This window comes from Dendrobates tinctorius, unplaced genomic scaffold (assembly GCF_039654945.1).
Source record: "Dendrobates tinctorius isolate UK_male_01 unplaced genomic scaffold, ASM3965494v1 ptg000064l, whole genome shotgun sequence".
Taxonomy (NCBI): domain Eukaryota; kingdom Metazoa; phylum Chordata; class Amphibia; order Anura; family Dendrobatidae; genus Dendrobates; species Dendrobates tinctorius.
Window position 1 is genome coordinate 64,402,382 of NW_027361732.1, and position 144,179 is coordinate 64,546,560.

At 43.5% G+C, this 144,179-nt stretch overlaps 1 long non-coding RNA gene across 1 annotated transcript; it reads right to left on the reverse strand.

Moving 5' to 3' along the window:
- Positions 1–20,035: 20,035 nt before the first annotated feature.
- Positions 20,036–118,088, reverse strand: LOC141094630 (uncharacterized). The gene is made up of 3 exons (XR_012233136.1): positions 117,713–118,088; positions 20,303–20,341; positions 20,036–20,069 (listed from the first exon to the last, which is right to left on the reverse strand). It is a non-coding gene; the product is annotated as an uncharacterized lncRNA (long non-coding RNA).
- Between the last annotated feature and the right edge of the window lie 26,091 nt (positions 118,089–144,179).

The window sequence follows — 144,179 nt, forward strand, 5'->3', positions numbered from 1 at the left end:
ATCGCCCACATTCTCAACATTGCTGATTATTGGGTGTACACTCTCCTAGATCCTCGCTACAGGGACACCTTACAAAGCCTCATAACACCATTGAACCGGGAGCGTAAAATGTGGGAGTACCAAGACAAACTGGTGCATGCCATCATGTTCTCCATTCCACCCGAAAGCAGTGCTGCTAGTGCTTTACATAGCAGCTCTGTGCGTTGAGGCAGAGGAGGAAGCTCTGCACAAAGAGGGAGCAGAGGCAACGCCTCAGCACAAGGCAAGACCAGTATGGCCCAAATGTGGCAAAGTTTTGTGTGCCCGCCACAAATGTCTACAACATCACAGACGGCTCCAGTCAGCAGGAGGCAACGTTTCCGTCAGATGGTGACAGACTACATGTCTTGCCCTCTCAGTGTACTCCAAGACAGCTCTTCCCCCTTCAAGTTTTGGGTCTCTAAGCTGTATACATGGCCAGAGCATAGCCAGTATGCATTGGAGGTGCTGGCTTGCCCTGTTGCTAGTGTATTATCGGAACGCGTCTTTAGTGCCGCAGGTGGTGTACTAACAGACCGTCGCACGCGACTATCCTCCGATAACGTTGACTGGCTTCCTTTTCTGAAAAAGAACAAGGCCTGGATCTCGCTGGAATTTGCCAGTCCTCTTCTAGAATAAATAATTGGTTGGCAACAGTATCCAGGTCTCCTGTTGTGTTCATGTTTCTACCACCTGAACTGTAATCCCTGGGCTCCAACACTGCCAGTTGCTGCTCAGAAGTGCCATCTGCACAGAGAAAAATACATGCTCCAGTGTTAGTGGGGTTTAGTAACGTCAGCTGCTCCCCTGCTGTGTGTCTGGTAATATCACCTGCTCCCTCCACATTCAAACTACATCAGATTTTACACTTGCTCCAAGTAGGCCTCAGCCTACTCCATGATTGACCCTGGGCTCCAACACTGCCAGTTGCTGCTCAGAAGTGCCGTCTGCACAGAGAAAAACACATGCTCCAGTATTAGTGGGGTTCAGTAACGCCAGCTGCTCCCCCAGATTTTAAACTTGCTCCAATTAGGCTTCTGTCTCCACTCTGTTTGTAGTATTTTCCCTGGGTTCCAGCACCGCCAGCTGTTTCCCGGAATTGTCTTTGGCACAGGTACTCCCTCCTACCCAGCCTGGTTCCAGCAGGCCTGCTGTTTCCGGGTATTGTCAATGTCACTTTGCCACCAATACGTTGTCCTGTCGTGTTGCGGTCGAGTTAGCCGAGTCTATGGTGCCTGCAGTTTATGGGCTTCCTATGTGGGTTGCAGGATCTGGCAACAAAGGCTGGTTCCGTAGTGCCAATAGGACAAGCACCCCTTGTAGGACTGTGGGTTTCGGTAACTGCAGCCAGCTTGCGGCCTTGCAGCTTTGTTTTTCAGGAGTACCTTCTGCTACCCATCCGGGTTCCAGTACCCTCAGCTGGTTCTCGGCAGTGCCATTGGCTCTTGTTCCTTCTGCTACCCATCCGGGTTCTAGTACCGTCAGCTGGTTCTCGGCAGTTCCTCAGCCTTCTTGAACCTTCTGTTACATTTCCAAGTTCAAGCTTTTGGAAATGGTTTTTGGTTATCACTCTGGATCTCCCTGACGATGACCCTGAAGACGACGACCCTGAAGACCACCCCGAAGAAGAAAACGACCACGAAAATGATGACCCTGAAGACAACGACCCGGAAGACCACCCCGAAGAAGACAAAAAAGATGACCCTGAAGAAGATGACCAAGAGGACAAAGAACATGAAGACAACCACCAAGATTCAGAACAACAAGAGACAGAAGACCAAGAAGCAGAAGACCAAGAGGCAGAAGAGCAAAAAGCAGAAGAACAATAAGCATGAGACTAAAAATCAGAGCAAAAGATATTATCTAAATTCTAAGCAGAAGAAGACTAAGCAGTGTATGGGGGTGAGTCCGTTCCTCCTCATGGTGCCCCTGGAAAATGCCTGCTGCTGCAGGCCAAACTGAACATGGAGAAATCCTGTTGAAAATCTTTTGTGACAGGCAGAACGGAGGTGTAATCTTCAAACCTTTATAGAGAACTACAGGAATGCCTGTCACAAATAAGAATATGATGAAGAAGAAGAATAGGAAGAAGATGAAGTACTGTAGAATATGAAGAAAAACAGTTGAATAAGAAGAATATGAATAATGTACAAAAAAAGAATAATAGGAAGAAGGTGAAGAAGAAGAAGATGAATAAGGTGAAGAAGAAGCAACATGCTGCATTTCCGCGCGCACGGCGCACCGTCAAAAGTGCGCAGCACGCTACTTTCACACTGGCAGCGCATGATCTGCGCACCCTATGCTAAAGATAGGGTGCGCCGATCGCATGCGTGCAAATGCGAAAGTAGGCGGTGATCCCGGATGGCGCGGGCAGGGAGCCGGCTCGGGGCGGGGCTTAAGCGGCGCCGTGCGCGCGTCGTTTAAACGCTAATGTGAAACTAGCCTAACATAGTCAATATCTTTGTAACTCCGAACGTCTTTAAAAAAAAAATATTCCTGCTATTCCATTTGATTGGGCTAAACCTCTATGCCTTTAATGTCTCCTCCACCTCCCCCCAATACATTCTACATTATTATTAGTTGTTTTTCTTCATGTAGAATTAACCTACAAGGAAAGAAAGGGTTTATTTTAATTCCAATATTTCTGTCCCATTGACTTGCATTGGTTTCTGGTATCGGAATCGGCGATATCCGATACTTTTTGGGTATCAGTCCGATCCAATCCGATCCAATATTTCACAATATCAAATGGTATCGCTCAACACTAGTCCCTATATAAATAGACGGAGATTGACAATTTTCCATACAGACACCGTATAGCGGTGTACGCTCCTCACACACTACCGTGTACCACCTGGTATCATGGACAAATGGAAGCTATCTGTGTGTGACTCTGGAAAAAAATGCCGAGGAGTTTTTCCGTTTTTCCATACCTACACCTTAGAGTGAGTGCTGTCCGCTTTTCAAACAGTTTTGTATATCTGCAGTTTGATTACGGTCAAAACTAGACAGAGACAGCGTGTCACTCCCTATACAAATAGACGGAGATTGACAATTTTCAGTACACACACCGAATAGAACTGTCTAATTCTCAGTATTGTATATCTGCCGTTCGCATTACATTCACATCTATACAGAGTCAGCGTGTGTGTGTCACACTCCGTAAATACATATACGGAGATTGTTAGCTACACAAAAAGCGTATACAGCTGTACACTTCTGTTACGGTTCTGCTGCTTGTTGGATTACGGTCCAATACATACTGTGAGAGCGTCTGTGACTAACAAAATATATACGTAGATTTAATTTTTTTTTAATACACCTTACACAGCTGGACACTCCTCACACAGTACCATCTCTCTGCTGTCATTTTTGGTACATTTTCCCAAACATGAGGAAGTATGGTAGAAGAGTCCTCGGACGTGGGCAGGGGGCGCAGCTGGTACTGATGGTATTGGTGCATCGGCTGGTTCTGGCAAAAGCACAATAGCAGCTAAGGCAGGAGGTGTTGAGCCTGCGTCATCCTCTGGCCCAAGAAGGCCTGTAAGGTTGCTTTTCCTTGGAGTAGGAAAACCGCTTTTAAAGCCGGAGCATCAGGAACAGGTTTTGGTGTACATTGCCGAAACAGCCACCAGCTCTATTGCCTCCTCTTCTGAACGTTTGAAACCTGCAAGGATGGAGTCGTCAGTGCAGGGTTCTGGTCAGGAAAACACCTTTCCTTGTGTCCTTCACCCCCACCAAAAGTTAAGGATGCAGCAGCCCACACTTCAGATTACTCTATGGAGCTCTTTTCACATACCATGCCTGTGTTATCCAGTCAAATCCAGTATTCCCCAGTCCAAGATGAATCTGACATGGAGTGCACTGATGCACTGCCACTGCTAGATGATTCTGCTGGTACATCGACCCAGAGCATTACATTGCCCTCGCAGTTTATTGAGCCAGAAACTGACCCTGAGGAAACTCAGGTGCCCCTTCCTGCATACTATTCCACCCTACATGGTGATACAGAGGAAGGTAAAGAGGAAGGTGCAGATGACTTTGAAGAGGAGGTGATGGATGACCCAGTTCTTGACCCGGATTGGCATCCATTGGGGGAGGAGTGTGGCGCTGGCAATAGATCAGATAAGGAGAAGGATCCGCAGCAGGCATTGACATTGCAGCAGCGGTTATCTGGCAGGCCCGTAGCTGTCCAAAAACTTGGACCAAAAATGAAAAGAGTTGCAGGACAGCTTGGCCAGATGGTCAGCTTAGCACAGCGTGCAAGGCAAGAAAATGTATACCATAGTAGGAAGAGTGCAGTGTGGCACTTCTTTGTCCAAAATCCTACTGATGAGGCAAAGGTTACCTGTAAGAAGTGCGGAAGGACCTTTAGCCGAGGTAAAAAAAACTCAGAAATTTGAATACCAGTTGCATGCTTAGACATTTAATCAACATGCACTTGCAAGCGTGGACGGACTACAAAACCTCAGGTAGCACGTGAGCACCTGCTCCAACTCAAGGTAGCCAGCAACGCTCTATCACATCCCCCACTGTAAGACCACCACCACCGTTAAGCACACCATCAGCACTAAATGTGGAGGTGTCGTCGCAAGGCCAAAGCACTCAGGGAATCACAATGGTTTTGCAACACAACACTGAATGTAGGCCATCACCACCAATACCATCAACAACCCACTCTCACTCCGTCCGGTCCACCGCTACTTTCCCCATATGCAGCTCTCCAGTCCAGCTCACCCTACCAGACACTCTGAGTAGGACAAGAAAGTACTCATCCTCTCATCCGCGTACACTGTGTTTGAATGCCTACATTGCCAAACTAATCTCATTAGAGATGATGCCCTACCATTTGGTTGAAAGCGAAGCTTTCTGCGACCTCATGGCCTATGCTGTCCCACGCTATGACCTACCCAGTCGGCACTTCTTTTCTCGAAAAGCCATCCCTGCCCTCCACCGGCATGTGAAAGACTGCATTGTCCATGCACTAATAAAGTCAGTGAGTAGAAAGGTGCACCTCACAACAGATGCATGGACCAGTAGGCATGGCCAGGGCCATTACGTGTCCATCACTGTGCACTGGGTTAATGTGGTAGATGCAGGCTCCACAGGGGACAGTGGCGGTGGAACAGTGCTGCCTAGCCCACTGTACAGGAAACAGTTGGCTGTAGGCTTTCGATCCTCCTCCTCTTCTATCAGCGAATGCTCGTCCACAGAGCGCAGTCGCACGATCACTCCATCCACAGCTGGCAGTTTTGCACACGAGGTGTCCCACTATGGAACAGCTAGTGGTAAGTGACAGCAGGCTGTGTTAAAGATGATGTCTTTGGGTGACAACAGACACACTGCGGAGGTACTGGCTGACTACTTGCAGCGACAAACAGAGTCATGGCTGGGCAGTATACATCTTGAGGCAGGCAAGGTAGTCAGTGATAACGGCCATAATTTTGTGGCAGCCATAGCCCTTGCAAAACTCACACACATACCTTGCCAGGCTCACACTTTGAACCTGGTGGTGCAGTGCTTCCTTAATAATTATCCGGATTTAACATCCCTGCTCCATAAGGTGCGAAGACTGTGCTCGCACATCCATCGCTCGGCCGTACACTTCAGTCATTTGCAGAAGCTGCAGCGATTGCTCCAGTCCCCAAGCACCGCCTAATCATAGACGTTGCAACAAGGTGGAACTCCACCCTGCACATGGTTGAGAGGCTGTGCAAACAGAGGAAGGCTGTAATGCATTTGTGGGAGGATACACGGGCAGGCAGTTTGAGGGAAGACATGGAATTGTCGGTTGTGCAGTGGTGAAAGCTGTAAGATCTCTGTAAAGTCCTTCAGTGTTTTGAGGAATGCACACGGCTGGTAAGCGCAGATGAGGCCATCATAAGCATGAGCATCCCACTTATGCATTTGCTCATGCAAAGTTTGACGCACATTAAGGATCAGGCGTCTGCAGCGGAGGAGGAGGAATGTTATGAATGGGTCACAGAGGAGGAAAAACTAAACAAGCTAAGTCACAGAAAACCAGAGAGGTTGGCAACTATGCAGATTGCAGATCCCTGATCCTAACCACACAACTAGCAGCAGCCGTGGAGCGTTCCTACGATGAACCTAGACGCTTCGTCATAGCCGGAGAACTAAATAAGCCTAAAGCAAGAAAAGGGGAAAACTAACTGCCCCAGAGCAGACCCCAAAGGAAAGACAGCCCCCACACATGTATTGACGGTGAAACAAGATGAAAACACAAACACAGGCAGGAAAATAGGCTGAGAAAACGATGGGGCCCAAACTAACTAGAAAGGACAGGAAAGATACTGTCTGCAATCTGCCACAAACCCTACAAAAATAATGTCCAACACTTCTGATAACAAAATTAACCCTGAAGTCACTAGACTCCTCCCACTATATCAGCACTCTGAAATATTCTGAGACAGAGCAAAAAGAGGCCAATCTAATAGGGGACAAAAAAGCAAATCGGCAAATACAGATAAATAAGAGTGGAAATTCAGAACAGCCCCAGCCAGGGCTGGCTGACCACACAAAAAACTGAATAGACCAACAAAATCAAGTGTGAACATTAGCAGAAAAACTTAGCTTGAGCTGACTGGAACAGAGCTGAGAACCAAGACCTGACAAGCCAGAAGGAATCACCAGCACCAGACTAGGGCGTCGGCTGTCTTAAATCCAGTCTGAGATTCCTGAGGTCCAATCATCATCCTCCTTATCAGGTGGCAGATCTCCACTGATTAAATCAGCCTCACTACCTCCTGTTAGCACCAGAGGGAGCCTGGAAGGAGAACACACAACTGGTAGACCAGAAAATGAACTCACAACAGAGGAAAGCCTTGATGACAGTCAGCCATTGTCTGGTCAGGGAACTGTCCTGGATGAGGTGGAGGAAGAAGAGGTAGAGGAGGAGGAGGAGGAGGAGGGGGATGATTATTTTCGGCAGGAGGATGCTTCTCAGGGGGCAAGAGAAAATGTTGGCATTCCAAGGTCAGGTACAGTGTTTATGCATGACTGTAGGGATGTGAATTTGCCAGAAAGTGCTCCTCCACCCACCACTGGCAGTGCATCATTGACACCTGGAACATTGGCCCACATGTGCGATTATGCCTTGCGGATCCTAAAAATGGACCCCCGCATTGCCAAAATGATGAGAGTGATGACTACTGGCTGGCCAGCATCCTCGATCCATGCTACAAAGGCAAATTACACAACATCATGCCACAGGAGAACCTAGTGATAATATTGGCTAACAAACAAGCAACTCTGGTAATCTGGTTGCTTGAGGCTTTCCCAGCACACAGCAGCGGTGCTGTTTCTCCCACGAGCTGTAGTGGGCACAATGGAAGAGGTGTTCGTGGTGCACACAGCCGAAGTGGCGTTGGAGACAGGGATTTAATGACCATGTTGTGGAATGATTTCTCAAGTACCACTCACACGATTGCTAATACTGCATCGATTAAAAGTGACAGGAGACAGCAGTTGTCAACTATGGTTACAGACTACTTCTCCTCCCATATTGATGTTCTCCCTCACATGTCATTCCCCTTTCACTATTGGGCCTCTAAACTGGACGCCTGGCCTGAATTGGCACAATATGCCTTACAGGAGCTCGCTTGCCCTGCTGCTAGTATGTTATCTGAAAGAGTCTTCAGTACTGCTGGATCAATCCTGACAGAAAAAAGGAAACATCTGTCTACCCAAAATTTTGATGATCTAACCTTCATTAAAATGAACCATGCATGGGTTGCAAAGGATTTTGTCCTACCTTCCCCTGATGACACATAGGTTCCCTGAAAACTGCCTCTCTTTTGTCCTCCTTTTCCTTGGACTTGCCCAATTCTGCCCTTTGCAGCAGCTGAATGTCCAGTCAACACATCAACATATGCCATTTTTTAAACCTCCCTAAGTGGGCTGCCCACCCCCCCAATGGCTTTGGTCAACACCTGGCGCATACCGGCAAGTGCCGTTGCTCTGAACAGGTGGATGGGCCCACAGATGGCCAACGGCGCTGGCACAGGGCCCCTCATAGTACAATACAGTGTCTCTGACGGTGGGGGGGCCCACTCGCCGTCAGACACACCAGCGTACTATGAGGGCCCCTGTGCCAGTACCGTCGCCCATGAGTGTGCCCCCTGCTTGTTCATGGCCACAGCACTTGCAAGCTGCAATACTTACCTCTCCCTGCTCCACTGCTGTGTAGTCTGGGCAGTTAAAGTTAAATCCTTCACAGGGACTGCCACAAGAAATTTGGTGTATTGATGGATGATGGTTAAGATGTAGCTATGCCCTGTCCTGCTGGCCTCTACCTACAGATGATCAATGGCTACCATTTGTAATGGACATCAACTTACAAGCGGATGCAGTGGTGCTTTATGATCACCTTTCACAGTTGTGATAGTCACAGACGTGTGACATTCCTGCCAGCATTTTTCAATGTCTCCTCTCATGCCAATCCAATAGAATCGCCTTCGGCCTGTGGCTACAGTCTTTGGCACTCCAAAATGACCAGACACATCATGATAGTCAGTGAGGACCATGCTTACATCTCTCCCTGTGATCACAGTTTGATGGAGACGAGTAACGGTGATGTGATCCACACTACTACGATAAAGCAATCCTTTCTTCACAAAGAACAGTTTTCGCTGTCTCCACAGACACAGTAATTGCACCGCCTCTGCAACATCTACCGGGAGGTTTTCCCGCGATGAGTAATTCCAAAATTTCTGCTAACACTCAACTTTCCGTCTGTACTTGTATCCATGTAGTTTCCAGTAGCAGAGAGTCTGGACTGGCTTACTGAGATTGAAATATATATGAAGATTTAAAAGTACCACAACACTGAATACTGTTGTACTCTTCGACTACCTTTCCTTTTTCTACTTGTTAAATTCTGGTGTAATACATACTGAGCCTGTGAGTGTCTGTGTCTGACTCAGGAAGCATAGACGGAAATTTACAATTGCCCCTAGACTGGATACACCTGGAATGTGCTGATACAGTACCTTTGTTCCAAATTTTGTATTACGGTATCATCCATAGTGAGTGAGCGTGTGTGTGCATGTGTGGTTTACGTCTTCTATATATATGGTGAACTGGAGATACCAATTTTTACCCTATACTCCATACAGCTTGTATCTTGTTATACAGTACCTTTGTTCGACATTTAGTATTACGGTCAAATCCATACTAAGTAAGCATCTGAGACTGACTACGGGACAATGTATACAGAGATTTCAATTGTACACTATAATATACATACTTGCTGTCTTGTTATCCAGGAACTTTTTTACAACATTTTTCTTATGGTCAAACCCAGACTGAGTGAGCCTCTGAGGGTGACTCCGGAAATATATACCGAGATTTCAAATTTGGCCAACACTGTATACAGCTGTACGCTTGTGTTACATTACCCATTTACAGCTTTTCATATTCTTATGTAATCCATACTGGACCTGAGAGCGTTTGTGTCTGTCTCCTGAAATGTATACGGAGATTCAGAATGTTTACACTATACTATATATACCTTGCATCTGGTGATACTGTACCCTTTTTCACCTTTTTATTTTATTGGGTAATCCATACTGAGCCTGTGAGCGTCTGTGTATGACTCATGAAATATATACGGAGATTTACTGTATAGAGCTTTACGTTTCTGATACAGTACCATATATCTGCTGGTTTTTTGGGTCAATTTTCTAAAACATGAGGAAGTATGGTGGAAGAGGACGCGGACATGGGCATGGGGGGCCACCTGGTACTGATGGTGGTGGTGGTGCATCTGTTGGTAGTGCCAAAAACACAATAGCATCTAAGGAGGGAGGTGTTGAGCCTGCGTCAAGGTGTAGCTCTGGAAGGCCTGTAAGGTTCCATTTTCTAGGAGTAGGTAGACTGATTTTAAAGCCGGAGCATCAGGAACTGTTTTTGGCTTACATTGCTGAAACAGCCTCCAGCTCTATCGCCTCCTCTTCTGAAGTTTAAAAAATGCAAGCACTGAGTCGTAAGTGCAGGCTTCTGGTCAGGAGCAACCACTTTCCTTCTGTCCTTCACCCACACCAAAAGTGAAGGATGTGGCAGCACACACTTCAGATTACTCCATGGAGCTCTTTTCACATACCATGCCTGGGTTAATAAAAAATGGGGCGCATCATATACTGGAGCATTCAAAATGGGGGACATCTGACACTGGAGCATCATCCATGAGGCCCATCATATACTGGAGCATTCCAAATGGGGCAGATCAGACACTGGAGCAGCATCTATGGGGCCCACCATATACTGGAGCATTCCAAATGGGGATATCTGACACTGGAGCATCATCCATGAGGCCCATCATATACTGGAGCATTCCAAATGGGGCAAATCAGACACTGGAGCAGCATCTATGGGGCACATGATACACTGGAGCATTAGAAATGGGGCATATTATATATGGAGCATTATTAGGGCCCATAAGAAACTGGAGCATCATCCATGTGGCCCATCATATACTGGAGCATTCCAAATGGAGCAGATCAGACACTGGAGCAGCATCTATGGGGCTTATGATACACTGGAGCATTAGAAATGGGGCCCATTATATATGGAGCATTATTAGGGCCCATCATACACTGGAGCATCATCCATGAGGCCCATCATATACTGGAGCATTCTAAATGGTGCTGATCAGACACTGGAGCAGCACCTATGGGGCGCATCATATACTGGAGCATTCCAAATGGGGGACATCTGATACTGGAGCTTCATCCATGAGGCCCATCATATACTGGAGCATTCCAAATGGGGCAGATCAGACACTGGAGCAGCATCTATGGGGCCCATCATATACTGGAGCATTCCAAATGGGGGACATCTGACACTGGAGCATCATCCCTGAGGCCCATCATATACTGGAGCATTCCAAATGGGGCATATCAGACACTGGAGCAGCATCTATGGGGCACATGATACACTGGAGCATTAGAAATGGGGCCCATTATATATGGAGCATTATTTGGGCCCAAAACACACTGGAGCATTGTCCATGGGGACCATCATATACTGTAGCATTATGTGGAGCTCATCATATACTGTATGGAAGATTATATGTGGCCAATTATTCTGTATGGAGAAATATATGGGGCTCATTATTCTGTATGGCGCACAATGTGGTGGCCATAATACTGTATGGAGTAATATACTGTCCTTTTTTTGAGCTATAGTACAATTTAAAATAGCTCAGTCATGTCATGTAAGCAGTGAAGTATTTGTCATTGAACTATGCCTATATTTCTGTGCCGTATCGGAGCATCATGAGTTGTGGTATGTGTTAAAGGGGCGCACTGACACTCTTTGGCCCAGGGCACGCAAAAACCTGGAGCCAGCCCTACCCCCCCAACAACTTTAGCCAAATAACCCCAAGTTTTCAGTGCATAATTATTATTATGAAGTAAATTAAGGTTGACAAGCTCCAGTAATAAGAATTGATGTTTGGCATTGAAATGGGCACTGTAGGTGTGTTTACTGTCCTCCACTCCCTGCCGGCTTTGCTTCCCCTTTGACTTGCATTGGGTTTCGTGTTTCAGTCGGCCTCCGACTTTTCCCTATAGTCAGGCCGATTTCGTTCGACCCGACTTTTGAGAAAGTCGGGTTTCATGAAACCCGACTTGACCCGAAAAAAGGAAAAGTCGCTCATCTCTAGTCATATACCATGGTTTATTATTATATGCTAACCTGCCTTTTCATATTGGTTCCTGACCCTAGTATACAGCCCTTGGACATCACTACTCAGTATTTATATGGGTGATTGGGACATGGCCACTTTAGGTACACGTACCGGGATGGTTTTTCATCTTGGTGGGAGGAGCTGGTGATATTTGGGCTAATAGCGTCTGCATTGTTTGATTGGCACTTTGTTACTATAAAGTTTTTACCTGTAGTATTGTTATCTAAATAAAATTTGATACTTTTATAAGCAATTCATCGCATGCTCATGTTTGTTCTCCTGGTCTTTCTACTATATGTACAATATATAAGTGATACTGCGACTCTGCTATATACACATATTATATCGGTGACACTGTGACAGGTGTGTATAGTCGCAGTATCACCTACATAACATATATAAAGCAGTATCACATATGTATATATTGTATTTATAGCAGTCGCATTCCCTATAACATGCATATAGATACAGCAGTCTATATACATGATATAGGTGATATTGTTACTGCTATAACTACAATATATAAGAGATACTGCTGTGTATATGTTACATAGGTGATACTGCAACTATACACACCAGTCACAGTATTACCTATATAATGTATAAGCAACTGTCTATATGCCAGGTTGGGCCGATATGAGTTACGGCCATCACCTTTCAGGGCTAATTTACAGCATTCTATAATGCTGTATAAAAGCCTCCAACCTGACCTGAAATAGAAGAAAAATAACTTTTATTATACTCACCTGTGGGGTAGTCTGGCTCGAGGGGTGTCATTCTGCTTGGTTTGGCGCCTTCCATCTTCTTGTGATGGCTCCCTCCTTGTTCTGTTTGGATGACGTGCCCCTGCATCATCCACACAGTCTCCCCAGCATTGCACTCCATTGCAGGCATACTTATCTTCTCTTTTGAGGACAGAGCAAAGTACTGCAGTGCGCAGGTGCTGGGCTATTCTGACCTTTCCCGGAGAGACAGGTAGTGCAGGATCATGGGCAGAATGGAGACATGAGGCAGGGTGGAGACTAATGGGGCAGGAACATGGGGCAGGATGGAGACAGATGGTGCAGGATGGAAGAAGATGGGGCAATATTATTGGGTTAAGATGGAGACAGATGAGACAGAGTGGAGACAGATGGGCAGGATGGAGACACATGGTGCAGGATAATGGTGCAGGATGGAGACATAGAGCAGGATGGAGACAGATGGTGCAGGATCATGAGGCAGGATGGAGACAGATGGTGCAGGATCATGAGGCAGGATGGAGACACATGGTGCAGGATCATGAGGCAGGAAGGAGACACATAGGGCAGGATCATGGGTCAGGATGGAAACAGATAGGGAGGGATGGAGACAGATGGGACAGGATGAAGACAGATGGGACAGGAACATGGGTCAGGATGGAGACTCATGGTGCAGTATCATGGTGCAGGATGGAGATATGATGCAGGATGCAAATACGTGGTGCAGGATTATGGGCAGGATGGTGACAGATGGGGAGGTATGGAGACAGATGGGACAGGTTGGAGATAGATAGTCCAACACCAGATGAATCAGGGAGCTGCAAAACCACCATGTGTAAGTCCGCCACCTCCAGACTGAGCTGCCGCAGTTGTCCTGTAAGAGCAGCGACTGGATCCATAATGGATTCAGAAAAAATGGTTACGATCAGAGCAAATGTCATGACACAGCTGTAGGGTGACTTGGGACCAGAGGCTCCATCTCTGTCCCTAACAGTAGGGGGCGCTCTTGCTTCCTCTGCTCCCCGGGATACTTCAGATGGCATTAGCTCTCTTTCCCCACTCAGGAGACATTATTGTGCATCGCAGTACACCAACCTGACAAACAAGGCAACACAAGCAAAAGTTAACATAAAACTCCAGGTATACAAAATATTTACTCACATGTAACAGAGGACTGCAACCGGGTGTGAAGGTAGGGGAATAAATGAAAACAGAGAAGGATAAGTAATTACCATGCATGCAAACCAAGTAACAGTCACTAATAACTCCTTCAACTCTCCTCATATGTACTACTGTCCCACCATTAGCCATGCAGCAAATGCATGCTCTGACAAAGATTTGTAACAGAGCCCATATTATAAAGGGAAGGGAGTGGCTAACCGAGTTCAGCTGTGACCACAAGGTTTTCCAACATGGCCGATTAACCCCTGTTCTGCCAGAAGAAAGAAACATTTAAAATGAAGGAGGAGTGCTTCTTCTCAGTGCTGGAGTAGGAGCAATCAGACGCTACGGTCTTCTGGCTCCACACTGTCGTGGTAACCCCGTGACACCTTATTTTGGCATTTTTTGCTTCCTTCATAAATTTCATTGAAATTTCCTATTTTTTAATTTAAAAAAATTTGGTTTCCTTAAATTATATTTTTTTACATCCTTTTAAAATTATGGATTATATACAAGTCATTTCACAGGAAAAAATGTTTCTTAACTTTTTTTCCTGTAAAATGAAATTTCTTGAGAGTTTGGAATGTTTTTGTATCACTTCTTAAAGTGGAATAAAAGGGTGACGCCTTTGTTCTCAGCAGGGATTCAATTACTTCCAGAGTCTTTCCCATGTTGTTCTTCCACTCAGCACTTATACAACCCAATACAACATTTTCTTCTGGAAAAAACTCAGCTTTTCCATTGACTCCCATTATACTTGTTACTTGAAATGAACATGTTAGAATTAGGTAATTGCTCGATTCGAGCAATGAGTGCCCGAACATTTTAGTGCTCACTCATCCCTATTGATCACATAAACTATATATTGCAGTGCAACATTGTTGTAGTATTAATTGAAAAAAAATCTCTTTTATGAGATCCATCCACAGGCCTGGCTTCACCACAGGATCAAGATTGCAGTGACAGGAGATTTCAACAAGTCCCTGGCTGCCATGAAAAGCCATCTGTTCCCCACGATCGTATTTCGGGTAGCATTGGAAGCTGGTGATGGTGAGCACTGGTCATAGCACTAATTCAATGTCACTGTCAGAAATTAAAAGTGGCATTTTTATGGTTAAACTACAGTGATCACAGCATGCTCTGTCCACTGTAGTTACAGAGAGATGCTATATATATATTCATCTTTTCCTCCCTTCTTCCATTAGTCATTTTTTGTTTCATTTTTCCATTGAAAAAACCTTAAGAGCACTTATTTATTGTGGTATAAGTTGTTTATTTGATTGAGAGCACTTTGGCACAAGAAAACAGGAATAGAATTCCAAGTGTAGTGAAATTACCAAAAAAAAACCATTTCCAATATTTTTTTTTTGTTTTTGAGGAGTATATTGTAGTGTAAAAGTGACATGGTAACATGATTTTTGAGGTCAGTATCATTGTGGAAATACCAAACTTGTATATATTTTTTTTTACTTAAGCAATAAAAGAAACTCGAAAGTTCATTAAAAAAATGCTTGTGTTAAAATTATACAAGAATCTTAAGGTTTTCATTTTTATATCAATGTAGTTTTTTAAATGCTTATTTTCTATGTGGCAAGCTCATGTTTTTTATGGATAATTTGGGAGTAGACAATACAATTTGATGACTTCTTATTTGACTTTTTATAGTATTTAAAAAAACACAATTCTGGCAGTTTCATCTTTTTTCTCTTTTTCTGCGCAATTGGATTAATCTTATATTTTAATAGATTGATCTTTGATGCAGCCATAGCAAATATGTTTTTTTTTTTTGTTTTTCTTTATTCTTTGATGGAGGGTTAAACAGATATTGATTCAATTTTTTTCCATAGTTTTATTTTTTTTTACTCTGCTATTCAGTTTATATAGGCTTCTTCAACCAATGATCATCTGTCCCCTAATGTTCAGTGATGCAATACCTTGTTATAGGGAATAGATTTTCTCCTACAGAGGGTATGCACAGGCATGGCTTCATAGAAAGACAAAAACGATGGTGATGGGTCCTTCAGCAGGCCCATGGCTGCCATGAAACCTATATAATTCTAGCAATTACATCGTAGGGAGGCAGTGGAAGACAAGTACCGCATTCACATTGGGACTGACATAATTTAAATGCCATTGTCCAAGATTAACAATGGCATTTAAGTAGTTAAACTACAGTGATTGGAGGGCACTTTGGCATCTCTTTACAGGCTGATGCAATGTATTATAGCAAGCAGCTGGCTTCTTTGGTGTGGGCTTAGCAACTGAGCCTGCTCAATGCATAAGGATCAGGTCTGGCATAAAATGTACTGTGCATGTATGTTGGGTAGGGATTAGTGATGAGCGAGTACACTTGTTGCTTGGTTTTCCCCGAGTATGCTCGAATGATCTCCGAGTATTTTAGCGTGCTGGAAGATTTAGTTTCTGTTTCTGTCGCATCAGCTGCATGTTTTATGGCTGCTGGACAGCCTTAATACACTTGGGAATTCCTTAACAAACAGGCATTCCTCACATGTATTCAGGCTGTCCAGCTGCCACAAATCATGCAGCTGCATTGATAGAAACTAAATCTCAGAGTGCGCTAAAATACGCGGAGGCCACCCGAGCATGCTCAGGGAAACCCAATCAGCGAGGATACTCGTTCATCACTAGTAGGGATTATTAAATTCTCACCTCATTAATAATATTTTAATAAAGTGTCATTTTATATATTTTCATATCTTTTTTATCATTTAAAGTTTTAAAGATTTGTTGTACACACGTGGTCAAAATTGTTGGTACCCCTTGTTTAATAACAGAAAAACCCACTATGGTCACAGATATAGCTTGAATCTGACAAAAGTAATAAATCAAAAATCTATGAAAATGAACAAATTGAAGTCAGTCATTGCCTTTCAACCATGCTTCTACAGATTTTTTAAAAAAAATAAAAAACTCATTAAATTAGCCAGAATAGAAATGATGGTACCCCTGAAAATAATGTGACAAAAGGGATATTTTAAATCAAGGTGTGTCCACTAATTAGCATCACAGGTGTCTACAATCATGGAATCAGTGAGTGGGCCTGTATAGATGGCTACAGATACTCACTGTGCTGTTTGGTGACATGGAGTGTTTCACACTCAACATGGACTAGAGGAAGAGAAGGAAAGAGTTGTCTCAGGAGATTAGAAAGAAAATTAAAGACAAACATGTTAAAGGTAAAAGTTATGAGACCATCTCTAAACAACTTGATGTTCCTGTGACTACAGTGGCACATATTATTCAGAAATTTATGCTCCATGGGACTGTAGCCAACCTCCCTGGATATGGCAGCAGGTGGAAAATTGAAGATAAATCAAAGAGACGGATAATATGAATGGTAACAAAAGAGCTCAGAAAAACTTCTAAACAGATTAAAGGTGAACTTCTAGCTCAAGGAACATCAGTGTCAGATCGCATCATCCATCATTGTATGAGCCAAAGTGGACTTCATGGAAGACAACCAAGGACGACACCATTGTTGAAAAAAATCATAAAAAAAGAGTCTGGAATCTAGAATCTGTGCAGGGTAAATTGAAATCTCAAGACTATCAAGGGATTCAAGAGAGAAATGTGATGCCCAGTGTCAGAAAGCTTGGTCTCAGTCGCAGGTCATGTGTCTTGCAACAGGATAATGACCCAAAACACACAGGAAAAAACACCCAAGAATGGCTAAGAGGAAAACATTGAACTATTCTGAAGTGGCCTTCTATGAGCCCTGACCTAAATCCTATTGAGCATCTTTGGAAAGAGCTGAAACATGATGTCTGAAAAACGCAACCTTCATACATGAGACTACTGGAGCAGTTTACTCTTGAGGAGTGGGCCAAAATACCTGTTGAGAGGTGCAGAAATCTTATTGACAGTTACAAGAATCGCTTGCTTGCAGTGACTTCCTCAAAAAATTGTGCAGCAAAATATTAAGTTAAGGGTACCATAATTTCTGGCCAGGCCTACTTCATGAGTTTTATTTTTTAAAACAATCTGTGGAAGCATGGTTGAAAAGCAATGTCTGGCTTTCATTTGTTCATTTGCATAGATTTTTGATTTATTATTACTTTTGTCAGAATCAATTTATTTCTGTGACCATTGTGTGTTTTTCTGTCATTAAACGAGGGGTACAAACAATTTTGACCTCATGTGTATATGATGATTTTTGTGTCTCTTTTGCTGGTATGTTATCTCAAACATGGAAAAAAGTAAGTATACAAGCGGCATTGCTGAAGAAATAAGGTCTTCCCAGTTGTGTAGTAGAATGGGTAGAGATTGTTATTTAGTAAGATTTGCAATAAACTGCTCAATAATGTAGCACAGTATGAAAAGCCGAAATGAATCTCCATCCCCTGCAGTGTTCTTTTTTATACAGAACTATGAAATATGCTGTTTAGAGGATATTCCACAGTTTCTTGAAACATTTAAATGCATTTAGTTGAAATTCTCTGTGATGTTATATGATTAATGAAATGAAAAGGTACAAATGATTAAAATAATACGATTATATAAGCTGATTAATTTGTACATACTGTACGGACTGTATGCACAGATGACCAAGCAATCACTGCAGGGTCCAATGGTAGCAGTAATAGAGGAAGAAAAAAAAGTAAAAGCTATTCCACTTTTTCTGAGACAACAAGTATCTTAAGGCTAAAGAATGTGCATCTGGTAATAACCTTTGTCTGGTTGAAAATACTATATTGTGAAAGTTTCTAGTGATTTAGAAACTTGTACTCTAGGTCATCATGTATCAATGTAAGTGCACCAATTTTGTAGAATAACTGTTTAAAAAAATATAGAGAGAACATTTGACTCAAATGAAGACCCCCATTCCTTTTCCAGACAAAAACAACTTTTTGTTAGCATTTTAAATGGCAGCAAGGCAGGGTCTTTTGCTCATTTGGTAAGTCAGTCATTTTATCTGATCTCCAATATCTTTAGAAAAGTTAAATTAAGAATATTTTCAACAAGAATCATTTTATTTCTTGTGCAATGCATATTGTAACTTATAATTTAAAATAGAGATAGTTAATATTGCAATAGCATCTAAGACAGAAATATGAAAAGACGACTGTGAGAAAATTTATTGTATTTAGTCACAAGATACATAACATTAAATAATGCTGTCACTCGAGCATCTGGGTGCTTGATGTCCTCGTTATTCTGCGAGCATTGGGCGATGCTCGATGTAGGACTCAAATACCCACCCTGCATGTTTAGCACCTGTTGCACAGCCAATAAATATGTGGGGATACCTTGTGCATTGCTGTAATGCCGTAGTCATCTTACTTGTGGCATAGCTGCCCATGTGACATCATTAGGGGTTATAAAAGAACAGATGCCACTCACTGACACCATTGCACAGTTCTGTGACACTTTGCATTGGAGGTAGAGAGTGCTTGTCTAGGCCTGTGTGTGCACAGATGTCACGAGTGTGTCACGCCAACCTGGGAGATCTGGGGGTAGAAGATCACAATGTACTGTGAAGCACAGAAACTCCATTTATCCTGTGTATTTGGATCCCATATTAAAAGAATTTGGTTTAATTTGGTGCTGAACAAGTTAACAACCCTTTCTATGCTGGTCAGAAACATGCTACTCTATTACAACTGCTTCTGATCTGGTCCTTAACTCTTCCTATAAAACCTTGCCAGACTCTCTCTGTCCTGCTGATGAAAGCTCTGTTTTCTAGCTCTTAGGAGACACTGCACTGAATAGGAGCTTGTTGTTGCTATTGAAGATTGGTCTTCCTGTGCAGTGTGCTTAAGCTAAGTGTTTTGGAGAGAAGTTGTTTTAGAGGTGTTCTGCTTCCCATTTAGTTAATTCCTCCCTGTCCTTATCACCCTCTCAATTGTTGGCTAGTGCATTTGTATGATAGAGGGTTTCTGTTTTGTCCTGTGTGCCTTGTTTATATTAGATTTCTGTCCCAGGCTCCATGGTGGTGAGGGATGGTGACCGACCAGGGATTAACAGAAGCATAGTCAGGTCGGAGACTCAGACCTCTTTACTTTCAAGAGTACCCCTTGGACAGGGATAGTTAGGGTCCCACTTCCAAGGACAGTTTGAGGCCCCTCTTCCTTACTGAAGTGAGAGAGTTGCACGAGCATGGACAGTGGCAGAATATAATCTGTAGACAGTGATTAAGGTTGTACAGTCCGCTGCCAAAAATTTAGCTGCAGAATTTTTAGGGGGCTGAAAAAAGTAATTTATTTTGATCCATAAAGTATTAATTGATTTGTCTTACTTTTTTGCATTGTTTAACACTCCAAAAAATTGTTGAAAAAATTTACCTTGGTTAAATTTTTAACTCATACAATAGTCTGTGTTCTGAGATTTTTTTTATAAATAATACTACAAAAAGTGTTAAATAATTTGACAGTTAAATTTCTCACCCATAAATTATTCCATAGTGTGCGGTTCATTTCTGTTATCTGTAAAATTGAAAAAAATTTTAAAATAATTTGCAGGATCAAATTTCTCAGCCATTCAGTATTCCGTGGTCTCAAGTACATTTATGTGATAACTAACACTCAAAAAAAGCTTTAAAAATTTTTGCTGAATTAAATTTCCCACCCATACACTCACCCGTGATCTGGGGTCTATTTCTGTGATATCTAACACTACCAAAAAGTGTTTATATAATTTGCAGGATTACGTTTCTCACCCAATCACTATTCCGTGGTCTGGGTTACATGACTATGATCTATAAAACAGAAAAAAACATTAAAAATTATTGTAGGCTTAAAGTTCTCAGTCATACAGTATTATGTGGTCTGGGATACATTTCTTTAATATACCTATAACACTCAAAAAAGAATTTCAAAATGTTGCTGGGTTAAATTTCTCAGTCATACAGTGTTATGTGCTTTTTAGGACATTTCCATGGCACATAACATTCCAAAAAGGCATTGAAAAATTTTTCTGGAGTGAATTTGATCGTCATCCATACTCTTTTGCATTGTTTCTGTTAAGTTACGGTGGCATTAAACTCCTAAAAAACTGCTTTGACTGCTTCAGGTAATCAGTTGTTTTATTTTGTTAAAAATAAACTTGACTTCAAGAGACCTTTCAATTACAAAATGCAAAAGGAGTGCGGCAAGGGACAGGGAAGTGGAAATGCTGATGATGGTGCATAAAGATGCCAAGAAAATGGAACAAGAGCGACCTGTACCTGTTGCTGGAGTACAAGAAACACACTCATCCATGATACATAGGTTCTTGTCCAACTTTCCAGGGAGGTCCGATACATCACTTCTGAAGCCAGAGCAGTGCGAACAGGTGGTTGGTTGGATAGCAGATAATGGTTCCAGCAGGCTTGACAGCACCACACACTCTTCCACACTGTCCAGTCACACCAGCCTAAAGTCTGGATCACTTAATCCTCACCCTGATTTTCCTTTCTCCCACCACATTGAGTCAAAGGAGTCTAGTGATCCCACACTCGGACTCTCCGAGTAGCTCTTTTCATCAACATTTCTTGAATGTGGTCTCTCAACCTGCATGTTCTAAAAGAGATGGGAGGACATGTTGCTTAGTGATGCACAAAACTTAGAGCAGCCACAGCCACAAAAAGATGATAGTGGGAAACAGCAGATTTTGCCTAAGGAGGGAGATGATGAGACACAGTTGCCGCTAAGTCTTGTTCTTTCTAAGTCATGAAGTCAGGAGGATTATGGTGTGCGGGTGGAAGACGAAGTGGTGAATGATGAAGTCACAAGCCCAACTTGGGATTCTGGGCTGCAGAGTGATGCCTGCAGTGCAGAGGGGGGAGAGTTCATCAGCACTAAAAAAACAGGAAGAGGCACTGGGGTGACCAAAGGAAAAAGGCAGGAAACTGTTCTGCAGAACAGCAACATTCTTGAATTCTCTGTCAAGCAGTTTAGGTGTTCCCCAATCCAGGCCCTTTTTGAAGAGCATTTAGAGACAATCAAAATGTCCATTGCTACCTGGGCCATGCCAAGATCAGCAGGGGCCTGAGCACTAAGAACCGACAGTGACAGCCACCAGCATAATCATGAAACAAGTCATCTAAGCACTTGACTCAGAGGGCAAAACACCTAGTTCCACGATTGATGCCAGCAGGTGACATCACTGACTCTTCACCTATCCTAGGTGCTTCCCAATGCCTTGCCCATCACACTGGAGCATATGCCTCTTTCTTTGCACCTGTCTTTGCACATTCTGAGGCACCATAATAAGGTACTTCAGATTCTTTTCCCCAGCACAGCGATCAGCTGTGGATTTTCACTTAGTGCACAGCCTTTATGAATCTAAAAGTACCAATACATGACAATTTGACAGAATGACAGAATGTGTATGAGGGGCTCCTTTATGTCTAATACCAGGTGTATCTGAGTCTTTCCAAGTCCCTAATTTTTCACATTTCTTACTTCCTTCCTATATTACACTGAAATTTCCTATTTTTTAATAAAAAATTCAGTTTTGGTTTACTTAAATTATCATTTTTTTCAAATCATATTTAAATGTTTCCTTATATACAAGTTGTTATACAGGAAAAAATGTTTATTAAAATGGTTTTTCCTGTAAAATGCAATTGCTCATCGATTATAATGTGTTATTGTCACTCCTTAAAGTGAATTATAAGTGTGACACCATTGTTCTAAGCAGTGATGCTGTTCTCCTTCCTTTCATCACTTTTCTTAGACATTTCAACATTTTCACTGCCCCCCAGACATTTTTGCAGGGTCTGATGGAAATATGCTCGGATTTCCCATTATACTCATTACTTGAAACAAGCATTTGAGCATTAGGAATTGCTCGGTTCGAGCAACGAGAATCAGAGCATTTTAGTGCTCACTCATCTCCCTATGACCTGATGGAAAAGAAGTCTAAGGAATGACCTATATTTTTGGTTGTTTAGGTAAAGCAAAGTTTGTGCATGAAAAATAATAGGTAATACTTGCTATTAAAAAAAAGCAGCTTGTGAGTTAAGAAATACTTTTTTCTTATTAAAAGAAACACTCTATTAACACTTAGTGCAAAAAAAAAAACGGTTGTATTCTAACATTTTTATTCTCCCTACATGGGGTGAATATATATATATATATATATATATATATATATATATATATATATAATTTAATGAAAGTAGAGATTTAGAGGAAAAAATCTGTATGTTAATGTGAATCTAATAAACATACATTTAGCAGTACTGTACAGTTGAATCTATTCAATACAATGACAGCATAATTAATAAGTTTCATTAATGCCTAGACACACTTATAAAACTAAACTGTCAAACTTTAAATAAGACAAGTAAAAAAATACCATGTACTATAAAACTAAAATCAACATCTATTTTTTTATTTTTCATAAACAAAAACAGCAAAAATCTAAAAAAAATTCCAAATTGGTAGCAAACTTAATTTAGTAAAATCAGTAAAGTAAAAATATTTCTACATTAGTAATACTTAGTATGACATCTTTAATTATGATAATTGCAATCACATAATATTGATCAAGCTTTGCAGAGTAAAGGGAATCGGTTACCTGATTTTTCCCACCTAATCTAAAAGAAGCATGATGCAGATGTAGAGACCATGATTCCAGTCTCATTTACTTGGCTGCCTGTAGTAGTTTGATAAAAAAAAGTATCAGCAGGGAAAATTATCACGGAAAAACTAGTATGTTGTGAATTCACTTTCTGGCCTACCTCTGGTTACTAGTGAAGGTAGTGGAGCTGGTTATATTGACAGAGGGGTCACGAGTTCTCTTTCTGGGCTCCCTCTGGTGGTTACAGGAGGTAATGGAGCTGATCTAATTAACAGAGGCCTGCCACCTGATAATGAGGAGGACGATTGGACATCTGGAGTTTCTGACTGAATTTAAGACAGCCGACTCACTCTATCCCTGCTAGTGATTTTTTCCTGCCTCCTGAGGTCTTAGTTTCCAGCTCAGTCCCAGCATGCTCAAGCTAAGTGTTCTTTTGCTATTGTTCACATTTGATTTGGTTTTGTCTATTCAATTTTGTGTGGTCAGCCAGTCCAGGCTGGGGTTGAGCTGAATTTCCATCCTTATGTTACTGCTTGTGCCAGTTTGTTTTTGTCCATTATTAGATTGGCCTCTTTTTGCTCTGCTCTCAGAATATGCCAGAGAGCTGATATAGTGGGCGAAGTCGAGTGACTTCAGTACTTTTCTATCAGACATGTTGGACATTTTTTGCAGGGTTTTTTGAGTGATTGAAGACAGTGTCTTTCCTTTCCTGTCCTGTCTAGTTAGTGTGGGCCCCATCATTTGCTCAGCCTATTTTCCTACCTGCGTTTGTGTTTTCATCTTGTCTCACCGACAATATATGATTGGGGGCTGTCTATTCCTTTGGGGTCTGCTTTAGGGCAGTTTAGATTTCCCTTTTCTTGCTTTAGGCTTAATTAGTTCTCCGGCTATGTCGAGGCATCTAGAATCATTGTAGGTGTGCTCCACGGCTACTGCTAGTTGTGTTCATAGGATCAGGGGTCTGCAATCCGCTTAGTCACCAACCTCTCTGGTTTTCTGTGGCTTAGCTTGGTGTTGCTTTCCTCCTTGGTGACCCAATCATAACAGAATTACCAGCCTAAACCGCAGATTCTAAGGTACTCAAAAGCAGGAGAGAACTGTAAAAAAAAAAAAAAAAAAAGTGTCAGAATTTTTTTTTATATATATATTTTCCTCTTTTTCTCTGGGGCCCTAGGAGGATTTTTTCTTTAATGGAGATTAAGCAATTGTCTGATCGTGTGGGAAATTTCCATCTATCTCGCTCAATCACTTGCTGTTGAACCAAAAATCCCTACTCCTGATGTGTTTTCTGGGGATCGGTCTAAATTTTTGAATTTTAAGAATAATTGTAAACTATGTCTCGCCTTGAAGCCTAACTCATCGGGGAGCTCTGTTCAGCAGGTTAAAATTGTCATCTCCTTGCTGCACGGCGATCCCCAGGATTGGGCTTTTTCTCTGACACCTGGAAATCCTATTCTGACTAATGTGGATGCATTTTTTCAAGCCTTGGGGTTGTTGTATGATGAACCTAATGCTATTGATCAAGCTGAGAAAACCCTATTGGCATTGAACCAGGGTCAGGATTCTGCAGAGTTATACTGTAAAAAATTCCGAAAGTGGGCGTTCCTTACTACATGGAATGATGGTGCCTTACCAGCTCTCTTTCGGAAAGGTTTATCAGAAACTGTAAAAGATGTTATGGTGGAGTTTCCTGTTCCCTCTGGTCTTGATGATTCTATGTCATTATCTATTCAAGTTGATGGGTGTTTACGTCAACGTAAAACTACACGAGAGGCGTTGCCGCCTTTTGAACAAACGTCTGAAACCATGCAATGTGATAGGGTTTTGTCTAGGGCGCAATGTCAGGAGTTTAGAAGGCGTAATAAGCTGTGTTTTTTTTGTGGGGACACCTCTCATACTATTTCTGTCTTCCCTAAACGAGATAAATGTTTTGCACACACATTTGCTGTGGGCAGTGTACAACCTAAGTTCCTTTTGGCAATTACTCTGATTTGCTCCTTATCTACATTTTCCACTAAGGCTTTTGTAGATTCAGGAGCAGCTTTGAATCTGATAGATTTGGACTTTGCTAAACGTTGTGGTTTTCCTATGATACCTGTTATGAGCTCATTTTCTGCTCCACCCAATTGAGAGTTCTCCTTTCGTTCTCCCTCTGGTGGTGACAGGAGGTAGTGAGGTTGATTTAAGTGGTAGTGATCTGCCACCTGATGAGGAGGATAACGATTGGATCTCTGGAGTATCAGACTGTATATAAGACAGCCGACGCCCTATCCTGGTGCTGGTGATTCAGTCTGCTTCTCAGGTCTTGGACTTCAGCTCGCTTCCAGTCTTCTCAAGTTAAGTTTGTTTTTTGCTAATGTTCACACATGCGCTTGTTGGTCAATTCAGTTTCTTGTGTGGTCAGCCTGCCCCTGCTGGGGCTATGCTGAACTTCCACTCCTATTTATCTGTATTTGCCAATTTGCCTTTTTGTCCCTTATTAGATTGGCCTCTTTTTGCTCTGTTTCAGAATATTTCAGAGTGCTGATATAGTGGGAGAAGTCTAGTGACTTCAGGGTTAATTTTGCTATCAGACGTGTTGGACATTATTTTGGTAGGGTTTTTTGGCAGATTGCAGACAGTGGCTTTCCTTTCCTGTCCTTTCTAGTTAGTCGGGCCACATCGTTTGCTCAGCCTATTTTCCTGCCTTTGTGTTTTCATCTTGTTTCACCGTCTATGCATGTGGGGGGCTGTCTTTCCTTTGGGGTCTGCTCTGGGGCAGTTAGATTTCCTCTTTTCCTGCTTTAGGCTTATGTAGCTCTCTGGTTGTGATGAGGCATCTAGGACCATCGTAGGAACGCTCCACGATTGCTGCTAGCTGTGTGGTTAAGATCAGGGATCTGCAAACTGCATAGTTACCAACCTCTCTGGTTTTCTTAGACTTAGGTTGTTTTTTTTTCCTCCTCGGTGACCCATTCATAACAGATACCCCTGAAGACTCCTATCCCTTTGAGAGATATTGATGCTACTCCTTTGGCGGAGAATAAACCCCAGTTTTGGACCCAGGTGATAATGCAGGTCGCCCCGGACCACCAAGAAAATTGTACATTTTTGGTGCTGCACAATTTGCATGATACTATTGCTCTGGGTTTTCCCTGGTTGCAAACTCATAATCCTGTTTTGGATTGGAAATCTGTGTTTGTGGTGAGTTGGGGTTGTCAGTGTGTTCTTAGTTACACTCCTGTTTTCTTCACCTCTCCCCAGTCTCATGATATTCCTGATTATTTAGCTGATTTTTCTGATGTATTTAGTGAGAGTAAGTCTGCGTCTTTGCCTCCTCATAGGAGTTATGACTGTGCAATTGAGTTAATGCCCGGGTGTAAATTTCCCAAGGGTCGGCTTTTCAACTTATCGGTACCCGAACATGATGCTATGCGATCTTATATCTAGGAGTCGTTGGAGAAGGGTCCTATTAGACCATCCTATTCACCCTTAGGTGTTGTTTTTTTTGTGACAAAGAAAGGTAGTTCATTAAGGCCTTGTATTGACTATCGTTCCCTTAACAAAATCACTGTTAAGTATCAGTCCCCTTTACCCCTGATTTTGGAATTATTTTCCAGAATTAAAAGTGCCTGCTGGTTTACCAAGCTTGTCCTCGGGGGGGCGTATAATCTTATTCGCATCAAGCACGGAGATGAATTGAAGACGGCGTTTAATACTCCGGAGGGACATTTTGAGTACCTGGTGATGCCTTTTGGGCTCACTAATGCCCCTTATGTCTTCCAATCCTTTATGAATGATAATTTCTGGGACTTTGTGGATAAGTTTTTGATAATTTATCTGGATGATATTTTAATCTTTTCCAGTGATTGGGATTCTCATGTGGAACATGTCCAGACTGTGTTCCGGATTTTGAGGGAAAATTCCCTGCATGTTAAGGGATCGAAATGCCTCTTTGGTGTACAGAGGATTTCATTTTTGGGATTTATTTTGTCTCCGTTGGCTATTGAAATGGACCTGGCCAAGGTACAGGCCATTTATGATGGGGTTCAGCCCACTTCTTTGAAGGCTCTCCAGAAGTTTTTGAGTTTTGCTAATTTCTATCATAAATTTATAGGTAATTTTTCTGGTATTGTCAAACCACTGACTGATCTGACCAAAAAGGGTGCTGATGTGGTGAATTGGTCTCCAGAGGCAGTCTCGGCATTTCAGGAGCTTAAGCGGAGATTCACTTCTGCTCTGGTTCTACGGCAACCTGATGTCTCACTTCCATTTCAGGTGGAGGTAGATGCTTGTGAGATTGGTGCAGGAGCTGTTTTCTCCCAAAAAGATCCGGTGACTTCTAAAATGAATCCATGTGCCTTCTTTTCCCGAAAATTCTCCCCATCTGAACGGAACTATGATGTGGGGAATCGGGAATTGTTGGCCATGAAATGGGCATTTGAAGAGTGGAGACATTGGTTAGAGGGAGCTAGACATCAAGTCGTGGTCCTTACCGACCACAAGAATTTGATTTATCTTGAATCAGCCAAACGCTTGAATCCTAGACAGGCTAGGTGGGCCTTGTTTTTCACGCATTTTAATTTTGTGGTCTCTTTCCTTCCTGGGACTAAGAATGTTAAGGGGGATGCCCTTTCTAGGACTTTCTTTGCGGATTCGTTTATTGTGACCGAGCCTACTGCCATTCTAGGTGAGGGGGTAGTTCTTTCAGCCATCTCGCCTGATTTGAGACGTGCCCTGGAGGAATTTCAAGAGGACAAACCTGAGCATTGCCCTATGGGAAAATTGTATGTTCCTCACCAGTGGAGGAAGAGAGTGATGTCTGAAAGTCATTGCTCCACGTTGGCTGGTCATCCAGGTATTTTTGGCACCAGAGATTTGGTGAGTCGGTCTTTTTGGTGGCCTGCCTTATCTCGTGATGTCAGGAATTTTGTGCAGTCCTATGGGACTTGTTCTTGGTCTAAACCCTGTTCTCTTTCTAGTGGGTTGCTGATGCCCCTGCCGGTGCCCAAGAGGCCATGGACCCATATCTCAATGGATTTTATTTCTGATCTTTCTGTCTCTCAGAGAATGACTGTTATCTGGGTGATTTCTGATAGATTTTCTAAGATGATCCATCTTGTACCACTCTCAAAGTTGCCATCTTCTTCAGAGTTGGTGCCCTTGTTTTTACAACAGGTGGTTCGGTTGCATGGGATTCCTGAGAACATTGTGTCAGACAGAGGAGTCCAGTTTGTTTCCAGATTTTGGAGAACTTTTTGTTCCAATCTGGGAATTCAGTTATCTATCCCCTCTGCGTTTCATCCTCAGACCAATGGGCAGACTCAGAGAACAAACCAGACTTTGGAGTCCCATTTGAGATGTTTTATATCTGCTGATCAGGATGACTGGGTCTCATTTTTGCCCTTGGCCGAATTCGCGCTAAACAGTAGAGCTAGTTCTGCCACTTTGATGTCGCCCTTTTTCTGTAACTTTGGGTTTCATCCTCGATTTTCTTCAGGGCAAGTGGAATCTTCGACCTGCCCAAGTGTGGACACTGTGGTAGAGAGAATGCAGCAGATTTGGGACCAAGTGGTGGATAAGTTGTCCCTCTCTCAGGAAAAAGCCCAACAGATTTCCACCCGGCATAGGACTATTGGTCCCCGGTTTAAAGTGGTTGATATGGTTTGGTTGTCGTCAAACAATATTCCTATGAAGGTTGTGTCTCCAAAGTTCAAGCCAAGATTTATTGGACCTTACAAGATTTTGGAGATTCTTAATCCTGTTTCTGTTCAATTGGCTCTTCCAGTTATGTTTAAGATCCATAACGTGTTTCATAAATCTCTATTGATGAGGTATGTGGAGCCAGTAGTTGCTATGGCGGCACCTCCTGACCCTGTATTGGTTAAAGGCAATGTGGAATATGAGGTAGAGAAAATATTGGATTCTCGTTTGGCTAGACGGAGACTCCAGTACTTGGTCAAATAGAAGTGTTATGGCCAGGAGGATAATTCTTGGGTCTCTGCTTCTGACATTCATGCCGATAGATTGGTTCATGCTTTTCACAGGGCCCATCCTGATCGGCCTGGTGGCATCGATGAGGATTCGGTGATCCCTCCTCAAGGGGGTGGTACTGTTGTGAATTCACTTTCTGGCCTACCTCTGGTTACTAGTGAAGGTAGTGGAGCTGGTTATATTGACAGAGGGGTCGCGAGTTCTCTTTCCAGGATCCCTCTGGTGGTTACAGGAGGTAATGGAGCTGATCTAATTAACAGAGGCCTGCCACCAGATAATGAGGAGGATGATTGGACATCTGGAGTTTCTGACTGGATTTAAGACAGCCGACTCCCTCTATCCCTGCTGGTGATTTTTTTCCTGCCTCCTGAGGTCTTAGGTTCCAGCTCAGTCCCTGCATGCTTAAGCTAAGTGTTCTTTTGCTATTGTTCACATTTGATTTGGTTTTGTCTATTTAATTTTGTGTAGTCAGCCAGTCCCGGCTGGGGATGTGCTGAATTTCCATCCTTATGTTACTGCTTGTGCTAGTTTGCTTTTGTCCATTATTAGATTGGCCTCTTTTTCCTCTGCTCTCAGAATATGCCAGTGCTGATATAGTGGGCCAAGTCAAGTGACTTCAGTATTTTTCTATCAGACATGTTGGACATTTTTTGCAGGGTTTTTTGCGTGATTGCAGACAGTGTCTTTCCTTTCCTGTCCTGTCTAGTTAGTGTGGGCCCCATCATTTGCTCAGCCTATTTTCCTACTTGCGTTTGTGTTTTCATCTTGTCTCACCGACAATATATGTTTGGAGATTCTCTATTCCTTTGGGGTCTGCTCTGGGGCAGTTTAGATTTTCCCTTTCTTGCTTTAGGCTTATTTAGTTCTCCGGCTGTGTCGAGACGTCTAGAATCATCATAGGTACACTCCACGGCTACTGCTAGTTGTGTGGATAGGATCAAGGGTCTGCAATCCGCTTAGTTATCAACCTCTCTGGTTTTCTGTGGCTTAGCTTGGTCTTGCTTTCCTCCTCTGTGACCCAATCATAACACTAGTAATTAGTGATGAACGAGTATGCTCGTTACTCGAGATTTCCGAGCATGCTCGGGTATTCTCCGAGTATCTTGGTTGTGCCCATAGATTATGTTTGCGTCTCCGCAGATGCATGATTTGTGGCTATTAGACAACCTGAACACACGCAGGGATTGCCTGTTTGTTAGGGAATCCCCACATGTATTCAGGATGTCTAGCAGCCGCAAATCATGCAGCTACGGAGACACAAACATAATCTGCGGGCACGCCCAAGATACTGGGAGAACACCCAAGCATGCCCGGAAAACTCGAGTAATGAGAACACTGGCTCATAACTACTAGTAATATTGCAACACAGCAGTGAGCATAGGTGGTTTTAAGATTTTTCTTAAGCCCTTCCCAACATGCATAATCCAGCAAAATAGTAGACAGCTGGCTGCCATATTACTGGATGTGCAAAATGCAAATCATCCAAAATTTGAACTTACCAGTATCCCAGAATATTGGGATCTTCTAAAAACTTTTATTCATTTAGAATTAATTCACTCATCTCAAGTGTTATCTACTGCATTTGTATAAATAGCACAGGAATATTTTCCCCTCATACTGTAAATTGGAAGAATAGCCTTTTAAGAATGTTTCTGTAGGCTTTTTAATTGATTTGTTGCAAGCATGAAAAAAATCTGAATTTTAAAATGCAATTTCTACCTGTTGTGTTGCTAAGCATCATAGCAACATGTCAAATCAACCTATTGGATTGATGAACTGTTGGAATATTGCAACTAATGACTTAGATCTGATAACAATGCATGAAAAGCATTAGAGATTAAATTGATTGTTACAGCTCTCCTGTAACCGCACATAGGCAATTTCATGATATCTTATCACCTGCCAAGAAACTGGGAAGATGATAGAGGAGAATCCAAAGTTACAAACAGTGATAGTCTGATTAAAGAAAAAAAACAAGGCAATTGCTATAACTGTGGTTCTTCACTTACCGTATATCTGTTGAAGATTGTACAGTTTTCATGTTTTGAAAAATGACTGTTAAATCATGTACATGTATGAACAAAAATATGCTGCCTAAGAAATGTCACAGAGCTATTCTGGGAGAATTCCTGTTAAAATATGCTATATCTATAGGAGGTGGAAACATATAGTCATACGGAGTGCCTGTGGTCTACAAAGTCCATGACTTTCACAACAAAGAGCATTCATTATAACTAAAGACAAGCAAATCTTCTGAATTCCGAATTCACCAACTTTATTGAATTTTTCCCAAAATCTTGATTTGCAGCAAATCAATTATCTGTAAATTGAAATTACTGCAAAACCTTTAAATGCCTTGAAGAGATCTTTCTGGCATTTTAAGGTCTTATGGGACTGTATCCAACAACTATCAAGCTCTTTAATATCAAATTGATCTCAAAATATACAAAAGGTTGGTTACTGGTGGTGACCAACAGTCTGCTCCTCACACAACAATTTTTTCACTTCTTTCATATACTATCTGTTCAGTATGTTTAAGAAATTTTCTTTCTTGTCCCTTATCAATATATATAAAAAATTAGATTCTCTCCCTCTGCTTTCATACAGACCATGATGTTCCCATTTTATTGTCTGTACCATGTGAAAGGCATTATGAGAAAGTCCATCTGCAATCTCCAGAAGTCATACGAGCCTACTCTGGCTGATAGAATAATCCACAATGTGTAAAATGGAGGTGGTCAATTTGATTAATTTATGTTGATCAAATCATAAATTGTCCACATTTGCTAGAATTGTTGAATTTCTAAATATTCCACACAAATTTGGTTTGCACCTTTTCAATTCACTCAGCTCTAATTTTCATAAAATATACCCAGTCAGCTATAACCACAATCTGCAGTAGATTGCTGCAGAACTAGCTTGGCTTCTATTGCATTTATTTGTCATATGCTGTAAACACTTATGTCCCCCAAAAAAATTTTTTGGGGGGACATAAGTGTTTGCATCTATTTTTCTGGCTAACACTGTACCACAATATTATTTTGTATTGTACTTTGTCATATGCTAAAAGCCTCAGTTTCTACAAACAAACCTGGGGAGAAGGACTAATAGGTTTATAAATACTTGTACTATTTGAATGTATTTTATGACTTCTTGTGGGACATATTCTATGAAAATATGTGATAAAATATGGGGAAAATTGATAATAATAAATGAAATAAAAGGTTTTGTCCATCATTGTAAAACATACTATATTCCTGAAAAATAATCATACAGTATGGATAAAAACAACAAAGATAGAAAATGCAACCCTTTCTACTACATTTTAGTGTAAACATACTGTATGCCATTCAGGGTAAATCTAAAAACAGACAATTTATTTTCATGAAACGGGAAGCACAAAGTCAGAGTGCTTGGTCAATTAAGACCCAAGAGTTGCTAACCCTAACCAACATTTACCGTACATGTACAGCAGATGTCAGGTGTATGTGTACATGTATGAAGCAGGCTTAGGAGCTGAAGCTGCACCAGAAAAAGGAGTGATGTGTTATAAAACTGGCACCTGCATTTAATTAATTAATTAAATGCTTCAAGTTCTCAATATCTGAAAATGGCATTTAAGTTTACCAATCCGATGTCTGTTAAGATGATTGTTTAGCTTACTCAATTTGATCGTGTGGTACCAATGGTTTGAACTGGCAGAAGGGGGCCATTGCTCCCATCTTTGAACTTCTATGGAACTCAGTTATTTTTTTTTTACGTTTACCACATTCCATAAGAAAATGGCAGAATTGCAGGTTTTCACATGTTTAGCTGACTTATAATGAATTTCATATCATACCCCTTCATGACGTGACCAAATTCCATTTTTGTTTTTTTATTTTTGTTTTACCTTTTTTTGAAAAGCCATAGCTTTTTTATTTTTCTGTCCACATAGACATATGAAGGCCTGCTTTTTGCAGGATAAGTTGTACTTGTGAATGACACCATGTATTTTACCAAATACTGTACTGGAAAACTGGAAGAAGACTCCAAAGGAGGAGAAATTATAAAAAGAATGCAATTCTGACATTGGTTTTTGGGAATTGTTTTTACGGTGAATACTGCTTGATGCAAAATAACATTGCAGTATGATTCTGCTCATCAGTACAATTATGGTGATACAAAACATGTCCAGTTACTTTATTATTTTAGTGGTAAAAAAATGAGCTAGAAAAATTTTTTTTAGGAATCGTGCTGCCATTTTTGTGGAAAGTAACTTTATTATTTTAAGGTTACTGGAATCTTATAAAGGCTTATTCTTTGTGTGGAGAGAAGACATTTTTATTCACATCATTTTTAATTACATATGACATTTTGGTCACTTGTTACAGCATTTTATGTGGCCAAAAGCCCATAATTTTGGCATTCTTGAATTTTTTTCTGCTTACTGGTTAATTATTTTTATATTTTGACAGATTGGACTTTTCTGAATGTGGTGATACCACACATATATATTTTTTATTTTTAATTAATTTTTTAACCCCTTAACATCCAATGACAGATCCAACATTGGACGCCTCCCCCTGTTTGGTGCAGGCTTTTCCTGCACATGATAGCTGATCTGATCAGTTGTCATGTGCCCCAATCGATCATGGCTGTTAACATGTTAAATTCCAATGTCAATCTCTGACAGTGCATTTAACATGCACACGCAGGAAGCGTGTCACTAATCATGCCCATCGATGCTTGTGTCACTTGACTGTGAGTCATCGATGGGTTGGCATTACAACCCGGGGTCTGCAGGAGACCCTTGTGTTTGACATTGCCGGATCACTATGAGAGCCGACCAGCAGTCATAGCAAGCTCATAGCAAGTGAACATTTCTGCTACACACAGCAGGGCTGTAGCTTGATTGTAGCTTCTAGTCTCCCATGGAGACTATTGAAGCAAGTAAAAAGTTTAACCCCTTCATGACGGAGCCCTTTTTCAGTTTTGCGTTTCTGTTTTTCTCTCCCCTTCTTCCCAGAGCCATAACTTTTTCAGTCAATATTGCCTTGTGAGGGCTTATTTTTTGCAGGATGAGTTGTAATTTTGAATAACACCATTGGATTTACCATGACATGTATTCGAAAATGGTAAAAAAATTCTAAGTGCGGTGAAATTGCAAAAAATGTGCAAAATGTTTTTTGGCTTTTTTGCTAGGTTTACTAAATGCTAAAACTGACCTGCCATTATGATTCTCCAGGTCATTATGAGTTCATAGACACCAACCATGTCTAGGATCTCTTTTATATAAGTAGTGAAAAAAAATCCAAAATTTCCTAAAAAAATGCTCCTTTTCCAAGACCCGTAGTGTCTCCATTTGTCGTGATCTTGGGTTGGGCGAGGGCTTATTTTTTGCATGCCGAGCTGATGTTTTTAAAGATGCCACTTTTATGCAGATATGTTCTTTTGATTGCCTGTTATTGCATTTCAATGCAATTCGCAGCGACCAAAAAAAACGTAATTCTGGCGTTTTGTTTTTATTTTCTCGTTACGCAGTTTAGCGATCAGGTTAATCCTTTTTTATTGATAGATAGGGCGATTCTGAATACGGCAATACCAAATATGTGTATGTTTGTTTTTTTATTGTTTTATTTTGATTGGCGTGAAAAGGGGGTGATTTAAGCTTTTATGTTGTTTCACATGATGAGGTCGTCGGTGCACGTATTTCCGGCCACGCAGCCTGAAGTTCTACTTAAAGCCCTCTATCAGAGATTGACAGTGAGATTTATCTAATTAATAGGCGCGGGCGGATCGCAATTCCACTCGTGCCTATTGCAGGCACATGTCAGCTGTTCAAAACAGCTGACATGTCCTGACTTTGATTTTGGCTCAGCGCCGGAGCCCACATCAAAGGGGGAGACAAGACCTGCGCCATACATGTACGATGCATAGCAAGAAAGGGTTAAAAAAAGTTTTTATAAATATGAAAAACATATAAAAGTTCAAAATATCCCCCATTCAAAATAAAATAAAAAAATGCACATATTTGCTATCACCGCTTTTAGAATTGCCAGCTCGATCAATATATAAAAAGAATTAATCTGATCGGCAGAGGGCATAACAAGAAAAAATATCAAAATGCCAGAATTATGTTTTTAGGTCGCTGCAACATTGCAATAAAATGCAATAACAGGCAATCAAAAGATCGTATTTACACCAAAATGGTATCAATTAAAGATCGGCTCACAAAAAAGTAAGCCCTCACGCAGCTCCAGATCCCAAAAAATAGAGACACTACCTGTCTCTGAAAATGGCAACTATTTTTTATTTTCTTACAAAATTGGGACTTTTTTTCACCACTTAAATGTATGCATTAAAAAAAAGAACCGATACATGTTTTGTATTTACAAACTCATAAAGACCTGGAGAATAATAATGGCAGGTCAGTTTTAGCATTTAGTAAATATGGTAAAAAACCAAAAATTATTGTGGAATTGCACTTAATTTGCAATTTCACCTCACTTTGAATTTTTTTTCCCCATTTTCCAGTACACGATAAGGTAAAATTAAAGGTGCCGTTCAAAAGTACAACTTGTCCTGCAAAAAAACAAGCCCTCAAATGGCCATATTGATAGAAAAATAACAAAGTTATGGTTCTTGGAAGAATTTGAGCAAAAAAAATTGGAAACGCAATAACAGAAATACCCCTGATCCTTAAGGGGTTAATAGAGAAAAAGGGGATTGATTTGAACTTTTATGTTTTCTTGTTTTTAAAACTTTTTTTTAACTTTTCACTATACTTGTTAGTCCCCTTAAGGAACTTGAACATATGATCATTTGATCACTTGTGCTTTATACAGCAAGCTCATTCACAAGCAGTGTTTCAAGGCTGCTCTGTAATGACAAGCATGGAGGTTTTCAATAGATGCCTTGCTGTCATAGCAATCTTTCAGCGACCCACGATCATGTCACAAGCTACAACGGGCGCATAGACTGACTCGCTCCCATGCATTTTTAATGCCTCTGTCAGAGTTTGACAGCGGCATTTAACAAGCTAGCAATCTTCCTGCCACCCTTGACCCTTCGAGATAGGCCTTGGCTGTAGCACACAGCCATTACCTGCCTGATATGGAGAAAGCTCACCCCATAAGCTCACTCCAAATACCCACTTCTTAATTGTGCCATACAAGTACAGCGCATGTTGTGAAAGGGTTGAGTTTAATACTTGGTAAAATAAATGGTATAATTCAAAGCTACGAATAGTTTCACAAAAAAAGCCTTGAAATGGCTGCATCAATGAAAAAAGATATGGCATTTGGAAAAAGGTATAAAAAATGAAGGTGCTAAAATGAAAATTAATTAAATTTCCTATAGCAAACTATTGTTGTATTCAATATGTAGATCTTGTGTATGTAATGCATTTACTCTGTGGTAGCACATATACATTCCTAACAAACAAGCAACATTGTTCCATTCTTTAATTAAAGGTCTATCTGTTGGGAATAGTAATTCCAGGTTGTATGACGAATATTAATAATATTTAGCAGGTATTCAAAAGCCTCTAAATTATTTTCCAGTAATTTGTTGCATTCAGTGGAGTACTTGAAGCACTATTTATTTCTCCATTATATGCTCTCTCATGAATTCTTCTCAGCTGAATCATATTATCATACTGCCTCCTTACAATAGCCACATTCGGCTTTATTACTCTATTTTAAAACATACATTGATTTTTTTGTTAAATCTGTGGATGAGTTATTGATTCACATCATCTAATAACTGCACATTTTCACCACTGCTTTGTACATACATGACTAATGAAATGATGTTTTATAAGTAATTTAAGTCTGTTGTTTTGTACAAGTAATGACCAATTAGCCTCTAAAAAGGGATCTTATTCTCAAATTCTCTTTATATTATGCTTTAGTAATTTCATGTAAATTCTTCCAGTTTCCAGACAGTCATATGAAAAATAAATTGTCTTTCATATTCAGTGAAAAAATAAAGCAAGCTACTAAAATTGAACAGCTATATAATTTCCTCACCAATTCAGGTTCATTAACTTACCAAATACACAGTAAATAATCACAAAATGCATTGCACAAAAAGAGGACAAAATGCAATCAAAAGCAATTGATAAACAAAAACCAATGCCATATGTAATAAGAATGCCACCAACACCTAAATATAAATATAAAAAATACAATACAAAATACAAAAGGCAAGATATAAGAAGGGGCCTAAAAACAATTGCAAGTGGTAATGTGTCAAATGATTGTCAGAAAAAATATAAATGCTGTAAGAGCTATGAATAATATATAGCATAAACTGGATAACAAACACAGCATAAAAAATTCTTCTTAATGGCTGAAAATATGGATATGGCACTAAAATATATTGACAACAGGGTAATGGTACTGTTACACTTAGCGATGCACCAGCGATCCCTACAACGATATGGATCGCTGGTGCATCGATAAGTGGTCGCTAGTGAGCTGCCACACAGGCAGATCTCACCAGTGACATAGCAGGGGTCGGGGGTCGCTACTTACCTGTCAGACGTGGCGATCCTGACATTCTTCTGCCCGCGTCCACGCGTCGCTCGTCGGCGCCACAGGAAGCCCAGCGGGAAGCGCCCGATGAGAAATGGTCCAGGACGTTCTCGCGTGATCAGCGATGAGCAGCAGGGGAGCCGGTCGGAGGTAAGTATCAGACATAGCGATATCGATAGCAATATCACTGCTACGTCACAAAATCGGCGACGTTACAGCGATATTGCTAGCGTTATCGCTATGTGTAATGGGGGCTTTACAATGGTTTGAACTTTAGACTTTCGGACTCCATATCTCACCATCAACTTATGCTTAGAATGTATGACCACAATCATTTTATAGATAATCATCTTGGCTATCTCATATCTTAATTTGACTTGCAACTATAAAGTGTGTGATTAATTATGCAGGTTCTTGTCATGTCACTGCATTGTTACGGTTTTGCTCCTGGTTGTGGAAAAAAGCTTTCTCTTTCTGTATGCTGCAAATTACAACCTGTCCTCAAAATCCTTAATAGTTCAGTGTGTTACTAGGTTGATTTCCATGCCTAAAAGTCACTGGTTCGAATGGAGGAGCAGCAGTAAAGAAGATTTTTAAAGAAAAGTAAAGCAGCAGCATCCAGCTCATTGATAGCTGTCTCTCAGCCTAGGAATTTGGCAACTTCATCATGTGAATGCCATGACAGTTGGTAGAATACAAAATAAAGTTCATTTCATCCATTCAAAATCAAGAGGTGGACATCCAGGTAAAATATCAGTCAGCTAATCAGCCCATCACAAGATCTACCAGTTCTGGCATGAAAAGCATAGCAGTATGCTTAGTAAAATCATAGTCAACCATGCAAGTACCATGCAATGCACGTTACACACGTCTGGGATAGTGGCCCAACAAAAGGTGAAGAAGCCTCAACTTTGATTTCATCAAAAGAAACATTGGCTTGAGCTTGCAAAAAAGTACAAAAAGGGGACAGTAGAAGATTGGAAAGAGGTGATTTGGAGCAATGAGACAAAAGTCAATTGACTAGGCTCTGATAGATACAAATGGATCTGGAAGAAAAAAGGGAAAATGGGGCCATTGGATCAAGAAATTGAAGAAACTGTCAAGTTAGGTGGAGTAAGACTAATGATATGGGTTGTTTCACAGCCAAAGGCTTTGGATACTTGATCAGGATCGATGGTAGTTTCAATGCTGAGCTGTATTTGAGTATCCTACAAGACAAGATACTTTGTACACTCCAGTACTTTGGGTATGAATAGGACAACATAGTGTTCCAGTAGGGCAACAACCCGAAGCATACGTCGAGATTGGCAAAAAAAAAATGGTTCACTGACAATGAAGTAGAGGTGCTGGAATGGCTCCCACAATTCCGAGGTCTTAGCCAATCAAACACTTGTATGTAGAGTTGAAGAAAAAGCTGTATAAATACCCAAGTGAGTCGACCAATAGATTTTTAGAGCAAAACAGTAACAATGCAGTGACATTAGAAGAATCTGCATAACTAATTATATGTTAAATAGATAAAAGTCAAAATTATACATGAGTTAGCAAAGATTATTGTTTATAAAATGGTGGTAGTTTCACGTTCAAAGCAGTAGTGGATGGTGAGATATGGAGCCTGAAACATTGTTACCCTATTGCTCATCTGAGTATACAATATAACCTAAATCAAAGGAAGTAAATGGCTCACAGACCAAGTGGGTGGAATGACATCACGTGGGCTAAATTTGTCAGTTTCAGCACTATTATTTTGCTGGGGAAAAAATTAAAAAAAGGTTTTGCAAGTATTTTAATGTACAAGTGAATGTTTCTGCTAACAGATTAGCCATGAAAAACACATTGTATTTTTTTTTTATATTTTCCCAATCACAGCCAACATCTGCTCCTTGTTTTTCTATGGAAAGTGACCAGAAAAGAACAATGTTTTTGCTCCTGCTAAAAATGAAATGTGTGAAACTACCTTAGAAAGAGACAGTGGCAAGGTTCAGTATCTATGGCCTAATGTGAAAATACTATTCTCTTTGGAAGTTAAAAAAATATATTCAGATAATTTTATTAGTAACTTTTTATATATTCTATTACATTTTGATATAATTACCTTCAAAAGCACATTGTAAATACATTGTATTGCACACACTGCACACACATTAGATAATAAACGCTTACAAAGTAAGTAATGTATCCTTGAGAAATAGCAAGTTGTTTGGAACTATTTCTTTAAGGGATCATACTCACTTGCGAGAGACTCGCATGATCCTCGTGCGAGTCTCTCGCATGAAAACCTGGCACTGCCAGTGGCACTGGGACCGGATTGTGCGGCTACATGTATTTCTATGCAAAAAAATTCAGCCAAAATGAGATTGCAAAATAGAGAAGCTTTTTGGATTTATAATTTAGACACCTGTGTTCCCCTAGGTCTGAACATGCTCAAGGAAATTGTGTTTCATTATTAAAAATACTTGCAATTTTTCTCATGTTCTGTCAATTTATTGCTACACTATGTGTATTGGTTTTATTATCAATTTTATGTGTATACACCCTATTTCTTCCCTGTCTTGCTTATTTTGGTTTTCTTCATCTGACAACCTCCATTATGCTGACACTTTCCATCCCGGCGTGCAGCCACCCATTTACTCTCACATGGTGTGATTATTCCACCTGCCTGCAATTAGCGCATATATATATAAAAGCTGACCACATTCCATATTGGAAGCTGTGACAAAGAACGCCAGAGTCGTGTTCAAAACATGTTGCATTGCCCCCCCCACACACTTTTCTATTTTTCACATCAAGGATGTATCTCTAAAAATCTATTTTTCAAATAAATGCATTATTTTTACCTGGAGCTGGACTTTCCTCTTGGTTTCTGCAGTTTCTACATCTGGTCAGGATGGCACCCGAGCTCCACACATGACCTATGGCAGGTGAGCTGGCTTCTCTTTTTTGCATTAATAAGGTCAGCATAACTCTGTTATTTTTACATAAATTTGTAAAACGGTGTGTATTTTTATTTTACATACAGGACTTTATTCTGCGTGTTTTGACTATAGGGTTTGTAATAGGCGTCTTATACCTATCCATTACTAATACTTGGGCTTAATGTCACCTGAAAATACTTAGATGGCATAAACCCCACAAACATGAACCCCACTTGCGAACCACCACAGGGCAAGTGGGAAGAGCCAGGCAAAGTGCAAGAGTTGGTGCACCTTATAAATGCGCATTTTCTGGGTGGGTTGCAAACTGCAATTTTTAGGCTGGGGGGCAATATCAATGGCCGCTTACTATCCAGCGCTCAGCTGTCTGCTTTAGTTTGGTTAGTTGTCAAAAGTGGGGGGACCCATGTTGTTTTTATAAATTATGTATTTAAATAATTAAAAAAATAGTGTGGGGGATTCCTATATTCTTGATAACCAGTCACGATAAAGCTCACAGCTGAGGGTTGCAGATAGCAGTTTTCTGTTTTGCCATGCCGGTTATCAAAAATTGAAGGGCCCCACGTAATATTTTATTTATTACTTATAGCACAGGCTCCGACTGATGAATACTCCCATCAGCCACACCTGCTTTTGCTGTTATTAGCGGCAGCAGGTGTAGACTGAAGGGAAGCCAACACACAGTTCTGTTCATAAGCTGCCAAAGAAAATTATTTCCTATATGAAACCCTACACAAAAGTGGAGCTGCCAGGACCCAGTATCACAGATAATATCTGGTGAACTTGGCACCCTTGTTAATTCAAGCATATAATTAAATTGTACTGTATATCTTTATATTTTAATGTAAAGATACTTAAATGTGCTTATTGAGCCTTTTTATATGATTATTTATGCTACTGGATCTATACATGTAATTTTTTTTTCATATAAAAAACTCAATTTGACTGATTCTTTAAAAACAACTGTGAAAAATAACATATTTTATTCAATGTTTTGAACTAAGGATCAGGTGGTTACAAAGCATACAATCCAAACATTTTTCATTATGCTATTGAGGAATTTAACAAAGGTCGTCCATCAAGTCCCTAGAGAACAACTGAGAAATATGAAAGAAGCAATGAGCAGAAAATTACAATCCATATTGCACAACATGCATGCAGGTACTCATGCATATCAATGTAAGCGACTAAAAATACCAGTATAAAACATACATTCTCAATCAGGTTGTAGTAAAATATTGTGACCATTAAATCATGGGATTTATGCGTGAGCAGATTGGTTTGGGAGGAAAAAAGGTAGAAGGGGGAAGGTATTCTGTCTGTGTTGTTTCTAACAAAATTGGTTCTTAGGAGTGTATATCACTGTTTGGTGTGGTTGTAAATAACTTTTCTAATTGTGATGGTGACTAGACTGAGATTGTCTAATAAGCTTCTATCTATGGCACAGTGCAGACGTCAACAGTGTTTTCCTGAAGTGTATTACTTTTGTAACAGTGGAGCTATTTGAAGTTAAGCTGATACCTTAAAACTAGAGTAGAGAGACTTTAGTCGGATCGGTTTTCATGAAACAAAATTTGTTTCAGATGAAACTGGTCCGACTAGGGCAAAAAAAGTCGGAGTTTCTTCTGAAACCCAACCCCAATGCAAGTCAATGGGGAATAAAAGTCGGCATTGAGAGGATGACATTTGAATCTGTCACAATTCAAATTCATCAAATTCCCTCAAATGTGGCAGGAAAATTAGTTTTAAAACTAAATTTTTTAACAAAAAAATGAATGGTTTTTACAACATAGCTGTTTGTAATACTCTTTGGTCTCTCGACTCCAAAGCATAATAAATAAAGGCCTAAGGCATTCAAAACAATAATACAGTAATACTTTCTTAACCCATCACCTGTCTGTGCCTAACTCCATTTCTCCGCTGTCTTCCTAGGCCCTGGTTCTGCCCCAGCGCCACTCTCAACTCCCCTATTTACTAACGCTTCTGGTGCTGGCTAGGCCTTGACTTACTTTCTGATGTCAGGCTATGCATCACTCCAAAACAGTCAAATGCTCTGGCCCAGCTTGTGAAGAAAGGAGAGGAAGAGAAATGTGTGACCTAGAAACTAATAAGCAGATGACCGGCAAGGTGCTGCTGCTACAGGGACATGTAAGGCAGAGATACATTGCCGTATTTTTCGTGCGAGAATCACGTTTTAAAACTCACACTGGCTGTCGGCTCTCCCGATCTGAGCTTGACAGCTGCATAGTAATCCATCACACTGTCATGCTCAGGTCAGAAGAGGTGCCTGCCAGTCCGTTCATCGGTACGGCTGTGTGACTCCAAACGTAAGTGGATATGTGAGTATGATTTTTTAACCAGTTCCCACAGCACATATTCATGTGAATTGGTATTTCAAACTTGTGGATTCAATAAAACTCCCACATTTTGGGAAATTATAAACAAATTTTATTTGATTCAGTCAGCTTGAACAATAGCTTACCAGCCACCAAGGAAGCTTAAGATATTTTTAAACTAAGTAAACAAATACATAAATAATACTTAAATACTGTGTACTGTTAATAAAAAAGACATAAATAATGTGCAATTCAGAAAAAAAGAGAAAATAGGGCCTGTGCAATCTTAGTATTAACCCCTTTCCTATATTAGATGTACTATTCTGTCCATATGACCTGGGACCTAAGTCCTAAGGACGGAATAGTACGTCATAGCGATCAGGGGCGCCCCCCCGTGGGGAGCACCGCTGATCGTGGCTGGTTGTCACCTTATCACAGCTGACACTCGGCACTATGTGTCACATTAATCCCTGGCACAGCGCGATCAAACATGATCGCAGTGTACAGGGGCATAGGAGAGAAGCGCTCAGGGAGGGGGCTCCCTCCGTTCTTCCCTGAGACCCCCGGAGCAGCGCAATGTCCTGCACTGCTCTGGGGTCCTCCTTCTCTGCAGGTCCCCAGATCCAATATGGCAGCAGGGACCTTTGGGGGCCTGCAGGGAGCCGGCTTCCTTACTGCCTGCAGAGCGCAGGCATGAGGAAGCCTGTGCAGCGCCTGTGTCAGATTGCTGATCTTTCACAGCAATCTGTGATGTATCAGATCAGAGATCTGTCACATGACAGTGATGTCCACCCTGGGACAGTGTAATAAAGTTAAAAAAGTGTAAAAATAATTTATAAAAAAAAATCGCTAAATAAATAAAAAAAAATATTCCCTAATAAATTCATTTTTTGAAAATAAAAAAAGTACACATATTTGTTATCGCCGCATCTGTAACGACCCACCCTATAAAACTGTCCCACTAGTTAACCCCTTTATTGAACCCCTTAAAAAATAAAAATAAAACGAAGCAAAAAATAATGCTTCATCATCATACCGCTGAACAAAAAGTGCAATAACGCGCAATCAAATTGATGGATTTAAATAACCATGGTACCGCTGAAAACATCATCTTGTTCCGCAAAAAATGAGCCACCACACAGCATCATCAGCAAAAACATAAAAGTTATAGCTCGCAGAATAAAGTGATGCAAAAATAATAATTTTTTATCTAAAATTGATTTCATTGCATAAAAGCGCCAAAGCACAAAAAAAGTCATAAATGAGGTATCACTGTAACCATACTGACCCAAAGAATAAAACCGCCTTATCAATTTTACCACACACGGAATGGTGTAAACGCACCCCCCAAAAGAAATTCATGAAATGCTGGTTTTTGTTCATTCTGCATCCCAAAAATTGGAATAAAAAGCGATGAAAAAATGTCACGTGCCCGAAAATGATACCAATTGAAACATCAACTCGTCCTGCAAAAAATAAGACCTCACATGTCTTGGTAGGTCAAAACATGGAAAAATTATAGCTCTCAAAATGTGGTGATGCAGAAACTATTTCTACAATAAAAAGCGTCCTTTAGCACATCAGGGGCTTTTCAAACGCGACATAGCGTCCGATCTCAATTCCAGCCAAAAAAGTCAAATGGCGCTGCTTCCCTTCCGAGCTCTGCCATGCGCCCAAATAGTGGTTTACCCCCACATATGGGGTATCAGCGTACTCAGGACAAATTGCACAATAACTTTTGGGGTCCTGTTACCCTTGGGAAAATAAAAATTGGGGGTGAAAAGATCATTTTTGTGGAAAAAAGAGGAAAAAAATATGATTTTGTAATTGTACGGCTATACGTTATAAACTTCTGTGAAGCCCTTGGGGGTTCAAAGTGCTCACCACATATCTAGATAAGTTTCTTGGGGGGTCTAGTTTCCAAAATGGGGTCACTTGTGGGGGTTTCCTCTGATTAGGCACATCAGGAGCTCTCCAAACGTGACATGGCATCCGATCGGAATTCCAGCCAATTTTGCAGTGAAAAAGTCAAACGGCGCTCCTTCTCTTCCGAGCTCTGCCATGCGCCCAAACAGTGGTTCCCCCCATATCAGGTATTAGCGTACTCAGGACAAATTGCACAATAACTTTTTCCAGTCTAATTTCTCCTGTTACCCTTGGTAAAATAAAAAAATTGAACCTGAAGTGCTGCAAAGTAAGAATTTTCTCAAAAATAGAAGTGATGATAGTTTATTTTTAGCAATTTTTTTCAATCATGGCAACATTATGTTAAGCCCCATTCAGACGTCCATGAGTTTTTGTGCACATAAAAGCACCGACTGTTAGACTGCAATGTTTTAGATACGATTTTTGTGTCAATTTTTAACATCAATGTTTTGTCAGTGACTTTCCACTATTGATAAATATAAAAAATAAATTGCAAATCTTCCCATATTGATTAGTATTAATCACAGACAGCAAACAGATTGCATAAGGATCCCATGTGTGAGTTAGTCATGATCTTCATGATCTTTATGGTCAATTTGACGTGTATGGTTAATTTAGCTGAAATATGATCATTTATCCATGATATTGAAAATATATGAGCTGCCTTATAGGCTATAATGGTTATGTTTTCTATCCATGAAAAAGACGATTAGAAGCAGTACGTAATTTGCAGAATTCTGAAAAAAACATAAAAAGCTTGTGTTAGGAAGATCCTTAAAAAGATTGTTTGTGTCACCATATTCTGAAATCCATAGGTTTATTATTTTTCCTTTGCAGAGCTGTGTGAGGGCCTCATGACCTGTAGTTTTTATTGATACCATCATGTTTCACACACATTTTTACCATGAGAGTTCCATCAGTTTTCTGACCTGCAAAAAAATATTATGAAGGCTCCTCAAGCTTTTCCTATCAAACAGTCTGTAAAGAATGGACAGCACACAAATGCATGTGGCTGGCATTGAGTGCTGCATTTTTTATTTCACAGAACCCTAAACTTACATTGACATGTTTACTCCATGAATTGGATCAAAAGCGATTATCTCTCCAATCTTTGCTGTAGACTACTCAGTCCGAAAAATATGACATAGACATGTGAACAACCCCATAGAACATATTAGGTACAATTACATTGATATAAAATGGAATTCGTATGCAGCAAAGTAAAAAAAAAAAATCTTTATTAGACATTATATTAAAACATGTTAAAAGGAAAGGCCACAGTGGATAATGAAAATGATATTAACAGAGAACAGTGGAAGATATCAATAAATAATTCATAAACTAAATATAAATAGTAGTATTAATTTAATCAAAAAAGCATTATATGGGAATGGACATATTTAAGTGGATAATACTTCAACATAATGCCAGTATACAGTTGTGGCCAAAAGTTTTGACACCCTTGCAATTCTGTCAGATAATAGTTTCTTCCTGAAAATGATTGCAAACACAAATTCTTTGGTATTATTATCTTCATTTAATTTGTCTTAAATGAAAAAAACACAAAAGAGAATGAAGCAAAAAGCAAAACATTGATCATTTCACACAAAACTCCAAAAATGGGCCAGACAAAAGTATTGGCACCCTCAGCCTAATATTTGGTTGCACAACCTTTAGCCAAAATAACTGCGACCAACCGCTTCGCGTAACCATCAATGAGTTTCTTACAATGCTCTGCTGGAATTTTAGGCCATTCTTCTTTGGTAAACTGCTCCAGGTCCCTGTTATTAGAAGGGTGCCTTCTCCAAACTGCCATTTTTAGATCTCTCCACAGGTGCTCTATGAGACTCAGGTCTGGACTCATTGCTGGCCACCTTAGAAGTCTCCAGTGCTTTCTCTCAAACCATTTTCTAGTGCTTTTTGAAGTGTGTTTTGGGTCATTGTCCTGCTGGAAGACCCATGACCTCTGAGGGAGACCCAGCTTTCTCACACTGGGCCCTACATTATGCTGCAAAATTTGTTGGTAGTCTTCAGACTTCATAATGCCATGCACAAGGTCAAGCAGTCCAGTGCCAGAGGCAGCAAAGCAACCCCAAAACAACAGGGAACCTCCGCTATGTTTGACTGTAGGGACCGTGTTCTTTTCTTTGAATGCCTCTTTTTTTCTCCTGTAAACTCTATGTTGATGCCTTTGCCCAAAAAGCTCTACTTTTGTCTCATCTGACCAGAGAACATTCTTCCAAAACATTTTAGGCTTTTCAGGTAAGTTTTGGCAAACTCCAGCCTGGCTTTTTGATGTCTCGGGGTAAGAAGTGGGGTCTTCCTGGGTCTCCTACCATAGAGTCCCTTTTCATTCAGACGCCGACGGATAGTACGGGTTGACACTGTTGTACCCTCGGACTGCAGGGCAGCTTGAACTTGTTTGGATGTTAGTTGAGGTTCTTTATCCAACATCCACACAATCTTGCATTGAAATCTCTTGTCAATTTTTCTTTTCCGTCCAAATCTAGGGAGGTTAGCCACAGTGCCATGGGCTTTAAACTTCTTGATGACACTGCACACGGTAGATACAGGAACATTCAGGTCTTTGGAGATGGACTTGTAGTCTTGAGATTGCTCATGCTTCCTCACAATTTGGTTTCTCAAGTCCTCAGACAGTTCTTTGGTCTTCTTTCTTTTCTCCATGCTCAATGTGGTACACACAAGGACACAGGACAGAGGTTGAGTCAACTTTAATCCATTTCAACTGGCTGCAAGTGTGATTTAGTTATTGCAAACACCTGATAGGTGCCACAGGTAAGTTACAGGTGCTGTTAATTACACAAATTAGAGAAGCATCACATGATTTTTCGAACAGTGCCAATACTATTGTCCACCCTCTTTTTTATGCTTGGTGTGGAATTATATCCAATTTGGCTTTAGGACAATTCTTTTTGTGTTTTTTCATTTAAGACAAATTAAATGAAGATAATAATACCAAAGAATTTGTGTTTGCAATCATTTTCATGGAAGAAACTGAATATTATCTGACAGAATTGCAGGGGTGTCAATATTTTGGCCACAACTGTATATTGCATAAGAATATACAGAACTGTAGAAATCTGTAACAATACATATATAAATCATATATGTCAAAGTAAAATATGATTGATAAATAAATGAATTGGCAAAGTGCATGTCAAGGCAGTTAATGGTATCACAAAGGATGGAGAAACACATTTCTTAGGTATACCACATAAAGACAAATAAAGTGCTTTGGTCCAGCCGGAGGAGATGACCATAGTTATTTATATTGTTTATCGTATATCTACTGCATTTTCTACATATTATGCTTTATACTAGAAATAGGCCCGATGCTATAGCATCGCGAGTGCGGTGAAATTAACAGGTGACATACATCTGTCACTTAGGCAGGCGCAGTTCGTGGCCGTAAGACTGTTACTGCGGCTGCACAAGTAAAACATAGACGTCACCGCTATTCCCCACGCAGGCACAGTAACACACACACACACACATATATACATATACACACACATACATATACTCACATACACATATATACTTATACACATATACACACATATATACATATACACACACACACACCTTCCTGGAATATAACACTTCAGACCGCAGCTCTCCAGCTCTCGGTTTTGCCCTCACCTCATACCATGGGCTCAGCATGGACTACTGAAGGTGTATTCATAAAGTGAGAAAACTACCAGTCCCAGCATGCACTGCGCCTTTTCCTGCTTCCTCCACTCAGAGAGGATGTGACTGCAGGAAGACAACATACAGGCACGGATTGCTGGGATTTGTAGTCTTGCTGCTGGTTTAGTGGCCAGGAGGATTGAAGGGTTGGCAGGGCTGATGCTGGCACCAGGGTAGGTGTAGTATGTGAGGAGTGTTGGGCCACTCCGCTGCCACAGCTATTGTATGAGAGCGCAGTTCATGGCCTTGTGGCAATGAACTGCACCTGCCCAAATGACATACATGTCACCAATATTCCTGCGCATGTGTAGTAATGACAAGGCTGTTACTGCACCTGCTTGGGAATAGGGGAGATGTGTATGTCACTTGCACAGGTGCAGTTCGTGGCCGCGGCGCCTTATGGGATTCGGGGACAGTGGCAACTGGAGATTATATATGTAGATATTCAGCCAGTTGGCTGACATGTAGATATTTGGTATATCTGGTTTCTCATTTAATGTATGAATAATTATCCTCTTATATACTTGCCCTTTTAGTTACCTGATATACTGTTTATAATATTTATACATCCATCTCCTCCTGCTGCGTTATCACCTTAGTGTTTTCTTACTATGCCTGTGTAAATAAAAAACTTTTAAATTTTCTTGCATTTGCTAATAAAGATTTATATTTATTTACAAGGTTTGACTATATATCTTGTGAATAGGTTCTATTTTGGAATTTATTATAGCCCCTTTTCTTATAAAATTTTTGCTGGTCTAGTGTGATCTATATTATTTTGTATTATGTTTTTGCACCACTTTTTGTTTTGGCTTTTATCGGTTGGGAGAACTGTTTTGCAACATCAGCTGCTGACTCAGTTGAAAATTGGTTAATTTGCTTGACTGCTGACTACCTTGGTTGTGAAACATATTTATAAGCTGCCTCTCAGGAATACAACCCAGGTTCTTTGTTACGCATGTGTATTCTGCAAACCTGCCTGTGGGCAGTTTGAGATTGAATGGATGAGAGTGGATCCAGTTGCTTCAATTTGTGTTCAACCGGGTCCCCTCTTAATTATGACCTTAGTTCGAACAAACAAGAAAATAGAAACAGAGTACAATTCCATTATGCCTAGTTGAAGTATTCAGGCCTGGATGCCTTCTTTGAACAATAATTATTTCAAGGTAAACTCTTCAGGCCCCCGAGATCTTAAAGGAAGAGCATTGGGGAGGCATACCAAGGCAAAGAGGCTGGGACTGGCAGTGAAATTTGCAACTGGATTGCTGGTAGAAAGCCTTGCTGAAGACCGCCAACTCTATACAAGATTATAATACTAACTTTTCATCAGCTTTCTCATGGAAATGTGAAAAAGTGCTCTGTGGATGAAATTTACGGTAATCTTATGTTGGGATATTGTTCCCTATACTCTGAGGTTGAAATTTTTAAACTTCTTCTGTGGGGGTATTGTGCGCCATGCTCTGTGGCTGAAATTTTAAGGGTCCCCAAAAAAAGGTTGCATAATCATCTAGTCCTGACTGGTGCTACGGGCCCTAATTCTGGCATGGTGGCCTGCTTTGACCAGTATTTTTTTCAAGGTTAACTCTTCCGGATTCAGGATATACTATGCTTTCCTCAGAGGCATTTGCAGTACATACAGTATTGTAACATAATTTTTGAGCATTTGGTTTTTAAAGCCTCATGCTCTGTGGCTTAAATTTGGTGTAAGCTTATGTGGGGGTATTGTTTCCTTTGCTTTCCTAGCTTTGTAGATGAAATTTGTAAAATTCTTCCGTCATTGGTGGTACACCTCTGTTCTTGATACAAGCCCATCCAGCTGCAGCAATGTCATATGTATTCATATGTCTAGTAAAGTAACAATGTAGCTAGTAATGTAGCTTTCTATGGTGCCGTTCTTAAATCATATTAATTTTTACTTCGGATAATCAGTATCTACTTAGACTTAAGGATGTAGCTCATTGTCATGTCTATCTAATTTTATCTGAGATTATTTATAAAGGAAATAATTTGTATTTTGTTGGTACTTATCCGATTAATGATAACGAATTTATAAAAAAAAGTATACATTTCTTAATTCAAGGGATTTACCCCTCTATTTGGGATTGAATCACTACAAGCATGAATGTTCATAAAAGTAGGCATTAGAAACAATCAACTTTCTTAAAAAGTTGAAATCACTTGACTTGGCAAATACAAAAATCAGTCATCTGCAAGAATTATAAAATACACAAAATAATGGAAAAGTTTTATTAATTTATCTCTCAATGCCTTTATAAGAAGGATTTTATTCTAGAAAGAAAAACAAAGATAAATAAAACTCCTCCACCCAGCTATATTTCAGATGATTTCACACTATAATTATACTTATTTGTTTAAACGCTAACTCAGAAGCTTACAGAATGCATTATTTCCCACCATAGTTGCTTGCAAACATGTATATAAAATATTCAAGAAATAAAGTTTTAGATATGTGTAATAAGACAAAGCCAAATGCTATTTTTCAAAGAAAATATGAAGTAAATTCTGACTTCATTGGCTAAGTGTAGAGATGTGTTCTGGAGGAAAAAAAATGATGGATACATTCTGAAATGAACATCAAACTGTGTCAGATTTAAAATGATTGATTTTTTTCCTTGCGACTAAATATAATCTTAGCTATACAGGTGCTTTGGGATAGAAGCACTGATTAAGTGTTCAGGGACAGATGCTGGAAAACAAGTCTATGTCACTTGTTATAGACTAGGCAGAATAAAAAATATACTATGACTACAGAGTGATTATAATCAGTCCTTTCTAATAGTCACCTTTGAAATGGCTCTCTAGCTAAACTTGTCATCTCATATATAAGAATATTTTAAAATAAATTGCATAATAGATTACATAGTATAGTACTAATACTTCTATTTATTACTCTTTTTTGTGAAGATAGTTATTATTGGAAAGTCATTTTGCTTCTCTTTTCCCTTTATATCTAGCTAGTTAGTCTCACAGCTTACCTGGTCTGTTTTTATACTGTACGTAATGCGTTACATTCCCTTTAAAAGTATTTGTTTTACTATGTGCATTTTCAACACAGTTGCCCATAATACCCTTGTTTGTATATAGTATTTTCATCAAGTTTCTATTGATTTAAGCGATGCATTTTATGCTGCCCAGCGTCTGTTCAAGAATATTTGCTCTCAATGATCACATTTGTTTCTGTAAACCTATAGGCTTTGTACCTTTGCTTGCACTTATTATTTGCAGAGACATATGAAATCATGAACAAATGAGAAAATATGCACTGATCCCTAACCCCTTAATGTTGCAGCTATTTTGGGCTTTGAGTACATAGCGATATATTTTTCTCTTTTTATATCAGTGGTCAAAGAACCTTACCAAAATCACTTTAACACATCTTTGTTCGCAGAGGAGGGTTTGGAAGCACTTCACACTTTAGAAGAGCTTTTAGTGCAACAGTAAAGATGTGATTTGGGTAAGTTCCTATCCTTTTCTAAGAATAAATATACTGCATTTCCACTATTAATACTGAGCTCATCTGTAGAAATCTTATTCAGAATCATCTGTGAGGAGTAGAGTTGAGCGATACCGTCCGATACTTCAAAGTATCGGATCGGAATGGATCGGCCGATCTTTAAAAAAAGTATCGGTATCGCCGATTCCGATACTGGAAGTCCCATTCAAGTCTATGGGACTTCCGGTATCGGAATAAGAAAAACCCTGTTTTTGCCTTGTACAGCCTCTCTGGGGTCTGTACGGGCCTTTCGGGGGGCTGTGCCGGCCTGCCAGGGGGTCTGTGCAGGCTCCGGTGGTCTGTGCCGGCCTGCCGGGGGGCTGTGCCGGCCTGCCAGGGGGTCTGTGCAGGCTCCGGTGGTCTGTGCCGGCCTGCCGGGGGGCTGTGCCGGCCTGCCGGTGGTCTGTGCAGGCTCCGGTGGGCTGTGCCGGCCTGCCGGGGGGCTGTGCCGGCCTGCCGGTGGTCTGTGCAGGCTCCGGGGGGCTGTGCCGGCCTGCCGGGGGGCTGTGCCGGCCTGCCGGGGGGCTGTGCCGGCCTGCCGGTGGTCTGTGCAGGCTTCGGGGGTCTGTGCAGGCATCGTCCGATGGGACTACAAGTCCCATCGGGCGATGCCTGCTACCATGACAGTGATTGACACATTAGCCAATGATGGGACAGTAGTAGTCCCATCATCCGGCTAATGTGTTAAATGTTAAAAAAAAAAAAAAAATACTACATACATACTACATACATACTACATGCATGCTACATACATACTACATGCTACATACATACTACATGCATGCTACATACATACTACATGCATGCTACATGCATACTACATGCTACATACATACTACATGCATGCTACATACATACTACATGCATGCTACATACATACTACATGCTACATACATACTACATGCTACATACATACTACATACATACTACATGCATGCTACATACATACTACATGCTACATACATACTACATGCATGCTACATACATACTACATGCTACATACATACTACATGCTACATACATACTACATGCTACATATATACTACATGCATGCTACATACATACTACATGCTTGCTACATACTACATGCTACATACATACTACATGCTACATACATACTACATGCTACATACATACTACATACATACTACATACATACTACATGCTACATATATACTACATGCATGCTACATACATACTACATACATACTACATGCATGCTACATACATACTACATGCATGCTACATACATACTGCATGCTACATACATACTACATGCTACATACATACTACATACATACTACATGCATACTACATGCATGCTACATACATACTACATACATACCACATACATACTACATACATGCTACATGCTACATACATACTACATATATACTACATGCATGCTACATACATACTACATATATACTACATGCATGCTACATACATACTGCATGCTACATACATACTACATACATACTACATGCATGCTACATACATACTACATACATACATACTACATGCATGCTACATACATACTACATGCATGCTACATACATACTGCATGCTACATGCATGCTACATACATACTACATGCATGCTACATACATACTACATACATACTACATGCATGCTACATACATACTACATACATACATACTACATGCATGCTACATACATACTACATACATACTACATGCATGCTACATACATACTACATATATACTACATGCATGCTACATACATACATACTACATACATACTACATGCATGCTACATACATACTACATGCATGCTACATACATACCACATGCATGCTACATGCATGCTACATACATACCACATATATACTACATACATACAATACATTCATACAATACATACATAGACATACAGTACTTATAACATAGAGTAACATACTTACCAATACTTGTCACATTGTTCCCCGAAGCCATTGTCTTTTCCGGAATAAATATTAACATAACAAACCACAAAAATACTCACCCACGATCCGAAGCAGTCCACGAGTGTGTCCCACGATGATCTTGGGTAGAGAACGGCAGCATCAGCTGATGCTGCCGTTCTCTACGGGCTGCAGGAATCCAATGACGGAAGGTAGGTATCCTTCCGCACTGTATTCCTCCGCCACTTAAAAAAAAAAAAAGTCCCTAGTCTCACTTTATGCCATTGCTGTGTGGGAATTTCCCACGCAGCAGTGGCATAAAGTGAGACTAGGGACTTTTTTTTTTTTTAAGTGGCGGAGGAATACAGTGCGGAAGGATACCTACCTTCCGTCATTGGATTCCTGCAGCCCGTAGAGAACGGCATCATCATCTGATGCTGCAGTTCTCTACCCAAGATCGTCGTGGGACACACTCGTGGACTGCTTCGGATCGTGGGTGAGTATTTTTGTGGTTTGTTATGTTAATATTTATTCCGGAAAAGACAATGGCTTCGGGGAACAATGTGACAAGTATTGGTAAGTATGTTACTCTATGTTATATGTACTGTATGTCTATGTATGTATTGTATGAATGTATTGTATGTATGTAGTATATATGTGGTATGTATGTAGCATGCAGTATGTATGTAGCATGCATGTAGTATATATGTAGTATGTATGTAGCATGCATGTAGTATATATGTAGCATGTATGTAGTATGTATGTGGTATGTATGTAGCATGTAGTATGTATGTAGCATGCATGTATGTAGTATGTATGTAGCATGCATGTAGTATGTATGTATGTAGTATGTATGTAGCATGCAGTATGTATGTAGCATGTATGTAGCATGCATGTAGTATGTATGTAGCATGCATGTAGTATGTATGTAGTATGTATGTAGCATGTATGTAGTATGTATGTAGTATGTATGTAGCATGCAGTATGTATGTAGCATGTATGTAGCATGTATGTAGTATGTATGCAGTATATATGTAGTATGTATGTAGCATGTAGTATGTATGTAGCATGCATGTAGTATATATGTAGTATGTATGTAGCATGTAGTATGTATGTAGTATGTATGTGGTATGTATGTAGCATGTAGTATGTATGTAGCATGCATGTAGCATGCATGTAGTATGTATGTATGCATGTAGTATGTATGTAGTATGTATGTAGTATGTATGTAGCATGCAGTATGTATGTAGCATGTATGTAGCATGTATGTAGTATGTATGTAGTATATATGTAGTATGTATGTAGCATGTAGTATGTATGTAGCATGTAGTATGTGTGTAGCATGCATGTAGTATATATGTAGTATGTAGTATGTATGTAGCATGCATGTAGTATATATGTAGTATGTATGTAGCATGTAGTATGTATGTAGCATGTAGTATGTATGTAGCATGCATGTAGCATGCATGTAGTATGTATGTAGTATGTATGTAGTATTTTTTTTTTTTTTTTTTTTTTAACATTTAACACATTAGCCGGATGATGGGACTACTACTGTCCCATCATTGGCTAATGTGTCAATCACTGTCATGGTAGCAGGCATCGCCAGATGGGACTTGTAGTCCCATCGGACGATGCTTGCACAGACCCCCGGACATCAGCACAGCCCCCCGGCAGGCCGGCACAGCCCCCCGGCAGGCCGGTACAGACCCCCACAGGGTGCACAGACCACCGGCAGGCCGGCACAGCCCCCAGGCAGGCCGGTACAGACCCCCACAGGGTGCACAGACCACCGGCAGGCCGGCACAGCCCCCCGGCAGGCCGGTACAGACCCCCACAGGGTGCACAGACCACCGGCAGGCCGGCACAGCCCCCCGGCAGGCCGGTACAGACCCTGGGCAGTCCACACAGCCCCCCGGCAGGCCGGCAGAGACCCCCGGAAGGCCCGAAATGACGGCGCATCATGATGCGCACACACCGCGCATCATGATGACGTCAGGCTGTCAATCAACTTTGAACTTCCGATTCCGAATTCCGATATTGAAAAAATATCGGAAGTCGGTATCGGAATTCCGATACAGCAAGTATCGGCCGATACCCGATACTTGCGGTATCGGAATGCTCAACACTAGTGAGGAGCTATACAGCCAACTAGAGATGAGCGACTTTGCCTTTTTTCGGGTCGAGTCGGGTTTCACGAAACCCGACTTTCGCAAAAGTCGGGTCGAACGAAATCGGCCGATTATTGTGAAAAGTCGAAGTCCGACTGAAACACGAAACCCAATGTAAGTCAATGGGGAAGCAACGTCGGCAGTGAGTGGAGGACAGGAAACACACCTACAGTGCCCATTTTAATGCAAAAAACATCAATTCTTATTACTTAAGCTTGTCAACCTTAATTTACTTTATAATATTAGTTAGGCATTGAAAACTGGGGGTTATTTGGCTAAAGTTGTGGGGGGGTAGTGCTGGCTCCAGATTTTTGTGGGCCCAGGGCCAAAGAATTTCACTGGGCTCCTTTAGCACATGACACAATTCATGATCCTTTGATACGGCAGAGAAATAGTGGTACAGTACAATGAAAAATACTTCAATTCTTACATCACATGACTGATTTCCATTTTAAATTCTCCAATAGCTCCAAAAACAGACAGTATATTCCTCCATACAGTATTATGGCCACCGCATAGTGCGCCATACAGAGTAATGAGGCCCATATATCTCTCCATGCGGAATCATTGGACCCATATAATGTTTTGAAACAGTATATGATGAGCTCCACATAACGCTACAGTATATGTTGGTCCCCATGGGTGAAGCTCCACTGTCTTATGGGCCCAAATAATGCTCCATTTATAATGGGCCCCATTTCTAATGCTCCAGTGTATAATGGGCCCTGTAAATGCTGCTCCAGTGACTGATGTCCACCTTTGGAATGCTCCAGTGTATGGTGGGCCCCAGATATTCTCCAGAGTATCGTGCTCCCCAAAAATTGCTCCCAACTTTTAAAACAATTAAATAAGTCTCCTCGCTAAGGAATCCCTGTACTCTGGACTCCTCATCATCCCCATCTTCCATCTCTCTGCACTTGGACTGTTTAGGCAGAGGGCGTACAGACATGATGTCATCACGCTCTTTGACCTGAATGTCACTGTCAGGAAAAGTGTTTGGTTTCCGGGGGCAGTATGGTTGCAATATGGTATTTAAGCAAAGATTGTGGGGTTTTGTTTATAGGCTCCTTCTTTTCTTTTTCAGCGCCCTCATTTTGTGTTCCTTCTGAGAAGGTAGTATGTCTGGGATTAATGTCCTCGACTTATTGTATTGAGAACATCGTCTTTTTAGATAAATAAATGGACAATTAAATGGTTAATCATTACAATAATGATGTTACACTTTCTGATTTTTTCATAACTTTCAAGTATTAGGGGTATTTGAGTCAATGACTCATAGTTGAGTAAACACTGAGGTCCTAGCCATTAAGTGGTGTGTTTAGAGAACCAAACTATTGAGGCCTTCATTTATGACCTTGGGTATATGATTTTGCTCCCTGGGATGTACAAAATATACGCATTATGTAGATCACAGCACAGCATTAGCCTTGAATATCTAAAGCTGTATGCATGCATGCTGTGCCCGTATATATTGGGCTGATACCCATTATTGATACAGGTTTTATATACAAGATATAGTCATCTTATTACTATTATGTATTATTACAATATTTATGCAAAGGTGTCTATTTTAAAATATGGGCAGTAGGCAACCTTTAAGTAAATTTCAGACGGTATTTACCGTTTAAAGTTTCATCCGTGCGATGTATGTATGTCTGTTACGGTATTTTGATCATACACTGGGCCATATATATATTTTTGACTCAGTGGTTGATTGCGCCTGCGTACTTGGTTGAACCGATTACTATAATTCTCCATTTTTGTTTTACTACAAACAGATATGGTGTCTTAAGTGTTTGGAATAATAGCGCATATATGTAAATGGAGTCTTTATGAGATCATGTGATTTTAGATCCTTTGCCAGTGACATATAGGCTGAGTTTGTAAGCCTTGAATAGATGCCATAGGTAATCACTACCTTGCGTATGCGCTATAAGCTCGTAAGCTTTGACCTTTTTGGCTATATACTAAATTATCATAAGGGCTGTGTATACTGGTGTTTTTTTTTTCCTTTAATAGGTGCCATTGATAATCATTATCAAATGTATGCGCTATAAGTTTACAAGTTATGACCTTCTGACTATATACAAATTATTACATGACTGAATATACCAGCGCCTTTTGGTGCCTGACCATAATAGCGGTATAATATCTATGTGAGAGATGCCATAAAATTAGGTGCTATTGGCAATTATTATTTTGTGCATGTGCTACAAATCTGTCAGCTCTGACCTTTTGATTCTATATTAAACCACCATAGGGGCTGTATATACCAGCGTTTTTTTTGCCTTTAATAGGTGTCATTGGTATTTATTACCTTGCGCATGCGTTAAGAGTCTACAGGCTATGCTCTCCTGACTATATACAAAATCTGTGTATACTAGCACCAGTTTATATTAGACCAAAATATCAGTATAATTTCAAAGACATGGGCCATACAGTGTTTAATCTTTCTATGAGACCTTGGCTTTATATATTGCCGTTTAACTATTTTAACATAGATATATCGACGAAAAAATAATTTTTTTTTTTCTGTGGTCACGTGATTTGTAGCTGGGTTTTAGGCGCAGGCGCAGGAGATAGACCTCTCCAAGTCTCTGGAAAGAGCTATGAATAGTGGGTATCCTGTGCAAGCGCAATGAGTCTGATGATCTTAGACCTTTTACCGGGCCAGTCACTTCCGGGTTGTATACACCGGCATTCCCACTCTTGGTAGAATTCAGCCCTGGCAGGGGCCTTGCAATGCAGTCATTGGCTGCAGGTCGCCCATGTCCTGCCGCCTCTTTGGTAAGTGTTAGCACAGCTGCACTTCATTACTGAAATAACTAATATATAAAAAGACACAACTAACTAACAGTCAGTATCCCTGATGAAGCCATAATTGGTGGCGACACGCGTCGGGTCTCAGGACGCTCAGGCTCCACTCCACCTCTGATTTGCAACTAGTGCACAACTAATTTGAGGTTGAGCTCTGTCTTCCCTTTATGCGGCTATTTTTAGCCAGTACCATTCTATCTCAACATGCCTGGTCAATCGTGACAATCTGAGTTATTTTCAGGGAAGTATGTATACCTCTTTGGGATTTTACTAATATCATTGCATTAGTGTGCTATATAAGCCAGATATTATTTGTGGGGTTTTTTTGCATGTTTCTTCACAGGTAAATTATATTATATATTTTTTGATATATGGTCTAAACCATCTCTATCTGTGTGTATAATACATGCTGTTTTAGTGCTGTTTTACTCATTTGCTACCATTTGCCAACATTTGTATTCATGGTATGTGCTCTTATTTATGCTTATGAGTCAGTTTGTATGCAAAGCCTTTATATTGTGGCATGCTATCTATATACACATTTGGTTTTTCATTGGGGCATTTCATGTGGAGTGTGGAGCTATGAGGGTTTGGTTCCATTTTGAGCCTAGATTTTTATGTCACATGTGTGACTAATTTTAATGTTTTTACCGATTGGGTGTTTGGTTTTGTGTCTAAATAAAGATTGTTATAATTTTTGCTAAATTCTATGTTGGGTGTTCCCCAATGTGTGGCCAAATCCTTTTCTCTCTTTCTTTAATCAGCACCTTTGGAATGCTCCAGTGTATGGTGGGCCCCAGATATCATTCTCCAGAGTATCATGCTCCCCAAAAATTGCTCCCAACCTTTAAAACAATTAAATAAGTCTCCTCGCTAAGGAATCCCTGTACTCTGGATGCCTCATCGTCCCCATCTTCCATCTCTCTGCACTTGGACTGTTTAGGCAGAGGGCATACAGACGTGATGTCATTGCGCTCTTTGACCAGAATGTCACTGTCAGGAAAAGTGTTTGGTTTCCGGGGGCAGTATGGTTGCAAAGCTGAACCTTAAAGGAATGTCCAGAAGGGCACCACCAGGAGTGGAGCCTGCGACTTAATTGGACTCAACACGGGCAACCTCAACCATGCCATCCACAAAAAAGCTGCACAGATTGCAAGCTTAGTTCCGTTAACGAACGAAACTCAGGCATGCCCACACGGTCTACGTCCAGCTTACTAGAGGGACACGCGAGGCTCTGGCACGCGAGATCGGCCAATAACAGGTCTGTCATGCCCTTACATGTCCGGGGCTGCACGCGTGCTACAGTGAAAGGACCAGTGTGTATCGCTTACAGGTGCGGATAACACGCTGAACCCCGTTAGTGATGCGGATCTGAGATTACAATTCCCCGCGAACAAGCATTTCCCAGTAAGTGCAGGTCAACCGTAATTCTGGGAATAGGCCTAAACGGCATTCCAGAAAGAATGTGAAAAAATTAAGTGTCAAAACCACAAGTGCTGTATCTTGCTTAACAGCTGGGCTCCTCTGCTGAGTAGCACACAGTTCTTACATAAACAGGGGTCATAGCTTGGCTCACGTGTGGCCAACTCTGCTGAGTAGCATACACAGTTACTAGGCCCAAAGCATTAAGTGGTGTAAATGCAGTCAAAAACTGGTTCTTTCATTAACAGGCGGCATAGCTCAGTTCACGGGTGGGCTCCTCTTCTGAGTAGCAGACACAGTTACTAGGCCCAAAAGGATTTTCAGGACAATATGCAGTAAAAAATTATTAGAAACACACACGGTGTAGCTCGTTCACAGGTGTACTACACCGCTGGCTACCAGACACCGCTACTATGCCCTAAAACTGTCTATTATCATTGAAAACCATTATTAATGTGAAAAAAAAGATACGCTTTTGTTTAACGAAACGTTCTCGAATGGAAACTCGAACAGCCGAATTTTAATCAAAGTGTTGTAGTTCGACGAACGGATCTAACACCGCCCAAAACAGCTAGAATTTGAACTTGGCCAACAGTTCCACTCAAACACCACTCATCTGTAATCAGGAGACAGACTCAGACGGTCTCAGGCACAGTATGGATTCGAAAAGATTACAGAAAGTTGAGAAAGGGTACAGTATCACAGGATAACAGGTATATACAGCATAGTTTAAACATTTAAAATCTCTGTGTTTATTTCCGGAGTCCGACAAAGACACTCAAGCCTCAGTATGGATTAGACAACAATCTAAAAAGTAGAAAAAAGGAAATGTTTTTGAAGCGTACACCAGTATACACTGTTGGGGTATTTTTAAATCTTCATAAATATTTCTGTCTCAGTAAGACAGTCCAGACTCTCCGCAAGAGGAAACGAGATGGATAAAAGTACAGACATAAAGTCGAGTGATTGCAGAAATTTAGGAATTACTAATCACAGGAAAAACTCCCGGGAGAATTCTCAGAGGCGATGCTGACCCTCAATTACTTTTTGTGTGGAGACAGCGAAAACAGTTCTTTGTGAAGAAAGGGTTGCTGTATCGCAGTACCGATGATCCCATCACTGTTACTCATCTCCATCAAATTTTGATCACAGGGAGAGATGTAGACATGGTCCTCACTGCCTATCATGATCTGTCAGGTAACTTTGGAGTGCAAAAGACAGAAGCCACAGGCTGTAGGCGATTCTATTGGATTGGCATGAGAGGGCACATTTAAAAATCTGGGCAGGAATGTCACATGTCTGTGAGTAGGAAAACTGTGAAAGCTGATGATAAACCATCACTGCATCTCATTGTGAGTCGACGTCCATAAGAAATGGAAGCCATTGATCATCTGAAGCTAGAGCCCGGCCAGCAGGACAGGGCATAGCTACGTCTTAACCATCATCTATCAGTTCACCAAATCTGTAGTGGCAGTCCCAGGGAAGGATTTGACAGCCCAGACTACACAGCGGAGGAGCAGGGAGAGGTAAATATTGCAAATGCTGGGGCCCTGCCCAAGCAAGGGGGGCCCACTCGTCGGCATCGGTACTGGCACTGGGCCCCTCATAGTACGCCGGTGTGTCTGACGGCGGGTGTGCACCCCCACCATCAGAGACACTTGATTGCACTATGAGGGACATTGTGCCAGTGCCGGCGCCCAAGACTCGGCCCACCCACCTGTCCAGGGCAATGGCACTCGCACGGTTGCATGCGCTAAGTGGTGACCCCCAGTTAGGGAGGTTTAAAAAATGGCATATGTTGATGTTGGACATTCAGCAGCTGCAAAGGTTAGATCATCAACATTTTGGGTCAACAGATGGGTCCTTTTTTCTGTCAGGATTGAGCCAGCACCACTGAAGACTCTTTCCGATAGCACACTAGCAGCAGGGCAAGTGAGCTCCTGTAAGACATATTGTGCCAATTCAGGCTAGGTGTCCAGTTTAGAGGCCCAATAGTCAAAGGGGAATGACCTGTGAGGGAGAACATCGATATGGGACGAGAAGTAGTTTGTAACCATAGTTGACAACTGCTGTCTCCTGTCACTTTCAATCAATGCAGTATTACCAGTCGTGTGAGTGGGACTTGAAAAATCAGTCCACAACATGGTCATGAAACCCCTGTCTCCAACGCCACTTCTGATGTGTGCACCACAAACACCTCTTCCATGTTGCCCCCTATGGCTCATTGGAGAACCATCACCGCTGATGTGTACTGGGAATGCCTCAAACAAACGGTTTACCAGAGTTGCTTGTTTGTTAGCCAATATTAGGTCAAGGTTCTCCTGTGGCATGATGTTTTGGAATTTGCCTTTATAGCATGGATCCAGTATGCTGGCCAACCAGTAGTTATCATCGTTCATCATTTTGGCAATGCGGGAGTCCCTTTTTAGGATCTGCAAGGCATAATCTGACATGTGGGCCAATGTTTCAGGTGTCAATGATGCACTGCAAGTGCTGGGTGGAGGAGCACTTTCTGGCAAATCCACATCCCTCCAGTCACGCACAAACCCTGTACCTGACCTTGCCACGCCAACATTTTCTCTGGACACACGAGAAGCATCCTCCTCCCCTAAATAATCATCCCCATCATCATCCTCCTCCTCTTCCTCTTCTTCCTCCACCTCGTCCAGGAGAGGTCCCAGAGCAGACAATGGCTGACTGTCATCAAGGCTTCCCTCCTCCTCTTCCTCATCCTCCTCGGCTGCAGACGTCTGCTCCTTAATGTGCGTCAAAGTTTGCATGAGCATAATTGGGATGCTCATGCTTATGATGGTGTCGTCTGCGCTTACCAGTCATGTGCATTGCTCAAAACACTGAAGGACTTTACAGAGGTCTTTCAGCTTTGACCACTGCAAACCCGACAACTCCATGTCTGCCCTCAAAGTGCCTGGCCGTGTATCCTCCCACAAATGCATTACAGCCTGTCTGTTTGCACAGTCTCTCAAATATGTGCAGGGTGGAGTTCCACCTTGTTGCAACGTCGATAATTAGACAGTGCTTGGGAAGTTGGAGCAATCACTGCAGCTTCTGCATACGACTGGAGTGTATGGGTGACCGGTGGATGTGCAAGCACAGTCTTCAGACCTTCTGGAGCAGGCCTGCTAACTCTGGATAATTATTGAGGAAGCACTGCACCACCAGGTTCAAGGTGTGAGTCAGGCAAGGTATGTGTCTGAGTTTTGAAAGTGCTATGGCTGCCACAAAATTCCGGCCATTATAACTAACTACCTTGCCTGCCTCAAGATGTAGACTGCCCAGCCATGACTCAGCTTGTCGCTGCAAGTAGTCGGCCAGTACCTCAGCGGTGTGTCTGTCGTCCAAACACATCATCTTCAACACAGCCTGCTGACGCTTTCCACTAGCTGATCGATAGGGGGAGACCTCGTATGCAACACTGGCAGCTGCGGATGGAGTGCTCGAGCGACTGCGCTCTCTGGACGAGCTTTCGCTTCTTGAGGAGGAGGGTCGAATGCCTACAGCCAACTGTTTCCTATACCATGGGCTAGGCAGCACTGTCCCACCGCCGCTGTCCCCTGTGGACCCTGCATCCACCAAATTAACCCAGTGCACAGTGATGGACCATGCATCTGTTGTGAGGTGCACATTTCCACTCACTGATTGCTTGAGTGCATGGACAATGAGGTCTTTCACATGAAGGTGGAGGGCTGGGATGGCTTTGCGAGAAAAGAAGTGCCGACTGGGTAGGTCATAGCATAGTACTGCGTAGGCCATGAGTTCGCGGAAAGTTTAGCTTTCAACCAACCAGTAGGGCATCATCTCTAACGAGATTAGTTTGCCAATGTGGACGGTTAAACCCAGTGTACGCGGATAAGAGGATGAGTACTTTCTTGTCCTACTCAAAGTCTCTGTTAGGGTGAGCTGGACTTGAGAGCTGCATATGGTGGAACCAGCTGTGGACATGGCGGACTGAGAGAGGGTTGATGATGGTGATGGAGTTGGTGTTCTTTCTGATGGCCTAGATTTAGTCTTTCATAGCAATAACATTGTGATTTCCTGACTGCTTTGGTCTTGCGACGACACCTCAACATTTGCTGCTGGTGGTGTGCTAACCGGTGGGCTTACAGTGGGGGAAACGATGTAGCGTTGCTGACTACCTTCATTGGAAGCAGTTGCACATGTGGTACATGAGGTTTGGTAGTCTGTCCACGCTTGCAAGTGCATGGTGGTTAAATGTCTAAGCATGCAACTGGTATTCAAATTTCTCAGATTTTTCCCTCGGCTAAAGGTCATTGGGCACTTCTTACAGATAAACTTTGCCTAATCATTAGGATTTTGTTCAAAAAAGTGCTACACTGCACTCTTCCTACTCTGGAAGACATTTTGAGTCCTTGCACGCTGTGCTAATTTGACCATCTGGCCTAGCTGTCCTGCAACTCTTTTGTTTTTTGTAACCCGTTTTTGGACTGCTCTGGGCCTGCCAGATAACAGCTGTTGCGATGTCGATGCATGCTGCGGATGCTCCTCCCCTCTTATGAGCTATTGGCAGCGGCACCCTCTTCCCCCAATGGATGCCAATCTGGGTCAACAACTGGGTCATCCATCACCTCCTCTTCAATGTCATGTGCACCTTCCTCTGTGTCACCATGTAAGGTGGTATAGTATGCGGGAAGGGGCACCTGAGTTTCATCAGTGTCAGTTTCTGGCTCAGTACACTGCGAGGACAATGTAGTGCTCTGAGTGAATGTACCAGCAGATAAATCTAGCAGTGGCTGTTCATCAGTGCACTCTATGTCAGATTCTTCTTGGACTGGGTAATTCATGATTTGACTTGCTAACCCAGGCATGGTATGTGAAAACAGCTCCATGGAGTAATCTGCAGTGTGGCCTGCCACATCCTTTACTTTTGGTAGAGGTGAAGGACACAAGAAAAGGTATGGTTCCTGACCATGAGCCTGTAATGACGACTCAGTGCGTTTATTTTTTGAAAGTTCAGAAGAGGAGGTGATAGAGCTGGAGGCTGTGTCAGCAATGTAAGCCAAAACTTGTTCCTGAAGCTCCGGCTTTAAAAGCGGTTTACCTACTCTCAGAAAAGGGAGCCTTCAAGGCCTTGTGGAACCAGACAATGACGCAGGCTCAATACCTCCTGCATTAGGTGCTATTGTGCTTTTGCCACTACCAGCAAATCCACCACTACCACCAACACCATCATTACCAGCTGGCAACCCCCGCCCACTTCCACAGCCTCTTCCAACACACTTCCTCATTTTTGGGAAAATGTACCCAAAATACCACCAGCAATATGGTACTGTAAAACAAGGTACAAGGTGTATATAGTATTGGGGAGAATTTGAATCTCCCTACAGACTTGAGGACACTGAACTATTATCTCAGGCCCAGTGTAGATTACACCTCAATATAACAGCCTGAAATTGGATAGTGTATAAAATGACTATATAGGACTGGGGAGAATTTGAATCTGTCCAAATAGAAATGGACATCTGTCTGGACATCTGCCTGTCATCTCTGTTGTGGTGTGGTTACATGGAGAGTCTTCACCATTGTATGTTTTAATGGTTTTTCATTAAAGAAGATTTTAATAGCAGCTGGAGCAGAACTTTCCTTCTAGAATTTGAATCTCCCTACAGACTTGAGGACACTGAACTATTATCTCAGGCCCAGTGTAGATTACACCTCAATATAACAGGCGGAAATTGGATAGTGTATAAAATGTCTATATAGGACTGGGGAGAATTTGAATCTCCCTACAGTCTTGAGGACACTGAACTATTATCTCAGGCCCAGTGTAGATTACAAAACCAAAGGAAAAAAACAATGTATGCATATACCCTAATAAAAATAAATAAGTAAAAAAGCAAGTGCATTAAATAACATAGGGTACTTAGTAAACACTATTTTGATCAAAAAAGTATAAAGCTGTCCCACCACGACAAGGTGTACCCATTTGAGACAGTAACTACACTAACGGTTAAAACCTACCTAGTGTGAATAGTAGCAGAGTCTCTGGGTCCCAAACGGACACCCAGGTTCAGAGGGACTAAATAAACTACACAGCTCAGTAGAATGGAGGCCACACCCTATTTGTACTGAATACAAAAATGCTGAAGAAAAAACAAAAAAACTGAACTGAAGTAGAATTTTTTTTTTCCTTTGGTTTTGCTTGCTTTTATGGCCAATGTGAACATGCTTTTACATCATGCATGTCATTCAATTCTACTTCAGTTCAGTTTTTTTGTTTTTTCTTCAGCATTTTTGTATTCAGTACAAATAGGGTGTGGCCTCCATTCTACTGAGCTGTGTAGTTTATTTAGTCCCTCTGAAGCTGGGTGTCCGTTTGGGACCCAGAGACTCTGCTACTATTCACACTAGGTAGGTTTTAACCGTTAGTGTAGTTACTGTCTCAAATGGGTACACCTTGTCGTGGTGGGACAGCTTTATACTTTTTTGATCAAAATAGTGTTTACTAAGTACCCTATGTTATTTAATGCACTTGCTTTTTTACTTATTTATTTTTATTAGGGTATATGCATACATTGTTTTTTTCCTTTGGTTTTGCTTGCTTTTATGGCCAATGTGAACATGCTTTTACATCATGCATGTCATTCAATTCTACTTCAGTTCAGTTTTTTTGTTTTTTCTTCAGCATTTTTGTATTCAGTACAAATAGGGTGTGGCCTCCATTCTACTGAGCTGTGTAGTTTATTTAGTCCCTCTGAAGCTGGGTGTCCGTTTGGGACCCAGAGACTCTGCTACTATTCACACTAGGTAGGTTTTAACCGTTAGTGTAGTTACTGTCTCAAATGGGTACACCTTGTCGTGGTGGGACAGCTTTATACTTTTTTGATCAAAATAGTGTTTACTAAGTACCCTATGTTATTTAATGCACTTGCTTTTTTACTTATTTATTTTTATTAGGGTATATGCATACATTGTTTTTTTCCTTTGGTTTTGCTTGCTTTTATGGCCAATGTGAACATGCTTTTACATCATGCATGTCATTCAATTCTACTTCAGTTCAGTTTTTCCAGTGTAGATTACACCTCAATATAACAGGCTGAAATTGGATGGTGTACAAAATGTCTATATAGGACAGGGGAGAATTTGAATCTCCCTACAGACTTGAGAACACTGAACTATTATCTCAGGCTGAAACAGTAGATTACACCTCAATATAACAGTCTGAAATTGGATGGTGTATAAAATGTCTATGTAGGACTGGAGAGAATTTAAATCTCCCTAGAGATTTTAGCAAGCTGACAATGATGCTCTCAGTCCCAAGTAAGGCAGCAGGCAGCCTAATATGCAGGACTGCTGCACACAAAAGTGTGGAAAAATGAATGCTTGGTAACTAGGCAAAAAGAGGATGAAAAGTATTTTTGCTTTCAAAAAAATCAGTCTGCACAGCAGTGTGAAAACAGCAATGCAGCTATCAGGGAGCCTTATAAGGCAGCCTAATAACCAACAAGGCTGAATGCACCAAAATATAGCCTCCCCTTGCACTGCACACTAACTGGTGTGTTGTACAGGCAAAATCGCTAGCAGCAGAAGCAGTTTTTTGTATCTTCTTCCCTGCCTAACGCTCTCCCTACAGAATCATCATCAGCAGCAGCTCTCCCTATTCTGAGATCAGCAGAAGTAAGCATCACCTTCTCGAAGATGGTGGTGACCGCTGCCTATGTCATCGCATTGCCCACAGTGTGCGTCCTCCATCATTGGCTGAAAAAGGGCACTGGAAGCATCTTTTGAAACGCAACTTTGGCGCCATGGTCGCCGACCTCGTTGCCGACCTCACACTATGGTCGGGTTTCGTTTCATGAAATTTTGCGAAAGTCGGCGACTTTTGAAATTGACCGACCCGCTTCGCTCAACTCTACAGCCAACACAATCACAAACCTTTTCACAATCTGACACCCTCACAACAGGTCAGGTTATGACAGGTCATAACAGAACTTACTGGCTTGAAACAGGTTGTCTTCAAGCCAGCAGACATAGGAGGGAATATTGTGTTTTGGCCAATATTTTAATATGAGAAGTAAATACTAACACATTTTATTTTATTTAGTTTGCATCAGATCCTTTTACTAGTTTCCAAAAAATAATTGTTTGTTTTGCTTGACCGAACCTCAAAGGGAATCTGTCACCCCATTTTTGGACTATCAGCCGCTGGCACCGACATCAGGCGCTTATCTACAGTATTCTGTAATGCTGTAGATAAGCCCCCGATGTAACCTGAAAGATAAGAAAAAGGGTTAGATTATACTCACCCGGGGGTCCGGTCCGATGGGTGTCGCCGTCCGGTCCAGAGTCTCCCATCTTCTAATGTTGACATTCTCTTCTTTGCTGCCTGTCGTGGTTCTGGTGCAGGCGTACTGCTCTGCCCTATTGAGGACAGAGTAGAGTCCTGCAGTGCGCAGGTGCCAGGAGAGGTCCAGCGCCTGCGCACTGCAGTATTCTGCTCTGCCCTCAACAGGGCAGAGCAGTGCGCCTGTGCCGGAGCCACAACAGGCAGTAAAGAAGAGGACATCAACGTTAGAAGATGGGAGGTGCCAGACCGCAACACCCATCGGACCAAGACCGGACCGCCCCCCCGGTGAGTATAATATAACTTCTTTTTCTTCTCTTTCAGGTTACATCAGGGGCTTATCTACAGCATTACAGAGTGCTGTAGATAAGCCCCTGATGTTGGTGCCGGCACACTGCCTGTCTAGAAAGACACTCGCAGTACTATTAGCGGCACATGTGCACATGGGGTGGTAAACTAGCCACCAACACACCAAACACAAAAGATACTAGAGCATTGGCATGCGCTCCTGAGGACCTTTTATACACAAGGCTCATGTCATCCAGACAGGACCTTCTCTGTGGGCCAATCGGAAGCTGCCACATCACCAGAGCAGCTGATGTTCACAAATGAGAAGGCACCACATCATGGACATGCTCAGTAGGGTGAAATCTGGACTTAGGCTCCAGAGGGAAACGCTGCACGTGTATACCAGTAGTCCACATAGGCTTAGCTGGAGAGCCAACAGTAACTCCACTAGACAAGGCATGGGATCTATCCCGTGCAGTGTGAGAATCCCGGCGCCTAACATACTTTATATGTCCCTGTATGTATTGCTTTTTCTGAAAAAATTGTGTGAACTCAGGCTCAATGGAAGATACCGAGCTTTCTTTATTTATTGTACCGAAAAGTCATCCCTACTACATTTTGCCACAAAATTCAACATTTTTTTAGCAAAATTTAATTTATTTTTTGTGCATAAATTCTTTTGAATTTGAGTGAAAATAAATATTTGTTTGTTTGCGTACAGGTCGAAATTTTCAAGTAACACCTTCATCAGGATTCCGAAAAATGGAAACATTTTTGAAAATTGTCCAACTAAACTTCTTTAAAATTCTTAATTGCTTTCTTTCTTTTAAAAAATCAAATTTATCAGATTTTTGAGGTGAAATTGGCATACTAGCAGGTAAATATATGATCCCTAAAGCTATTGCACAGTAGACAGTTGATAACTGTATGTATGACTAGGTGACTACTTTGTGCACCCTACAAAGTCACCACTTCTCCATGTCTGCAGCCCCTGCACACAGAAGATCAGGGAAAGGGAAACACTGCTTTTAAAATGAATATACCAAAATTATTTGAATTCTTTAAATAAAATGTTCTGGCAAAAATGGATAAATTTATTTTAAAATGATTAAGAAGATTTTGGGGCAGGAAAATTGGTGTATTATCAAGGAAAAACTGGTAAAGCTTTTGCATACTTGATGGTTGCATGCCTTTTATGTGATCAGGTGACCACTCGCTTCCTGCAGTATCAACACTTCATTGAAAATTTAACACATCCATAGCGCAAGTCAGAAAGGCAAAAATTATGAAAAAGTTCCAATTATTTTTAAATAATTCAAAATCAGATTATTTGAATTTCATAACTTCAATTTTTCTTTCACAAAATTAACAATTTTGCAAATATCCAAGGCATCAGCACCATATACAATATATATGATTTTATGAACTACATAGTTTATCTGCTGGTCTAAAAATTAATGCACATAAACAGAGTTGGACAACCGGAACATCAAGGTTCAAACATACAGTTGAAACCAGAAGTTTACATGCACTATATAAAAAGACACATACGCATGTTTTTCTCAATGCCTAACATGAAATAAAAAAAAAAAACTTTCATGTTTTAGGTCAATTAGGATTACCATAAACATTAATATTTGCCAAATGCCAGAATAATGAGAGAATGTTTTAACCCCTTTCTGACATTGGATGTAATATTTTGTCCATGTGACCTGGGCCTATTTGACCGTTATGGAATATTATATCATCGCGATTGTCCGCACACATGGGGGGGTGTGGGCGATCGCCATCACCCGGTGTCAACTGATTCTGACAGCTGACACCCGGCACTAGGTGTCAGGAGCGGTCACAGACTACTCCCGGCACTTTAACCACCTAAATGCTGTGATCGAACACAATCGCATCATTCAGGAAGCTGACAGAGAGCTGACAACCCCTCTGCCTTTGGATCAGAGACCCCATGGCGTGACGTGGGGTCCTGAACGTTGCCATGGTAATTCAATGTCGTCATGACAACATCCGGGTAACCAGAGCCCGGAAACTTGTGCAGTGCATGATCAGCAAGTCTCTCGGTCAGTGCAGAGCTTACATTTTCAATGCTATAGAAGTGATCAGCCTGCAAAAAATTATAGTCCCATAGTGGGACAAAGTAAAAATTTTGGAAAAAAGTTTAAAAAAATTAAATAATTGTAAAAATATTCTTTAAAAAATCAAAAATAATAAAAAAAATCAAACTAAATTCTATCACTAAATAAATATTTGAATGAAAAAAATCTGAAAAATAAAAGTACACATATTTGGTATTGTCACTTCCGGGAATGACACAAACTATAAAACTGTCCCACTAGTTAACTCCTTTCGTGAACACCATAAAAAAATAAAAAACAAGGCAAATAAAAATGCTTTATCATCATAAAGCCAAACAAAAAGTGGAATAACATGCGATCCAAAAGATGGATATAATTAAACATAGTACTGCTGAAAACGTCATCTTGCCCTGTAAAAACCAAGCTGCCGTACAGCTCCATCAGAATAAAAGTTTTAGCTCTCAGAATAAAGTGATGCAAAAATTATTATTTTTTTCTAGAAAATAATTTTCATTGTATAAAAGCGCCAAAACATAAAAAAGATATAAATGATGCATCACTGTAATTGTATTGACAAGAAGACTAAAACTGCTTTATCAATTTTACCACACACCGAATGGTTTAACCCCCCCAAAAGAAGTACATGTATTGCTGGTTTTTGTTCATTCTACCTCACAGAAATCGGAATAGAATACGATAAAAAAAGTCATGTGCCTGAAAATGGTACCAATAAAAATGTCAACTCATACTGCAAAAAACAACACCTCACATGACTCTGTGGGTCAAAATAGGTAAAAATTATATCTCTCAAAATGTGGTGAATCAAAAATGTTTTTTTGCAATAAAAAGCTTCTTTTAGTGTGTGACAGCAGCTAAACATAAAAACCTGCTATAAGGCTTCTTTCACACGTCCTGATATTTTCTGTACCAGAAATGTCAGTGTCCATGTCTGCAATACATGCGGAACATGTGTGGCATGCATGCGCTGCCCACGGACAGGTGCCAGGGAAGAACTGTTACAGTAAGCACTGTACCCCAGTGCTGGGTGCAGAACACTCATAGAGGTCAATGTGAAATGAAAAAAGAAGAAATATGCAGCACTCACCAATAAAGCTGTAAAACTGCGTCTTTATTTCACATGAATTCCATCAACAGATATGTGGACATGCAGGACGTTAGAGGAATGCTAGGGGAGGGCGGTGCCGGACAACGGCCGTTTCACAATTACTCTCTTCTACCCTGTCCAATGGAGCGCAAATGACAGGGAATAGTTTAAAAGATGCTCATTTATTGAATTAAAACAAATCCACAATGCGTTTCGACAGATAGATCTGTTTTCATCAGGTGCCACCTGATAAATGAGCAACTTTTAAACTATTCCCTGTCCTTTGTGCTCCCTTGGACAAGGTATTTTCATCCTATTCCAGTATTTTTTCCTCATCTGAGGCACCCGGCTGGAGCAGCATTGGTCTTTCATCCACTAAATGAATACGTGCAGCTGGCGTTCCAATTGGCCATCCTACTCACAGTCTCCTCCTAGTAGCTCATGACACCTGCAAACCATAACTGTAAAATCTAGCACTCCTTGCCTTCTGAGCTTTGCACTGTGTCTGAAAAATATTTCCCGATTACATGTAGGATATTGGCACACTCAGGAAATATGGACCTCAGTTTGTTTGTTGTTAACCCTTTAAAAAATTAACAATTTGGGGCTAAAGCAACATTTGATTTTTTTCTTTTTATGGCTCTAAGTTATAAACTTCTGTGAAGCACTTGGGGGTTCAAAGCGCTTACCAGTTACCACACATCTAGATAAGTTCCTTGGGGTCTAGTTTCCAAAATGGTGTCGCTTGTGGGAAGATTCCACTGTTTAGGCATATCAGGGGCTCTCCAAACGCGACATGGTGTCTGATTCCAGCAAATTTTGCTTTGAAAAAGTCAAATGGTGCTCCTTTCATTCCAAGCTCTGTCATGCACCCAAACAGTAGTTTACTCACACATATGGGTATCAGCGTACTCAGGACAAATTGCACAACAACTTTTGGGGTCCAATTTCTCCTGTTACCCTTGGTAAAATAAAAATTTGAGATCATTTTTGTGGAAAAAATATGATTTTTTATTTTCATGGCTATAAGTTATAAACTTCTGTGAAGCACTTTGGTGGATCAAAGTGCTAACCGCACATCTAGATAAGTTCTTTGGGGGGTCTAGTTTCCAAAATGGTGTCACTTGTGAGAGGATTTCTACTGCTTAGGCACACCAGGGGCTCTCCAAACACAGCATGGCGTCTGATCTCAATTCCAGACAAATTTGCATTGAAAAAGTCAAATTGCACTTCTTTCCTTCCACGTTCTGCCATGTACCCAAACAGTGGTTTACCTGCACTTTTAGGGCATCAGCTTACTCAGGAAAAATTGCAGAACAACTTTGGGGTCCAATTTCTCCTGTTACCCTTGGTAAATTAAAAAAAATGGATCTGAATAAAATTTTTTGCGAAAAAAGTTAAATGTTAATTTTATTTAAACATTCCAAAAATTCCTGTGAAGCACCTGAAGAGTTAATAAGCTTCTTGAATGTGGTTTTGAGTACAGTCAGGGGTGCAGTTTTTAGAATGGTGTCACTTTTGGGTATTTTCTATCATATAGACGCCTCAAAGTGACTTCAAATGTGATGTGGTCCCTTAAAAAATGGTGTTGTAAAAATAAGAAATCGCTGGTCAATGTTTAACCCTTATAATTTCCTATAAAAAAATTTTGTTTCTGAAATTGTGCTGATGTAAAACAAACATGTGGGAAATGTTACTTGTTAAGTTTTTGTGTACTGTATCTCTGTGATTTAAGGGCATAAAAATTCAAAGTTGGAAAATTGCAAAATGTTCAACATTTTCACCAAATTTCCATTTTTTCACAAATAAACACAAGTTATATAAATTAAATTTTACCACTACCATGAAGTACAATATGTTACGAGAAAACAATGTCAGAATCACAGAGATGCATGGAAGCGTTCCAGAGTTATTACCTCATAAAGGGACAGTGGTCAGAATTGTAAAAATTGGCCCAGTCATTAATGCGCAAACCACCCTTGGGAGTAAAGGAGTTAAAGAAAGAGCTCAAGATTGCCGGTTTGAGGAGGGAAACATGAAAAGAGTTAGGCACATGCAAAGAGGCAGGCAATTTCAGTTTGTAAGAGACTGCATTAATTTGCTTTAAGAACTCAAAGGGACGAATGAAGCAAGGTCCCAATTTGTAGGATGGCATCTTCAGGCGGATGTACTTAGAGGAGAGCCACACCTTATCCCCAGGCCGAAAGGTCAGAGCATTCAGGTGTCTTTTGTCAGCATGTTTCCTCATACGCTTCGAGGCTTTCTCTAAAGCGGTTTTGGTGTCTCTCCATACTTTAGAGAATTCATCCGAAAAGATGTTAGCCGCATAAATAACCGAAAACGCAGAGATAGGACGAGGGATTCCGGCTTGGAGTCCAAACACAATCTGGAAGGGAAACTTAGCAGAGGATAGCACATGATTATTGTAGGAGAACTCCACCCATGGTAGTAACTTAACCCAGTCATTATGTTGCACGTTGACAAAATGACGCATGAACCCGGACACGATCTGATTGGTCGTCTCCACCTGGCCATTGGACTGAGGATAATAAGCAGAAGGAAAATCCAGCTCCACTTTCATTAGTTTACAGATCAACCTCCAAAATTTCGAAGTGAACTGGACACCCCTGTCAGACACAATGTGGAGAGGAAACCCATCAAGGCAGAAAATATGCTGAATGAAGTAGTCAACAAGTTCAGGAACCGATGGAAGACCAGACAGAGGACCAAAGTGAGCCATTTTCGAAAAGCAATCCACAACATCCCAGATAACAGAACAGTCAGGGGAGATGGGGTGATCCGTAATGAAGTCCATAGCAATGTGGTGCCAGGGGACTGAAGGAATAGAAGATAATCGGACAGAAATTGCTTTGTGGTCTTGTTTCTGGCACAGGAGGGACACGCTGAAACATATGCCAAGATGTCTTTTCCCATGGTAGGCGACTAATAGTAATGGGAAATGAGTTGCAGAGTCTTCCTTTGTCCAACATGGCCGGGCATCTTGGAAGAGTGACCTCACCGAAGAACTCACCTCCTGTCCAAACTGGATACCAAAGTCTTTCCGGGAGGCACCTGAGACAGATTGACAGAGGCTACTGACACCATCCTGGATGGCTTGATGATGTGTTGAGGTTCTTCCTCCAGGTCGGGAGGCAGGAAGGCCCTAGAGAGTTCATTGGCATTGTCGTTTTTGCAGGCAGGTCAAAAGTAAAGAACAAAGTTAAATCAAGCAAAGAACAAGGACCACCTGGCATGGCATGGATTCAGCCTCTGTGCAGACTGGAGCTAGACTAGGTTCATATGGTCGGTGAATATGATGACCTGGTGGACTGCTCCCTTGAGGAGATGACGCCACTCTTGCAGAGGCATCTTGCTTGCAAAAAATTCTCGTTTCCCAATGGAATAGATTCTCTTGGAAGCAGAAAAGATCTTAGAGAAGGAGCCGCAAGAGACCATGTGCACAGTGGGAGACCATTGAGAGAGAACCGCCCCAGCACCTGTGGAGGACGCATCTACCTTAAGGAAGAATTGTTTATCTGTGACCGGTCGATGGAGCACAGGCACAGAAGATAAGGCTTTCTTCAGTGAAGTGAAGGCCTCCACCACCTCAGGAGACCAATCCTTAGAGTTGATGCCTTTTCGGGTCAGAGATAAATTGATGGTAATAGTTAGCGAACCCCAGGAACCGTTGTATCGCCTTAACCCTGGTTGGGCGAGGGCATTTGAGGATCGAGGCTAACTTTACTGGATCCATTGTTAGGCTTGTGGATGAGACTGTAGAACTGAGAAAAGGAAGAGAGGGTTTCTCGAAGACACACTTCTCAAATTTGGCGTACAGTCTGTTCTGCCTGAGACTCTGCAGGACCTGGTAAACATTCCTTTGGTGAGTGGCTAAGTCTGCCGAGTAGATCAAGTGTCATCCAAGTAGGCAACAGCACAAGAATAGAGGAGATCCCTAGAAATATCATTCATGAACTCCTGAAAGACCGCGGGTGTGTAACTGAGCCCGAACGGCATAACTTGGTACTCATAGTGACCATCTAGGGTGTTGAAGGCCATCTTCCACTTATCTCCCTGGCATATGCAGATCAGATTGTAGGCCACTCTGAGATCCAGCTTGATGAAGATCTTGGCTCCTCTGAAATGGTCAATCAGCTCTGTAATAATTGGCAACGGGTACTTGTTTTTTATCGTGATTTGGATTAGACCCCGATAATCAATACAGGGCCTTAGATATCCATCCTTCTTGACAAAAAAGAAACCCGTGCCCACCCGAGAAGAAGACTTCTGAATAAATCCTCTAGCTAGGTTCTCCTGGATGTATTCCGACATGGCCGGGGTGTCGGCCTGGGATAAAGGATAGATTCGACCCTGAGGAGGTCACGTTCCTGGGAGCAGGTCAATGGGATAGTCATACAACCTGTGAGGAGGCAGCATCTCTGCTTCCTTTTTATCGAAGATGTCAGAGAAAGACCAGTAGGAGGGTGTTAAACCCAATAGAGCAGTTAGGGCCACTGGGGGGTGAACAGGACGGATGGAAGTGAGACATCGGCTGAATCAGGAGTTTCTGCAAATGCAGAACTTTGCCTGTCTTTCAGTTTAACACAGGCTCGTGTGCTCAAAACCAGGGTAATCCTAAAACAAGGGGTGAGACAAACCAGGCAAAACATGAAAGCAGATTCTCTCTGAATACATCAGACCTACCCGAAGTTCCATAGTCTGGAAACAAATGGGCTCGGTCAGGGCACTGCCATCCTCAGAAATCACCAATACTGGGTCAAGGAGGAGCTGGAATGGAATCTGACAATGGTCCACCACAGTTTGCTGGATGAAGTTCCCTGCGGACCTGGAATCTAGGTAGCCAAACTCTGAAAAACTGACAGTGCCAAAGGACAAAGGCACGGTCATCAGTAGCAAAGGAAAGAGTTGATCCTCAACAAGGGAAGCCTCTCCAACCAACCCTACTCTCTGTAATTTCCCAGACTGTCAGGACAGGAGCAGATTAGATGTTAGGAACTAAAGCAGAAGAAACACCTCCCCTTTGAGCAGCACTCATCCTGGCGCTGTTTAACCAAATTCACTCGGTCAATTTGCACAGCCTCTGGGGAGTAGACAGAGTTCTGAGAAGAAATCAGCCTCTGGAAACTGAGAGCCAGGAGATAAGGTTTCCTCTCTCGCTTAGTCTCCTTAGAGCATTCTTGAAACCGAAGGTCAATCCGTGCCATCAGGGATATCAGGTCATCCAGAGACTTAAGAACGTCCTGGCCCACCAGCTCGTTTATTATTCCTCCAAACAGATCCTCCCAGAAGGTAGCCACCAACCCCTCATCATTCCTGGACAACTCAGAGGAAAGGGTGCAGAAACAAACAGCATATTGGGCTACCATGAGATCCTCCAGGTGTAGACGAAGAAGAGATGAAGTTGTTGAAGTTGCTCATCAAAGGTCCTGCAGAATGCCCCAAGGAAAGACTGAAGGTCATTGATCAGAGGATCCCCTCTCTCCCATAATGGATTCAGCCCGGTGAGAGCCTCTCCAGCAAGGTGTGACATAATGAAGGCTACCTTGGCCTGATCAGATGCAAACAGATGGCCTAGGAGTTCAAAGTGCAGCGTGCACTTATTAATGAACCCCGACACTGGGCGGGATAACCACCGAACTGGATGTGAGATGCCAGATGAGGTCGTTTACCTGATGCATTGCTGGGAACCAGAAAACCTGCAGCAGAGGTGGTCATAGCTTTGGCAGAGACGGATGAAGCCGTGGATATCACCAAGTCCACATGTGTAGACAATTTGCACAGATTGGTTGTGATCTTCTCCTGTTGGTATGTCAGGTGGGTGACCTCTTGACATAACTCTGCGGCCAGAGGTGCTTGGGATCCAGCAGGTTCCATGGCCTGAGAACTCTATAACGAATGGAAATGGAGGCACAGATGTTGCAGTGTACATTCGTTTATTGCAATTTTGTGAAACCACGGGACCACTAACTGGAGGGCTCCGAAGGGAGGGTGACTATGCGAACCCCAAGCACCCATAGTAAGACCCCTCAAACAGGATCAGATTGGAATGCCCGAGGGACGCAGGTGCTACCTCCAGTTTGACCCTGGACACATGGAAGCTGACCCAGCGGAACAGGCGGACAGGCAGGTGTTGCAGGTAGAGGAGAACTCAGCAGATGACAAGCGGCTAAATCAGATAACGAGCAGGAGAATGGAACAGAACCCAAGCTGGGGTGCTGGCGCTGATTATATATATATATATATATATATATATATACACACACACACATATATAGGTTATACATATACTGTATATATATAGTTTTATCATGTTGTTTATTAATTTATCAATACAGGCTTATAGGTGTTGACATGTTAACGGAGTTCTATAGGTCAGTATGAGTATAGAATACTATATTTAGATATTTTTCTTTTATTATAGCTCATTTAGTTTATCTCTACTTTTGTACAATAAAATGTTTTTTTTTAAATTAGCTTTGTGTTTTGATTTTTATTTTTGTTACTAAGCTTGTCCAATCTTTTTTATTGCGTTCTAGTCCATCTTTTTTTCAAGGTGTTTCATGGAGTTAAATAGCGTGGTCACACACATATATTTTCAAGTTTGGAGTGGAGTATAATGATCAGGTCCAGTGGACATGACCTTTTTTCCTTTTTTTATATCTGCAGTCATTACAAACATAGCGCTACCAATTATATGTTTTTTATTTATTTTAAATAAATAAATTGTTTAGCAGAATAAAGTGATTTTTGTTTACATTTTTTCCTTTTCTTATAATTTTAACATTTTTACTGTACATGTTACATGTTTTGGTTTTTCAGACCCACTAGCAGACGTGAATGATAATGAGATTAAACTTTTTTATGATAAACTGCAACACTTAAGCCTAAGGCCACATTTGTACGTCAGTGCTTTTTTAACATAGAAGAAAAAGCAGATCGTGTTTAATCAGTGATTTTCATCAGAGTTTAAGCATATTTTCATGAGTGTCATCAGTTTCATGAGAGTTTGGTCATGAGAGTTTCATAAGTTTATTTTTTACTGAAAAACGTTTCTTCACTTTATACTATATATATATCAGTCAATATAAATGGACAGCACATGAATGGCGCCCGAGTGCTGTTGAATATTTCACTGACCTATTGACTTTCATTTCTGAGTTGAGCCAAGTATCATTAGCATGAATGAGCCTACACTCGAGCATGAGAGTATCAATGCTTGTGTGACCATAGCCTCAAACAGATATGCAAAAAAACATTGTTTATAATGCAAACTTTGAAAGATAGAAAATCACAGTTAAATGTCTGCATTTTAAAAACATTTATTTTGTATTAAAAAATGCAATCACCCCCTTTAACGAAATAAAATTAATTGCACAAGAAACTCAAAAGTTCAATACAGTAATTTGTGACAAGCAAACAAACATCTGACACAAATTTTAGATTTTTTATTTGTAAACTATTGTGCAATGCTGCTTCTGCTTTCTATTGCATTATGAAAAAGGAAAGAAATTTGTATTTGTAAATCAAATATAGTAGAACAGTTGCCATTTCCATCTTATCACTGGTCAAACATAGTGAGCCTGTCACTGCTTCAGCTTGCACCTCTCCTATTGCTCTCTCCCATCAATTGAATTTTAGTATTTTTCCAAGACAACTACTCTCATCTTCAGTTCTGCAGTTAACAATCACATTATTGTCTGATGTATTTGTCCAATGTTTTATGGCTTATTCTTTCTGTCTCTGCTGCTTTGCTTTGAGCTCTGACATACTCTCTCTATACTAAAATCATTCTAAAATGGCTTTTGTATTCCACATTTTAATTGCAAAGCTTTATGAGGAATCCCGCATGAACATGCCTGAGATCATGTCAGCATCCTGTTACTGATCTATTCTTCTGAAATGTGTAAAAAAAAGTAGCAGGCATTTGTATTGGTGATTTCTGTGAAAAGAGTTGCAAATTGTTTGAATTTTCTAGGACCTGAAATCTTTAAAAAATTAAATTTGAATTTGATTCATATCGAGTCAGATATCTGCATACAAATCAGTAAGCAGTAATGAAAAGCCAAGCTGAAAGGCATCAGCAAAAAGAGAAAGGTGGCCCAGCCTGTTATATAAGCATTGTCGCTTTGCAGTGCTGGGGTCCTGGGTTCTAATTGTAGTGAAACCTCCACCAGGGGGAGCTGGTGAGGGAAGAGAGGTTACACACTAAGAGCAGCAACCCTGAGCAACAGCACAGGTGCCACAGGTAGCGAGAGAGAAAAGTCAGACGAACCGAGTAAGAAACTAGCAGGAGCAGACGTACCAGAAGGAGCAGCAATACACGTAGTCAAAATACTAAGCCGAGAGTCAGAAAGCCAAAACATGAGCACGGGGTCCAAAACGTGAGGCGAAATACGTGGTCGGGGTACAAGCCGGGGAGTCAGATGCCAGAGAGGGAACGTAACAGCAGAGACAAATACCAAGAGACGGGGTCAGAGATCAGTCTGGGTCATACACGTGAATATCAGTCAAAGGCAGGAGGATCACCAAGGTACAAGGGTCAGAGGCTCTAAACTGGAAGCTTGAGCTATCACTAACACTGGTCAGCAGGCTATGAGAGACTGAAATAGCCCAGCTAGCTCCAGAACGAGGCTGAGGAGATTAACCCCCGCATGACCAGTCTGGAGTGAAGACAGCAGAAGATAAACTCAGGACTGGACCATGACAGTACCCCCCTCTCAATGGGAGGCCACTGGACCCCCAGGCTTCCCTGGATGACGAGCGTGAAAGTCCCGGACCAACCGATCTGCATGGACCGAACGCGCAGGCACCCATGACCGATCCTCAGGACCGTATCCTTTCCAATGGACCAAGTACTGAAGTGAACAACGGAGCATACGGGAATCCACCACCTGTTCCACCTCGTACTCGGTCTGACCATCTACCATAACAGGCAGCGGGTGCGAGGGAGACTCATCAGAGGAAGGCACCGGCGGCTTCAGAAGTGCCTTATGGAACACATTAGGAATCCGTAATGACGGAGGCAAATGCAGGCGAAAGGCCACAGGATTAACCACCTCTAAAATCTCATACGGACCAATAAACTTGGGACCCAACTTAGCAGAGGGAATTCTCAGCCTTATGTTTTGGTGGATAAACATACCTTATCACCCACCTGATAAGTCGGCCCCACCGAGCGTCGTTTATCTGCAAAAAATTTATATTTGCCCTGAGCCTCCCCATTGTTTCTCTGAACCTCCCTCCAAACCTCCTCCAACCGCAAAAAGACCAAATCAGCCCCTGGACACTCCGAACCTAGTCTGGATAATTCACCAAAATGAGGGTGAAACCCATAGTTGCAGAAGAAAAGAGAAGTACCAGTAGACTGATTGACACAATTATTGAAGGCGAATTCTGCTATAGGTATCACAGAGCACCAATCATCCTGTCTGGATGTGACAAGACACTGCAGGATCTGCTCCAAAGACTGATTAGTCCTTTTAGTCTGACCATTGGTCTCGGGATGGTAGGCCGATGAAAAGGTCAGACCGATGCCCAGCCTTTTACAAAAAGCTCTCCAGAATTTTGCCACGAATTGCACCCCTCTATCAGACACCACACTGATAGGCACACCATGCAACCGAATAACATGCTCAATGAATAGCTTAGATAGAGTCTTAGCATTGGGAAGGCCCGTTAAGGGTACAAAATGTGCTTGTTTACTGAACCTATCCACAACTTCCCAGATCACGGTTTTGCCATTAGAGGGTGGGAGATCGGTGATGAAATCCATGGACAGGTGAGTCCACGGTCTATCCGGAATTGGCAGTGGCACCAATTCCCCGGCCGGTTGTGGGAGGCTTTAGCATGGGCACAAATTTCACAGGAGGATACAAAACCAGTGACATCAGAAGTCAACGAGGGCCACCAGAACAGCCTAGTGATGGCTTTACAAGTGGCCGAGATTCCAGGATGCCCACTCAGAGCTGAGTTGTGGAACTCCCGAAGCACCCTTAACCGATACTGGACAGGCACAAAGAGCTTATTTTCAGGTATGGACAGAGGAGCAAGAGATTGGGCCTCACGAATCTCCTGCTCCAATCTTGGGGACACCACAGCCACCACCACCCCGCACTGAAGAATGGAGGAAGTAGGCTCAGGAGGCGATACCGGATCTAGGCTGTGAGACAAGGCATCCGCCTTCACATTCTTGGAACCTGGTCTGAAAGTGATGGAAAACTGAAATCGGGAAAAAAAAAGTGACCACCTTGCCTGTCTCGGAGTCAGAAATTTGGCAGATTCGATGTAAGACAGCTTCTTGTGATCTGTAATGACAGTTATACGATGGACAGCCCCCTCCAAAAATTGCCTCCATTCTTCAAAAGCCAATTTAATGGCCAACAACTCTCAGTTACCCACATCATAATTCCTTTCAGCAGAGGAAAATTTTTTAGAAAAGAAAGCACAGGGTCTTATGTTAGTTAATGTGGTGGGCCCCTGGGGCAACACAGCACCCACTCCCACCTCAGAGGCATCCACTTCTATGATGAATGGTTTAGACAAGTCAGGTTGCACCATTACCTGAGCAGTCATGAAACGTTCTTTTAACAAAGAAAACGCCGCCACAGCTGGAGTTGACCAGTTTTTGAGATCCACCCCCTTTTGGGTGAGATCAGTGAGGGGTTTGACCACTTGAGTGAACCCCTTGTTGAATTTTCTATAATAATTGGCGAAACCCAGAAATCACTGAAGACCCTTGAGATCTCTGGGTTGCACCCAATCTACAATAGCCTGTACCTTCCTAGGGTCCATACAAAACCCCCCAGCGGACAGGATGACCCCTAGAAAGGACAATTCTTGAGTAAAAAATGAACATTTCTCCAATTTGGCAAAGAGTGAATTCTCCCTGAGCCTCTGGAGAACTGCATGAAGATGACCCGTATTACTTTGTCTATCAGAAGAATATATGAGTAAATAGACAAGATAAACAACTACAAAGCATCCAATAAAATCAGAAAAAACATGGTTAATGAAATTCTGGAATACCGCTGGTGCCGTAGTCAAACAAAAGGGCATAACCAAATTTTCAAACAGACCCACAGAGGTGAGAAACGCAGTTTTCCATTCATCCCCCTCCCGCATACGGATGAGATTGTATGCTCCCCTGAGGTCCAACTTAGAGAACCACCTGACCCCCGACAATTGATTGTACAAATCAGGTATCAGTGGGAGAGGATAAGCGTTTCATTTGGTTATTTTATTCAGTTCTTGAAAATCGAGGCATGGGCGTAAACCACCATCCTTTTTTTTCACAAAAAAGAACCCCGCTGCCACGGGAGAGACAAATGGCCGTATATGCTCTTTACAGAGGCTCTCAGAGATATACTCCTTCATAGCAGCCCGCTCAGGGCCGGAGAGATTGTACAGCCGGGCTTTGGGCAATTTGGCACCGGGAACAAGATCGACGGCACAATCGAATGGGCGGTGTGGTGGTAGAACCTCAGCCTCCTTTCCGGAGAACACATCCTCAAAATCCTTCAGGTATTCCGGAATACCCTCCAGACTGACGGATGACATAGACACAGTAGCAAGACAATTTTCAGAACAACCAGGTCCCCATTTAACAATATCCCGGGACCCCCAGTCAATAACCAGGTTATGCCGTTGCAACCAGGGAAACCCTAACACCAGGCCAGCAGGGAGGTTATCCAAAACAAAGCATGACATGCTCTCCTGGTGTAGGGCCCCCACCCTGAGGGTGAATTCTTTAGAAATGAAATGGAGACCATCCTTAGTGAGAGGTGTAGAGTCAATAGCCACAATTTTTAAAGGAGTCTCCAACCTAACTGTCCCCAATCTACAGCAAGCCACCAGCTTAGAGTCAATCAGGTTCAGGGATGACCCACAGTCTACAAAAGTCGAAGTATGGAAAAAGCCGTTCTCAACACCAAGTTCCACCTTTAGCAGTATCTTTGAAAAAGAAGAAAAAGGTACCTGAGAGTCTGGGTGACCTCCACGATTATCACCCAGACTCAGCCGCTTGTTAGTCAGAGGACAGGAGGGGCAGTCTTTTTTCCAATGTCCTGGATCTCTGCAGTAAAAACACAATTTTCCATCACGTCACCGTTTCCTCTCTTTCTCCTGGGGGTTGGTGGCTCCCACCTCCATAGGTTCAGATGGAAGCAAAACATCAGGGTTAGCAGGGAAAAACGGAAACCCTCGCTGAGTAACACCTCTCTCCCGCAGTCTCCGATCCATACGGATAGCCTGAGTCATAGCCTCGTCCAATGAGCTGTGAGGTGGATGGAGAGCCAGAGCGTCCTTCAAGCAATCCGACAGTCCCTTCCTGAACAGACATCTCAGTGCGGAGTCGTCCCAGGACACCTCAGTGGACCATCAATGGAATTCAGAGCTGTACCATTTGGCTGAGTGCTTCCCTTGCCCCAGACCCAAAATAGTGTACTCTGCCACCCTATCATGGTCCGGTTCGTCATAGATAAGTCCTAGGGCCTCAAAGAACTTATCTACCGACATCCGTTCAGGGGCAGTAGGGGGCAACGAGAAAGCCCAGGATTGGGGTCCCTCCCTAAGTAAGGAGATAACAATCCCCACCCGCTGAGTCTCATCCCCAGACGATTGGGGGTCTAAGAGAAAACCGTAATTTACACCTCTCCTTGAATGTGTGAAATTTATCCTATTTGCCAGAAAATGTGTCAGGAAGTTTAACTGAGGGTTCAGGAGAGTGCAAAATAACATCTACAGAGTCACCTGGTGGACAATCAATATGAGAGGTGTTTCCATGCATGGTCTTAATAGTCTCAGTCAGTTCTTTCTGTAAATGGGTATGAGACATGACAAGGGACTGATGATTCACAGATAAGTCCTGTGCCATATGCGTCAAACTGGACACTTGATCTGCCAAGTTATGCAGCAGATCCATGAACAAAGAAAAAAAAAAGTGCAAAATCCCGTTTAAATGCATAAGTTAGTGATAATGTAGTGAAACCTCCACCAGGGGGAGCTGGTGAGGGAAGAGAGGTTACACAATAAGAGCAGCAACCCTGAGCAACAGCACAGGTGCCACAGGTAACGAGAGAGAATAGTCAGACGAACCAAGTAAGAAACTAGCAGGAGCAGACGTACCAGAAGAAGCAGCAATACACATAGTCAAAATACCAAGCCGAGAGTCAGAAAGCCAGAACATGAGCACGGGGTCCAAAACGTGAGGCGAAATACGTGGTCGGGGTACAAGCCGGGGAGTCAGATGCCAGAGAGGGAATGTAACATCAGAGACGAATACCAAGAGACGGGGTCAGAGATCAGTCAACGGCAGGAGGATCACCAAGGTACAAGGGTCAGTGGCTCTAAACTGGAAGCTTGAGCTATCACTAACACTGGTCAGCAGGCTTTGAGAGACTGAAATAGCTCAGCTAGCTCCAGAACGAGGCTGAGGAGATTAACCCCCGCATGACCAGTCTGGAGTGAAGACAGCAGAAGATAAACTCCGGACTGGACCATGACACTAATCCTACCAAGGACACAATCTGCAAGGAGTCTGTAGGCTACCCATGTGTTAAGGCCCCGTTACACATAACGATGTCCCAGCGATCCCACCAACGATCTGACATGGATGGGATCGCTGGGACATCATTGGGCTGATCGCTGGTAAGCTGTCACAAAGACAGCCCCTCCAGCGATCAGGACCAGCAAGCAAGCTGGTTTCCAATGTAAACAGTGGGTATCTAAGAGTCGCGCGGCTCTTGGATACTCGCTGTTTACCCTAGATACCAGCATGTGCTGGCTCTTAGTTACCCGATGTTTACGTTGGAAACCAGCATCTAGCGTCGCTGATCGCTGGTCTCTCGCTGCCACACGCAGCGATGCGTGCTGGCCAGCAGGAGACCAACTATCAAAAAATGGCCCAGGACGATCGTGCACGATCAGCAATACCCGGCAGGAGGCGATATTGCTGGAGAGATCGCTGATGCGTCACAAAATCAGCGATCTCGCTGTGTCTGATGGGGCCCTTAGCATTAGTTTTCGGTCACATTCCAAGTATATACTGAATGGGATTGTAAGCCTCAGTGGGGACAGTATTATAAAATCTATAAAGCGCTGCCGAGTATGATGACGTTTTATACGTTATTATAAATATTTTTCAAAGAGTCTACAAATCAAAAAGATGAATAGTGCAACCATATATAATTTGTTTCTATTTATAAGTTCGAGATATTAAAGGAAAGCTAGCCAGTATATGGTTAAGGCTTCTTTTACATTTGCCGTGTTTTTCCTGGCCGTTTTTGCGGCCCCAATGCATTTCTAATGCAAAAATGGCCTGCAAAAATTAGTAGGAAGGCCATGTTCCGTATGGCAATGAGGGCCGTATTTGCGGCCATGAAAAATTATCGAGCTTGCAAGATATTTTTCACAGTTTACGGACACGGCTGCAATGCATTTCAATGGTACAGCAAAAATAACGTTAAGTTGTTTTTGCGGTACACAGTATTTGCGGATCGCCATTTTTTTCCTGCTATTTGTTATAACAGGGAAAAACGGTGATCCAACAAGGTTTTTTGTGGCCTGTTTTTGCGGAATACCGTGAAAATCACATTAATATGGCCCGCAGAAAATGCTGCAAGTGTAAAAGCAGCCTAATGGTATGTGCATATGGTGAATTCAGCATGAAAAATCAATTAAAAAAAATGCCAAAAAATAATGAACATAATATTATTATTCTTTTTTATAGGTTTCTGTGGTAGGCGAAAGTCTAATGTGTTGGGGTAGAGAGTTCCAGAGTATGGGGGAAGCATGGAAGAAGTCTTGTATGTGGTTGTGGGAAAAAGAGATAAGAAGGGAGTAGAGAAGGAGCTCTTGAGAGGATCAAATGTTGAATGTAGGTAAGTACCAGGAGGCCATGTCACAGATGTATGGAGGAGACAGGTTGTGGATGGCTTTGTATGTCATAGTTAGGGTTTTGAACTGGAGTCTCTGGCAATAGGAAGCCAGTGAAGGGCTTGGTAGAGAGGCTGGGGAATAATGGGGAGACAGATGGATTAGTCAGGCAGCAGAGTATACAATAGATTGGAGTATTCAACAGTGCTAGAGGGGAGGCTAGAGAGTAGGAGGCTGCAATAGTCTAGGCGGGAGATGATGAGGGTGTGCATGTGCATTTTTTGGAAGTTTCTTGGTCAAGGAATGTACAGATCCAGGAAATATTTTTGAGTTGGAGTTGGCAGGAGCAGGCAAGTGCTTGGATATGTGGCTTGAAAGAGAGCGCAGAGTCAAGGATCACCGAGGCACTGAGCATGCAGGACAGGGGAAAGTGAGCAGCCATTGACATTGATGGATATGTCTGGTGAAGAGTTAGCGTGAGATGTGTAAAGATGATGAATTCTGTTTTATCCATATTCAGTTTTAGAAAGTGAGCAGAAAAGAAAGCTGAAATACCAGACAGACTTTGTGGGATTTTGGTCAGTAAGGAGGTGATATCAGGTCCAGCTAGGTAGATCTACGTGTCATCGGCGTAGAGATGATCCTGCAAACCGTGGGATTCTATGAGCTGTCCCAGTCTGAAGGTGTAGATGGAAAAGAGTAGGGGTCCTAGAACTGAGCCTTGGGGAACACTGGCAGACAGAGGGCGAGGTGAGGAGGTGATGTGGGAGGGGGAGACACTGAATGTCTGGTCTGTTAGATATGACGAGATTCAGAATAGGGCCAAATCTTTGATGCCAAGAGATGAAAGAATCTGTAACAACAGGAAATGATCCACTGTGTCAAAGGCAGAAGACACAAGAACCTCAGATGGGATGGTCTGTAGGAACGCCAGCTATACGTGGGTATTGGTATGCAGATTGGGATCCGATGCTGCTCCAGCCGGGTTCCTCAAAAGTTGCTGAAAGACTCGGTCTGCAGTGCGCAAAGGACAGGATTCTAATGATGCAAAAAATTCTTCATTTATTAAAGAAACAATTGGAATTTAATTGGAGTCCAAAAGGCGTTTCAAGAGAATAAATCTGTCTTCTGTCACGGTGTAGAAGCTGGTTTTGGAAGAACAGGGCTGAGCAGTTAAGAGGAGGGGCATTGGGGGCTGTGGGCCAAAGCTTTCTCTGATGTTATCGATCTTCTCCTAAAAGAAAGAGGCAAAGTCTTCAGCAGAAATGAGAGGAGAGTGAGGAGGTGCTGGTGATGGAGTAGAGAATTGAAAGTGTTGAAAAGCTGTTTAGGGTTGTGAGGCAGGGAGGATATGAGAGATAAGAAGTAAATTTGTTTTGCAGCAGTGAGCGTGGACTTGAAGCTGGCGAGGAACTGCTTGTATGTGATAAAGTGCTTGGCAGAACGGGATCTCTTCCATCTCTGCTCAGCAACCCTGAAAGCCCATCTCAGTTCTTTTGTCAGGCTGGTCAGCCAGGGTTGTCTGTTGATTGTACAAGTTTTGCTGTGCATGAGAGGGGCCACCGAATCGAGTTTTGCTGTTATTGTGGTGTTATATAAAGAGGCAGCAGCATCTGTGTCATGTAAGGAAGCGTTGTCTGTAAGATGGAGAAGGGGGAGGGAAGAGAAAGTAAATAGGTTGTGGTCAGACAGGGAGATTAGTAAGGGAGCAGAAGCAGATGAAGACAAGGTCCAGCATGTGGCCATCTTTGTGAGTGGCCGCGGAGGAACAATGAGTGACATCAAAGGAGGCAGTCAGTGATAAAAGTTTAGAGGCAGCTGAGGTGGAAGTGTCAATGTGGATATTGAAGTCACCCATAATAATAGTGGGGATGTCAGCAGAAAGGAAATTAATTAGCTCTGTAGTGAAGTAGTCGAGAAAGGTGGAGATGGCTAGTTCTGAGGGACGGTAGATGACAGCCATCAGGTTGGAGGGGGAGTAGATGCGGATGGAGTGCACCTCAAACGAGGGAAGAGTAGTGGAGGGTGGTAGTGGAATTGGGGTAAAGGAGCAGGTATCGGACATTAGCAAGCCAACTTCTCCAACATGTTTGTTGCTGAGGCAAGGGGAGTGAGAGGGATTGAATCTGCCATAAGAAAGTTCAGCTGGAGAGGTTGAGTTTGTTAGTGATAAAGAGGTCATGGATTTACAACAGTTTGTTGCAGACAGAGCATGCAGTCCATAGTGCTCCAAGTAGGGGGATTGGGGGAGAGGGGGCTGGATGATTGGGTATGAGTCTATAATGGTTGCAAACACTTGTAGATTATCATGACAGAGTGTTACAAAGGAGTGTGGGGATGTGTTGAGGAGGGCCAGGATTTGGGGATGCTTTGCCAGCAATGAGGAGTGTTGTGAACTCATTTTCTGGTCTGCCCCTGGTTTCTGGTGAGGGAACTGTTTATGCTGACAGAGGAGTTGTGAATTCTCATTCCAGGCTCCCTCTGGTGGTGGCAGGAGGTAATGAAGCTGATCTAATTAACAGAGACCTGCCACCTGATAATGAGGACGACGATTGGACATCTGGAGTCTCAGACTGGATTTAAGACAGCCAACTCCCTATTCCCATACTGGTGATTTTTTGCTGCCTCCTGAGGTCTTGGTTTCCAGCTCAGTTCCTGTCTTCTCAAGCTAAGTTTTCTCTGCTAATGTTCACATTTGATTCGGTTCTGTCTATTCAGTTTTTGTGTGGTCAGCCAGCCCCGGCTGGAGCTGTGCTGAATTTCCACTCTTATGTTACTGTATGTGCCAGTTTGCTTTTTGTCCCTTATTATATTGACCTCTTTTTGCTTTGTTCTCAGAATATTCCAGAGTGCTGATTTAGTGGGTGAAGTCTAGTGACTTCAGGGTTTTTTTGCTATCAGAAGTGTTGGACATTTTTTGCAGGGTTTTTTGGCATGATTGCAGACAGTATTTTTCCTTTCCTGTCCTTTCTAGTTAGTGTAGGCCCCATTGTTTGCTCAGCCTATTTTGCTACCTGTGTTTGTGCTTTCACCTTGTTTCACCGTCAATACATGTGTGAGGGCTGTCTATTCCTTTTGGGTCTGCTCTGGGGCAGTTTATATTTCCCCTTTTCTTGCTTTAGGCTTATTTAGTCCTCTGGCTGTGACGAGGTGTCTAGAATCATCGTAGGTACGCTCCACGGCTGCTGTTAGATGTGTGGTTAGGATCAGGGATCTGCAATCTGCGTAGATACCAACCTCTCTGGTTTTCTGTGACTTAGCTTGGTTTTGTTTTCCTCCTCAGTGACGCAATCATAACAGAGGAGTAGCAGACAGAGCATTAGAAGGTGGGAACAGGATAGGACATAATGTGGCCATGTGTGTCTGGAGAAAAAGGATTGTATGTGGAGGAAGAGTTGTGAGGAGGTTGTGAGAAGGCTGGTGAGTATGGAGGGAGATATGGCTAGTTCCTTACTAGGTGGAGGGATTACAGGAGGTAGTAATTAATAAAGTAGTAGGGGGGGTGAAAGTGAAAAGAAACAGAAACTTTGTATTGGTTTTCTATCCCATTACCTTACAGACAATTCCAGTCCAATTCTAGTCTAATTCAAAGGATTGTACTTAGAAAGATATAATTGGAAAAGAGGCAAGGATCAGACTAAAGTCTTGATCAGACTCATGGATCTGAATTAGAGTTGAGCGAAACGGGTCGAAAAAATTCAAAAGTCGCCGACTTTTGGCAAAGTCGGGTTTCATGAAACGAAACCCGACCCTAGGATGAGGTCGGCCACGAGGTCGGCGACTTACGCGACAAAGTCACGTTTCAAAAGTTTGTTTTGCGCTCTTTTTCAGCCAATCAGGATCCACGGACACTGTGGGCAATGTGATGACCTAGGCACGGGTCACCACCATCTTTCAGAAGGGCATGCAAGTGATTGGCTTGCTTTGGTGGGCGTCACAGGGGGTATAAAAGGGCGTGCACGCCGACCGCCATCTTACTTCTGCCGATCTTAGTATAGGGAGAGGTTGCTGCTGATTCTGTAGGGAGAGCGTTAGGCAGGGAAGAAGACAAAAAAACTGCTTCTGCTGCTAGCGATTTGGCCTGCACAACACACAAGTCACTGTGTGTGCAGTGCAAGGGGAGGCTATATAGTGGTGTATCAGTGGTGTTGGTTGTTGGGCTGCCTTTTAAGGCTTCCTGACACGCTGGCATTGCTGTTTACCCACTGCTCCGCAAACTGCTCTTTTAAAAGCAATCCAATCTCCCTTATCCTCTAGTCACTTTTGTCACAGCTGTGCCATCGAGCCTGTCAATTAGCGCTCAGATATCAGTGGGCCTCACACAATCCACAAGTGTCCAGTGTCCAAAAGTGTGCGCAGAGATTCAAAATCTCCATTATCCTCTCGTCACTTTTGTCACAGGCAGCTGTGCCATCGAGCCTGTCACATAGCGCTCAGATATCAGTGGGCCTCACACAATCCACAAGTGTCCAGTGTCCAAAAGTGTGCGCAGAGATTCAAAATCTCCATTATCCTCTCGTCACTTTGGTCACAGGCAGCTGTGCCATCGAGCGTGTCACATAGCGCTCAGATATCAGTGGGCCTCACACAATCCACAAGTGTCCAGTGTCCAAAAGTGTGCACAGAGATTCAAATTCTCCATTATCCTCTCGTCACTTTTGTCACAGGCAGCTGTGCCATCGAGCCTGTCACATAGCGCTCAGTTATCAGTGGGCCTCACACAATCCACAAGTGTCCAGTGTCCAAAAGTGTGCGCAGAGATTCAAAATCTCCATTATCCTCTCGTCACTTTTGTCACAGGCAGCTGTGCCATCGAGCCTGTCACATAGCGCTCAGATATCAGTGGGCCTCACACAATCCACAAGTGTCCAGTGTCCAAAAGTGTGCGCAGAGATTCAAAATCTCCATTATCCTCTCGTCACTTTTGTCACAGGCAGCTGTGCCATCGAGCCTGTCACATAGCGCTCAGATATCAGTGGGCCTCACACAATCCACAAGTGTCCAGTGTCCAAAAGTGTGCGCAGAGATTCAAAATTTCCCTTATCCTCTCGTCACTTTGGTCACAGCTGTGCCATCGAGCCTGTCACATAGCGCTCAGATATCAGTGGGCCTCACACAATCCAAAAGTGTCCACTGTCCACAAGTGTGTGCAGAAATTCTAAATCTCCCCTGTCCTATAGACACCTTGTACCTTGTTTTACATTACTATATAGTTTGTTGGATTTTGTCTACATTTCTACCAAAAATGAGGAAGGCTGGTGGAAGAGGCCGTGGAATTGGGCGGGGGTTGGCAGCTGGTAATGATGGTGTTGGTGGTGGATCTGATGGTAGTGGCAAGAGCAAAATAGGACCGAATGCAGGAGGTGCTGACCCTGCGTCATCATCTGGCTACATAAGGCCTTGAACGCTTAGTTTTCTAGGAGTTGGCAAACCGCTTTTAAAGCCAGAGCATCAGGAAAAAGTTTTGTCTTACATTGCTGACTCAGCCTCCAGCTCTATCGCCTCCTCTTCTTCAGTTGTAAAAAGTAAAAGCACTGAGTCGTCATTGGAGGCTCATGTTCATGAACCACACCTTTCCTTGTGTCCTTCACCCCAACCAAGATTGAAGGATGACGCAGGCCATACTACTGATTACTCCATGGAGCTGTTTTCACATACCATGCCTGGATTATCAAGTGAAATGGTGAATTACCCAGGCCAAGATGAATCTGACATGGAGTGCACTGATGCACAGCCGCTGATGGATGATTCTGCTGGTACATTCACTCAGAGCACTACATTGTCCTCGCAGTGTACAGAGCCAGATTCTGACCCTGATGAGACTCAGGTGCCCCTTCCCGCACACTATACCACCATACACGGTGACACAGAGGAAGGTGCACATGACATAGAAGAGGAGGTGATGGATGACCCAGTTGTTGACCCAGATTGGCATCCATTGGGGGAAGAGGGTGCTGCTTCCAGTAGCTCAGATGAGGAGCATCAACAGCAGACATCGACATCGCAACAGCTGTTATCTGGCAGGCCCGGAACACTCCAAAGACAGGTTCCAAACATCAAAAGAGTTGCTGGACAGCTTGTCCAGAGGGTCAAAAGATCACAGCGTGCTAGGCCGCAAAATGTCTGCCAAAGTAGGAAGAGTGCAGTGTGGCACTTTTTTGAACAAAATCCTCATGATCAGGCCAAGGTTATCTGTAAGAAGTGCGCAAAGACCTTTAGCCGAGGGAAAAATCTGAAAATTTTGAATACCAGTTGCATGCTTAGACATTTAACCAGCATGCACTTGCAAGCGTGGACACAACACCAAACCTCAAGTGCCACATGTGCAACTGATCACAACGAAGGTAGTCAGCAACGCTACATTGTTTCCCTCACTGTAAGCCCACCGGTTAGCACAGCAGCAAATGTTGAGGTGTCGTTGCAAGACCACAGCAGTCAGGGAATCCCACTGTTATATCAACGAAAGACTGATTCTAGGCCATCAGAAAGAACACCAACTCCATCACCATCATCAACCCTCTCTCAGTCCGCCCTGTCCACCGCTACTTCCACCATATGCAGCTCTCAAGTCCAGCTCACCCTCCCAGACACTATGAGTAGGTCAAGAAAGTACTCAGTCTCTCATCCGCGTACACTGGGTTTGAACGCCCACATTGCCAAACTAATCTCGTTTGAGATGATGCCCTTTCGGTTGGTGGAAAGCACAGCTTTCCGCGAACTCATGGCCTATGCAGTACCACGCTATGACCTACCCAGTCGCCACTTCTTCTCTCGCAAAGCCATCCCAGCCCTCCACCATCATGTGAAAGACCGCATTGTCCATGCACTCAAGCAGTCAGTGAGCGGAAAGGTGCACCTCACAACTGATGCATGGTCCAGTCGGCATGGCCAGGGCCGTTACGTGTCCATCACTGCGCACTGGGTTAATGTGGTGGATGCAGGGTTCACAGGGGACAGCGGTGGTGGGACAGTGCTGCCTAGCCCACGGTATAGGAAACAGTTGGCTGTAGGCGTTTGACCCTCCTCCTCCTCCTCCTCCTCCAGAAGCGAAAGCTCGTCCACAGAGCGCAGTCGTACGAGCACTCCATCTGCAGCTGCCACTGTTGCACACGATGTGTCCCCCTATCGAGCAGCTAGTGGAAAGCGTCAGCAGGCTGTGTTGCAGATGATGTGTTTGGGCGACAGACACACCACCGAGGTGCTGGCCGAGTACTTGAAGCGACAAACTGAGTCATGGCTGGGCAGTGTACATCTTGAGGCAATCAAGGTAGTTAGTGATAACGGCCATAATTTTGTGGCAGCCATAGCCCTTTCAAAACTCAGCCACATACCTTGCTTGGCTCACACCTTGAACCTGGTGGTGCAGTGCTTCCTCAAAAATTATCCGGAGTTAACAGCCCTGCTCCAGAAGGTGCGAAGACTGTGCGCGCACATCCGCCGGTCGCCTGTACACTCCGTTCGTATGCAGAAGCTGCAGCGATTGCTCCACCTTCCCAACCACCGCCTCATTATCGACATTGCAACAAGGTGGAACTCCACCCTGCACATGGTGGAGCGGCTGTGCGAGCAGAGGCAGGCCATAATGCATTTGTGGGAGGATACACGGCCAGGCACTTTGAGAGCAGACATGGAGTTGACAGGCGTGCAGTGGTCGAAGCTGAAAGACCTTTGTAAAGTCCTTCAGTGTTTTGAGGAATGCACACGGCTGGTAAGCGCAGACGACGCCATCCTAAGCATGAGCATCCCACTTATGCGTCTGCTCATGTAAACTTTGACGCACCTTAAGGAGCAGGCGTCTGCAGCCAATGTTGATGAGGAGGAAGAGGAGGAGGGAATCCTTGATGACATTCAGCCATTGTCTGCTCAGGGACCTCTCCTGGACGAGCTGGAGGAAGAAGAGGAGGAGGAGGAGGAGGATGATGGGGATGATTACTTAGGGGAGGAGGATGCATCTCGTTGGGCAAGTGAAAATGTTGGCGTGGCAAGGTCTGGTACAGGGTTTGTGCGTGACTGGAGGGATGTGGATTTGCCAGAAAGTGCTCCTCCACCCAGCACTCGCAGTGCATCATTGACACCGGGAACATTGGCCCACATGTCAGATTATGCCTTGCGGATCCTAAAAAGGGACCCCCGCATTGCCAAAATGATGAACGATGACGACTACTGGTTGGCCAGCATCCTGGATCCACGCTATAAAGGCAAATTACAAAACATCATGCCACGGGAGAACCTTGACCTAATATTGGCTAATAAACAAGCAACTCTGGTAAATCGGTTGCTTGAGGCATTCCCAGCACACAGCAGCGGTGATGGTTCTCACACGAGCCGTACGGGCCGGGGGCAGCTTGGCAGAGGTGTTTGTGGTGCACACAGCAGAAGTGGCGTTGGAGACAGGGGTTTCATGACAATGTTGTGGACTGATTTTTCAAATACCGCTCACACAACTGGTAATACTGCATCGATGGAAAGTGACAGGAGACAGCAGTTGTCAACTATGGTTACAAACTACTTTTCCTCCCATATCGATGTTCTCCCACACAGGTCATTCCCCTTTGACTATTGGGCCGCTAAACTGGACACCTGGCCTGAATTGGCCCAATATGCCTTACAGGAGCTCGCTTGCCCAGCTGCAAGTGTGCTATCGGAAAGAGTCTTCAGTGCAGCTGGATCAATCCTGACAGAAAAAAGGACCCGTCTGTCAACCCAAAATGTGGATGATCTAACCTTCATTAAAATGAACCACGCATGGGTTTCCAAGGATTTTGTCCCACCTTCCCCTGATGACACATAGGGTGACAGAAAAATGGCTTGCTTTGGTCCACCTCTTCCTGGTACTTCACCTAATTCGCCTTTTGCATCAGCTGAATGTCCAACATCAACATATGCCACTTTCTAGAACTCCCTAACTGTGCTGCCTCCCCCCCCCATGGCCAGGGTCAACAACTAGCGCACGACACCGTGCGAGTGCCGTTGCCCTGGACAGGTGGGTAGGCCGACTCTTGGGCGCGGGCACTGGCACAGGGTCCCTCATAGTGCAATCAAGTGTCTCTGACGGTGGTGGTGCACACCCGCCGTCAGACACACCGCTGTACTATGAGGGGCCCAGTGCCAGTACCGACGCCCACGAGTGGGCCCCCCTTGCTTGGGCAGGGCCCCAGCATTTGCAATCTTTACCTCTCCCTGCTCCTCCGCTGTGTAATCTGGGCCGTCAAATCCATACTGGGCCTAACACCGTCTGAGCCTGCCTCCTGAGACATATATTTTGAATGTGTACGCTATCCATACATGTTATCCAGGGATACGGTACCCTTTCTAACCTTTGTGCAATCACGTGCAATCCATACTGGGCCTAACACCGTCTGAGCCTGCCTCATGCTGTATAGGCATATATTTTGAATGTGTACGCTATCCATACATGTTATCCAGGGATACGGTACCCTTTCTAACCTTTGTGCAATCACGTGCAATCCATACTGGGCCTAACACCGTCTGAGCCTGCCTCATGCTGTATAGACATATATTTTGAATGTGTACGCTATCCATACATGTTATCCAGGGATACGGTACCCTTTCTAACCTTTGTGCAATCACGTGCAATCCATATTGGGCCTAACACCGTCTGAGCCTGCCTCATGCTGTATAGACATATATTTTGAATGTGTACGCTATCCATACATGTTATCCAGGGATACGGTACCCTTTCTAACCTTTGTGCAATCACGTGCAATCCATACTGGGCCTAACACCGTCTGAGCCTGCCTCATGCTGTATAGACATATATTTTGAATGTGTACGCTATCCATACATGTTATCCAGGGATACGGTACCCTTTCTAACCTTTGTGCAATCACGTGCAATCCATACTGGGCCTAACACCGTCTGAGCCTGCCTCATGCTGTATAGACATATATTTTGAATGTGTACGCTATCCATACATGTTATCCAGGGATACGGTACCCTTTCTAACCTTTGTGTAATCACGTGCAATCCATACTGGGCCTAACACCGTCTGAGCCTGCCTCCTGAGACATATATTTTGAATGTGTACGCTATCCATACATGTTATCCAGGGATACGGTACCCTTTCTAACCTTTGTGCAATCACGTGCAATCCATACTGGGCGTGAGAACGGCTGGCGAGCTGTTAAGCAAGCTACAGCACCTGTCCAGACAAGTACAGGGATTCCCTAGCGAGGAGACTTATTTGATTGTTTTCAATGTTGGGACAGTAATTTTTGGGGAGCACTATACTCTGGAGAATGATAGATGGGGCCCACCATACACTGGAACATTCCAAAGGTGGACATCAGACACAGGAGCAGCATTTACAGGGCCCATTATACACTAGAGCATTAGAAATGGGGCCCATTATGTTTGGAGCATTATTTGGGCCCATAAGACAGTGGAGCTTCATCCATGGGGACCAACATATACTGTAGCATTATGTGGAGCTCATCATATACTGTTTCAAACATTATATGGGACCAATGATTCTGTATGGAGAAATAGATGGGCCTCGTCATGAGATGTAAAAAGTGAGGTATTTTTCATTGTACTATACCGCTATTTATCTGCCGTATCGGAGCATGATGAGTTGTGGTATGTGTTAAAGGGGCGCTCTTTCGCCCAGGGCACATGAAAACCTGCAGCCAGCCCTCCCCCCCACAACTTTAGCCAAATAACCCCCATTTTTCAGTGCGTAACTTGTATTATGAAGTTAATTAAGGTTGACAAGCTTAAGTAAGAAGAATTGATGCTTTTGGCATTCAAATGGGCACTGTAGGTGTGTTTCCTGTCCTCCTCTCACTGCCGACTTTTATTCCCCATTGACTTACATTGGGTTTCGTGTTTCGGGACGACCCCGACTTTTCCCTATAATCGGTCGATCTTGCTCGACCCGACTTTTGGAAAAGTCGGGTTTCACGAAACTAAACGCGACCCTAAAAAACCAAAAGTTGCTCAACTCTAATCTGAATGTATCTTCAGCTAGTGGCAATCAGGAGTGAATGAGGGGGTGGGTGGGTATGGTTAGACCAGATTCTGAGAGTTAAGCACAGGTCATAAAAGAGAGGGAGGGGTTGGAGTGACCAGTCAGAGATATGCCATCTATAATAATAAATGCCCTAACCAGCTTCCGGTTGTAATAACTTCCGTCCAGTTGTAACCGGTGACGTCACCACACACACACGCACGTTAACCCTCAAAACACCACACCGCCTCAACACACACTCCTCTCACCTTTCACCTCCACTCATGTCCACTCACTCTTTCACTCCACATACGTTCCTTTCTCTCACTCCGTTTCTCATACTCACACCGTCATCGTCGCTGCCCGGACATCTTCCTCCGCCGCCGCGATCCAGGATCCAGCCGTTCTCCAGGCCGCCGACATCAGGATCCAAAAAGATGGCGTCGGCGAAATCTCGCGAGATTACGCCGACGCCATTTTGGATCCCGATGTCGCCCATGCCAGCGACATGTTGTTGCGGCGACGCCATCTTGAATATCGCGGGACTTCACGAAATCCAAGATGGCGTCCCGCAAGAACATGTCGGCGGCCTGGAGAACGTCTGGATCCTGGATCGCGGCGGCGGAGGAAGATGTCGGGGCAGCGACGATGACGGTGTGAGTATGAGAAACGGAGTGAGAGAAAGGAACGTATGTGGAGTGAAAGAGTGAGTGGACATGAGTGGAGGTGAAAGGTGAGCGGAGTGTGTGTTGAGGCGGTGTGGTGTGTTGAGGGTTAACATGGCAAGAGGTGTGAGGCTGTGTGCACACGCTGCGGATTTTGCTGCGGTTCCGCAGCGGTTTTGGCCACTGCGGACCCGCAGCAGTTTTTGCTGCTGTGTACAGTACCATGATTCCCTATGGGAATCAAAATCTGCAGTGCCGACGGTGCGGAATTTTCCGCACGGATTATCTGCGGTTTTCAATCCGCAGAAAGAATTGACATGTCAATTCTTTCTGTGGATTCTCCTGCGGTTTGCCATCTCCTCTATTGAGGAGATGAAAAACCGCAGGGCAAAACCGCAGAGCAATCCGCAGGTAAAACCGCAGGTCTTTTGACCTGCGGTTTCACCTGCGGATTTTACAAAATCCGCGCGGACGAACCCGCACCTAATCCGCAGCGTGTGCACACATCCTTAATGACGTCGGTGAAATCTCGCGAGATTTCGCCGACGCCATCTTGCATTCGTGAAATTGCGTCATTTACCTCACGCCGACTTGCTGTGCGGACGCTTGGCATTGCCTGTACCACCATAACTACTGCTGCATTGGTCCTATGCCTGTTTACTGCCGGTGTCTAATTACAGGGCCAATTTGCCTATACTGCCATAACTATTGCTACCTTGCTACTCTGCCGGTGTCTAATTACAGGGCTAATTTGCCTCTATCACCATAACTACTGCTGCCTTGCTCCTCTGCCGGTGTCTAATTACAGGGCTAATTTGCCTCTACCGCCATAACTACCGCTGCCTTGCTCCACTGCCGGTGTCTAATTACAGAGCCAATTTGCCTATACTGCCATAACTATTGCTACCTTGCTACTCTGCCGGTGTCTAATTACAGGGCTAATTTGCCTCTACCGCCATAACTACTGCTGCCTTGCTCCTCTGCCGGTGTCTAATTACAGGGCTAATTTGCCTCTACCGCCATAACTACCGCTGCCTTGCTCCACTGCCGGTGTCTAATTACAGAGCCAATTTGCCTATACTGCCATAACTATTGCTACCTTGCTACTCTGCCGGTGTCTAATTACAGGGCTAATTTGCCTATACCGCCATAACTACTGCTGCCTTGCTCCTCTGCCGGTGTCTAATTACAGGGCTAATTTGCCTCTACCGCCATAACTACTGCTGCCTTGCTCCTCTGCCGGTGTCTAATTACAGGGCCAATTTGCCTATACTGCCATAACTATTGCTACCTTGCTACTCTGCCGGTGTCTAATTACAGGGCTAATTTGCCTCTACCGCCATAACTACTGCTGCCTTGCTCCTCTGCCGGTGTCTAATTACAGGGCTAATTTGCCTCTACCGCCATAACTACTGCTGCCTTGCTCCTCTGCCGGTGTCTAGTTACAGGGCTAATTTGCCTCTACCGCCATAACTACTGCTGCCTTGCTCCTCTGCCGGTGTCTAATTACAGGGCTAATTTGCCTATACCGCCATAACTACTGCTGCCTTGCTCCTCTGCCGGTGTCTAATTACAGGGCTAATTTGCCTCTACCGCCATAACTACTGCTGCATTGCTCCTCTGCCGGTGTCTAATTACAGGGACAATTTGCCTATACCGCCATAACTACTGCTGCCTTGCTCCTCTGCCGGTGTCTAATTACAGGGCTAATTTGCCTCTACAGCCATAACTACTGCTGCATTGCTCCTCTGCCGGTGTCTAATTACAGGATCAATTTGCCTCTACCGCCATAACTACTGCTGCCTTGCTCCTCTGCCGGTGTCTAATTACAGGGCTAATTTGCCTCTACCGCCATAACTACTGCTGCCTTGCTCCTCTGCTGGTGTCTAATTATAGGATCAATTTGCCTCTACCGCCATAACTACTGCTGCATTGCTCCTCTGCTGGTGTCTAATTACAGGGCCAATTTGCCAATACCGCCATAACTACTGCTGCCTTGCTCCTCTGCTGGTGTCTAATTACAGGATCAATTTGCCTCTACCGCCATAACTACTGCTGCCTTGCTCCTCTGCCGGTGTCTAATTACAGGATCAATATGCCTCTACCGCCATAACTACTGCTGCATTGCTCCTCTGCTGGTGTCTAATTACAGGGCCAATTTGCCTATACCGCCATAACTACTGCTGCCTTGCTCCTCTGCCGGTGTCTAATTACAGGGCCAATTTGCCTCTACCGCCATAAGTACTGCTGCCTTGCTCCTCTGACTGTTCACTGCCTGTGTCTAATTACAGGGCCAATTTGCCTCTACCGCCATAACTACTGCTGCCTTGCTCCTCTGCCGGTGTCTAATTACAGGGCCAATTTGCCTCTACCGCCATAACTACTGCTGCCTTGCTCCTCTGCCGGTGTCTAATTACAGGGCCAATTTGCCTCTACCGCCATAACTACTGCTGCCTTGCTCCTCTGCCGGTGTCTAACTACAGGGCCAATTTGCCACTACCACTTCATAACTACTGCTGGGCAATTACAGGGTCAATTAGTATCTGTCTACTCTACAATACTCCAGGACGCCTTCTTCACTGCCAGATAACTGCCAAATAGACTCCTTTACCTGTGCCAACATGAGTCATAACAAAAAGTATGCCAATGCCAGTGAAAGGAAAGCAGCTTTAGCACTACGACAAAAACAACGCCATGCTAATGAGACTCCTGAGGAAAAACACCATCGCCTTGAGAAGATTAAGGCTTATAAACGCCGTCGCCTCACACACGAATCCCCTAACTCTAAATCCATAAGATTGGCTGAAGAAGCCTCTGCACGCCGTCACCGCCGACAACAGACGGCCTCTTCCTCATCATTATTATTAGACTCACAACAGGATGCTTCCACATCAACATGTGGAACAATTTACTGCTACACTTCATCCCATATGCCGTTCACTGACATAACTAATCAGCAATCTGTTTCTGCCCTATCAATACCACCATTCAATACCGATGCACAGTATGCCAATGCCAGTGAAAGGAAAGCAGTTTTAGCACTACGACAAAAACAACGCCATGCTAATGAGACTCCTGAGGAAAAACAGCATCGACTTGACAAGATTAAGGCTTATAAACGCCGTCATCTCACACACGAATCCCCTAACTCTAAATCTATTACATTGGCTGAAGAAGCCTCTACACGCCATCACCGCCAACAACAGACGGCTTCTTCCTCATCATCTATAATAATAAATGCCCTAAGCAGCTTCCGGTTGTGACAACTTCCGTCCAGTTGTAACCGGTGACGTCACCACACACACGCACATGTTAACCCTCAACACACCACACCGCCTCAACACACACTCCTCTCACCTTTCACCTCCACTCACGTCCACTCACTCTTTCACTCCACATACGTTCCTTTCTCTCACTCCGTTTCTCATACTCACACCGTCATCGTCGCTGCCCCGACATCTTCCTCCGCCGCCGCGATCCTGGATCCAGACGTTCTCCAGGCCGCCGACATGTTCTTGCGGCGACGCCATCTTGGATTTCGTGAAATCCCGCGAGATTCAAGATGGCGTGGCCGCAAGAACATGTCGCTGGCGTGGACGACTCGGGATCCAAAAAGATGGCGTCGGCGAAATCTCGCGAGATTACGCCGACGCCATTTTGGATCCCGATGTCGTCCACACCGGCGACATGTTCTTGCGGCGACGCCATTTTGGATCGGCGAAATCCCGCGATAGTCAAGATGGCGTCGCCGCAAGAACATGTCGCCGGCGAGGACGACGTCGGGATCCAAAATGGCGTCGGTGAAAACTCGCGAGATTTCGCCGACGCCATTTTGGATCCCGACGTCGTCCACACCGGCGACATGTTCTTCCGGCGACGCTATCTTGACTATCGCGGGATTTCACGATACTCAAGATGGCGTCGCTGCAAGAACATGTCGCCGGCGTGGACAACGTCTGGATCCAGGATGGCGCCGGCGGAAGAAGATGTCGGGGATCGTGGAGCAGCGGCGATGACGGCGTGAGTATGAGAGACGGAGTGAGAGAAGGGGTCGTATGTGGAGTGAAAGAGTGAGTGGAGATGGTGAAAGGTGAGAGGAGTGTGTGTTGAGGAGTGTGTGTGTTGAGGGTTAACATGGCAAGAGGTGTGATGCTATCGCATCCTCCCGATGCGATAGCATCGGGCCATAATCTAGTAATAATATAATCAAGAAGAATGAAGCAGATCATGGAAAAGAAATGGTAGGTAAGAAAAGCATGCCAGAAAAAGTTTATAGACAGTCAGATGCCAGGGAAAGCTGTGTTGATTTAAAGCATGCCAGAAACATACACATTAGTCAAAACAACTTTCTCTACATGTATTTAGATGGAATTTAACTGTCCTGAAAGCCGTGAAGAAACTAAGAAAAGTGACTTAACCATGTTTGTAGCAGCTTCCACAAAGCCACTCATTATCAATGCAATAATTTTAAAGAAAAATTGCCGACAGCAAAGCAAAAGACATCAGAAAAGATGAAAAAAAGATGCTCTAGGAATAACACAGCCAGCTTTTCTGTGAAGTATCTTTTTGCAGGAAAAATTTAGCAGGTGCTTCGAAAATTAATAGACATTTTGTGCAAATTCCCTAATAGAGGCTGCAGGAATCTCCTACCACTGTAAGTTGCTGAACATTCTTTTATTTATAAATTCTGCTCCTTCTTAAAGACTCTGCGCAGCCTCACTGACGTCACTGGCTGACCTGAGGTGAACTAATGAGCGTGGGAAAAAATGCAGAAACTTTTCCACGGTAATAAGTTCATCTCCGGGCAGCCAGGAAGGCTGCACAGAGATGAACTAATTCATTCTGGCAGTGGTTTACATAGGGCTGGTCGCATTAGCACGGCCCGTGCGTAAACCACTTAAACCTTTCTGATGGATTGCAGCTGGGGACCTGAATGAGCAGCGGAGAGGTAAGGATATGGTTGCTTTTTTGTTTTATTTTTGTTAACGGTCGATGGTTTATTTTTGGATTACCAGAGCAATAAATCTTGTCAAAAACTAGGTGTCTTTATTTCATTAAAATAATTTTTATTTAATGTCTGTGTGTGTTTTTTAACCATTTAATAGTCTAGGGTTAATAATGGAAAAGTGTCTAATTGACACCTCTCCATTATTAATCGGCTTAATGTCACCTTCCAATTGCAAGGTGACATTAAGTCATTTATATTAACCCATTAGCCATTGCTACAGGGCAATGAGAATAGAGAGGATAAGTGCCAGAAAAGGCACATTTTATAGATGCGCCTTTTCTGGGGTGTCTGGGGGCAGATTTTTGTAGCCAGGTGGGGCAAAAACAATGGTCTCTCTCAAGGCTATTAATATCTGCCCTTACTCACCTTCTTTACCTCTCTGGTTGCGATTTTGCCACGGGAGCCCACACATTTTTTCCAATGAATTAACCCCTTAATTTAACACCTAGACGTCACAAATTTTACACACAAAGGCTAATTTAATTATTATTTAGGGACATATAAAAAAATACATGAAATTAAATGGTTTACTGTATGTAAACCATGTGTCATTTCATGTCGGGTTTGGGAATGATTTTACAGAAGCCGGCAATTTATTTTGCGGCTATTCTGCTATGCAGAACTCTATTAAATACAAATAATAATAAATAATAATAAATTTTATTTTTATAGCGCCGACATATTCCGCAGCACTTTACACTTCAGAGGGGATTTGTACAGACAATAGACATTACAGCATAACAATAATCACATACAGTAGATTATAACAAATACCAAGAGGAGTGAGGGCCCTGCTCGCAAGCTTGCAGTCTATGAGGAAAGAGGTAGACACGAAAGGTGGGTGGTAACAGTTGCCCTGATTGTATGGACCAGCCATAATGTTAAGTGTGTAACAGTACAGACACAGAGGGCTAATGGATGCATAAAGCATGTGGGAAACATGATGCTGGGAACCTGGTTATGGTAAAATTTTTGGCTCTGCCACACAGGGATAGGTTAGGTTAATGTGTTGAGGCGATAGGCCAGTCTGAATAAATACGTTTTCAGGACACGCTTAAAATTGTGGGGACTGGGGACTAATCGTATTGACCTGGGAAGTGCATTCCAAAGAATTGGCGCGGCACGTGTAAAGTCTTGGAGACGGGAGTGAGAGGTTCTGACTATTGAGGATACTAACCTCAGGTCATCAGCAGAACAGAGGGCGCGGGTAGGGTGGTATACTGAAACAAGGGAGGAGATGTAGGGTGGTGCTGAGCCATGGAAGGCTTTGTGGGTGAGGGTAATAAGTTTATACTGAATTCTGGAGTGGATGGGTAGCCAGTGTAATGACTGGCACAAGGTAGAGGCATCGGTGTAACGATTGGTGAGGAATATGATCCTGGCTGCAGCATTCAAGACAGATTGGAGAGGGGAGAGTTTTGTAAGAGGGAGACCGATTAGAAGAGAGTTACAATAGTCGAGACGAGAATGAATAAGAGAAACAGTAAGAGTTTTTGCAGTGTCAAAAGTAAGAAAAGGTCGAATTCTAGAAATGTTTTTGAGGTGCAGATGACAAGAGCGAGCCAGTGATCGAATGTGGGGGGCAAAGGAAAGCTCGGAATCAAGTATGACCCCAAGACAGCGGGCATGTTGCTGGGGAGTAATAGTGGAACCACAGACGGAAATGGCAATGTCGGGTGTAGGTACATTAGTAGCGGGAGGAAACACAAGGAGTTCAGTCTTTGACAGGTTCAGTTTCAGATATAGTGAGGACATGATATTAGACACAGCGTTTAGACAATCGCCAGTGTTTTCTAGAAAGGCTGGCGTGATGTCAGGAGAAGAAGCGTATAATTGGGTGTCATCAGCATAGAGATGGTACTGGAAACCAAATCTACTGATTGTTTGACCAATAGGGGCAGTGTACAAGGAGAAGAGGAGGGGGCCTAGAACCGATCCTTGAGGAACCCCAACAGTAAGGGGAAGGTGAGAGGAGGAGGAACCGGCAAAAGAAACAGTAAAGGAGCGGTCGGAGAGATAGGAGGAGAACCAGGAGAGAACGGTGTCCTTGAGGCCAATGGAACGGAGCATAGTGAGGAGGAGCTGATGATCCACAGTGTCGAATGCTGCAGAGAGATCCAAGAGAATTAGCATGGAGTAATGACCATTTGATTTAGCTGTTAGCAGATCATTAGAGACTTTAGTGAGGGCAGTTTCAGTGGAGTGTAAAGAGCGGAAACCGGATTGGAGAGGGTCGAGAACAGAGTTTTCTGAGAGATAGCGGATAAGACGGGAGTGGACTAGGCGTTCCAGGAGTTTAGAGATGAAGGGAAGATTAGAGACAGGTCTATAGTTAGCGGCACAATTTTGGTCGAGGGATGGTTTTTTTAAGTAGTGGATGTATGATGGCATGCTTAAATGAGGAGGGAAAAATACCAGAAGAGAGAGAGAGGTTAAATATTTTAGTTAGGTGAGGGGTGACAGCAGGGGAAAGGGACTGGAGGAGATGTGACGGAAATGGGTCACTGGTGCAAGTAGTTGGGCGAGAAGATGCAAGGAGCCTGCTTACTTCTTCTTCTGTGACTGGTTCAAAATCAGAGAGTGAGTTAGATGCAGTGGGGGAGGGAGGACAGTGCATGGTATGAGGGGATTTGGAGATAATTTCCTGTCGGATCTGGTCAATTTTTTCTTTGAAGTAATTGGCCAGATCGTCAGCTCGGAGCTCAGTGGTTGGGGCCTGTACTCTTGGATTGAGTAGAGAATGAAAAGTGTCAAAGAGACGTTTCGGGTTATTGGACAGTGAGATGATGAGGGTGTTGAAATAGGTTTGTTTGGAGAGGTGAAGGGCAGTGTTGTATGTTCTAAGCATAAACACAAATACAAATAAATATATATATATATACACTGTCTGTATGTGTGTGTCTCAATGACGTGTATATATATATATTCTATGTGTACATATCTATTCTTTCATTTCTTTATTAAACCTGTCAGTGTGATTTTACTGTATCGCGCACTGAATTGCCGACTTTTCTAAAGGACACCGGGTGCGTACTTCTCGCAAGTCACACATCTGGTCCGTGTGCAATGCATTTTTTTGAGCACCCATAGACTTGCCTTTGCGCATTTCAGCTGGATTACGCTGGCAATCACAGCATGCTACAATTGAAAGGGAACGTAAAATACGTGCCAGAAATATATGGCTGATGGGAGGTACCCCATAGAGAATCATTGGTCCGTGTGCAATGCGTGGTTTTTACGCCTCTCACTCGTCCGTATTTCTTTCTAGTGTGACCCCGGCCTAAGTTCTTAACTCTAGAAATATTTTTTTACAACATCAAAGGTTCATGTTTGCATAAGTATTGTAATGATAAAACAGTTTTTGCTTGTATTTTTGCAGGAATGTAGCAATACCCTATAAATATTAAAAATAAAGGATAGGAAATAAAAAAATGTTAACCTTTTTACAGAGCACATTTTGATAAGAAAAGTGTTGCTAAGTCTCACTAACAATTTGAGTAAAAAGTACATTGACAGTAATATCCTAAATACCTAATAATTCATAACTGTCCAAGAAACAACTGCTTGCTAAGATGCATGTTGTTTCTTTTTATGTCATTTTATGCAATTTTAAACTTCAATAAATAAGCAATGTTTAAATATCATGTTAAGTTCAATATTATATTAGATTAACCTACACTATTTTATATATGTCTGCTTCTATAACAGAAAATTTCATAAACTGTCTTTATGGGATTAGAGCTATTTTTCTTGTAGTTTTAGATTTTAGAGCTTAAAATCCACTGCTTCCCATCACATATAGACTAAACCATCAGCCTGTATAAGGTGTAGCTTAGGAGCTTACTGCAATTGTCTCCCATTGAATTCAATAATAAAACAATATGAAGTAATCTTCTAAACTACCTCTATTAGTTGACGCTACATAAGATGATTTGGAGCTCTGTAACAGAATATTAGGTCGTAGACCATTGCACAGAAGACATTTTTTAACTTAGAAATAACACGATGTTCCAAGGTTGACATTCTTTCATTTGACATCTCAAGGAAATGCATAATTCTACTATGCAGTTACTGAGTCTATATTGGCATTAAGAAATGTTGGAGTTGCTTACATAGTGCTCTATGAGGCATGATTTTTTGAGAATGAGCAACAATTTTAAAAGCATTAGTATCTAACTTACTTATACATTTTTAGTAACTTTTTCAGGGTACACAGAAATAATTAGCTTTCAGCCTTTGTTGTGATGTAAACTGTGTTCCAAATTATTATGCAAAAAGAGTTTAGGAGTGATAAGGTTAGAATTTTTTTGTTTGTCATTTAAACTCATTGATGGTGATGTGTGTCAGGGCTCTTTATATCACTGAAAGCAATTGCAGATACCTGTGCAAATTAGTTTGGCAGGTGTGTCCAAATAAAGGCAAGACTACTTAAGATGGCTGTTCCACATTATTAAGCAGCCTACATTTTTTGCCAAAATGGGAAAGAAAAAGGATGTGTCGGCTGCTGAGAAGCAACAAATTGTGGAGTATTAAGGTCAAGGCATGACTACAATCAACATTGCCAAGACACTTCATCGTGATCATTGTACTATCAAGAAGTATGTAGCTGATTCCCAGCACTCACGTGTGCGTGCTGATAAGGAAAAATTGAGGACTCTTTCCAACAGGCAATTTTGTCAGGTTAAAAGAGCAGCTGCAAAAATGCCTTGTCATAGCAGCAGACAAGTTTTTGAAGCTGCTGGTGCCTCCAACGTCCCCCAAACACCAAGCTGCTTGGTCCTTCAAAGGTTTGCAGCTGTGCGTAAGCCATCCTGTCGACCACCTCTATCCACTGCACACAAGCAGAAATGGCTCCAGTGGGCCAAACGATACATGAAGACTGACTTCCAAACTGTTTTGTTCACCGATGAGTGCCGTGCAACGCTCGATGGTCCAGATGGATGGAGTGGAGGATGACTTTGTTGATGGACACCCCATGAAAACATGGCTAAGGCGCCAACAAGGAGGAGGTGGAGTAATGTTTTGGGCTGGAATCATGGGGAGAGAGATTGTCGGCCCCTTTAGGATCCCTGAAGGGGTAAAGATGAATTCCATAATCTATGTGGAGTTTCTAAAACAGCACTTCCTGCCATAGTTCAAGAGGAAGAACCGTGCTTTCCGCAGCAAGATCATTTTCATGCATGATAATGCACCGTCTCATGCTGCAAATAACACATCTGCATCTCTGGCTGCTATGGGCATAAAAGAGGACAAACTTATGGTGTGGACACCATCTTCCCCTGACCTCAACCCCATTGAGAACCTCTGGAGCATCATCAAAAGGAGTGTCTATGATGGTGGGAGGCAGTTCACATCTAAGCAACAGCTCTGGGAGGATATTCTGTCCACATGCAAAGCAATTGAAGCACAAACCATCCAAAAACTGACAAATTCAATGGACGAGAGAGTTCAGAAGCTTCTTTCGAACAAGGGGTCCTATGTGCAAATGTAACATTACCTGGAATAAAGTTTTGACTTGAAAACTGATTTCATTTTGTAATAAGCTGATAATGCTTATAATTTCACAATTGACCATTTTTTTGTTCAAAATAAAAATAAAAAGGTTGAAAACTCTGCTGTACATAATAATTTGGAACATGCATTTTGAGTGTTTCTTATTTTTAAAAATATACTGTTTTCATAGGCAGTTTGTTCAAAAACTTTGCAATTATACTAGAATATTAGATGACTGGAAAAGAACAATGACTGCAATTCATATAGGTAATTTAGAGGAAATATTTTTTGCATAATAATTTGGAACACAGTGTATACTAACAAATTATATTGTGGTACCATGTTAGCGAGAAAAATCGATGTAAATACTTTGATTCCCCATGATACAGTCATGGCCAAAAGTATTGACACCCCTGCAATTCTGTCAGATAATGCTCAGTTTCTTCATGAAAATGATTGCAAACACAATTTTAAGACAAATTAAATGAAGATAATAATACCAAAGAATTTGTGTTTGCAATCATTTTCAGGAAGAAACTGAGTATTATCTGACAGAATTGCAGGGGTGTAAATACTTTTGGCCACAACTAAAGGAGGCAAATCCATGCACGCTCCCTTGGAAGAAGCATCACGCGAAACGCGCGTCGGGGGTGCAACGGCCTGTTTGGAGGTATGATACATTATGAGTAGCTGCCATTTTACATTTTTCTTAGTATTCGTCCCTCACGTCCTGCCTTAATTGCACTATTATTGTATAACCAGCGATATTCCGACATCAGGGCAAATTGTATATGGGCGTAATTACTGGCTACTTCCTATGTGATTCACATAAGGGTAATGCCTTACTGCTGCTGATTTTTGATATAGCATATTGCATTTTTTACCATGTTTATGCAAATAATGTAAAGGCTAATTTCTTAGCTCCTAAATGTGTATTTTCCATTTTTTGCAAGCTTTTTCTGGCTGCCTGATATATTCGGACACTTGCATTACTAATATTGTGGGATAAATTGCAATATTCCCTTTGCTATCATATGATTCTCATTTCCTCTTTTTTTGCTTTGTTTGTCCCCATTTCTTATCTATTTTAATAAGAGACATTTGTTGGGAATCTCTCTCAGGCAAAACTAACAGGTCAAGGAAATTCTTATCCTCTCTTGCTGACAACTTTATCTTCCAAAAGGTAGGGGAGAAAACAAGGGGAACTGCTACCTTGGATCTAATCCTTATAAACAGGGAGGAAATGGTTGAGGAGGTAAAAGTGGCTGGGACCCTAGGAGGTAGCGACCATGCTATTTTAGAATTTTCGATAACTAGAGGAGGAAGACCTGTGAAGACTCAGATGTCAAAGTTAGATTTCAGAAAGGCAGATTTTAAGGGATTCAGAAAGAGAATTGGAGGGATCCAATGGCTGGATATCCTTAAAGACAAAAATGTCCAGGAAGGATGGAAAATCTTGAAAAATGAAATTCTCAAAGCACAATTGTTAACAATTCCGAAAAGAGGGAAGAATAGGAAGCATTTAAGGATACCAGGATGGATGAACACAGAACTTAAGCACATGCTAAAAAGGAAGAAAAAAATGTTTATAAAATGGAAAGAGGTAGGCATATCTAAAGAAGAATATAATGCTGTCTGCAGAACCTGCAGGGCACAAATCAGATTAACTAAAGCTGAAAATGAATTGAGGCTTGCAAGAGATGTCAAAAGCAATAATAAAGGATTTTGGGGATATGTCAAAAGTAAAAGAAAAGTCAAAGATACTATAGGATTTTTACAGGATGAAAATGATGAAATGGTAAGACAGGATGTTGAGAAGGCCGAACTTTTAAATTCCTATTTTGCATCTGTTTTCTCTCAGAAAGGAAACGTAACATCAACTGTTCTTCACTGTCCTAATAAGGGTATAGAAGAATCCAGGATATCTATAAACAGAAAGATAGTGAGGAAACACTTAGCTAACCTAAATGAATTCAAGTCTCCAGGTCCAGATGAATTACACCCCAGAGTACTGAAGGAGATAGCAGAAGAAATTTTTGAACCCCTCTCGATAATCTTTCTAAATTCTTGGAGAACAGGAGAAGTCCCAGAAGACTGGAGAAGAGCAAATGTTGTTCCTATCTTCAAAAAGGGGAAGAAGGTGGACCCAGGCAACTATAGGCCGGTGAGTCTGACTTCTATACCAGGAAAGATCTTTGAACAAATTATTAAACAACATTTATGTCAGTACCTGGATAAGAATGAAGTGATTAAACAGAGTCCGCATGGGTTTGTAACTAATAAGTCATGTCGGACTAACTTAATTTCCTTCTATGACGGAATCACTGATTGGGTGGATCAAGGAAATGCTGTAGATATAGTATATCTTGACTTCAGCAAAGCATTTGACAAAGTATCTCATACAATCCTTATTGAAAAAATGACTAAGTATGGAATGGACAAGGCAACTGTTAGGTGGATTCATAACTGGCTTAGTGATCGGACCCAAAGAGTGGTCGTAAATGGCTGCACATCCAGTAGGAAGAATGTCTCAAGTGGGGTACCACAGGGCTCTGTCCTGGGCCCTGTATTGTTCAACATCTTTATCAATGATTTAGATGAAGGAATTGAGGGTAAACTGATTAAATTTGCTGATGACACAAAGCTAGGAGGGATAGCTAATACTAGAGAAGAGAGAGAGAGGATTCAAAAAGATATAAATAAACTGGAGAAGTGGGCAGCAACTAATAGAATGGTTTTTAACAGGGAAAAATGCAAAGTACTACATCTGGGCAATAAAAATGAAAAAAGCATATGCAGAATGGGAGGAATAGGGCTAAGCAACAGCACATGTGAAAAAGACTTGGGTATACTAATAGATCACAGACTGAATATGAGTCAACAGTGTGATGCAGCAGCAAAAAACACAAATGCAATTCTAGGATGTATTAACAGAAGCATACAGTCTAGATCACGTGAAGTCATTATTTCCCTCTACTCCTCTTTGGTCAGACCTCATCTGGAATATTGTGTCCAGTTTTGGGCACCACATTTTAAAAAAGACATCAACAAACTGGAGCAAGTTCAGAAAAGAGCGACCAGAATGGTGACGGGTCTGCAAACCCTGTCTTATGAGGAAAGGTTGCAGGATTTGGGAATGTTTAGTTTGCAAAAGAGGAGACTGAGAGGAGACTTAATAGCTGTCTGCAAATATCTAAAGGGCTGTCACATTGTAGAAGGATCAACTTTATTCTCATTTGCACAAGGAAAGACTAGAAGCAATGGGATGAAACTGAATGGGAGGAGACACAGATTAGATATTAGAAAAAACTTTTTGACAGTTAGAGTGATCAATGAGTTGAACAAGCTGCCACGAGAAGTGGTGAGTTCTCCTTCAATGGAAGTCTTCAAACAGAGGCTGGACAGACATCTGACTGGGATGATTTAGCGAATCCTGCTTTGAGCAGGGGGTTGGACCAGATGGCCCAGGAGGTCCCTTCCAACTCTACGATTCTATGATTCTAAGAGGTCTTTTGTACCATTTTAATAATTATCTAATAAAAATTGTATATTTTTATGGCAATATGACTTCCCGAATCATTTATATGATGTTTTGATATTAGGAGTTTGCCATGTATCTAGGCATGTTTTTTCTTACTTTGATTGCACACATCTAGCAAGTAAAGTCTATACTAGCGTATGGCCGAGCGGCCATGCAGGCCTTTTATAGCCGTGCACTGCCGGGACCTTCCAGAACTCTGAGATGGACCAATCAGATTTGGAGAATGACCTGAGCACGTAACTCCCAACCTCCAATGGGAGATCGTCTCGTGAGCATGCTCTGTGGAGCGGCAGAGGGACTTAGCCTCAGGAATGGCTTGCTGCAAAGCAGCATGTGAGGCTCTGGATTCCTGTTGTGTCGCTGCAGGAATCCGACACCTAACATTACCCCCCTCCTAGGGCCCCCTCCCTCCTGAACCTTCCAACCCACCAAATAAAGTTTTTTGCCACGTACCACCTTGTGTCCCACAGAGGCGTAGGCTTCAGGCTCTTCCGAAGACAAGTCTGATGCCCCAGCAGATGACTTGGAAGACCGGGACATGTGAACAGGTTTGAGAAGGGACACGTGGAAGGCGTCAGGGATGGCTAAGTCGCCAGGAGCAGAAGTTGGAGCGGGACGCTGATGTGTGTCGGTGGGCATCTTCATTTGCATTTCAGAAGTTTGAGTCACATGTGGGGTAAGACCCAGACTGTTCCGAACTTCCATTGCCCGGTCTGCCACCGGCAAGGGATACAGTAGTCCAGCCAGCCTCTGTTTAGAGGAGCTGCTCCGAGCACAAGAGGCGCATGCCTGAATGTATTTTTTAGTGTCCTGGGCCCTGGGGCCCTGTGCGGCAACCAATAAGACCTTGCCAGGAGTTTTGTGGTCTGCTTGTAGCCAACGTGACCACCCACCCTGGATGCTTGTGCCCACGCTAGAACCTTGGACCGCAGGTGAGGCGGGACAAAGGTCTTGCCTAGCGGCACTGACCCGAGGACGACCGGAGCCATGGCCTTCAGATTCCCAGTAGGGGGCGCGGAAAGATCCGCAGACAACTCCACAGAGGCTACTTGGATGCTTTCCCCATGCACCTTCCCACACAGTTTTTGCTCCATCCCAGTATTCTACCTGAAGACCACTCTGTATGAGGAGAATGGCAACAGAGCCAGGGAACCCCGAGGAGCACATGATCGATGCCCTCTGGCATAATGAGCAGAGAAAGCGTTTCCTGGTGAGACGGTGAAAAAGAGAGCCTAAGGGGTGCTATTTGGTGGGTAATCTGGGATGATAAGGTCGCCCCGTTGGCCACCCTGATGGGTAGTGGGCGAGGAAGTGGTACCAACGGGATAGCATGCTGTTGGGTGAAGGACAAAGACATAAAGTTCCCTTCTGCCCCAGAATCCACTGTGACCCGTACCTCCCAAGAGGAATCACCGCTATCTAACGTCCCTTGGCGTGCCAGTTTGGGGGAGAAAAATCTCCATAGCGAATAGACCCCCACCAATAACCAGTGGATGCAATTATTTTTTCGGCTGCTGCGAACACCTGTTAGCCGGGTGACCAGACTGTCGACACTGGTAACAGCATGTGGAGCTTTGTGCCGGACGCGTCTTGAGACTGGCGCGGGACACCTCCATGGGCTCAGGAGGTAAACTCTCCAGCTCGGATGGACCTAGAGGTTCAAAGAGGTTGGGAGCCAAGCTAACCTTCCGTCTGGATTGAGCACGCTCCAGCCCGCACGCTGAAAAACGGAGATCGATGTGGGTGGAAATGGCAATCAGCTCTTCCAGAGTTACGGGAACCTCTCTGGTAGATAAAGCATCCTTAACATGCTCCGCCAAACCTCTCCAGAACACAGGGATGAATGTTTTATTATCAGACCATTCCAGCTCGGAAGCCAGTGTCCTGAAACGGACGGCATACTGGCTGACCGAGAGGGATCCCTGAGTTAACGCTAGTAGCTGGAGAGAGGTGTCGTGGGTGACCCGTGGCCCTAAGAAGACCTGCTTCAGGGATGTTAAGAACTGAGCAGTGGTCCGAACCTCTGGGTCACCGCGCTCCCACAGCGGCGTGGCCCACTCCAACGCCCTGCCTGACAGAAGGGAAACGATAAACTCCACCTTATCCCATTCCGTAGGGAGTCGTGCTGCCAGTAACTCAAGCTGGATAGAGCACTGGCTCACGAAACCCCTGCAGGAGGCGCTGTCACCAGAAAATTTATCGGGTAATGGGTGGCGGGAAACTGTCGGCGCAGACATGGACACACGCGGGACAGCTTCTGCGACTGCCTGGACAGCAGCCTCAGTAAACTTCGCAGCTGAGGTGGCACTCTCGAAAGTAGCCAACCTGCCCTCCAGCTGCCGAATGTACTGCAGTAGCTGCTGCTGGTCTGCCATTACCAGCCAGACCCTGGCGCTAGTATAATGTTAGGAACGGCGGAGCGCACTAAATAAATAAATAATAAAGTGCGCTCGCCGCTCGGAGTCCACCGTGCAGAAGGTGTTAACACTGCTGTTGAATAATGGCAGAGGTGCTATATGGCGGCATAACGCGCACGGGTTAAACGCCACCCGATGTGCGCGGAGCGGACTCTGTTAGGTCACAGAGGCGCTGTAGCATAAACATATACATAAACGCCAAGCCTGTCAGCTAAATTGCACACGCGGTATCCAGTCACAGGACACGGGCCCAAGGCTGAGGTCGGTGTCTGTCTAGACCTACAGCGCTTGCGACGTCGCTACCACGGACACCGGTAAGTACTGCTGACTGCAGCGCAGCTGCAAACACAGCCGCTATACGATAGTGCCGTGAGACGTGACACAATCGGACGTTAGTGTAGAGGTGCGGTGTGCACAGTGGCCTATGGCTTGCCACTGACTGGCACTGACTCTTTCTCTAGTTCCCTATCCACATGCGTAATATCAGAGGGAGGGGAATCTTAATAAGTCAGTCACCAGAATCATACATCCATCACCATTCACACATCTAGCAAGTAAATCTATACTAGCGCGTGGCGGAGCGGCCATGCGGGCCTTTTATAGTCGTGCACTGCCGGGACCTTCCAGAACTCTGAGATGGACCAATCAGATCTGGAGAAGGACCTGACCTCAAATGGGAGATCGTCTCATAAGCATGTTCAGTGGAGTGGCAGAGGGACTTAGCCTCAGGAATGGCTTGCTGCAAAGCAGCATGTGAGGCTCTGGATTCCTGTTGTGTCGCTGCAGGAATCTGACGCCTAACACTATACTCATTGAAAAAAATTACCAAGTATTGAATTGACAAGGTTACGGTTAGGTGGAATCATAACTAGCTCAGTAATCATACTCAAAGAGTGGTAATAAATGGTTGCACATCCAATTGGAAGAGTGTTTCAAGTGGGATACCACATCCTCTGTCATGGTCCAGTGTTGTTAAACATTTTTATAAATGATCTAGATTTTTATAAATGATCCACTTGGGGGTTCAAACTGCTCATCACACATCTATATAAATTCCTTAAGGGGTCTAGTTTCCAAAATGGTGTCACTTGTGAGGGGTTTCCATTGTTTAGGCATATCAAGGTCTCTCCAAATGCGACATGACGTCCGATCTCAATTCAAGCCAATTCTGCATTGAAATAGTCAAACGGCGCTCTTTCCCTTCTAGGCTCTGCCGTGCGCCCAAACAGTGGTTTACCCCCACATATTTAGAGTATATATATATATCTCAGGACAAATCTAATATACTGATTTCTGATTAAAATATATGGAAAACTTAGCATTTCTTATTTACCATTGTTCAACTTTTGATTTACTAAAAATAGAGACATTTTCCTAGCATATGCCTATTTTATCTTATGATTTTAGTGTACCTGCATTTTTCCATACAAGCTTTTAGAACTGTCTTAAATCAAGCACTTTCAATTTTTGAACTTTTCATAAAGCCTTCCTAGAGCAATGATATATTTTAATTATTTTTGCAATAGAATTCTTTGAATTGTATTATTTGATGTGAAATGGAAGTATAGGCTGAGCAGGGACTATTTTTAAACCTAGTAAGAGGTCATAAAATATACTGACATGCACATGTGTAGGTTACCTAAGACTTAGCAACTATAGAAGAATAATATTTAGATTGTTATTAGTGCTTTATTTTATTAATACTTTAATAACGAAAGTGAACAATCTAGCAAGAAAAGTTATAACTATTTTCTTCACTGTTTAGAAATAATATTATGTAGTTTAAGCCATAAGGAGACAAATACGAAATTAAAGCCCCAATATTTTAACAATCCAGCATCTTAACTTATGGCTCCGTTACACGTATCAATGTCCCAGCAATCCCACCAACGATCTGACGTGGATGGGATCGCTAGGACATCATTAGCTGATCGCTGGTGAGCTGTCACATAGACAGCCCCTCCAGCGATCAGGACCAGCGAGCAAGCTGGTTTCCAATGTAAACAGCTGTTATCTGGGAGCTGCACGGCTCTTACACTGGCCAGCGGAAGACCAATGATCAAAAAACGGCCCAGGATGATGGAGCGCGATCAGCGATACCCGGCAGGGGTGCCGGTCGCTGATCCATGTCACACACAGCGATTTCGCTGGTGAGATCGCTGTGGCGTCACAAAATCAGTGATCTTGCTGGCGATATCGCTGTGTGTAATGGGGCCTTTAGAGTCATGTGTCGTAGCATTGTCAACATGGTTTATTTTTTTGTCTCGAGCGTTCAAACTTCAATACTAACTATATCAAGAACACCATGTTCCAAATTTTTATGCAAATTAGATTTAAGTTTCATGAAGATGTAATTTTTTATGTTTTTCAAATACACTCATAGATGATATTCTGTCCCAGGACCCTTTGGATAAGTGAAATCTGTCTCAGACACCTTTGATAATTTTGTTTGCTAGGTGAGTTCAATTAGAGAAAAATACTTAAGAAGGTTGTTCCACATTATTAAGCATAATTATAGAAGGATAGGGAAAAAGAAGGGAGGTCAGCTCACCAGTCTCGGTTGCGATCCATAATCCTCCTGCGCACGGAGTCACCTTGATCAGGGGTGTTGACTGAAGCAAAATAAAGGATGGAATCTCCAGCGCTGGACTTCAGTTAAAAATACATCATTTATTGTAAATTCTTAAAATCGAACAGAAAAAAGTATGGATAAGGACATACAGGCAGATGGGGTCTCTGGTGGTCTCCAACCAACGCGTTTCGACCTAGAGGGTCTTACTCATGGTTCACACTAGACCAGTACTGACAACTACAAATAGTACAAAGACTAGTAAATCACAGGTGTTGGACAAAAGAATTAATGAAAATAGGGAGTATCCCTACCAGTTAACTCTTGCAAACACTCAGCCTAATGTGGAGCTGAAACAAAAACTTGTCGGAAAAACAGAAAAAAAAAAAACAAAAAAAAACAAAACTAATAAAAAGATATCATAAGAATATAATAACAATCACAAAAATTATCAGAATAACCAGAATTGAATAGGACTAAGTAGAATGTAAATATACAGAAGAAAATATCAATCTAATTGCAATATTAAATCAAGTCGTTTGTTCAGACCTAATGGTACTCTTGTATTTAATTTAAAAATCCAAAAGGATTCACGATTTAATAATTTTCTCCTGAAATCACCTCCCCTAGTAGATCTATCGACTTTCTCTATTGCTATAATTTTGAGACTATCAGTTTTACCTCCATGAACAGTTTTACAATGATAAGAAACTGCTGAAATATTATAATTACTACTAGTAGCTTCTGACAAGTGTTTCCTAATTCTCTTTTTAAGAGGTCCTATTGTACAGCCTACATATTGTAGGTTACAAAAAACGCATTCAATAACATATATTACTCCTTCTGAATTACAATTTATGTGAGACTGAATAGGGTATGATATGCCAGTAACACTAGAAGTGAATCTGCTGGTTTTAACCACATAGTTGCAGACTTTACAGGGATGATGTCCATATTTGGAAAAGCCTTTATATGACAACCAAGTATTATTTTTAGTTCTCCTATTACTGATAAAAAGACTGGGGGATAAGATATCGCTCAAAGCAGGAGCTTTCCTGGCTATGTATCGTACCTGGGTATTGTCCAGAATTTGACCAAGTTTATTATCATTGTGTAAAATAGGTAAATATTTTTTGACAATGTCCGTTATCTTATTGAATTGTGGACTGTACATGGTAGAAAAACTAACTATAGGACGGTCATAATTATTACAGGGGGCCCGTGTGCGATTCTTTTTCTTGTTAGCAGTAACTCCAGTGTGTACAAGGCTCAAAGGAGATTCATTCAGCAGGGTGTGTCTATCTATCCTGCTGACAATATTATCAGCTTTCCTTAGCATCCAATTAGCATATCCTCTGTCCTTAAGTCTAGAGAGGGTTTTGTTTGATTCTTTGGCAAATGTTATAGGTGAACTGCAATTTCTTTTTAACCTAATTAATTCTCCCACTGGAATGTTTTTAACCACGTGCTTGGGGTGACAAGAATAAGCTTGTAAAATTGAATTTGTATCTGTGGGTTTTCTGAAAGGAAAAACGCAGACCTTTTGGCTGTCAGGGTTCACAGACAAAGTCACATCCAGATAACTGATAGAAAAATCCGACACTGTAAATGTAAATGAAAGATTAAAATCATTCATATTAATATAGCTAATGAAATCACTAATCCCTGAGATGTCTCCCTTCCAAATCAAAATCAGGTCATCTATAAAGCGGCCATATAGTTGTATATTTTGTGAAAAGGGATTATTGTTACATAAGATATATTTCTCTTCCCAAACAGCTACTGTAATATTAGCTAAAGCTGGGGAACATTTGCCCCCCATACTTACTCCTTGTTTTTGTAAGAAAAAAATTCCATCAAATGAAAAATAATTATGTGAGAGAAGAAAGGAAACTGCATCCACAATGAAGGATTGAATTTCTATCACATATGTGCTATATTTGTCCAAAAAGAATGTGAGACTAGAAATAATCACATTGTGTGGTATGGACGGGTATAAACCCACCACATCACAAGTAATCCATGAATATTCTGGTGACCAATGATAATCATCCAAGGCAGAGATTAACATTTTGGTGTCTCTGATATATCCTGGAATTATTAAACGATGGTTTAGTCACAGGGGCCATAACACAGAAAATGTATGATTATGTTAATATCAAGAACCCTGTGATTCCCATTTATCATGCGTTTCCTAAAATCCACAAGGATTTGTCCCCCTCCCCCTTTAGAACTATAATTTCGGGGATAGGGTCTTTTTCAGAGAAATTGGCAGAGTGGGTTGATCATTACCTACAACCTTTGGTCATTGATCTTCCAGGATATATCAGAGACACCAAAATGTTAATCTCTGCCCTGGATGATTATCATTGGTCACCAGAATATTCATGGATTACTTGTGATTAGTGTTGAGCATTCCGATACCGCAAGTATCGGGTATCGGCCGATATCAGCGGTATCGGAATTCCGATACTTAATTCCGATACTTTTTTCATATCGGATTCCGGGATCGGAATCGGAATAGGAAGTTCCCATCATGCTATGAGCCTGCTTGCTTTGATTAAGCCAATGGGAATCCTCCGAAGTGTGGGCACATCCTGTTAGGCATGTAGGCATGTTAACTATTGGCATGGCTGTGATTGGCTGCCGAAATGATGTCATGATGCACTATAAAAGCCACCGCAGCCGCCATTTCTGGTCACTCTGCTGTGAATTCAGTTAGGGACAGGCTGCTGTAGAAGACTGTGAGGGACAGTTAGAAATAGCGATTCTAAAAACAATATTGTGCTTTATCCAGGCTACATAAACCACCACTGTAGCTTGCTTTTCCCTAGCAGCGCTGTTTTCACAGCTGTCTGCAAGGGCTGTGTGAGTGCAGCTCACGCTGTGGAGTGGGTCCTGCAGCCACGTCAGGCTGTAGGCCACCCAGTGTGATCACTGCTGCCTCATACATCTTTTATTTTTTGAGCTGCATTTTTTAAATAATTTCAATCTAGTGTGCTTCCATCCGTATCCATATACGTTGGTTGCAAACACTAGTAGTAGACAGCGGAGCCTTTCTGCAGCCTTTCAGTGCTAGTGTCCACTTTGCTGCACTGTTCACGGCTGTCTGAGAGGTCTCTGACTGTGTGTGAGTGCAGCTCATGCTGAGTAGTGTGTCCTGCAGCTACGTCTGGCTGTAGGACGCTCAGCGTGCGTCACTGCCTCACACATATTTTTATTTGAGTGCAGCTCATTTTTTCTTCTATTAGTGTGCATCCATCCGTCTCCATCTACGGTGGTTGCAAACACTATATAGGAGTACACAGCGGAGCCTTTCTGCAGCCTGTCAGTGCCAGTGCCCACTTAGCTGCACTGTTGACGGCTGTCTGAGAGGTCTCTGACTGTGTGTGAGTGCAGCTCACGCTGAGTAGAGTGTCCTGCAGCTACGTCTGGTTGTAGGACGCTCAACGTGCGTCACTGCCTCACACATATTTGTCTCTGAGTGCAGCTCATTTTTTCTTCTCCTATTAGTGTGCATCCATCCGTATCCATCAACATTGGTTGGTTGCAAACACTATATAGGAGTAGATAGAGGAGCCTTTTTTTCGGGCTTGTGCCCTGCCGGCGCAGCCAGATTAGTATTACCCAATTTTTTTGGAGCCTCATCTTTTGCATTGTAGGTTACCTGCCTGCATTGTAATAGCTCCAAAAAGTTGGTGATACTATCAGTTTCAATTCTTTGTTCTCATACTTTGAGTTTGTTTCAAACAAAGAAACCACATAAAAAGTTCACCAAACACTACATTTTGAACTTGTGTAGGCCACATCAGCTCCTATTAAAGTCTAGTCCACACACACACACTTCATAAAATTAGTGTTTCTTGTACCTGTAACCAGCTGTTCAGGAATAAGCACACTAAGGCCCCCCTTTGTCCTTTTTTGCCTATCTTAAGCAGTCTTGCAAGATGAAGAAGGCAGGGAGTAAGGCGCGGGGGCGTGGGCGTGGGCGTGGAGTTTCAGCAGGGAGAGGACGTGGGGATTCTGCAGGGAGAGGACGTGGGGATTCTACAGGTAGAGGACGTGGGGATTCTGGGCCTGCTGCGGGCACCAGTGGATCAGCATCCCCCAGTTTTAGCAGGCAACAGTCCTTTATGCGCAGCTTTGTAGGACCTCAACGTACCCCACTGCTGCGGGAGGAACAAATTGAAGCCGTTGTCGGATGGATGGCAGCTAACGCATCGACTTCAATTACTTCCGCATCCTCTCAGGGTCAGAGCACCGAAGAGCAACCATCTGTCTCTTCACCACCTGCCAAAGTGCCCAGGCAGTCAGAGAGACATGGACAGGAGCCATCACAATCTCTACTTCTGTTCTCGGAATCTGTTGGCTTGGAAAGAGGGGGCCAGCCAAGCAGCATTCCTGAATGTGAAGAAGAGGGAGTATGCAGTGATGCGCAACTTCTTTGTCCCTCTGAATCTGAAGAGGCGAGTGGGCCAGTGCCTATGGTCAGCACACCTCAGTACGCATCAGATGATGACGAGACTCAGTTGCCACTTTCTGGTGCGTACGGTGCTGGCGAGACAACCCCGGAGAAGCAGCTGTTTGAAGAGGGGAGGGAAGATGATGAGGTCCTTGACCCATCATGGCGTGAGCAACAGGAAGGTGGTGGGAGCAGCTCGGAGGAAGAGATTCCCCTACCGGCCAAAACAGGAGGCAGAGGGAGGGGGAAGACTTGGTTGCCTGTACCCTCCACTTCGGCACCCGTTAGGAGCATTCCTCCTTCCAAAGGCAAACCGGGCGCTCACAAGAGTTGCAGTGCGTGGTCCTTTTTTGACACAGTTGCAGATGACATTTGCTTTGTCAAATGCAAGCTGTGTCATCAGAGAGTCAAAAGAGGGAGAAATGTCAGCAACCTCAATACCACAAATATGTGGAAACATGTGCGCACCAAGCACGAGTTGGAGTTGCATAGACACCCTCAAGACGTAGGCCAACGTACAGCACCACCTACCACCTCTTCAGTTCGTGTTGGGCCCTCTTCCTCCAGCTCACACACTGCTGGTTCGGCTTCCTCACAGGATCGCCAAGGAAGAACCTCTGCCACTGTTGTCCGGAGACCCTGTCAGATTCCACCCATAACAGCACGTTCCCATCCATCACAGCCATCGGTAGCACAGGCATGGGATAAAAGGCGCCCTTACTCGGCAAACCATCCCCGAGCACAGTCTCTGAATGCTGGCATTGCCAAACTTCTGGCAGTTGAAATGCTGTCATTCAGGCTGGTGGACACTGACACCTTCCGGGACTTAATGGCATTGGCAGTCCCCCAATACAACGTGCCCAGCCGCTTTTATTTCAGCAGGCGAGCCGTCCCTGCCCTGCAGAAACATGTTGAGGGCAAAATAAAACATGCGCTACTAAACGCCGTTAGTAGCAAGGTCCACCTGACCACCGATGCGTGGACCAGTAACCATGGACAGGGACGATACCTTTCCCTCACTGCCCACTGGGTCAATGTTGTGGAGCCGGGTACGGATCTGGAGAGTGGCGCTGTACGTGTTCTTCCAACGCCACGGATTGCAGGACTCCAGTCTGTACACATAGACTCCTCCTCCTACTCAAGTTCCTCAGAAACAGCAGAGCAGGAGCCTGTTACGACCGATATGAGCACAGCCGTGGCCAAACGTCAACAGGCTGTACTCAAATTAATTTCTTTGGGGAATCGAAGCCACACAGCGCAGGAGCTCTGGAATGCTATCAAGCTGGAGAGCGATGTGTGGTTTGGGCCAGCGAATCTCCAGCCGGGCTTGGTAGTGTGTGACAATGGCCGAAATCTGGTGGCAGCTCTTGGCCTAGGCAACCTCACACACATCCCATGTCTGGCACATGTTCTTAACTTGGTCGTGCAGAGCTTTCTGAGGGACTATCCGGATCTTGATGCACTGTTGCACAAGGTCCGCATAGAGTGCGCTCACTTGCGACGTTCCAGCACGGCAAGATCGCGCCTCGCTGCTCTGCAGCGACGATTTGGCCTTCCAGAACATCGCATCATATGTGACCTACCCACCCGGTGGAATTCAACGTTACATATGTTGGAGCGGTTGTGTGAGCAGCAGGCAGCAGTCATGGAGTACCAGCTGCATCAGGCGCAAACAAGTCGCACTGTGCGCCGTTCACACTTCAGCACCATTGAGTGGGCCTCTATGAAGGACATCTGCCTCGTTTTGCGTGCCTTCGATGAATCCACGCGGATGGCGAGTGCAGATGATGCACTAGTCAGCATGACTGTCCCCCTTATCTGCCTGCTTCAACAAACACTGCAAGCACTAAGGGATGAGGTTTCAGAAGAGGTGGAGGATGAGGAGTCCCAAATGCCATCTGCTTCTGGACAGTCTGCGCTACGTGTTTCCTCACAAAGGCCTAGGCAGGGGACACTTTGTGAGGAGGATGAGGAGGAGTCGATGGAGGAGGAAGACATCTCTCCAGAGGAGGGAGGTACACAAACCTCTACTCAGTATGTACAGCGAGGGTGGGGTGATGCAGAGCAGGTCGAGGTCACGCCTCAAACAGGGGACAGCGGTTCTTTGGCAGTTGGGAGTCTGCAGCACATGGTTGATTTCATGCTGCAGTGCCTGAGAAACGACCGCCGCATCGCCCACATTCTCGTCTCGGCTGATTATTGGGTGTACACCCTCCTAGATCCTCGCTACCGGGACAGCGTACAAAGGCTCATACCAATGTTGAACCGGGAGCGTAAAATGCGGGAGTACGAAGAGTCACTGGTGCAGTCCATAATGTTTTCCATTCCACCCGACAGCATTGTTGCAAGTGCTTTACAAAGCAGCTCTGTGCGTCGAGGCAGTGGAGGAAACTCTGCACAAAGAGGGAGCAGAGGCAGTGCCGCAGCACAAGGCAAGACCACTATGGCCCAAATGTGGCAAAGTTTTGTGTGTCCACCACAATTGTCTACACCATCAGCGACGCCTCGAGTCAGCAGGAGGCAACGCTTCCGTCAGATGGTGTCAGACTACATGTCTTGCCCTGTCGCTGTACTCCCAGATGGCTCTTCCCCCTTCAAGTTTTGGGTCTCTAAGCTGGATACATGGCCAGAGCTTAGCCAGTATGCATTGGAGGTGCTGGCTTGCCCTGCTGCCAGTGTATTATCGGAACGTGTCTTTAGTGCCGCAGGTGGTGTACTAACAGACCGTCGCACGCGACTATCTTCCGATAATGTTGACCGGCTGACTTTTCTGAAAATGAACAAGGCCTGGATCTCCAAAGACTTTGCCATTCCTCTTACAGACTAAATTAGTGGTTGGCAACTGTATCCAGGTCTGCTGGTGTGTTCATTTTTCTACCACCTGAACTATAATCCCTGTGCTTCAACACAGCCAGTTGTCGCTCAGATGTGTCGTCTGCACAGAGAAACACACTAGCTCCTGTGTTACTGGGGTTCAGTAATGCCAGCTGATCCCCTGCTGTGTGGACGGCAGAGTCACCAGCTCCATCAACATTCAAACCACTACTGATTTTTAACCGTGCCCAACTTAGGTCTCTGGCTCCACTGTCTCTACTATTTCCCCTGACCTCCAACCCCGCCATCTACATCTCTGAAGTGGCGTCAGCACAATCTACACTTGTTCCTGTGTTCCTGTGGCTCAGTCCCATCAGTTTATCCCCTGATGTGTGTCCGGCAAGGTCTCCTGCTCTGTCCACATTCCCATAACCAGTAGTGGGAATGAGGACAGAGCTGGCGAACTTGCCGGACAAACATCAGGGGATCAACTGATGGGACTGAGCACCAGTAACACAGGAACAAGTGTAGATTGTGCTGACGCCACTTCAGAGATGTAGCTGGCGGGGTTGGAGGCCAGGGTAAATAGTAGAGACAGTGGAGCCAGAGGCCTAAGTGGAGCATGGTTAGAATCAGTAGTAGTCCACAACCTCCATAAAAACCGCTGCCCATTGGCCTCTGCATGCGGCATGCGTAATCCTGGGCACCAACAGCGTCAGTTGGTGTTCAGAAGTGTCGTCTCCACAGAGCCAAACACATTCGTTCAAGTGTTAGTGGGGTTCAGCACTGCCAGCTGTTCCCCTGCTGTGGAGATGGCAAGTCTCCTGCTGCCTTCACCTGCCAAAATCCAGTAGGCCCCAGCCTGCTCCTCGCCTAATCCTGGGCTCCAACAGCGTCAGTTGGTGTTCAGAAGTGTCGTCTCCACAGAGCCAAACACGTTCGTTCAAGTGTTAGTGGGGTTCAGCACTGCCAGCTGTTCCCCTGCTGTGGAGATGGCAAGTCTCCTGCTGCATTCACCTGCCAAAATCCAGTAGGCCCCAGCCTGCTCCTCGCCTAATCCTGGGCTCCAACAGCGTCAGTTGGTGTTCAGAAGTGTCGTCTCCACAGAACCAAACACATTCGTTCAAGTGTTAGTGGGGTTCAGCACTGCCAGCTGTTCCCCTGCTGTGGAGATGGCAAGTCTCCTGCTGCCTTCACCTGCCAAAATCCAGTAGGCCCCAGCCTGCTCCTCGCCTAATCCTGGGCTCCAACAGCGTCAGTTGGTGTTCAGAAGTGTCGTCTCCACAGAGCCAAACACATTCGTTCAAGTGTTAGTGGGGTTCAGCACTGCCAGCTGTTCCCCTGCTGTGGAGATGGCAGTCTCTCCTGCTGTCTCCGCATTACAAAGACAGTAGGCCTCTGCCTACACCCTCCTATTTCCTGGGCTTCAACACAGCCAGTTGTAGTTCGGAAGTGCCGTCCACACGGAAAGAGATACTTGCTCCCGTGTCTCAGTGGGGTTCAGTAACGTCAGCTGATCCCCTGCTGTGTGGATGGCAGTCTCTCCTGCTGTAAACTCATTCAAAATACAGTAGGCCTCTGCCTACACCCTCCTATTTCCTGGGCTTCAACACAGCCAGTTGTAGTTCGGAAGTGCCGTCCACACGGAAAGAGACACTTGCTCCCGTGTCTCAGTGGGGTTCAGTAACGTCAGCTGATCCCCTGCTGTGTGGATGGCAGTCTCTCCTGCTGTAAACTCATTCAAAATACAGTAGGCCTCTGCCTACACCCTCCTATTTCCTGGGCTTCAACACAGCCAGTTGTAGTTCGGAAGTGCCGTCCACACGGAAAGAGACACTTGCTCCCGTGTCTCAGTGGGGTTCAGTAACGTCAGCTGATCCCCTGCTGTGTGGATGGCAGTCTCTCCTGCTGTAAACTCATTCAAAATACAGTAGGCCTCTGCCTACACCCTCCTATTTCCTGGGCTTCAACACAGCCAGTTGTAGTTCGGAAGTGCCGTCCACACGGAAAGAGACACTTGCTCCCGTGTCTCAGTGGGGTTCAGTAACGTCAGCTGATCCCCTGCTGTGTGGATGGCAGTCTCTCCTGCTGTAAACTCATTCAAAATACAGTAGGCCTCTGCCTACACCCTCCTATTTCCTGGGCTTCAACACAGCCAGTTGTAGTTCGGAAGTGCCGTCCACACGGAAAGAGATACTTGCTCCCGTGTCTCAGTGGGGTTCAGTAACGTCAGCTGATCCCCTGCTGTGTGGATGGCAGTCTCTCCTGCTGTCACCTCATTCAAAATTCAGTAGGCCTCTGCCTACACCCTCCTATTTCCTGGGCTTCAACACAGCCAGTTGTAGTTCGGAAGTGCCGTCCACACGGAAAGAGATACTTGCTCCCGTGTCTCAGTGGGGTTCAGTAACGTCAGCTGATCCCCTGCTGTGTGGATGGCAGTCTCTCCTGCTGTCACCTCATTCAAAATTCAGTAGGCCTCTGCCTACACCCTCCTATTTCCTGGGCTTCAACACAGCCAGTTGTAGTTCGGAAGTGCCGTCCACACGGAAAGAGATACTTGCTCCCGTGTCTCAGTGGGGTTCAGTAACGTCAGCTGATCCCCTGCTGTGTGGATGGCAGTCTCTCCTGCTGTAAACTCATTCAAAATACAGTAGGCCTCTGCCTACACCCTCCTATTTCCTGGGCTTCAACACAGCCAGTTGTAGTTCGGAAGTGCCGTCCACACGGAAAGAGACACTTGCTCCCGTGTCTCAGTGGGGTTCAGTAACGTCAGCTGATCCCCTGCTGTGTGGATGGCAGTCTCTCCTGCTGTAAACTCATTCAAAATACAGTAGGCCTCTGCCTACACCCTCCTATTTCCTGGGCTTCAACACAGCCAGTTGTAGTTCGGAAGTGCCGTCCACACGGAAAGAGATACTTGCTCCCGTGTCTCAGTGGGGTTCAGTAACGTCAGCTGATCCCCTGCTGTGTGGATGGCAGTCTCTCCTGCTGTCACCTCATTCAAAATTCAGTAGGCCTCTGCCTACACCCTCCTATTTCCTGGGCTTCAACACAGCCAGTTGTAGTTCGGAAGTGCCGTCCACACGGAAAGAGATACTTGCTCCCGTGTCTCAGTGGGGTTCAGTAACGTCAGCTGATCCCCTGCTGTGTGGATGGCAGTCTCTCCTGCTGTCACCTCATTCAAAATTCAGTAGGCCTCTGCCTACACCCTCCTATTTCCTGGGCTTCAACACAGCCAGTTGTAGTTCGGAAGTGCCGTCCACACGGAAAGAGACACTTGCTCCCGTGTCTCAGTGGGGTTCAGTAACGTCAGCTGTTCCCCTGCTGTGTGGATGGCAGTCTCTCCTGCTGTCACCTCATTCAAAATTCAGTAGGCCTCTGCCTACACCCTCCTATTTCCTGGGCTTCAACACAGCCAGTTGTAGTTCGGAAGTGCCGTCCACACGGAAAGAGATACTTGCTCCCGTGTCTCAGTGGGGTTCAGTAACGTCAGCTGATCCCCTGCTGTGTGGATGGCAGTCTCTCCTGCTGTAAACTCATTCAAAATACAGTAGGCCTCTGCCTACACCCTCCTATTTCCTGGGCTTCAACACAGCCAGTTGTAGTTCGGAAGTGCCGTCCACACGGAAAGAGATACTTGCTCCCGTGTCTCAGTGGGGTTCAGTAACGTCAGCTGATCCCCTGCTTTGTGGATGGCAGTCTCTCCTGCTGTAAACTCATTCAAAATACAGTAGGCCTCTGCCTACACCCTCCTATTTCCTGGGCTTCAACACAGCCAGTTGTAGTTCGGAAGTGCCGTCCACACGGAAAGAGATACTTGCTCCCGTGTCTCAGTGGGGTTCAGTAATGTCAGCTGATCCCCTGCTGTGTGGATGGCAAAGTCTCCTGCTGCCTACACAGTCGTACCACTACTGATTTTTAACCGTGCTCCAATTAGGCCTGTGGCTCCACTGTCTCTCGTATTTCCCCTGTCCTCCAACCCTGCCAGTTACAGCTCCGAAGTGGCGTCTGCACAATCCACACTTGTTCCTGTGTTACAGGTGTTCAGTCCGATCAGTTAATCCCCTGATGTGTGTCCGGCAATGTCGCCTGCTCTGTCCACATTCCCATTATCGGAATGTGGACAGAGCAGGCGACATTGCCGGACACACATCAGGGGATTAACTGACCGGACTGAACACCTGTAACACAGGAACAAGTGTGGATTGTGCAGACGCCACTTCGGAGCTGTAACTGGCGGGGTTGGAGGACAGGGGAAATACGAAAATCAGTGAATCCACAGGCCTAAGTGGAGCTTGGTTCAAATTAGTAGTCTACAACCGATCTTAAAATTTCTTCAATGCAGCCTAAGCCTGCTCCGTGCTTGTCCCTGGGCTTCAACACAGCCAGTTGTTGCTCAGAAGTGCCGTCTTCACAGAGTAAAACACTAGCTCCTGTGTTTGTGGGGTTCAGTAACGTCAGCTGTTCCCCTGCTGTTTTGATGGCAATCTGTCCTGCTGCCTCCCAATTGACAGCACATCAGGCCTCAGCCTGCTAAGTGCTTGTCCTGGGCTCCAACATCGCCAGTTGCTGCTCATAACTGACTTTGGCACGGGTACTCCCTCCTGCCCAGCTTGGTTCCAGCCCTGCCTGCTGTTTCCGGGAAGTGTCAATGTCAGTTTGCCACCCCAAGTTGCCATGTCGTGTTGCGGTTGGGTTAGCCGAGGCTAGGGTGCCAGCAGTTTAGGTGCTTCCTATGTGGACTGCGGGTTCTGGTAAGAAAGGTTTGTTCCATAGTGCCAGTAGGACAAGCACCCCCTGTAGGACTGTGTGATTCGGTAACTGCGGCCAGCTTGCGGCATGCCAACTTTGCTTTTCAGGGGTAACTTCTGATACCCCTCCGGGTTCCAGCACCGTCAGCTGGTTCTCATCAGAGCCTTTGGCCTAGGTGCCTCCATCTCGGTATCCGAGTTCCAGCAACGTCTGCTGGTCCTTGGTAGTGCTTTGTAGCACAGGTACCTCCTGCTTAGTAACCGGGTTCCAGCACCGTCAGCTGGTCCTCGGTTGTGCCATTGGCTCTTATTCCTTCTGCTGCCCCTCCGGGTGCCAGCACTGTCAGCTGGTCCTCGCTATTTCCATTTGCTCTTGCAGCTTATGCTACCCCTCCGGGTTCCAGCACCGTCAGCTGGTTCTCGTCAGAGCCTTTGGCCTAGGTGCCTCCATCTCGGTATCCGAGTTCCGGCAACGTCTGCTGGTCCTTGGTAGTGCTTTGTAGCACAGGTACCTCCTGCTTAGTAACCGGGTTCCAGCACCGTCAGCTGGTCCTCGGTTGTGCCATTGGCTCTTATTCCTTCTGCTGCCCCTCCGGGTGCCAGCACTGTCAGCTGGTCCTCGCTATTTCCATTTGCTCTTGCAGCTTATGCTACCCCTCCGGGTTCCAGCACCGTCAGCTGGTTCTCGTCAGAGCGTTTGGCCTAGGTGCCTCCATCTCGGTATCCGAGTTCCGGCAACGTCTGCTGGTCCTTGGTAGTGCTTTGTAGCACAGGTACCTCCTGCTTAGTAACCGGGTTCCAGCACCGTCAGCTGGTCCTCGGTAGTGCCATTGGCTCTTGTTCCTTCTGCTGCCCCTCCGGGTGCCAGTACCGTCAGCTGGTTCAAGAGGACAAAGAACAGGAAGACAACCACCAAGATGCAGAACAACAAGAGAGAGAAGACAAAGAAGCATAAAAAAAACAAAGCAGAAGAACATTAAGCATAAGACTAATACTCTGAGCAAATGATATTATCTTATTTATAAGCAGAAGAAGACTAAGCAGTGTATGGGGGTGAGTCCGTTCCTCCTCGTGGTGCCCCTGGAAAAGGCCTGCTTCTGCAGGCCAAACTGAACGCGGACAAATCCTGTTGTAAATCTTTTGTGACAGGCAGAACGGAAGGTGTAAACTTCTAACTTTTCTAGATAACAACTACAGGAATGCCTGACACAAACAAGAATATGATGAAGAAGAATAGGAAGAAGATGAAGAAGCTGAATATGTAGAATAATAATTGTTGAATAAGAAGAATATGAAGAATGTAAGAAAAGGAAGAAGAAGAAGAAGAAGAAGAAGAAGAAGAAGAAGAAGAAGAAGAAGAAGAAGAAGAAGAAGAAGAAGAATGTAAAAAAAGGAAGTAGAAGAAGAAGAAGAAGAATGTAAAAAAAGGAATAAGAAGAAGAATGTAAAAAAAGGAAGTAGAAGAAGAAGAAGAAGAATGTAAAAAAAGGAAGTAGAAGAAGAAGAAGAAGAATGTAAAAAAAGGAAGTAGAAGAAGAAGACATACATGTCTGGCAAAATATAAATGAGGCTAACATAGTCAATATCTTTGTAACTCCTAACATCTTTAAAAAAAAAAGTTTAATTCCTGCTATTCCATTTGATTGGGCTAAACCTCTATGGCTTTAATGTCTCCTCCACCTCCCACAATACATTCTACATTATTCTTAGTTGTTTTTCTTCATGTAGAATTAACCTACAAGGAAAGAAAGGTTTTTTTTTAATTCCGATATTTTGGCCCCATTGACTTGCATTGGTTCCCGGTATCGGAATCGGCGATACCGATACTTTTTTTTAAGATCGGCCGATCCATTCCGATCCGATATTTTCAAGTATCGGCTGGTATCGCTCAACTCTACTTGTGATGTGGTGGGTTTATACCCGTTTCTTTCATTTACATTTACAGTGTCGGATTTTTCTATCAGTTATCTGGATGTGACTTTGTCTGTGAACCCTGACAGCCAAAAGGTCTGCGTTTTTCCTTTCAGAAAACCCACAGATACAAATTCAATTTTACAAGCTTATTCTTGTCACCCCAAGCACGTGGTTAAAAACATTCCAGTGGGAGAATTAATTAGGTTAAAAAGAAATTGCAGCTCACCTATAACATTTGCCAAAGAATCAAACAAAACCCTCTCTAGACTTAAGGACAGAGGATATGCTAATTGGATGCTAAGGAAAGCTGATAATATTGTCAGCAGGATCGATAGACACACCCTGCTGAATGAATCTCCTTTGAGCCTTGTACACACTGGAGTTACTGTTAACAAGAAAAAGAATCGCACACGGGCCCCCTGTAATAATTATGACCGTCCTATAGTTAGTTTTTCTACCATGTACAGTCCACAATTCAATAAGATAACGGACATTGTCAAAAAATATTTACCTATTTTACACAATGATAATAAACTTGGTCAAATTCTGGACAATACCCAGATACGATACATAGCCAGGAAAGCTCCTGCTTTGAGCGATATCTTATCCCCCAGTCTTTTTATCAGTAATAGGAGAACTAAAAATAATACTTGGTTGTCATATAAAGGCTTTTCCAAATGTGGACATCATCCCTGTAAAGTCTGCAACTATGTGGTTAAAACCAGCAGATTCACTTCTAGTGTTACTGGCATATCATACCCTATTCAGTCTCACATAAATTGTAATTCAGAAGGAGTAATATATGTTATTGAATGCGTTTTTTGTAACCTACAATATGTAGGCTGTACAATAGGACCTCTTAAAAAGAGAATTAGGAAACACTTGTCAGAAGCTACTAGTAGTAATTATAATATTTCAGCAGTTTCTTATCATTGTAAAACTGTTCATGGAGGTAAAACTGATAGTCTCAAAATTATAGCAATAGAGAAAGTCTATAGATCTACTAGGGGAGGTGATTTCAGGAGAAAATTATTAAATCGTGAATACTTTTGGATTTTTAAATTAAATACAAGAGTACCATTAGGTCTGAACAAACAACTTGATTTAATATTGCAATTAGATTGATATTTTCTTCTGTATATTTACATTCTACTTAGTCCTATTCAATTCTGGTTATTCTGATAATTTTTGTGATTGTTATTATATTCTTATGATATCTTTTTATTAGTTTTTTTTTTTTTTTTCCTGTTTTTCCGACAAGTTTTTGTTTCAGCTCCACATTAGGCTGAGTGTTTGCAAGAGTTAACTGGTAGGGATACTCCCTATTTTCATTAATTCTTTTGTCCAACACCTGTGATTTACTAGTCTTTGTACTATTTGTAGTTGTCAGTACTGGTCTAGTGTGAACCATGAGTAAGACCCTCTAGGTCGAAACGCGTTGGTTGGAGACCACCAGAGACCCCATCTGCCTGTATGTCCTTATCCATACTTTTTTCTGTTCGATTTTAAGAATTTACAATAAATGATGTATTTTTAACTGAAGTCCAGCGCTGGAGATTCCATCCTTTACATTATTAAGCAGGCCACAGGTTTCAGGCAATATGGGAAAGAAAAAGGATCTCTCTGCTGCCAAAAAGCATAAAATAATGCAATGAAATGGACAAGGTATGACAACATTACATGAACACTTTAGTGTGAAGAGATTGTGGCTGATACACAGAACAGATGAGTTTATGCAGTAAAAGGTATAATAAGGAAGGTTTCAACCAGACAACTTCATTGAATTAAGAGATCAACTGCTAAAATACCATTAATAGTAGCAAACAGGTAGTTACAGCTGGTGATGCCTCTGAAGTCCCATGAAACTAAAGATGTAGTATCATTCAGAGGCTTGCAACTGGGCATAAACCTAATATTTGACTATTTCTAAACAGTACTCACAAGCCAAAATGGTTACAGTGGGCTTAAACATATTGTCATGGTATGCCTAGGTTACTTTAGGCAAAACCCCCGGGACCCCTGCGATGTCCCTCAGACTAGGGGAACCCTGTCTGTCCCTCTACCCAGGGTTTACACTGAAGGTGTGCCTGCCTGAGCCTCCACCCTGTCCCTGTCTCCTGTCCAGCCCTAAGCTGAACCCACCACCCTCCACCCAGTGAGGGGACCAGACACCAGACCCCACAAATACGTATGGACAGGGGTAAAAGAAACACCACACAGATAATACACAAGGGAATACAATAATGTGCAAGGGCAACCAAATATATATATATATAACAGATAGGAGAAAGAACCACTGAGGGATATACTGCACCAGATATCAGACGCTCCAACACCACCACTGCTGACCGGTATTGCTAGCACTAGGCTAAAGCTATAGTCGGCGACGCCCATAGTCAGGACGAACTATTTAAAGACCAAGGGCGTGGCCCAGCCCTCAGCCAGCATGACAACCTGGTTAACCCTATCCCGACTGGAACAGAATACCCAACAGGGTATTACCGCTGTCTGCCGGACACCCTGGTGTGAACAGTGTCCGACATGACAGTACCCCGCCTTCTACGAGGGACCTCCGGAACCTCACCATGTCGAGGACCTGGCTTGTCCGGATGGTGACGATGGAACATAGTAACCAGTCGATCAGCATGAATGTCAGAGGCCGGCACCCATGTCCTCTCCTCAGGACCATAGCCACGCCAGTGGACCAGGTACTGTAGAGTGCGACGCACAACCCTAGAGTCCACCACTTTGGACACCTCAAATTCCAACGCGCCATCCACCAAGACGGGAGGTGGTGGCCCGGGGGAACCATCCACCAAACCCACGACCTTCTTTAGCAATGCTTTGTGAAATACATTATGAATCTTATACACAGCCGGCAACTCCAAACGAAATGCCACGGGGTTGATCACTGCGGAGATTCTAAATGGGCCAATGAACCTGGGACCCAACTTAAGTGATGGTATCTTGAGCTTAATGTTCCTAGTAGATAACCACACCCAATCACCCACACACAGGTCCGGACCTGGCACACGTCTGCAGTCAGCCACCCGTTTGTACCTGGAACCCACCTTCAACAAGCGCTGCTTGACTCTCCTCCAAACAGACGACAATTGAGCTCCCAACTGGTCCTCCTCAGGGACGCCAACTGAGCACCCCTGACGCAAGGTGCAAAATTGAGGATGTTGACCATACACACAAAAAAAAGGAGATTCCCCAGACGATTCCTGGCAATGGTTGTTTATTGCGAATTCTGCCAGAGGAAGAAACGCTGACCACTCTTCCTGATTGTCGGAAATAAAGCAGCGCAAGTATTGCTCCAGGTTTTGGTTCATCCGCTCAGTCTGTCCATTCGACTGAGGGTGGAAAGCCGATGAATGAGATAATTTGATTCCAAGGCGAGAACAAAAAGCTCTCCAAAACTTTGCCACAAACTGCGTACCTCGATCAGACACAATGTCAGACGGGACACCATGAAGTCTGACCACCTCGCGAATAAATATCTGAGCAAGAGTCTTAGCATTGGGCAAAGACGGTAAAGCAACGAAATGTGACATTTTGGAGAACCTATCAACAATTACCAAAATGACCGAGTTCCCTGCCGAGGCGGGCAAGTCAGTAATAAAATCCATGGAAATCTCAGTCCATGGCTTACTGGGCACCCCGAGAGGCTGCAAGCTACCAGCGGGACGGGAACGAGGAGTCTTGGCCCGTGCGCACGTGGTACAGGCAGCCACATATGAGGCCACATCCTGCCGGATCTTAGGCCACCAAAAACGACGCGATACCAGTTCCAGAGTGCTCTTAACCCCTGGATGACCTGCCAGTACCGTGTCGTGATGTTCGCCCAACACTCTAGAGCGTAGATGTAGCGGCACAAAAGATTTATTAGCAGGCAACCCCGGCGGTACCACCTCCTGAGCCTCCGCAATCTCTGCCTCAATCTCTGTCGTGATGGCAGATACCACCACACCCTTTTGGAGAATAGGCACCGGCTCTTCACATAACTCTCCACCAGAAAAACACCTGGATAAAGCATCTGCCTTAACATTCTTCGACCCAGGTCAATAGGTAACAATGAAGTTGAACCGGGTGAAGAATAATGCCCAGCGAGCCTGTCTGGAGGACAGGCGCTTAGCAGATTCTAAATAAAGCAAATTCTTATGGTCGGTTATCACAGTAATCTGATGAACAGCCCCCTCCAAGAAGTGTCGCCACTCCTCAAATGCCAATTTGATGGCCAATAGTTCCCTGTTGCCAATATCATAATTACGCTCCGCAGGCGACAGCTTCTTGGAGAAGAAGGCACACGGATGCAACTTGGTCCAAGAAGGACCCTGAGACAGTACAGCCCCCACTCCAACCTCCGACGCATCCACCTCCACGACAAACGGTAAGGAGACATCGGGCTGCACCAGAATGGGCGCTGAGGCAAAACTATTCTTGAGGAATTCAAACGCCTGTACCGCAGGCTCAGACCAGTCAGAAAAGTCGGTACCCTTCTTAGTCATGTCAGTCAGTGGTTTGGCAATCATAGAGAAGTTCTTAATAAATTTCCTATAGTAATTGGAGAAGCCAAGAAATCGCTGAAGCGCCTTAAGATTATCAGGCCGATCCCAATGTAGTACCGCCTGCACCTTTGCGGTGTCCATCTTAAAACCTGAGGCGGAGATTATATAACCCAAGAACGGTAGCTCCTGTATGAAAAACACACATTTTTCAAGCTTGACATAGAGCCTGTTCTCTCTGAGCAACTGCAGAACCTGTCTAACATGCTCTATATGTGTATCATGGTCGTGAGAGAAAATGAGGATGTCGTCAAGATAAATTATAACGAACCTCCCCAACAACTGAGAGAAGACATCATTAATGAAGTGTTGAAAGACCGCCGGTGCCATAGTCAACCCAAACGGCATTACCAAACTCTCAAAGTGACCCTCAGGGGTATTGAACGCTGTCTTCCACTCATCCCCCTGACGGACTCTTATAAGATTGTACGCCCCCCTGAGGTCCAGTTTGGAGAACCACCTGGCACCAACCACTTGGTTGAATAAATCGGGTATAAGTGGCATAGGGTAAGGATCACGGACCGTAATCTGGTTGAGTTCTCTGAAATCCAGACACGGGCGTAAACCGCCATCCTTCTTTTTAACAAAGAAGAAGCCAGCAGCCAGAGGAGAAGAGGAAGGTCTAATATGACCCTTGCTCAGGCTATCCGCAATGTATTCCTTGAGAGCTAGCCTCTCGGGACCTGAGATATTAAACATTCTAGCTTTAGGTAACTTGGCCCCTGGTTTCAACCTAATAGCACAGTCATAGGGGCGATGCGGTGGTAGTTCCGAACAACCCTTCTCAGAAAATACATCCGCATAATCCAGCAACGGCTCCGGGATACTGGGGGTCAAAGTGGAAATACATGTAGCCAGGCACCTCTCCTGACACTCCCTGCTCCACTGAATTATGTCCTGGGTCTTCCAATCAATAACAGGATTATGCATTGACAACCATGGAAAGCCCAGAACCATCTGAGCCGGTAAGTTACTAAGCACCTTACAAGTTACCCGCTCTGAGTGTAATACTCCGATGTGGAGTTGTATATCCAGCACACACTCTGTGATCTCCCCTTGAGACAATGGGGAAGCATTGATGGTAACCACCCGGATGGGGTTCGGCAATTTCTCCACCGGAAATCCCGCTGTATGCGCGAACCTCTCATCAATGAGATTGGCAGCTGAGCCACTATCAATAAATACTGTAATAGAGAGCATTTGCCCCCCAAGTACCACCCTAGCAGGGAGCATACACTGGGAAACCATGACGGAGGATACACAAAGGCTCAGACTAGACTCCTCCAAACCCTCTGAGCCTATCAGTTTTCCGCCGGCGCGCCCTTCTTAGGTACCAGGGGGCAAGCGTTAATAAAATGTCCTCCTTTGCCACAAAAAAAACAGAGCCCCTGCCTTCTGTGCCAAGGACGTTTAGGCTTGTTACTCGGTGACTGTGCTATACCAGCGATCTGCATGGGTTCCACGGATTCACCCGCGGCAACCTCACCGACCACTCCCCCACCTCCCGGAGGCAACGAAACCAGCGCCCCCTGACGGAGACGTCGGTCTATGCGTACTACAAGTGCCATCGCAGCCTCAAGAGAGGCGGGAGTCTCGTACATTAGGAGAGTCTGTTTAACCCTTCCAGAAACCCCATGCAAAAATTGACTTCTAAGCGCAGGGTCATTCCACTGCGTGTCCACCGCCCAGCGCCGGAATTCCGTGCAGTAATCCTCAGCTGGTCGATCACCCTGTAGCAGTGAGCGTATCTTAGACTCTGCTAAGTTTAATCTATCCGGATCGTCATAGATCAAACCCAGAGCAGAGAAAAAAAAATCTACAGATTCAAATGCCGGTGAGTCTGAAGGGAGTGAAAAGGCCCAGGCCTGTGGGTCACCACTCAGCAAAGAAATCACCAAGCCCACGCGTTGAGCCTCATTACCTGAGGAATGTGGACGCATACGGAAATACAATTTGCATGATTCACGAAACACCGTGAACTTACCACGATCACCAGCAAATCGTTCAGGAAGGGGAAACTTGGGCTCAGCTGCCCTGGCTGCAGCCTCAGCAGGTACTGCAGGAGCTGACAGGCCTTGTTGCTGGACCGCCCCCCTGAGTTCAGTGACCTGTATGGATAGAGCCTCCAGCTGCTTGGTTAGGGAAAGTATAGGATCCATAGTAAGTAACCCCTATATTCCCTATCTATACCTTTTTTTTTTTTTTTTTTTCACTTTATTATTTGGGCCGACTATAATGTCATGGTATGCCTAGGTTACTTTAGGCAAAACCCCCGGGACCCCTGCGATGTCCCTCAGACTAGGGGAACCCTGTCTGTCCCTCTACCCAGGGTTTACACTGAAGGTGTGCCTGCCTGAGCCTCCACCCTGTCCCTGTCTCCTGTCCAGCCCTAAGCTGAACCCACCACCCTCCACCCAGTGAGGGGACCAGACACCAGACCCCACAAATACGTATGGACAGGGGTAAAAGAAACACCACACAGATAATACACAAGGGAATACAATAATGTGCAAGGGCAACCAAATATATATATATATATAACAGATAGGAGAAAGAACCACTGAGGGATATACTGCACCAGATATCAGACGCTCCAACACCACCACTGCTGACCGGTATTGCTAGCACTAGGCTAAAGCTATAGTTGGCGACGCCCATAGTCAGGACGAACTATTTAAAGACCAAGGGCGTGGCCCAGCCCTCAGCCAGCATGACAACCTGGTTAACCCTATCCCGACTGGAACAGAATACCCAACAGGGTATTACCGCTGTCTGCCGGACACCCTGGTGTGAACAGTGTCCGACATGACACATATATGATGACTAATTTTAAAACTGTCTTGTTTACTGATGAATGTCATGCAAGCTGAAGGACTAGTTAGATGTAGTGGTGGATGGTTTGTAGATGGCATTCAAGTCCCAACACCATTAGCAAGAGAAGGCAGTGTCTTGTGTTGGGCCGAAATCATTGGGAGAGAACTGGTAGGCATTGTTTGGTCCCTGAAAGTGTGAATATGACCTAAGTAAAGTATATAACTGAACATTTTCTTCCATGGTACAAAAATAACAATGTCATCTGTAGCGAAATCATCTCATGCTGCAAAGAATACATTTGGCTGCTATGAGCATGAAAGGGAAGAAACTCATGGTATGACCATCATCCTGCCCTGACCTCAACCCCACTGAGAACCTTTAAAGTATCCTCAAGCAAAAAATCCATTAGGTTGGAAGGCAATTCATATCAAGTCAGCAGTTCTGGGAGCTATTCTGACATTCTGCAAAGAAATTCAAGCATAAACTATCAAAAAACTCACAATTCAGTTGATGCTATAATTGTGATGGTGATATAAAAAGGGGTTCTATGTTAACATGTAACTTGGCCTGGTAAGATGTTTTTGATTAAAACCAAAAGCTTTTGATTTCAGTAAATGCGACCTCTTGATGCTGGAAATAAATAATCATTTTCAGATCTTTACAATCTATGTTTGGAAACTCTTTTTTTGCATAATAATTTGGTACAGTGCATTCTGAGTTTCTTATAGTTTAAAAAATAATTCTGTTATCATTGGGAGGTTTGTCCAATATAATTGTATTTCTACTTTAACATCATCCATTTAGGAAAATCAGAGATAAATATAATTTATGTAATAATTTGCTATGCGGTATATGTATTGTTTACACAGAATTGCAGGAAGGATGAAAATGTGGCACTCTTTGTTCAGTAAAACACTTCTTTATTAAAGCAGAAGAGCGTCTCACATGACAGACCAGACAATGCGGTCACAGTCTATGCCTTATGAGTGTTCTACTCTCATCAAAGTACGCCTGATCTTGCTGATAGCCGTTGCATATGCAATAAAGCTGTCAGTGTTATCTTGGCTGAATAATAAAAATAGAGGGGTCCCCAAGCTGTTTTTTTTCTTGCCCTGGTGGCAAGTGAGGTAAAAGTGCTGGCATTGATGTCAGCTTTGCAATGTCAGCTGAAATCAAGCCCTGAGATTAGTAATGGAGATGCGTCTATCAGATGACCCCATTACTAACCCCGTAAATTTAAGTTAAAAACACAAACAGAAAATAAAGTCCTTTATTTGAATTAAAAACTCCCTAACCTTCTATTACCCATTTATTATTTTGAAAATAAAAATAAAAAAACACAGTATTCCTTACCTGTCTGCTGATAATCCATATGTCCCATGATGTGGTCCAACTCAGCTACAGTGGGATGCATTATTGAGCAATGGCATGATGCAACCGAGCCCTGCACCCAGGACAAACTGAGCAGAGTGTGAGAAGCTCTGGCTGTGACTGGCAGGGACATCATTAAGGTTACCAGCGGTCATAGGCAGAGCTTCTCATGCTCTGCTCAATGTGAGCTGGGTGACATGGTGAGCGGTAGCATCACTGATGTGATAGCTCTCGAAATCATCTGGATCATTGTGTGATATGGCCTGTAAATATCAGCAGAAAGGTAACTTTGCTTTTTTATTTTAATATGTGGTGAATAAATGGGTAAAAGAGAGTCAGGGAGTTTTTATTTAAAATAAGGAGTATGTGTGTTTTTTCAATTAAGGGACTTTACTCTGTTTGTTTATTACAATTGACTATGGGGCTAGTAATGTGTGGATCTGATAGATGCATTTACCTTTCTAACTTGTGGGCTTGATGTCAGCAGCCATGAAACGCTGATATCAACCCCACAACTATTACCCCACAACAATTATTAGATGTACCTTTTCTGGGTGGGCTGTGGGCTGCAATATTGAGGTTACCTTACCAGTCTGAGATTACCAGCCGCCTGCTGTCTACTTTAGCTTGACTAGCTGTCAAAAATGGGATTCCACATCACTTTTTTTAAATTATTTATTTAAATAACTGAAAAGCCTGGGGACCCCTCTATTTTTGATAACCATCCAGGATCAAGCTAACAGCTGAGGGATGCTGCCCACAGTTGTCAGCTTTACCTGTGCTGGTTATCAAAAATAGAGAGGACCCCATGTCATTTTATTTATTGGAATACAGTGGAGCTGACATCAATAAGGTTACATCAATAAGGTTATCTCATTTCACAGTGCCTTGTGTCAGGAACACCGCACTGTACTTGCTCACAGAGCCAGTGCGCGTGTCCTGAGTGTCAGCGCCGGCGTGAATCCTCCGCTGAGCAGTGACTCACCCGCAATGTAGGGGTACCGGGGTCAGGTACAGCCAGAAAGTACCGATGCACAGGACCTGTGGATGCTGAAGTTTAGGAAGCCAGCATAGGACCTATGGTCATGTGAATGGTCAAGTGACTGCAAGGGGGCGGGGCTTAGCGTCCTGCACACAGAGAAGGAAGAGAACTCAGAGTCCAAGCAAAGCAGAGGTTATGCACAGTACAGACCAGCGAGGTACAGGAGAGATAAACAGATGGGAGTCAGACAAAGCAAAAGGTCATACACAGGATCACAGTACAGTACCAGGGAGGAGATAGAGTGGATAATCAGGGCCAAGCAGAGATCAAAACCAAACAGACATATAAGGTACCAGGCAGAATCCAAAGCGATATCCAGGGAACAGACCGAGTCATACACAGAGAATCAAGTAACCAGAACACAGCACTAACACACTTAGGGGTCACCACACTATGCCAAGGGCGAAAGTATAACTGACAGGGATGGGAGCGTCCTGAGGCTATAAGAAGCCTCCCCCAGAACCAGGGAGAGGCCACAATCATAGCCCCAGGTGTGCAGGTAAGCCTGCACCGGGATCACAACCTTTAACCCCAGAAATGCCAGTCATCAGCACTGGTTCCAAACATTAACCCCACGTGTGCGAGTCAAACCCGCACTGAGATCATGACAGTACCCCCCTCTCAACGGGGGGCCTCTGGACCCCCAGGCTTGCCCGGGTACTTAGCATGGAAAGCCCGCACCAGGCGATCAGCATGCATCAACCGGGCTGGTACCCAGGACCTGTCCTCCGGTCCATACCCCTTCCAATGAACCAGGTACTGTACCGACCACCGTACCAACCTGGAATCTACGATATGACCAACCTCGTACTCCACCTGCCCCTCAACCAAAACCGGAGGAGCAGCAGACTCGGAGTCTCCCCGTACTGCTTCAAAAGGTTTCAGTAGAGATTTGTGGAAGACGTTAGGGATCTTGAAAGAGGGTGGAAGGCACAGCCTATACGCCACTGGATTGATTTTTTCCACAATCTTGTACGGGCCAATGAATTTGGGTCCCAACTTGGCTGACGGAATCTTTAACTTAAGGTTTCGCGTGGAGAGCCAAACTTTCTCTCCCACCCAAAACATGGGACCAGGTGTTCGTTTCCTGTCCGCGAAAAACTTATACCTGCCTTGAGACCTAGATATACGCCGCTGGACTTCTGCCCATGTATCTTTTAACCGCTGAACAGAATCCTCAGCCCCGGGACACCCCGAATCCATACGAGAAAACTCCCCAAAATGAGGACTGAACCCATAGTTAATCAAGAAAGGGGACCTACCAGTGGATTGACTCACCCGACTATTGAAGGCGTACCGGGGTCAGGTACAGCCAGAAAGTACCGATGCACAGGACCTGTGGATGCTGAAGTTCAGGAAGCCAGCATAGGACCTATGGTCATGTGAATGGTCATGTGACTGCAAAGGGGTGGGGCTTAGCGTCCTGCACACAGAGAAGGAAGAGAACTCAGAGTCCAAGCAAAGCAGAGGTTATGCACAGTACAGACCAGCGAGGTACAGGAGAGATAAACAGATGGGAGGTCAGACAAAGCAAAAGGTCATACACAGGATCACAGTACAGTACCAGGGAGGAGATAGAGCGGATAATCAGGGCCAAGCAGAGATCAAAACCAAACAGACATATAAGGTACCAGGCAGAATCCAAAGCGATATCCAGGGAACAGACCGAGTCATACACAGAGAATCAAGTAACCAGAACACAGCACTAACACACTCAGGGGTCACCACACTATGCCAAGGGCGAAAGTATAACTGACAGGGATGGGAGCGTCCTGAGGCTATAAGAAGCCTCCACCAGAACCAGGGAGAGGCCACAATCATAGCCCCAGGTGTGCAGGTAAGCCTGCACCGGGATCACAACCTTTAACCCCAGAAATGCCAGTCATCAGCACTGGTTCCAAACATTAACCCCATGTGTGCGAGTCAAACCCGCACTGAGATCATGACACCTTGCTCTCATGAGGGCAGGGCCTTTATGAATTGAAGTAACCTTACTGGAAGGTCACTTGAGTTCATAGCAGCTGGTTCTCATGCTGGTCAGCACCAGTGCCGGATTAATGAATGACTGCAAGTCCTGAACTTGGCACTCCGGAATTAATCAGCCCAACACTTGAGCTACCGTGAGACCCAGTGACTGTAAACTTAGGTACCAGAGTTTATAGCCACCGGGTCTCCAAGCAATTGCAAGGCCTCTAAACCTCATGAGACACTTTAAGGTTGCTTGTGTTTCTAGCTGCTAAAACAACTGGAGGATGTGAAGTTAGGTTACCTTGGGTGTGTATTTTAGAGTAATTTTTAATAAATAACAGAATTAATGAAAATAATGGATGAGAGTAATTTTCATAACCAGCTGAGGAAAAGTAGACGGCTGGGGACTGATGTTAGTATTCTGCGAAGGGGTCACTAGCCATAAAGTTTCCCAAGCTATTTATACCAACTCACAGCTGTTTGCTTATCCTTTACTGTTTATTATACGGGAGACCCTCCAAAATAAATGACTTGGGGCACCCCTATATTTATTAACCAGCAAATGCTTTGCAGATAGCTGTGGGCTGATATCAATAGCCTAGAAAGGGGCCATGGATATTGGCCCTCTCCTAGAATAAAAACATCAGCCCTCAGCCAACCCAATTGTGTTGGCAAATGGGGTTGATATCAGCTGTTTTATGGCCACTGACATCAAGCCCATGGGTTAGTGATGGAGAAGCGTTTA